This window comes from Rana temporaria, chromosome 5, assembly GCF_905171775.1.
Source record: "Rana temporaria chromosome 5, aRanTem1.1, whole genome shotgun sequence".
NCBI classification, from domain to species: Eukaryota; Metazoa; Chordata; class Amphibia; order Anura; family Ranidae; genus Rana; species Rana temporaria.
Window position 1 is genome coordinate 243,542,823 of NC_053493.1, and position 144,179 is coordinate 243,687,001.

At 46.7% G+C, this 144,179-nt stretch overlaps 1 protein-coding gene across 1 annotated transcript; it reads right to left on the minus strand.

Annotated features, from left to right (window-relative positions):
- Positions 1 to 58,179: 58,179 nt before the first annotated feature.
- Positions 58,180 to 104,698, minus strand: LOC120940680 (mas-related G-protein coupled receptor member D-like). The gene is made up of 2 exons (XM_040353662.1): positions 104,518 to 104,698; positions 58,180 to 59,432 (listed from the first exon to the last, which is right to left on the minus strand). The coding sequence occupies exon 2, from the start codon at positions 59,367 to 59,369 to the stop codon at positions 58,398 to 58,400; it is 972 nt and encodes a 323-aa protein (XP_040209596.1). The 5' UTR covers positions 59,370 to 59,432; positions 104,518 to 104,698; the 3' UTR covers positions 58,180 to 58,397.
- Positions 104,699 to 144,179: the final 39,481 nt, after the last annotated feature.

Genomic DNA, 144,179 nt, shown 5'->3' on the forward strand with positions numbered 1-144,179 from the left:
CCAAAAATCCACAAAAATGCAGTGATTCCCCCAGCAAGGCCAATCGTTAACGGTATCGAATCCGTTACCTCTCGAGTAGGACAATATTTAGACCATTTCCTACAGACCAGTGTACAGAACACCCAAGCCTACTTAAAAGACACCACCAGTTTCATACGGAAATTGGGAGAAGTCAATATATCTAAGAATACAGACATCTTTTTAGTAACGGCTGACGTTTCAGCGTTATACACAAATATTCAACATGATGACGCATTACTGGCACTCAATTGGGCTCTATGCCAACGAGAGGAGGTACCATATATTCAAAAGAAATTTTTGAAAATGATACTGGAATTTTGCTTATCAAAAAATTACTTCTGGTATGGAGGAGAATTTTACAGCCAAAAAACTGGTGTCGCAATGGGAGCTAAGTTCGCTCCCAGCCTAGCGAACCTCTTTATGAGCGAATGGGAGGATAAATGGATATATAAAAATAGACGCAAGGAGCTAATTTTCTATACGAGATATATAGACGATTTATTCATGGTGTGGCAGGGGCCTGAAGAATCTTTAAAAGAATTTGCAATGTGGCTTAATACCAATACTAACAATATCAAATTAGAATTTAATTGGGATACAGAACAAATACACTATCTGGATGTAACGGTAATGAAGGAGGAGGAAAAATTAACCACCAAAGCTTTCTTTAAAAGCACAGATAGGAATAGTTATATACCTGTGCAAAGTGGACACCATCCTCATTGGCTGAAGAACATTTCAAAAGGCCAATTTTTACGTATACGCCGTAACTGCACACATGAACAAGATTATGAGATACAATCGTCCATTTTAGCCAAGCGTTTTATTGAGAAGGGTTATAACCATGACTCATTAGAACATATTAGAAAGGACGTAGGGAAAAATTCTCAAGAAACGTTATTACTACCAAAAGAAAAAAACCCCAATCAGAAGCATGAGTGGGGCTTTATTTCCCAATACCATGAACAGTATAAGGAAGTAGAAAACATCTTCCGGAAACACTGGAACATTCTAACCATGGACAAGATACTCAAACTAACATTACCAGAAACACCTACCTTCATTTATAGGAAGACTCCCTCTTTTGGAGATCAGGTGGTGAAGAAGGTACTTGACCAACCAAAACCACTACAGATGTTCTGGGACCAGAAGGGTTTCCATGCATGCCGCCGATGCAAAGCATGTCAACAGGTGTCTACCCACTTACGAGGTCTAACGAGTTTTACATCAACAGCTAATGGAAGACAGTTCCAGATTAATGAATGTATAACTTGTGCATCCACGCATGTCGTTTATGCTTTGGAGTGCCCATGTGGCCTCATGTACATAGGACGCACTAAACGCACCTTAGGAAAAAGGGTATCGGAACATATCTACAACATTAAGATCGGTTACGAGGATCACAGTGTGTCGTTACATTTTCTCAAAAAACATGATCAGGACCCCATAGGTTTAAAATTCTGGGGAGTGGAGAAAATTCAGCGTAAGTGGAGAGGGGCCAACATGGTGCGGGAAATTTCCAAGTCTGAAACGAAGTGGATATTTCTTACTGACACTTTGAGCCCAAAGGGGTTAAATATAGAACTAGACCTCAACTGCTTTATAAGTAATCATTAAGCACTAAGCAGAAATAGAGCTCTAGCATCTAGGCATTTATTATGGATAATAGCTTAAATTGTTTTTTTTTAAAAATATTTATCTTATTATGCTTTTTACTATATATCATTTTAAGACGCAGGCTATAATCCCCCATAACCTCAGCAAGAGAACTAACATGATAAAGGTAGATTAACAGCTAATACCAATCAGTATAGTAGCCCATAAAGAGATAAATATAAATAATGGGCTAGTACTGATAGTATTGCCACATCTAGCTACTAACATTATAAGTCCTTCTTTTATAGCAGTATTAGGATTTTATAGCTTTATAGGATGCATTTTAACTATTTTTAAATATTTATTTTGGATTGCTATTAGAATGTATTCATACAGATATAGTTATATTTATTTATATGCATGCATGCTCTTTATGTTATAAGGATGTATTTTATTTTGCATAAGTAGTGGCGCAATAGCATATATTGCAGTTTCTTTTATTTATTACATATGAAAAAAGTCAGATAACCTAGGTGTCAGGATTCCTATCGGAAAAAGCATTGCTTTAGAGTACATTGACGGGCCATACAAGGTACCTAATAACATTAGCCTGCTGAGATCATACTCGTATTGGTAGTAGCAATGCACATCTGATGAGGAGTCAGACACCAACATTATGTTATGTGACCATAGGGGGCGCAGGGAGTCCATTGCAGTTAGATAATGGATGACCGTGCAGCGTGACCAAACAGCTGTGGACAGTTTATTTACTATGTCCTATCAGCTGTTGCAGCTGACACATGGAGCCCCCTTTCGATACATCGAGAGTATAGCTGACGTCATGCGGAGGGCGGACGAAGCGAAATACTCAGCGCTATAAATATAGTCGACTCACGATACGTGGCCACGCCCTCTGAAGACGTGACATCCAATCACGAAACGCGTCAGGGCGTGGCCACGTGATACGACTGTCCAATCAGGCGAGCGGTTTTCCCGGGACTCACGGCGTCAGGAGGAGGAATCCCCAGGCAGCATCAGAGAGTGAGAGCCAGCAAGCATTTAGATTGTGACACAAGCGCCATATTTGAAAGTTTTAAATGTAAGCACAACATTGAAGAGTTCTTCACCTTTTGGTAATAAACAGTTATACACTATGTGGAGTCTCTTTATGTCATTTCATGATTGCATCCATCTGAGCACTACCTGAACCCACCAGACGGCAGCAGAAGGAAGGGGAGAGATCCAGCTGAACCATCATACACTCCAGTCATAGAGCCAGCATTCCATGCCTGTTTTGACATCCATCTGGTGAGTGAGGTTTTAAGGGGGATCCCTACGTGTCAATGCATGCAACAGCACAGCCATAACAGCATTATCTTTGAAAGATTTAGCCTGGTTTTTGGATTTAGGACTGTCAAGAGTTGCTGCAAGTTCTAGAGCTGCAGAGTGAAATTAACTAACATGTTTTAAAGGACTATAGACGCAATTCTATTCTATTTTAATTCATCTTGCATCTTGTTTTTGTTACGATTAATTTAATTTTAATAAGGACTATTGAGAGGGTTTTAACCCTTAGAGGTTTTGATTTTATTTTTGAAGTGCATTGTAGTGGTGGTTCATACAAGTGTCACTCCAATAGAAACCAATATTGAGCAGGATGTGGTAACACATTTATATTCTAGCACGTTTAGCTTGAATCAAGCACTGTTAATGTTTATACTTTTAATGTAATAGATCATTGAAAACATAGGCATATTTTAATAATTCTATTTTTACTTTACTAGATTTAAACTGACTTGTTGTGGAACATGTATTTAGAGGCCAAGAAATGTCCAACCACTTCTATTGTGAACACAAAATAGGTACCGTATATACTCGAGTATAAGCCGAGTTTTTCAGCACACTTTTCTGTGCTGAAAATGCCCCCCTCAGCTTATACTTTAGTCACTTTTTTTGCTTGATCTCCTGGAATTTGGGGACCCGTTACCAGCCGGCCGTAGGTCCCTGGACCCCAAAATTGTCACACATGTAGCCCCACTCTTCCTCTACAAGTGTGCAAAGTTTTTTGTCCAAACGACCTACAGCTGGGGAGCACCAATTTCCCCTAATCGTCTTTCAGGACAGCCACCTTTGAGACCTTGGCTCCTCCCCTCTGTAGGAAACACAGCGCCAGCCAATCCTCCCCTGCTGGCTCCTCAGTTATTTGTGTTTCCTCCAGAGGGGAGACACCACAGGAATCATGCTAGGAGAGCCAGGGAGGCTCAGGCAGACAGTCCAGAAAGGGAGCAGAGGCATCCTAGGACAGGCCAGGTTACTAACCTGACGAAAAAACTTGCCACCCTCACATCCCTGAGTGCAGAAGTGGGTCGGGGGGGGCTCCGATTTCAGCACCGAGTGTGGTGGGGAGAGGTGCACAGCCAGCCGTCCCATACCGCATCAGCATGTGGGGCAGCACAGGAAGGAAATTCCAGAGAGGCAGCCACGCCGGGTATCGGGACCGCACGGAGCTGACGGCGAGTGACGTCATATCCGGCAAATGGGGGCGTGCACTTCCGGGTTTGCGGCTCCGGTTCCGGCAGTGAATTATGAAACAGAGCCAGGCAGAGGCTGGAGGGAGCTGGAGATAGCACCACTGGTGACACAGAAATGTCGGAGGCAGAAAGAAGAGAGACTGCTCCAGCAAAGACCAGCTCCAGCCATTCCAAGGTAAGGGGAACCTAGGGTGGATCTCCCCTAGCCTAAACCCACCACCCCTCCCCCGCCCCGTACGTTTCGTTGTTAACGTCTTCAGGGCGACGTATGTTGGCGGCGGTACCTGGTCACGTGTTTGTCCGACGCTAGTTCCGGTAATCTGGTTTCTGTTGCCGCTGGGTGGAAGGCACGCCACCACGGAGGTGGAAGTGGAGCAGTACACAGACGAGATTTTAGCCCCGGTGCCAGGATAGGCACATTTTAATGTAAGAGGCCAATTGGCTGTTTTATACTATTTAAAATTTTTAAATAAACAGTATTATGCGATGGATCTTCCTATTCTTTTTTACATATTTTGTCTGTAACTCCGAGGAAGAGGTATTCACATTTTTCCTGTCTGATTGGTGTGCATGCAGGCACTATCCTGCAAATGCTCTATCTGACTCTCTTTTTCATTAACGAAGTCAGGTGCATCTGGTAAGCGCATTTATCATCTGTGCACTTTGGGTGATGGCAGAGATTTATGTATGGTGAAGGATTATCTCACTTTAAGCAACAATATCATTACAGTTATCAAGATTTTGTTCACTGGACTGATTTGGAATCTACACTGGGCGGCAGCGACGACAATACATGAATCTATGTATTGTTTTTAGTGGAGGTGCAGGAGCAAGAGGGAGCGGCGCTCCTGCGCCCTCTATGGACGCACCGCCACTGCTGCCTTCAGGATTTCTAAGGGCGTACATTTTTTATTTCACTCCTCACTACCTATCACAGTTTCGAAGGCCATAAAATGCCAAGATAGCACAAAACCCCCCCAAATGACCCCATTTTGAAAAGTAGACACCCCAAGCTATTTGCTGAGAGGCATGTTGAGTCCATGGAACAAACTTTTTCTTAAGCAAGAAGGTGGAGTATGGCTTCACTTAGGGAACAAAGAAAAATATATAAAAACGTACCATCATCCAAATGACTACAGCAAGATAAGGGAGGGTGGGGAGGACGGGGTAGTGGCTGTAACTACACCCAAATCATCCCCACTCAAAGGGATTTCCTGGACTATGTCGGTACTAGTAAAGATGCAATGTAATGCATATAAAAACGATTTATTGAAGAAATCAAATATACACTTGACACAATTAAAATTGAACAAACAATAAACAAATGCTCAGGTAACCCCCCATGGACATCTGTAATTGTCAGTTGCTGGATTGGTCGAATTCTCGACTAGTTTCGTGGTTGCCCACTTCCTCAGGACTTCCTCGGCCGGCCAACTTTTTCTTAACTTTTTTTTTTCACAGTTGTCAATTAATGATATATTGCTCAAACATGCCATCGGCATATGTGAAATTAAACCCAAAAATACATTCTGCTGCTCCTCCTGAGTATGGGGATAGTGTGAGACTTTTTGGGAGCCTAGCCGTGTACAGGCTTTCTAAGGGCGTAAAATGGTGATTTTACTCCTCACTACCTATCACAATTATGGAATGAAATGTCCAGATAGTAGACACCCCAAGGTATTTGATGAGAGGCATGATGAGTATTTTGCAGCTCTCATTTGTTTTTGAAAATGAAGAAAGAAAAGAAAAACATGTTTTTTTCCTTTTTTCAATTTTCAAAACTTTGACACAAAAAGTGAGAGCTGCAAAATACTTAACATGCCTCTCAGCAAATAGCTTGGGGTTTCTACTTTCCAAAAAGGGGTCATTTGGGGGGGAGGGTTGTGCTATCTGTGCATTCCATGGCCTCCGAAACTGTGATAGGCAGTGAGGAGTGAAATAAAAAATGTACACCCTGATGCCGCGTACACACAATCCTTTTTTTGGGTTCTAAAAAATTACGTTTTTAAGGGTCTAGAAAAAACAAAGTATTTTTCAACCCGATCGTTAAAACGGCCTTGCCTACACACGATCGTGAAAAAAAATGCTCTAGCAAAGCGTGGTGACGTACAACCCGTACGACGGCACTATAAAGGGGAAGTTCCATGCGGATGGTGCCACCCTTTGGGCTGCTTTAGCTGATTTTGTGTTAGTAAGACGATTCGCGCTTTTCAGTCTGATGAATGTGCTTACTCCATTACGAACGCTAGTTTTACCAGCGCTCCCGTCTCATAACTTGCTTCTGAGCATGCGCATTTTTTCACGTCGTTAAAGCCCACACACGACCATTTTTTACAACCTTAAAAACTACGACGTTAAAAATGTTGTTAAAAAATAGAGCATGTTCGAAATTTTTTAGATCGTGAAAAATGCTCTGGAGCCCACACACGATCGTTTTTAATGACATAAAAAAAAACGTCATGCCTGAGGCAGTGCTTGGTTTTCGGGGTCCCGTACACGGCTAGGTTTCCAAAAAGTCCCACACATGTGATATCCCCGTACTCAGGAGAAGCAGCAGAATGTATATTGAGGTATAATTTCACATATGCCCATGGTATGTTTGAGCAATATATCATTAAGTGACAACTTTGTGCAAAAAAAAATAAAAAATTTCCAGAAACTTGTGGCAAAATATAAAATATTCCATGGACTCAACATGCCTCTCAGCAGATAGCTTGGGTGTCTACTTTCCAAAATGGGGTCATTTGGGGGGGTTTTGTGCTATTTTGACATTTCATGGCCTCCATAACTGTGATAGGGAGTGAGGAAGTAAAATCACCATTTTACACCCTTAGAAAGCCTGAAGGTGGTGATTGGTTTTTGGGGTCCTGTACACGGCTAGGCTCACACATGTGGTATCCCCGTACTCCAGAGAAGCAGCTGAATATATTTTGTGGTGTAATTCCACATATGCCCATAGCATGTTTGAGCAATATATCATTTAGTGACAACTTTGTGCAAAAAAAATGGGCTCAACATGCCTCTCAGAAAATAGCTTGGGGTGTCTACTTTCCAAAATGGGGTCATTTGGGGGGTTTTGAACTGTTCTGGCATTTTATGTATGACATTTAGAAGCTTACTGTATGTCACACATCACCCACTCTTCTAACCACGTGAAGACAAAGCCCTTTCAGACACTTTTTGTTTACATGAAACACTATGTTGATGATCTTAGGCCAAGTACATGGATACCAAACACGACATGCTTTAAAATTGCGCACAAATGTGCATCGGCAACAAACTCCATACATTTTTTTAAAAGCCTTTACAGGTTACCACTTTAGATTTTGTATTTTTTTTTCATGCAGCCTATGGGCTGCATGAAAAAAAAGAGATTAATTGCTGGGTATGCCTACCACTAGAATACCGCCCTTCATCCACCCACTTCTAATGATGGGCATACATGCACCATTCTGTTTTTAACTGTGGTGGTGAAATCACCTCCTACAGCGCTGAAGTCACTGATTTACGCATCGAGGGAGCAAACGCTGTTGCTGTCAAGATAAATAAATTGGTGCTGCAGCTGAATGGTGTACCTGCCAAGCAAATGATGGTTAACAATAAAACAAAGTAACATTACAGTATAACAGTAAGACATACCATACCTGCAAAGCAAATACAAAAAACTGTAAAAAAACATATTTTTTAATGCAATCTGTGCCTAAAATATATATATGCCAAAGCATGGGGACAATCCACCCCTAATGTTAGGAGCAAATTGGTACCCCACCCCTGCCCCCATGCTTCGGCATATATGCTCTTTTTTTAAACTGTGGTGGTGAAATCACCTCCTACAGCGCTGGAGTCACGGCTTTATGTATCGTGGGAGCAAACACTGTTGCTGTCAAGATAAATAAATCCACGCTGCAGCTGAATGGCGTACCTAAAAACAAAAAAATGGTTAACAAAAAAACACAGTAAAGTATAAGATAATTACATACCTGAAAAGCAAACATGATAAAACATAATAACAATAAAACATTGCAGTTAAGCATAGAATACAGTAGAGCAGAACAATAGAGAGAGAATAGAGAGAGAAAGAACAATAAAACAGCAACTGTTTTTTTTCACACTTTTATTTGTAACTGTAATGGTTTGGGTCTCTCAAAATGCAATGGGAGACCCTGTGAAAGCGTGTCCTAGTCTGTGCAGTGCTGTACCCTACGCTAATACTCCACTAGTGTATGGTAGCATTCAAAACATTCACCAATGCAAAGACCAGGATTGTCAGGACAGGAGGGACAATAATAGCGGGTGTCATGCCTATATCCGACATCTTCTTTGGGGGGCTTGTTGGGTAGGGGTACCAGGGAGGACATACAGAAAATGCCTCTCATGCAGCCGCTTACTGCATTTGCGCTGGGACGATGGGGTGCAGCACCGTCTGGAAACAGAAGGGCTGTGACAATCTCTTTCTGGAATTTAACGAAGGATCCAGTCCCTCCTGAAGCTCTGTATAGCACATGAGCGTTCAGCAAAGCCAAAATGACAAATGATACAGTAAGTATACAGACACTTTTTTGTACCAGTGTCTGGCCTTATGGGCAACTAGGTACGGCGCCAACAACTGGTAGTTAAGGTCCACCCCTCCCATATTAAGGTTATGTAGCGCTACCCCTGAAGGAGCCGCTGGTTAGATTTTGAGACCTACTCGCAGCAACCGATTCACCCCTTTTAACTTGCTCGAACCCTCCCTTGGCACACCAGATAAATACAAAAGTATTGTGACCCCTGCTTGGTTGAGGCCACAATAGCATACATAAAACATGCAAAGAGACTGCAATGATGTTATTACCTTCTCTTGTAGGCGATTCCCAGGAGTAAACACACGTTACACAATTATTATATTCAAACCAAAGGATAACTTTACTGAGCATGAGATAAAGCAAATAAAGAAAGGTTTGAATATCATATCAATCATACACAGATATTAACACACAATGACTCTGCAAGGGCCCTTGCAAGAGTCAGTAAGTAAATAAAAGGGGTCTGATTCTAAAAGGGTAATGTTATTTGGTTTATGATGTGTTAGGCAATCTAAGCTCACGAGCTCCCCCTAGTGGGTAGTTCTGCAGAACAGTTAATATAAAGAACCTTTAGACAGGCCTGTCTCTAACAGTTCTCGCACGTCTTCTGAGAACAAAGTTTATGTTGCAGCCGTTGGTGCACTTTAAAACTGTAATCCAAAAGGGTAAAGGAAGAACAAATTCAGTCAAACAAGGTGTAACAAACTCCCATGCTGATGGACTGATCGCTCGTCAGCGTCAGTCAGTTCTGCGGGGGTAACTCCCAACTTGATAGGCCTCTATGATATAACCAAAGATCAAACACCTCCCTGTCCTTAAGTAACCTCCCCCATAAGTCTGTGCGGAGGTGTTACATGCTCCAATATGACAGGGCATTGTAGGAAGTGTAGTCTGTTCCTACTAAGTGTCAATGGAGTCCATATCTCCCGGTACTTCTGGTCCCACAATGCACAACTTTTAAAGGCATCTTATCATATATGCAGGTGTGTCTCAACTCCGGTGGGGATGCAGACCTATCAATAGTCTCTGATAGGATGACCCCCGCTACACACTCCCCCCACTCAAAGTCTTTGGTCCCCAAAGAGGACAACGGTATGTATCCTGATACATGCTTTTCAGAATACAAGCGGAGAAAGGTTTTGTTAGGTTATGCAAAGCAAAAAACACTGTGCATTATTCCTGACATTATGCAAGGCCAAACAGCTCATCTTCTGACATGAGTGGACAGGGGATCCTCCCACCAATTTTGGGTATGGGCAGGCTGCTCTGTCCACTACTTACTAACACTGAGGTGTTTTGCTCAGATGTGCCAGGGGGTGAGCTGGGGCTGTCCTGCAGTGGGAGGACTGAGTAAAGTAATGGACCGTTTAGAGGTGAGGACAGCTGTCTCAGAGCACTCCCCCAATTGGTCATAGGTTAGTCTCTTTGAGGGGTGACTGATCCTTCTTTCCCTCTGTTCTTTGGGCATTATAGGTTCAGGAAGAACAGGGTTAGCTTCACTTTCCTTAGGATCAGCGTTGTCCTCTGTATCTGATACAATAGATTCCACATCCTCTGAGTCATTTAAGTCTCTATCAGGCAGGCTTGAGGCCTCTATGAAACCTTCTGCGGAATATAAATCAGCATCTTCCTCTAACTCTTCAACAAGCACATTTTTAGGTACAAATTCTAGAGCCTCTGGCCGAAGTGTTCCACTGTTAGTCACTTCAGATGAGGGCAGGAACGAAGTACTAGGCTCTGGTTGTTGAGAGGACCATAACCACTCTTTAAGTCCATTACACTGAACCATTTAGCTCCTGTCAGACTCTGTAGTGCATCCTCAATCCGAGGTGTAGTGTATTGATCAGGTATGGTCCATTTGTTCAGGGTTCTGTAGTCAATGCATAACCTCAAGGAGCCATTTTTCTTTCTCACCACTACTATAGGGGAAGCATAAGGACTCCTGGATTCTCGGATAGTCCCGGTCCGCTTCAATCTGCGAGTTGCTCCCTGAGATCTTCCAAATCCGTCAGAGGGACTTTTCGGACCCGCTCCCTGAAAGGCTTGTCCTCCTTTAATTGAATCCTGTGGTCCATCCATTCTTCAAAACCGTCTTCCGAGGATGGCACTGGGTGTCTTCCGGAGAAGGTCCTAAGCTTCCTATATCCTGTCATCGGGTAATCCTGGGAGTCCTTAATGCACTGGGCCACCATTTCTCCCAGGACAGCACATAACTCTGGGCTGATGTCCTTTAGAGGTAGGGTGTCAGACCCCTTCTTTTGCTCTGTAGCCCCTTTGGGTGCTAGTGTACTAGAAGAAGTAGGACTGTCTTGCTCTCCTGTAGGGTGTATCAGAATAAGTTCTACGCTATCTGTGGTCTTCACACTGGGGTTTTTAAAGCAATCTGGAAGTTCATTTCTCCATTCACATAGGGCATATGTGTTTGGGTCGGTGGATAAAGTTTTCAGGACTTGGAATAGTTTCTCTTCGGTCCAAGCTTCTCCCTTGACTTCTATCACTAGGCCAGTCTCCAAGGGAACATTCTCGTCTTCGCACCACTTGGATGTCGCAGCTGCATCCATGGCTGATCTTAGCAAGGGTGAGGTTCAGTATAAGGGGAAACTTTTATTTTTGAGAAGTAGGATCCCGGACGAGCTCCCACATGTAGCGCTACCCCTGAAGGAGCCGCTGGTTAGATTTTGGGACCTACTCGCAGCAACTGATTCACCCCTTTTAACTTGCTCAAACCCTCCCTTGGCACACCAGATAAATACAAAAGTATTGTGACCCCTGATTGGTTGAGGCCACAATAGCATACATGAAACATGCAAAGAGACTGCAATGATAAACAACGTTTATGTTGCAGCCGTTGGTGCACTTTAAAACTGTAATCCAAAAGGGTAAAGGAAGAACAAATTCAGTCAAACAAGGTGTAACAAACTCCCATGCCGATGGACTGATCGCTCGTTAGCGAGTTCTGCGGGGGTAACTCCCAACTTGATAGGCCTCTATGATATAACCAAAGATCAAACACGTGGCTCCGGGTTATTGGATGACACTAGACTATCAGTCAAATTGGGGGTTGAAAGTTAGGCATGTGCCCGCTCACCAGAACAGGCCCGATATGCCTGAGTCCTTCACAAAGGCACACCGGTAAGTACTGCTTCGTAACACACGGCCTCCGGTGTCTGGCTCTCCGCTGCTCTTTTAGTCTGCAGTTGGCGAACTTCTCCGGTCTCCTGGAACACAGGCTGGACACCCTTGGTCTTGCTTCCCTCCGGGTGGTTGGTCCTCCGGTGGATTCAGGCCCAGGCTTCAGGCCTAACAGCTTGACTGTGGAGCTCACACAGATCCGCAGAGGGGAAGATGCAGGTCCCGAGCGCCCGAAATCAACGCCTCCCTGTCCTGAAGTAACCTCCCCCATAAGTCTGTGCGGAGGTGTCACATGTTCCAATATGGCAGGGCATTGTAGGAAGTGTAGTCTGTTCCTACTAAGTGTCAATGGAGTCCATATCTCCCAGTACTTCTGGTCCCACAATGCACAACTTTTAAAGGCATCTTAACATATATACAGGTGTGTCTCAACTCCGGTGGGGATGCAGACCTATCAATAGTCTCTGATAGGATGACCCCCGTTACAGTTATATTCATGGACACAGAGGAGTTTCTCCACAACACCAGTCGCCGTAGGAATTTGGACCGTTGTCTGCATGAAGGGAGGACAGAACGAAAACATTCTCATTATCCCTCCACTTCACAACAAGCAAATTATTACACCTTGAGCAAGCTCTCTCCCCCAGCCTAAGACAGCAATCTGGCACATTTTGGAGGTCAAGCTCTTTTCCTCAGAGAATGACAGAACACCAACTTAAGTCATTCATGCATTTGTGAATAAGTATATTACGACTTAGCACCCAAGAGAATGACTAAGTCAATTTCCTACATCCACTGTGACCAGCTTCAGAGTTTCAGAGTCCATTGGGTGCTGCTGGCACTTCCACTCCCCCTGCTGGTGGGATTCTGTAGCGCATTGAAGTTCAGTTTGTTTGTTTGCTCCCAGTGCACAGGTAATAATGTCACAGTTTAGTCCTTGCAGCATAGCACTTTTTTTTAGCTTTTTTGTCTTTATATTCACCAGGTGATCCTGCCATTTTCTGCTTATAGTGGAACAGTTTTATCAACCCAAAACAATAATGCAGAACACCTCCCTCTCTACTCTATACCTTATAGGGGAGGTGGTTTGTAGTCCACAGAGAGTGTTTGGAACAATGATAACTGAGCTCAGCACAGGCAAAGAACACAGAAGTCATGGGCTCACAGGATTTGTGGCAGGATCAACAGGTATCTTTTTGCACTTATTGAAATGGTATATTCAACTGCTTCAATACAGGGCACTTTTACCCCCAATCCTGCAGCCCAGGCCAATTTTCAGTTTTCAGCGCTGTCACACTTTGAATGACAATTGCGCGGTCATGCAATGCTGTACCCAAATTCAATTTTCATAATTTTTTTCACAAAAATAGAGCTTTCTTTTGGTGGTATTTAATCACTGCTGGGTTGTTTTCATTTTGTTTAAAAAAATAAAAAAATACTGTAAATTTTTAAAGAAAAATAGTATTTACCGCCATCTAGTGGGTAAAAAATAAATGAAAAAATTGAGAAAAAATATATGAAAAAATCTAAAAATGTCAACCTGTTAATATATATGTAAATGGTTTAAATATACTGAGATAACATTACGGGTGTTATAATCACACCCATCACAATAGCTACTGGTACACAAATCTGGGCTCATCACTAGGCTCCTATCCCTTAAAGAAGTCATGCGACAGGTGACGCAACACATTGGGTGAAGCCGGTGATGTAATTTCTGGTGTTTGGTTCACTTGGAATTAGCGGTGAGGAGGCGAGGAGCTCTTATTGTGGATTTCTATTTGCAATTTAACAAGATGTGGAAAATGTGAGTGAGCATTTCTTATATGTTTAATAAAACAGAAACATTTTAAACAATGTTGTGCAATAAAAATCTCATATATATTAAAGTAATCATCAAGGAACAATTCCTATTTTGCCTAACAGGGACTGTGGGCATTCTAGACTACATCAGGGGTTTGTCCATTGATATTTGATTATCTCTTTATATATATGTAGCACTACCCCCGAAGGAGCTGCTGGTTTGTTTTGGGTGGCATGTTACCTCATGGCTCTTCCGCCGGCCTAGGGGTGTTTGGTGCATATAGCAGTAATGGAATGTCCACGACCAGTGTCTTTTGCTGTGCTCTTTATTACCCAGCCAGGTAAAAACATTAAAACAGTTGTGATGAAGAGTAGAGGTATAGTAGAAGAAGAAATAGCAGACTCAGGCAAAACAATAGGGAAACAGTCCTGCTTCCAACAATACATTGGGGCTGATTTACCAAGCCTTTACTCCATGACTCATGGAGTAAAAGCAGGAGTAGCAGCCGTTTTGACATTTACTAAAGAAATACGCTGCTAGTGCAGTGTATTTCCCTAGTTACTAATGTGCTCCGTGCGCCCAGGAGAGGGTGCATTGTGCTCCACTATAACCTGGCGCACGGCACATTGAAATGTAAATATCGGGGGTTTGGGCGGGAGTTTATTAGGGGGGGAGGTGGGGGGATGCAGGGGAAGTGAAGTGACATGTGTTTGAATGTGTTTGGCGGGCCGAATTGAAAGGGAAAGTGTTTTTTGAAAACAGATCCCCGTACGCTTGCACAGTGCGCCTGAACCTCGGGAGGTTCATTTGCATACTGGGCATGCGCAGAGAGAAATTTTGGCGCTTCCCGTGCGCCTTGTCAGTACGCCGTGAAAATCTTGGTAAATACCAAGCGGCTTACCCGTGAATGAATCTCCGAGCTGTTTTCAGCCCTGAAGGGGAACTCCGCGCCAAATTTCAAACTTGAAATCGGCGCGGGTCCCCCTCCAGGGCTACATTAGGCTCTTAGGCTTGGTCCGGAACATGAGGGGTTAAACCCGCGCCGATTCGGCGCGGGGGTCCCCCCCAGATCCAAACCAAGCCCTCATCCCAAGCACGCAGTCTGGCCCAGACAGGAATGGGGGTGGGGACGAGCGAGCGCCCCCCCCCTCCTGAGCCGTACCAGACCGCATGCCCTCAACATGGGGGAGTGTGTGCTGTGGGGGAGGGGGGCACTGCCCCCCCACCCCACAGCACTCTTGTCCCCATGTCGATAGGGACAAGAGCCTCTACCCGACAACCCTTGCCATTGGTTGTCGGGGTATGCGGGCGGGGCTAATCGGAATCTGCGAGCTCCCTTTAATAAGGGGGCCCCCAGATGCCGGCCCCCACCCTATGTGAATGAGTATGGGGTACATCGTACCCCTACCCATTCACCTGGGGGAAAGTGTAAAGTAAAATAAAACACCACCCTTTCTTCTTTAGCTCTCTTACAAGGGGGGGTTTCTTCTCTCCCGATCTTCCGCCGGGACCCTGGGCTTCGGTGATTTCTGCCGGGGGAGGGCGCCATCCCTCGGTCCTCTCCCGCCCCCACCCCATTTAAGCTCTTTTACATTAGGGGGGGCATCCGGACTTCGGGGTCTTCTGCCGGGGGATGGCGCCTATCCCCCGGTCTTTCCGGTGCCTTCCGCCAGGGTTCCGGTCTTCCTGGTCTTCTGCCGGGGGTGCGCCAACTCCCAGGTCTTTTCTCTTCTGTCTTCTCTGCTCCCTCTTCTGCCTGGCTCCCCCGCGGAGCCAGGGCTTTCTTCCGTCTTCTTTCTTCTCTCTTCCTTCTTCTGCCTGTCTCCTCCGGGAGCACAGGGCTTGTCTGCACTGTCCTCTCCCTTCTCTTCCATTGGATGTTGACACGACGAGGTTCCGCGCTGACATGCCGTGTCAGCGGTGGGCATGGACTTATATAGGGTAATGCCACCATGTGACCTCAACCCATGTGACATCACATTCCCTGGGCATGATGGGAATGTGATGTCACATGGGTTGAGGTCACATGGTGGCATTGCCCTATATAAGTCCATGCCCGCTGCTCAGACGGCATTCCAGCGCCGGACCTCGTCGTGTCAACATCGAATGGAAGAGAAGGGAGAAGACAGCGGAGACAAGCCCTGTGCTCCGCGGAGGAGACAGGCAGAAGCGGAAGGCATCGCAGAAGCCCGCGGGTGTCGCCCCCCGGCGGAAGACACCGTACAAGCCCGGTGAATTACGTCGCTGAAGACGGGGGTGGGGTGCCAGTGCCCCCCCCCCCCCCCGCAGAAACCGTCGAAGCCCAGGACCCTCCCCCAAAGGCAGGAGCCTCACTGGTGAAGGGGGTCCCGGTGAATTACGGCGCTGAAGACGGGGGTGGGGTGCACCCCCCCCCCCCGCAGAAACCGTCGAAGCCCGGGACCCTCCCCCAAAGGCAGGAGCCTCACTGGTGAAGGGGGTCCCGGTAAAAGACGGCGAAGCCCGGGACCTAATGGGGTGGTGGTGGGGGGCCCCGGCAGAAGACCCCCGGCAGACTAATAAATGAATTTATTCATGTGTGGTGTTTTATTTCTTTACATTTTTTTCCCCAGGTGAATGGGTAGGGGTACGATGTACCCCCATACTCCTTCACATAGGGTGGGGGGCCGGAATCTGGGGGCCACCTTATTAAAGGGGCCTCTCAGATTCTGATAAGCCCCCCGCCCGCATACCCCGACAACCAACGGCCAGGGTTGTCGGGAAGAGGCTCTTGTCCCTATCGACATGGGGACAAGAGTGCTTTGGGGTGGGGGGGCAGTGCCCCCCTCCCCCACAGCACACACTCCCCCATGTTGAGGGCATGCGGTCCGGTACTGCTCAGGAGGGGGGGGGCGCTCGCTCGTCCCCGCCCCCATTCCTGTCCGGCCAGACTGCGTGCCTGGGATGAGGGCTTGGTTTGGATCTTGGGGGGAACCCCACGCTGGTTTTCGGCGCGGATTTAACCCCTTATGTTCCAGACCAAGCCTAAGAGCCTGGTATGCACCTGAAGGGGAACCCACATTTTTTTTTTTTTTGGTCTGGAGTTCCCCTTCATGAACAGCGATCTGTCATTTACCCATGTCAGTCCCCCCCCCTTCAGTTAGAACACACCCAGGGAACATATTTAACCCCTCCCTCGCACCTAGTGTTAACCCCTTCCCTGCCAGTGGCATTTTTAGAGTAAGCAATGCATTTTTACAGCACTGATCGCTAGAAAAATGCCAATGGTTCCAAAAAAGTGTCCGATGTGTCCGCCATAATGTCGCAGTACCGATAAAAATCGCTGATCGCCGCAATAACTTGTTAAATAAAAAATACAACAAAAATGCCATATTTTGGAGACTTTTGCCAAAACCAATCAATAAACGCTAATTGCGAGTTTTTGGGAACCAAAAAGATGTAGAATATGTATCGGCCTAAACTGAGGGATTTATTTATTTTTTTGAATATATATTTTAGGGGATCTTTATTATAGCAAAAAGTCAAAATTACTCTTTTTGGTTTTTTAAATTGTCGCTCTATTTTTGGTTATAGCTTGAAAAATTCACAAAACACTAAAGTTAGCCCAATTTTTGGTGATAATGTGAAAGATGATGTTACACCGAGTAAATAGATACCTTACATGTCACGCTTTACTATTGAAAACACGCCTGGAATGGGGCCAAAATTCATTACTTAAAAAAATCCCCATAGGCGACCTTTTTTTTTTTTTTTTCTCAGGTTACCAGTTTATAGCTACAGAGAAAGTCTAGTGCTAAAAGTATTACTCTCGCTCTAACGCACACGTCACTACCTCACATGTGTGGTTTGAACCGTGTTTACATATGTGGGCGGGACTTACGCAAGTCCCGCCCACATATATAAACATCGTTCAAACCACACATGTGAGGTATTGATGCGTGCGTTAGAGCGAGAGCAAGACTTTTAGCACTAGACCTTCTTTGTAACTATAAACTGGTAACCTGAAAAAAAAAAAGGTCGCCTATGGGGAATTTCAAGTACTGAATTTTGGCCCCATTCCAGGCGTGTTTGCAATAGTAAAGCGTGACATGTAAGGTATCTATTTACTCGGTGTAACATCATCTTTCACATTATCAACAAAAATTGGGCTAACTTTAGTGTTTTGTGAATTTGTAACCACTTGAGCCCGGACCATATTTCTGGTCAATGACCGGGCCAGTTTTTGTGATTTGGCACGGCGTCGCTTTAACTGACAATTGCGCAGTCGTGCGACGTGGCTCCCAAACAAAATTGGCAACCTTTTTTTTCCCACAAATAGATTATTAAATGTGCGTGTTTACTTCTGTCTTTAACACCTCCCCTTCAGGCTGGAAAGCATCAGATCAGGGGAAAAAAAAAAAAAAAAAAGCTCTCATTCCATTGCAGCTTGGTTCCTACATGTGTGATGAACTGAGCATACTCAAACACTTAGAAAAAAATTATCCTTTCTTTTTAAAAGGTGAAAAACACTTGGATGCTCATAGAGCGTGGTTTGGGTTAATTGCAGGTGTGCCCAATTACAAGCTCACCCAAACTAGAGACTGCAATTTGTTCATGTGATTTCAATTGCTTCATTACTAGCACTGTTATAAAAAGCAGGGATCGATCAGTCCTCAGCTGCCCTCAGAAGGGGCAGGCTGGCAGAAATGCTGTTGCTAAACACAAATGTGGTTTGTTGCATGGGTTTTGTTTTGCCAATGGTTTTGGTTTATTTTTAAATGATGTTCACTTTGATGTATTTGTCTATGTGGCCTTATTTTATGAAAAATGTGTGAAGATGTTAAAGCTATGGTTATTTAGAATTTTGAAATGTATTTTTGTTTGTGTTTGTTTGTCTTTTTTTGCTTTCCTTGTTTTGTTGACCAATTACTTTAAAATTTTTAAGTTTGTCTTTTGTTACTTTTTCATGCTACATATGTTGACAGCTGCAGCTGAAATCGGTTTGGGCCTAACAAATTATGTGTGATTTTTGTCTAAGCTTCTTTCCTGGCGTGTAATCATGAAATGTTTGCCATGTTTATTCTCCATGACTTTAAAGACAAAACTGGTAAGTATTTTCTTTTTTCTGCAGTGGTCCTCAGCCCTCAAGTACCCCCGACAGGACATGTTTTGTGGATTTCTCTTATCAAGAATTGCTGTCCAGACTGTCTTTTAAAGCACATGTGCAAGATGAAGGAAAACCTGCAAACATGGCCTGTGTGGGGGGGGGGGGTTTGCTATTGGTGGACAGGCTTGACGTGCTGATTTACAGCACTGTGCTTAAATCTAGCGCAAGGCAATCCTATTCAAATTGTGGGTGTTTGAAGGAAGCCAAGTGAGTGTTAGAACCCCTGCTTTGTGTTTTTTTATTTTTGGGTTGAGCTTTGTGTCCCTTTTCTTAAAATTGGCTTCACTTCCTGTCACACAGCTGAACAGGAAGTGAGGTTAAAACCCTACCAGTGTCATTTCTTGGGCACACAGGTCAATCTAACTAGTGTCCCCATTAAGCAAATTGCACTCCAGCACTGCTGTGTACACCCCAAATCATGGGTCTTCAAACTACGGCCCTCCAGTTGTTCAGGAACTACAATTCCCATCATGCCTTGTCATGTCTGTGAATGTCAGTGCATTACAAGGCCTCATGGGATGTGTAGTTCTACAACAGCTGGAGGGCCGTAGTTTGAGGATCCCTGCCCCAAATGATTAATTAGTTTGGGGTTTAGTAAAGGCAAAGCCACTCTGCAGTACAAGCATAGTTGCTGAAAATCAGAGAGGAAGCACTGATGGTTTTAACATCCAATCCTGTAGAAGCAAAGTTGTTTTGTTTTCTTCCTTGCTTTGCACTTGTAGTGCAAAGTGGATTTGCCTTTAGTAAATGGACCCCAAAGTCCAAGATCCCTAATAATTTGGGGTGTACACAGCAAAATGCTAGAGTGCAATTTACATAATGGGAAACTATTTAGATTGATCTCTGTGTCCCCAAGAAAAGATATTAGTAAGGTTTTACCCTCACTTCCTGTTTGGCTATGTGACAGGAAGTGAATGAATTAGAAAGGGTGAAGACACCTCACAAATGTTGTCACTATCAGGGGTGCAGACATCCCCAAAAAATGAGCAGATAATACTTATTTGCAAATTAATAATTTTTTAGTTAACATTGGGTGGGGTGCTCTAACACACACATTCCTACATATTAGCAACGCTGTATCCTGGCCTATTGGCATGGTTATATTTTCTTAGGGCTCTCAATAAAACTCTATGAAATTTGTGCTTAAGCTAGAACCAGGGGCGGACTGACAACTCATGGGGCCCCCGGGCAATAGAAGATTATGGGGCCCCTCTGGCTTACAGATGGCCACCACGCCAGGAGGTAGTGCAGAGGCGGGCAGCTAAAATCTTGGGATATTCACATTAAAAGCATGTCATTTTCGGACATATCAGGGACAGATCTAAAAAAAACACAGATTTTTACATACTGTCCCTGGTTTTACTGAGCCTGGCAACCCGGATGGGGCCCCCTAGTGGCATGGGGCCCTCGGGCAGTGCCCGAGTGACTCAATGGTCAGTCCGCCCCTGACTAGAACTATAATCAACAAGTTTTATTTTCTTTAATTTTGGATAGAGTGAGGGAGGGTTATAGGCAGTGGCGTCTCCAGCTTTCATATTTAGGGGGGGCACATGGGGGGACAGGGACAAAAGTAGGGGGGCCAACTATAAAATGCAATTATATATATATATATATATATATATATATATATCCTGGGACCCTTTACTACGATCCCACTATGGGCCCTTTCATATGTTCTGCAGTGAGCTCCCTTCCTACTATACTGGGGCCCCCCAGGGTGGCAGAAAACAAGAGATATGTCACCAGCACACCAAGAAAATGTAAGGGTCCAAAGCAGTGGGAGAACTATCATTGTTGCAAAGGTTGTCTTGCCACCGGGCCCTGGGGTTCTGCCACAGTGGGGATCCCCAGCTGTCCTGTCGCTGCTATTTACAGCGCTGGTCTGGCATCTGTCTCCTTGGCAGCGGCGGCAGTCTATTAGGACCTAGTGCTGGTGACATTATGGGTGCATGCAGGGGAAGGCTGGCACTATTGGTTATAGAGAGCTGAGCCCCCAGCTGGTCACCTAGCAGCAGTAATGCTGTATAACCTTCTCTGTTGACATGCTGATCGGCATGTGATCCAGGTGATGCTCCCAGTCAGATCTAATAAACACAGTATTTATTAGCATCAAGAGTACAACCACATGAATATAATCAACCGTATGATCAGCAGCCATGTGGGCTCTATGCCTGTAAAGTGTGGGCTTTGATCAATAAAATCTTTGATATTTATGACTAGGATTTGACTAAGAGCATCACCTGGATTGCATCCCGATCAGCATGTCAGAGAAGGGTCCACTGCTGCTAAGCAACCTGCAGGGAGCTCAACTGTCTACAACCAATAGAGATGGGCTCCACAGTGCTAATCAATGTATGGGCTGCCTAAGAGCTAAGACCAGCCATAGACAGTTTAAATCTCAGCTGGTTCAGCAGAAACTGGCTGAGATTTGAACCATTAATTAGCAGATTCTCTTATAATTATCACTAGTGGTTTCTGTATAGCCACTGGTGATAATCACTGTTTGTCGGGAGAATATAATTGCTGGGCAGGAGGGATATTCCCCTGTCACCTCTGTTAATGGGGGAATCATGCAAGTTTCTTTCATGCAATCTGCCTAACTGAAAGTGAAAGTAAATTGTGAATGTTTTGAAAGAACAGGAGAGGGGGAGGGAGACAGACGGGGGAGAGAGAAGGGATGGAGATAATGTAGTTCAGTGATTACAGTGTACTGCAGTCTGCAGTGCACACACTTAAACACGGTCCAGGCTAGAATATCTGGTTGTGTGAGCGCTCGCATTATGCAGTGATGGCGAGCAGAGGGAGGGGGAGGAATCCCCTGCAGAGCTGACTGGGGACGCTCTCCCTCTCGGGGAGCAAAATACAAAAATTTTTTTTTTTTTGGGGGGGCACATGGTGGGGCACAGCATGATGTTGGGGGGGTCAGGGCCCCCTCTGGCCCCCCCTAGGGACGCCCCTGGTTATAGGCCCTGTCAGTTTATTTTGTATTATCTGTGTCCAATTGGGGAGATTTGCCTTCACTTCCTGCCCCATAGCCAAACAGGAAGTGAGAGAAAAACTATGCAAATTAACCACTTCCCACCCAGCCTATGGCCGATTTACGTCCGGGAAGTGGTTACACAATCCTGACAGGACGTCCTGCAGGATTTCATGCCGCGCGCGCCTGTGGGGGCACGCAGCGCGGCGATCGGTGATGCGGGGTGTCAGTCTGACACCCTGCATCTCCGATCTCGGTAAAGAGTCTCTCACGGAGACGGAGACTCTTTACCACGTGATCAGCCGTGTCCAATCACGGCTGATCACGATGTAAACAGGAAGAGCCATCGATGGCTCTTCCTCACTCGCGTCTGACAGACGTGAGTATAGGAGAGCCGATCGGCGGCTCTCCTGACAGGGGGCGTTTGCGCTGATTGTTTATCAGCGCAGCCCCCCCTCGGATCACCACACTGGACCACCAGGGTGGGCAAAAAAAAAAATATGGAAAAAAAAACAAAAAGCATTAAAAAAAAGAAAAAAGAAAAAAGATGCCAATCAGTGCCCACAAATGGGCACTGACTGGCAACCTGGGAAAATCAGTGCCACCCCACAGTGTCCATCAGTGCCACCTCACAGTGTCCATCAGTGCCACCCCACAGTGCCCATCCATGCACAGTGCCCACCTATCAGTGCCCACCTGTGCCACCCATAAGTATCCATCAGTGCCACCCATAAGTGCCGCCCATGAGTGCCCATCTGTGCCGCCCATGAGTGCCCATCAGTGCCGCCTATGAGTGCCCATCAGTGCCGCATACCAGCGCCGCCAATCAATGCCACCTCATCTGTGCCCGTCAGTACTACCTCATCGATGTCCATCAGTGCCATCTCATCGGTGCCCATCAGTGCCGCCATATCAGTGCCCGTAATTGAAAGAGAAAAAATTAACCTAAAAAAATAATAACGTTTTTTTTTTTTAAATTTGCAGTCTTTTTTTAGTTGTTGTGCACCAAAAAAAATCGCAGAGGTGATCAAATAACAACAAAAGAAAGCTCTATTTGTGGGGGGAAAAGGACGCCAATTTTGTTTGGGTACAGTGTTGTATGACCGCGCAATTGCCATTCAAAGTGCGACAGTGTTGAAAGCTGAAAATTGGCTTGGGCGGGAAGGTGCGTAAGTGCCTGGTATGGAAGTGGTTAAGGGAATCCAGTGCCCCCCTCCCCCCCAGAACTAGTGTGTGGGTCCCCTGAAAATTCCTGGGCGGGTCATACAAAAACAGGGTGTGACCTTGACAGGAAGGGGTGGGTCATTTTTCTATTAGGAGGTGCAGAAATGTAGTCAGGCCTAGGGCAGCACAAAACCTAAATATACTACTGCATATTAGGGCTTATTTAGACCGGATCCGATTTACAGCGTGTTTTTATATTGTGGGAGGAAACCCACGCAGGCACAGGGAGAACATGCAAACTCCATGCAGATGCTGTCACGGGCGGGATTCGAACCAGCGACCCTTTTGCTGCTAGGTCAAAGTGCTATACACTACACCACTGTGCTGAACGAACATTATTGCAGCTGAAAGCATGAGATCTTTTTTTTTCTCCAATACCATGCTTTCCAGCCTTATTGACCCCGCCTCTCTCCATAAAGAGGACCTGTAACACACTAGTCCTATTACAAGGGATGTTTACATTCCTTGTAATAGGAAGAAAAGTGATCCAAAATCAAAAAAAGTGTCAAAAAAGTGCAAGAATAAAAATATGAGGTAAAAAAATAAATAAAAAAATAACGCCCCTGTCCCTAGAAGCTCGCACTCAGAAGCAAATATGCATGTAAGTCCCGCCCACATATGTAAACACCATTCAAACCACACATGTGAGGTATTGACGCGTGCGTTAGAGCGAGAGCAATAATTCTAGCCCTAGACCTCCTCTGTAACTCTGAACTGGTCACCTGTAAAAAAAAAACAAGCATCGCCTATGGATATTTTTATGTCCCGAAGTTTGGCGCCATTCCATGAGTGTGTACAATATTAAAGCGTGACAAGTTAGGTATCTATTTACTCGGTGTAACATCATCGTTAACATTATCCATAAAAATTGGGCTAACTTTACTGTTTTTTTTTTTTTAAATTCATGAACCGTGTTTTTTTTTGGGGCCAAAAAAAAGGCGTTAGAAAAATTATTGCGCAAATACCGTTGGAAATCAAATAAAAAATGACTGCTAACTTTATTCCCTAGGGTGTCTGCTAAAAAATTATATATAATGTTTGGGGGTCCTGATTCATTTCCCAGGAACAAAATATAATTTTTACATCAAGGAGAGAAGTGCCAGAATAGGCGCGGTATGGAAGTGGTTAAAGTGAAATAATAAAAGTGAAATATTCCTTTAAATTTCATACAGGGGGGAGGGGGTACACGCATGTTTCCCGTGCTTAGAACTGTCCCTGTACAAGATGTCTTTTCTGAAGTGAAACAAAAAAAAGGAAGTTTAAAGTACTCATGGCTATAAAGAATACAGTCATTGCTCATTAAAAATAATAAAAAAAAAAAAAAAAAAATGGGGGTCCCTCCAAATTAAATTACCAGGCCCTTCAGGTCTGGAATGGATATTAAGGGGAACCCTGCCGTAAAAACCCCCCAAAAAAATGGCGTAGGGTCCCCCCAAATATCCATACCAGACCCTTCAGGTCTGTTGTAGATTTTAAGGGGAACTCCACCCCAAATTGAAAAAAAATGGCGTGGAGTCCCCCTAAAAATCCACACCAGACCCTTATCTGAGCACGTTGACCTGGCCGGCCGCAGAAAAGAGGGGGGGACAGAGTGCGCCCCCCCCTCTCCTGAACCGCACCAGGCCACATGCCCTCAACATGGGGAGGATGTCCCCATGTTGATGGGGACAAGGGCCTCATCCCCACAACCCTTGCCCGGTGGTTGTGGGGGTCTGCGGGCGGGGGGCTTATCAGAATCTGGAAGACCCCTTTAACAAAGGGGACCCCCAGATCCTGGCCCCCCCCTATGTGAAATGGTAATGGGGTACATTGTACCTCTACCATTTCACCCCCAAAAAAATGTCAAAAGTGTTAAAAATGACAGTAGCCGGTTTTTGACAAATCTTTTTAATAAAATCTTCTTTTCTTCTTTCCTTCGGGTTTCTTCCGCTGCTTCTTTCTTGGGTCTTCTCGTCCACATCTTGCCCGACGTCTTCTTCTATCTTCTCTGTCCGTCCTTCAGCCTTCTGGTCCCGCATCTTGCCCGTTGTCTTCTCCGGTCTTCTTCTCCGTCCGTCCGTCCGCCAGCCTTCTCGTCCACATCTTTTTCTTCCCCGGACGCCGCGATTGAATTTGTTTTGGCCGCCGTGTTCCCGCTCCTGGGACCCGCCCCCCTCTGACGCCACAAGTAAACTCATATGAAAGTCCGCGTGTGGCATATGTGTGTCAGAGGGGGCGGGGTCACATGAGTGTGACACAGCGGGAACTTCTTCTCCGGGCGGCGCGCTTGAAATTGAATTCCCCCGCTGTGTGACGCTCTGTGACCCCGCCCCCCTCTGACGCACATGACCTTCGAAGGAGTTTACTTGTGGCGTCAGAGGGGGGCGGGTCCCAGGAGCGCAACACGGCGGCCAAATCAAATTCAAACGCTGGGTCCGGGGAAGAAAAAGATGTGGACGAGAAGGCTGGCGGACCGAGAAGACCGGAGAAGACACAAGATGCGGACGAGGAGGCTGGCGGACGGACGGAGAAGAAGACAGGAGAAGACAACGGGCAAGATGCGGGACCAGAAGGCTGAAGGACGGACGGAGAAGATAGAAGAAGACGTCGGGCAAGATGTGGACGAGAAGACCCAAGATAGAAGCAGCGGAAGAAACCCGAAGGAAAGAAGAAAAGAAGATTTTATTAAAAGATTTGTCAAAAACCGGCTACTGTCATTTTTAACACTTTGACATTTTTTTTGGGGTGAAATGGTAGAGGTACAATGTACCCCATTACCATTTCACATAGGGGGGGGGCCAGGATCTGGGGGTCCCCTTTGTTAAAGGGGTCTTCCAGATTCTGATAAGCCCCCCGCCCGCAGACCCCCACAACCACCGGGCAAGGGTTGTGGGGATGAGGCCCTTGTCCCCATCAACATGGGGACATCCTCCCCATGTTGAGGGCATGTGGCCTGGTGCGGTTCAGGGGAGGGGGGGCCGCACTCTGTCCCCCCCTCTTTTCTGCGGCTGGCCAGGTCAACGTGCTCGGATAAGGGTCTGGTGTGGATTTTTAGGGGGACTCCACGCCATTTTTTTTCAATTTGGGGTGGAGTTCCCCTTAAAATCCACACCAGACCTGAAGGGCCTGGAATGGATATTTGCCGGGAACCGCACGTCTTTTTTTTTTTGTTTTTATGGCGGGGTTCCCCTTAATATCCATTCCAGACCTGAAGGGCCTGGTAATTTAATTTGGGGGAACCCCTACACATTTTTTTGTTTGTTTTATGAATGAATCCCTTTAGAATTGTCAGAGCCAACAATTCATTATAGCCGCGTGTGAATTTTTAAATGACTTTTTTCCTTCTGAATGTCATTTTGTGCAGGGGCAGTTCTAAGTGCGGGAAAAATGCGCTATTTCATATGCTGACATTACATATGCTAGGTACGAAATTTAAAGGAATATTTCACTTTTATTGTTTCACTTTAAGAATTATTAATTTCACTGCTCCCGAAAAAACGGCCGTTTTAAAAAATAAAAAAAACATTGATACATGTTCCCTGGGGCAGGACTGAGGTCCCCAAACACTTTTTAGGACAAAACTAGCAGATTAGCCTTTAAAATGAACACTTTTGATTTCTCCCATAGACTTCTATAGGGAGTTCGGCGCGGCTTTACATATTACTTTCAATGTGCCGGCTGCTACGCTGGTTCATGCGCCTAATTAAGCCTCCACCCGGCGCACTATTTAAGGCATGAACCAGCGCAGCGCACAGAGCATAGTAAATCAGGCCCTTTGTATTCTTCACAACTCCAGCCAGAGTGGGTATAGCCTACCTATGCAGTTAAGCGTAAATATGCAGTTAAGATACGACGGCGTAAGAGACTTACACTGGTCATATCTTAGTGAAATTTTGGCGTATCTGACTCTTTGAATCAGGCGCCATGATACGACGGCTCAGACTCAGAGATACGATGGTGTATCTGGAGATACGACCTTGTATCTCCTTTGAGAACCTGGGTCTATATGTACAAGTTAGTCTCTGCAGTGGTAGAAGTTGCAGAACACTGCCCCTAGTGGTCAGTGCGCTAGTACTACCATCATAAGGCAGTCCATGCTCAAATTAGAGCCATCAGGAGAAAGAAAAAAACTTTTCTCTTCTTTCTTTCTTTTCTTGAAGTGATGAAGTCGGCAAGACCCTATTCTTACTAACTTATCAAAATATCCCCTTCCCGGAAGTTCTTCACATTACAGCCCAAAATGTGGATCTGGAGAAAAAAAAAAAGATGAAAACAAAACCGAAAAGGGGCGATCACTGTCGTCCATGACTTCTTTCAGAAAGCAGCGAACAAAGTGACACTATAGGCATTGGGCCTACTTGTAGAACCTTGGATCCGGCAAAGAAATCACATAACCCCTGGCATTTCTTGTGGTGATTGAATAAACTTGATCCACTTTTCCAGGACTTTTAAGAACCACTCGATCACTGTAGATGTACAGACCAGGGCTCCATTCTTTTAAGCAATCCTCAAACCGATGGCCTAGATTGACAAAAGTATAGCACGTGTCACGAGCAGCACCTGGGACATTCAAATATTCCCAGATTGCATCCTTGCACCATTCCTCTCTCAATTCCTCAATTTGTGCCATGCACAGCGAGGCTCAACCCTCCTGATTGGCCGCTGGGGAAGAGCACCCAAACCTTGAATACACTGCTGTTACCCACTGTCCTGGGGTAGGAACTACACCCCAGTAACAATAGACAGCCCACAGCACAGCCAAGCTGAGACAAAGACCTAGTTTTAGAACATAATAATTGGATCAGAGTCAGTTAACACTCTGATCCTCCTCTAATTTTGACTAGCATCGGTACCTTTTAACCACTTCCCGCCCAAGGACGTCATATGACGTCCTGGACTTTCAGTGGGGATATCTGAATGATGCCTGCAGCTACAGGCATCATTCAGATATCCATCTCTTCAGCCGGCGAATCCCTGCACCATAAAAATAATCATAGAGGCGGTTCCGCCGCTTGATCGTTCTTATAGGCGGCGGAAGGGAAAGCCCCCCCTCCCGCCGCCATCCGGTGCTTCTCCGGGCTCTCCTTTGCCATCGGAGACCCGGAGGAACGATCCGCCGGCTTCCGATGGAAACCATAGAGTAGACTGGTGACCAGATGGTCACCAGTCATCTCTATGATCGTCGGAGGCCCGGGCGCAATTTTATGACTTCACGCCCGGGTCCTGGAATGTAAACACAGCCGCAATCGCGGCTGAAAGCATTAGATCGGTGAATTTTTTTTCACGATCTAATGCTTTCCAGCCTGGAGGAGAGATGTGGGGTCTTATTGACCCTGCATCTCTCCATAAAGAGTACCTGTCACAAACATTCCTATTACAAGGGATGTTTACATTCCTTAAAATAGAAAGAAAAATGACAAAAAAAGTGTGAAAATAAAAGAAATCGAGTAAAATCAAAAATAAAATAATCCCCGGTAGCTCGCGTTTAGAAGCGAACACACATGTAAGTCCCGCCCACATATGTAAACGCCGTTCAAACCACACATGTGAGGTATCACCGCGTGCGTTAGAGCGCCAGCAACAATTCTAGCACTAGACCTACTCTGTAACTCTAAATTTGTTACTTGTAAAAAAAAAAAGTGACGCCTATGGATATTTTTAAGTACTGACGTTTGGCGCCATTTCATGAGTGTGCGCAATTTTAAAGCGTGACATGTTAGGTATCTATTTACTCGGCGTAACTTCGTATTTCACATTATACAAAAAAAATGGGCTAACTTTACTGTTTTGTTATTTTTGAATTCACAAAACTGTTTTTTTCCCCAAAAAAAGGTGTTTAAAAAATTATTGCGCAAATACTGTGCGAGATAAAAAGTTGCAATGGCCGGCATTTTATTCCCTATGGTGTCTGCTAAAAAAACATATATAGTGTTTGGGGGTTCTGAGTAATTTTCTAACAAAAAATTATGATTTATGCATGTAGGAGAGAAGTGCCAAAATAGGCCCGGTATGGAAGTGGTTAAGTAACCAGGCGCTACATATACAAGGTGTGATTAGACCCATAAGGTGTCAGGACCTGGGCTTGAACCTGGGGACCTCTTCTGTGTCTGGCACTGACTCTTCCCACTGAGCTATCTGGAATGCTGGACAGCTCCCTGCCTGATCTGCTGGACAAAACTATCTGATCCGTTGGACAACCCTGCCTTGTGTCTTGATTGCTGTTGAACCTTGATCCCCTTGCTCCTCCCATGAACTTCCTATAAAAGCCTGGTATCCGCACTTCCTCTTTGCCAGGTTATTGTGCTTCTCAGCCAGTGCTGTGCTTTTTGGCGTCCTGCTGCCATCTGTATTTGCTACCACTTGTGATTGACCCTTGGCTTGTTCCTTCACTACTCTACTGCCTGATCCCAACCTGCAACTACTCTTTACCGACCTTTTTGGCTTGCTTACTGACCATGCTGCTGTTTAACTTTTATTTGCTTATCCGCTACTGAACCCCCGCTTGCTCACACCCTGGTGGGGCAAACCTGAGGACCGCGACCTGGTACTAGCTAGCAGCTAAATCCATCTCCACCATCAGGAGCTCTGGTAAACACCAGCTAGTACTTTGCTAGTATCTGCCAGAAGTGACTGCCTGTATACCTGTCCTGCAACTGCTATAGCTACTGGTCTTCAAGCCCGACTCCTGATCATGACATAAGGTGAGTAGAGATCTACAGATCTGTTCGTCAGCGAATAGTTCGCAGCGATTTTCGCTTGTTCGCCGCCGCGGGCGAACATATGCGATGTTCGATCCGCCTCCTATTAATTAACATTGAGCATACATTGACCCTCTACCTCACAGTCAGCAGACACATTCCAGCCAATCAGCAGCATACCCTCCCTCCCTGACCCTCCCACCTCTCGGGCAGCATCCATTTTAAATTCATTCTGAACTTGCATTCTTAGTGAGAGGGACAGAGTTGCTTCTGCTGATTTTATAGCCACTTCCAGACCGCCGCATGTAGATAGATATACGTCGGCAGAATGGCACGGACAGGCACATCAACGTACCTGTACGTGCTCTGCTTGACGTGGGTCGGGGGTCCGATCGGGACCCCCCCGGTACTTGCGGCGGTCCGGTTGGCTTCAGGAGCGATCCGGGATGAGGGGGCGGTGGTTCATTTTTGTCCGCCCCCTCCGGATCGCTATCAGCCAATGCGCGTCCTCCCCCCGCCCTCCTCCGCCTGCATTGTAAACACAGGCAGAGGAGGAAGTGATGTCACCGCTCCTCCCGCCGGTATATTCGTCCGGTGGAGGAGCGGAGACATCACACAGTGAGTACACAATCACTACACTGACACCTGTACACATAGGCACACAAACCCCCCCCCCCCCCCCCGGTCACCCCCCGATCATCCCCCCCCCAGCCCCCCCCCTGTCACACTGTCACTAAATAGCAGTGTTTATTTACTGATCACTGCATTTAGTGTCAGTGTGACAGGCAGTTAGTGTCAGGCAGTTAGTGTTAGGTCCAGGGTAGCCCCCTACCCCCCCCAATAAAGGTTTTAACCCCTTGATCACCCCCTAGTTAACCCTTTCACCCCCCTTTTGCCAGCGTCACTAAGCGATCGTTTTTCTGATCGCTGTATTAGTGTCGCTAGTGCCGCTAGGTAGCTAGTTATTTTTTGAGGTTCGCCCACCAGGTTTTTATAGCGTTAGGTAACCCCATACATTTTCTAATAAAGGTTTTAACCCTGATTGCCCCTAGAGTTAACCCTTTTACCCCCTATTACCAGCTTCACTAAGCGATCGTTTTTCTGATCGCTGTATTAGTGCCGCTAGGTAGCTAGTTATTTTTTGAGGTTCGCCCGCTAGGTTTTTATAGCGCTAGGTACCCCTATACATTTTCTAATAAAGGTTTTAACCCCTGATTGCCCCTAGAGTTAACCCTTTCACCCCCCTATTGCCAGCGTCACTAAGCGATCATTTATCTGATCACTGTATTAGTGTCGCTGGTGCCGCTAGGTAGCTAGTTAGTGCCAGTAACGCTTACACCCACGCGCAAAGCATACTCCCCCCCCCCATATGTGGAATTACACCCCAAAATACATTCTGCTGCTTCTCCTGAGTATGGGGATACCACATGTGTGAGACTTTTTGGGAGCCTAGCCGCGTACGGGACCCCAAAAACCAATCACCGCCTTTAGGCTTTCTAAGGGTGTACATTTTTTATTTCACTCCTCACTACCTATCACAGTTTCGAAGGCCATAAAATGCCAAAATAGCACAAAAAAAACCCAAATGACCCCATTTTGGAAAGTAGACACCCCAAGCTATTTTCTGAGAGGGATGTCGAGTCCATGGAATATTTTATATTTTGACACAAGTTGCGAGAATATGATAAACTGATTTTTTTTTGCACAAAGTTGTCACTAAATGATATATTGCTCACACATGCCATGGTTATATGTGGAATTGCACCCCAAAATACATTCTGCTGCTTCTCCTGAGTACGGAGATACCACATGTGTGGGACTTTTTGGGAGCCTAGCCGCGTACGGGACCCCAAAAACCAATCACCGCCTTCAAGATTTGTGTGAGTGAAATCAAAAATTTATGTCCTTAGAAATCTTGAAGGTGGTGATTGGTTTTCGGGGTCCCGTACGTGGCTAAGCTCCCAAAAAGTCCCACACATGTGGTATCCCCGTACTCGGGAGAAGCAGCAGAATGTATTTTGGGGTGCAATTCCACATATAACCATGGCATGTGTGAGAAATATATAATTTAGTGACAACGTTTTGTCATTTATTTTTTATTTTAAATTTTTAAATTTTTTTGGTCAATATTCAATCACTTAGGGCAAAAAAATGTAATATTCCATGGACTCCACATGCCTCTCAGCAAATAACTTGGGGTGTATTCTTTCCAAAATGGGGTCATTTGGGGGGGGGGGTTGTGTGCCATCTTGGCATTTTATGGCCTTCGAAACTGTGATAGGTAGTGAGTAGTGAAATCAAAAATTTGCACCCTTAGAAATGCTGAAGACGGTGCATGATTTTCGGGGTCCCGTACGTGGCTAGGCTCCCAAAAAAGTCCCAAACATGTGGTATCTCCGTACTCAGAAGAAGCAGCAGAATGTATTTTGGGGTGCAATTCCACATATAACCATGGCATGTGTGAGCAATATATCATTTAGTGACAACTTTTTGTAATTTTTTTTTTTTTGTCATTATTCAATCACTTGGGAAAAACAAATAAAAATATATTCAATGGACTCAACATGCCTCTCAGCAGTTTCCTTGGGGTGTCTACTTTTCAAATGGGGTCATTTGGGGGGGTTTTGTACTGCCCTGCCATTTTAGCACCTCAAGAAATGAGATAGGCAGTCATAAAATAAAAGCTGTGTAAATTCCCGAAAATGTACCCTAGTTTGTAGACACTATAATTTTTGCGAAAACCAATAAATATACGCTTATTGCGATTTTTTTTTTTTTTACTAAAGACATGTGGCTGAATACATTTTGGCCTAAATGTTTGACTAAAATTTAGTTTATTCGATATTTTTTACTTTTTGTTATAAGAAAAATCTTTTTTTTTTCAAAATTTTCGGTCTGTTTCCGTTTATATCACAAAAAATAAAAATCGCAGAGGCAATCAAATACCATCAAAAGAAAGCTCTATTTGTGGGAAGAAAAGGACGCAAATTTCGTTTCGGTACAACATTGCATGACCGCGCAATTATCAGTTAAAACAGCGCAGTGCCAAATTGTAAAAACAGTCTTTAGGCAGCATATTGGTCCGGTCCTTAAGTGGATAGGGAAAGCTCTAGCTTAGGCCAGTGTACTCCAGTCCTGAAAGACTCATCTGATCTCTGCTGTTAGAACAGCACCCCAAACAGCCCTTGTTAGGGCTAATCAATCAGTCTGCTTTTTTTTCTCTGTAATCTGTACTGCGTGGTTTACAGAGAGAGACAGACAGAGAGAGAGTGTAATTTTTTGAAGTTAGTTAGAGCAGGCAGGCTAGTCAGTTAATGTTAGTGTGTAGAGGATATATATACATCACCAGGAGTTGTACATGTATTTATACACTGTATAGTTTAGTTAGATTAGAGGTGCAGGGTGCTGTGTAATATAAAGGGGTGCAGTGCTGTGTAATGTAAATGGGTCCAGTGGTGCAGTGCTGTGTAATGTAAAGGGGTCCAGTGGTGCAGTGCTGTGTAATGTAAAGGGGTCCAGTGGTGCTGTGTAATGTAAAGGGGTCCAGTGGTGCAGTGCTGTGTAATGTAAAGGGGTCCAGAGGTGCTGTGTAATGTAAAGGGGTCCAGTGGTGCAGGGCTGTGTAATGTAAAGGGGTCCAGAGGTGCAGTGCTGTGTAATGTAAAGGGGTCCAGAGGTGCAGTGCTGTGTAATGTATAGGGTTCCAGTGGTGCAGTGCTGTGTAATGTAAAGGGTTCCAGTGGTGCAGTGCTGTATAATGTAAAGGGGTCCACTGGTGCAGTGCTGTGTAATGTAAACGGGTCCACTGGTGCAGTGCTGTGTAATGTAAAGGGGTCCAGAGGTGCAGGGTACTATTCAATGTAAAGGGGTCCAGAGGTGCAAGGGGCTGTGTAATGTAAGGGGCCCAGTGGTGCAGGGGGCTGTGTAATGTAAAGGGGTCCAGAGGTGCAGGGTGCTGTGTAATGTAAAGGGGTGCAGGGTGCTGTGTAATATAAAGGGGTCCAGTGGTGCAGGGTGCTGTGTAATGTAAGGGGCCCAGTGGTGCAAGCTGCTGTGTAATATAAAGGGGTCCAGTGGTGCAGGGTGCTATGTAAAGGGGTCCAGAGCTGTGGGGTGCTGTGTAATGTAAGGGGCCCATGCTTACAGCGTAAACTGTGCCCACCTGTCCAGTGCCACATCTCATCTATATTGTGTTGGCACAGTTGATAAGATATAAAAACAAAATTCACTGCAATACATAATAGTAGTCATTTGTCTGCCAGGGTGTCTTTGCCTCACAGGGTAAACTGTGCCCACCTGTCCAGTGCCACATCTCATATCTGGTGGCACAGTAGCTTGCACGCATAGTACAACGAAACTAATCTAAAAAAAATGACAGGCAGAGGCAGGCCACCCCGCAGGGGCCGTCGTGGTCATGGTGCTGTGATTCCCTTTGGCCCTAGAAAAATGCCCAGTGTTCAGAGGCCACGTACCCTGAACTCGAAAAGTTCTGAGGACATAGTCAGAGTTTGGTCTTTCACTGTGAACCCCAACCCTATTACAGACAGGGTTAGGGTTACAGATAGGGTTAGGGTTACAGATAGGGTTAGGGTTACAGATAGGGTTAGGGTTACAGACAGGGTTAGGGTTACAGACAGGGTTAGGGTTACAGATAGGGTTAGGGTTACAGACAGGGTTAGGGTTAGTGTTACAGACTGTAACCCTAACCCTATCTGTTACCCTAACCCTAACCCTGTCTGTAACCCTAACCCTTACACTACCTGATCGATACAACATCATACCTGATGTTTTAAAGCACATTATTCCAAGCAATTTATGAATCTTAGGTGATTTATGCCCTTTATGGATTAAAAACATACTCTGCGACAACTACGTAATTTTCCATGGGAGTTTTGCCATGGATTCCCCTCCAGGATGCCACAGGTCAGGTGTTAGTCCCCTTGAAACAACTTTTCCATCACTATTGTGGCCAGAAAGAGCCCCTGTGGGTTTTAAAATTTGCCTGCCCATTGAAGTCTATGGCGGTTCGCCCGGTTCGCTAACTTTTGCGGAAGTTCGCGTTCGCCGTTCGAACCGAAAATTTTAGGTTCGCGACATCACTAAAGGTGAGCAGCCAATTCACTCAGAGGTGGTTGGTGGAACATATTTAACCACTATTCAACACTATTTCTGCACATATTGGAGCAGGTCTACTGTTTTAAAGAGATTTCCTGCTCAGATCTCAAGGTTTTTAACATGTATATTATCATTTAGACTTTAAGATATTGTATTTATATTTAATTTTTATGCGTGTGGTTACACATTGTTTGATATTATATTCATAAGTATTATAATGAAGATTTGATTAATTTTAGATAAGTGGATATGCAAGGTACTTTGGGGGTATTTTTTTATTTTATTTTTGGTACATCACTGTTGGTGGTTAAATGACTGATTACACTTGCTGAATAAGCGCACCATTATTTATTTAGTGTGTGTATTTGATAATCTCTTAATTGCAAAAACACAATCTACAGAACCAATAGAAATAACATCTTATAAAACCAATGACACAATGTGAAAAATTTATGAAAAAATTATTAGAAAGTTGTATAAAACACAATACATGGAGAAGAGTATTTATTTATATTTATTCATTTTATCCAACAGGGATATTGTGTGGATAGGATGCCCAAAATCGGCTCTTACCATTGCCGCCAGATGGTTTCCTGTTAAGCTTGGAGGTTACCCTGCAATCCTCACCCACCACAGTGACATCCAGAAAGGAAACAAACCTATGGTCCATATGGCCCATACATTTTAAATGTAATCCAATGTCAATAATTAAGCAAATTCTCCAAACTGTCTCTCTCGAACTGGAAGTAAAAAGGTCATCAATAAAATCGGAAATAAAATTGAATAAATGGTTGACGGGTCCAGCCAGCCCCAAAGATGCAGGACCTCTTCCACAAGCCCATAAAAAGATTGGCCTGGAAAAGGGAGAACTAAGTTCCCATAGAGGCCCCGCACCTCTGGAGGTAGCAGTCCCCAACATAAAAAATTATGTGTTAGCAGATATTCCAAACTCTGCACGATAAACTCCTGATGCACCAAAGAATAGTTGCCGGATTGCTTCAGAAAATAAGAGACGGCCTATAAACCCAACACCTGGGAAATCAAAGAATATAAACTAGTCCACATAACAGAGGGTGGGGGGGGTGATAAATTCAGACCGCTATATAAAAACAAGTATTCTGGATCTTCACTTTGGGTTCTAGGAAGCAAATGGGACTCACTCATGAATGGGATGTTTCATACGATTATGAATAATGTGTTGGTCTACATTTGATAATATCTCATTAAAAGTACATTGATTGGTCTTCCTACTTTTGTTTGCTGACACCCATTTAAGAATACTACTAATATTTACATTCATACCCCTTGAAATGTTCCACATTTTGTCTGTTACAGCCAAAAACGTAAATGTATTTTATTGGGTTTTTATGTGCTAGACCAACACAAAGTGAAACATAATTGTGAAGTGGAAGGAAAGTGATACATGGTTTTCAATTATTATTTTTTTACAAATAAATATCTGAAGTGCAGTGTGCATTTGTATTCAATGCCCTTTACTCTGATACCCCTAACTAATGTCTAGTAGAACCTTCAGAAGTCACCTAATTGGTAAATAGAGTGCACCTGTGTGTAATTTAATCTCAGTATAAATACAGATGTTCTGTGAAACCTTCAGAGGTTTATTAGAGAACCTTAGTGAACCTACAGCATTGTGAAGGCCAAGGAACCCACCCACCATCATGTTGTGGGGATGCTTTTCTTCAGCATGGACAGAGAAGCTGGTCAGAGTTGATGGGAAGATAAATGGAGCCAAATGCAGGGCAATCTTAGAAGAAAACCTGAGTCTGCAAAAGACTTGAGACTGGGGTGGAGGTTCACATTCAAGCAGGACAACGACCATAAACATACAGCCAGAGCTACAATGGAATAACAAAAGCAATTTGTGGGACACAGATCCTCAAAACCAGACACCACATCCCATTATTGAAATTTTAGAAAAGAATAAGGACTTGGGTAAACTAAACCCTGGGACTTTAACCACTTAAGGACCGCCTCCTGCACATATACGTCAACAGAATGGCACGGCTGGGCACATGCATGTACAGGTACGTGCTGTGCTATTGTCCAGCCATGGGTCACGGGCGCGTGCCCGAGACCCGGTCCAAAGCTCCGTGACCGGGACCCGCAGACCCGATCACCGCTGGAGTCCCGCAATCGGTCCCCGGAGCTGAAGAATAGGGACAGCTGTGTGTAAACACAGCTTCCCCGTTCTTCACTGGGGCTCCGTCATCGATCGTGTGATCCCTTTTATAGGGGGATACAATCAATGATGTCACACCTACAGCCACACACCCCTACAGTTGTAAACACACTTCAGGTCACACATAACCCCTACAGCGCCCCCTGTGGTTAACTCCCAAACTGCAATTGTCATTTTCACAATAAACAATGCATTTTAAATGCATTTTTTTTGCTGTGAAAATGACAATGGTCCCAAAAATGTGTCAAAATTGTCCGAAGTGTCCGCCATAATGTCGCAGTCACGAAAAAAATCGTTGTTCGCCGCCATTAGTAGTAAAAAAAATGTTTTTTATAAAAATGCAATAAAACTACCCCCTATTTTGTAAACGCTATACATTTTGTGCAAACCAACCGATAAACTCTTATTGCGATTTATTTATTTATTTTTTTTCAAAAACAGGTAGAAGAATACGTATCGGCCTAAACTGAGGAAATTTTTTTTTTTATATATTTTTTTGGGGGATATTTATTATAGCAAAAAGTAAAAAATATTGCATTTTTTTCAAAATTGGCTCTATTTTTGTTTATAGCGCAAAAAATAAAAACGGCAGAGGTGATCAAATACCACCAAAAGAAAGCTCTATTTGTGGGGAAAAAAGGACGCCAATTTTGTTTGGCAGCCACATCGCACGACTGCGCAATTGTCAGTTAAAGCGACGCAGTGCCGAATCGCAAAAAGGGGCAAGGTCCTTTAGCTGCATTTTGGTCCGGGTCTTAAGTGGTTAAATGGTGTCAATACATAGTTTAGGTCAAAGCATATTTATGTGTTAGAATGGCCCAGTCAAAGTCCAGACCTAAATCCAATTGAGAATCTGTGGCAAGACTTGAAAATTTCTGTTCACAGACGCTCTCCATCCAATCTGACAGAGCTTGATCTAATTTGCAAAGAAGAATGGGCAAAAATTTCACTCTCTAGATGTACAAAGCTGGTAGACATACGAAAATAAACTTGCAGCTGGATTTGCAGTAAAAGGTGGTTCTACAAAGTATTGACTCAGGGGGGCTGAATACAAATACATGCCACACTTTTCACATATTTATTTGTAAAAAAAATTGAAAACCATTTATCATTTTCCTTCCACTTCACAATTATGTGCCACTTTGTGTTGACCTATCACATAAAATCCCAAAAAAATACATTTAAGTTTTTTTAGGTTGTAACATGACAGAATTTTGAAAAATTCAAGCCGTATGAGTACTTTTTCAAGGCACTGTATATGAATAAATAAAGATAATGATTTCTGATAAATAATTATATTTTTTTTTTTTATGCAAGGAATTTGTTTTTTTTTCATGTATTGTGTTCATGCAAAATTTCCATATAATATTTTTTTCATGAACTTTTCACACTGTGTCATTCGTTTTATAAAATGTTGGGCCAAATTCTCAAAACCATGTGTAAATTTAGGATTATCTAACTTATGTCATTTAAGTTACGGCGCCCTAAGTTGGTGTCGTAACTACCGTATTCTCAGTGCATTTGCGCACAAAACTGCGCCATCCTTAACTTAAGTTTCAATGCCTAAGGCGTGGTTATGGCAAGTGGGAATGAAGTGGGCGTGCTTCATTGTAATGAGCCGTGACCCCATGCAAATGAAGTGCCGGCCGTACTGCGCATGCGCGCACGAATCTGGACCTCAATGCGCATGTGCAGAACTTTGGTCAGCGCAATCAGTGAGATAGGTAAAAGGCCAAGCGTACTTAGTTTGAAGATCGCCCTGTGTCTAAATAGCCCCAGTCAAACACACTTCAATTGCAAAAGTATTTCCCTGTGTTCCCTTCCTAAAGCAAGTTGCTTCTGCTTTGAACGTTTGTCAGTGTTTGTTGGTAAGATTGTTTAGTGAGAAAAGTGTTTGTGAAGTTGGAGGGTATAGTTGGTGTTTGTTTTTGCTAATTTGTTTTTGGTTTTGATTGTTTGCCTGTTTGTTTTTCCTAATATTTTTTTTTGGGTTTTGTTTATATTTTTTGTTTTCCTTTTTTGCCTGTTTGTTTTCGAATTAATAGTAGCTGTCTGTCTATTTTTTATTTTGGCTTGTTTGTATTTTCTTTGGTGTGTGTGTGTATTGTTGTTTGTTTGTTGGCTGAGTTCCCTGTTGCTGGGTGTTGTCTGTCATGGCTCCCAAGCGCAGGAAGCTAAATTTTTCTCCGGCAGAGAAGCATATACTTGCTCAGGGCGTCATTAAATTTGGGTGATTTCTCCATGGCCCTGAGAGCCACACCACCACCCCGGCCAGGAGGAAGGAGATCCTTCAAAAGATCACCGATCGGATCAATGCGGCGGGGGGGGGAGATCAGGACCATCGCTGGAGTTCAAAAAAAAATAAATGACTTGAGGAGCGTGTCCCGGAACAAGCTGGCAACGCTGCATGCCCATACCAGGGGCACTGGAGGAGGGGGACCCTGCCCAGTCAGGATGAGTGAGGAGGAATGGGCAGTGGCCCAGTGTTTCCACCCACAGCAGGTGGTGGGCCTGCCTGGCTTTGACAATGATCCTCTTATGAGGACAGGTAATTTTTAGGAATTTCTATCTGGTGATTAGCATGTGTGGGTGGGGGAAGGGAAGATGTGCCAAGTGTATGGATCCAACAACCTGTGATTGTTTTGTGTCCTCCCCAGATGGCCAGGAGGTGGCAGCCCCATCAGCCCAGGAGGTGGCAGCCCCATCAGCCCAGGAGGTGGCAGCCCCATCAGCCCAGGAGGTGGCAGCCCCATCAGCCCAGGAGGTGGCAGCCCCATCAGGTCACGAGGTTGCTGGCCCATCAGGTCAGGAGGTTGCAGGCCCATCAGGGCAGGCTGCTGCACCACCCCCAAGACAGGCTCATGCAGAGTCCCAAGAAGGGCAGGATTCGCCATGGGAGGGGAGTGCCCACAACTCCCCTAATTTGGATGTTGAGTGGGAGGAGGATGAGGGGGAGGAAGATGACAATATTCTGATTGGGCAGGAAATAATGATGGGCCAAGATATGACCTTTGAATCATCCCCTGAGGGAACCCCACAGGCGCCCAGAAGTCAGGCCACCATCATGGGTCGCCCCTTCCAACCCTCCTCCAACATGCAGCAGCACCCATGGCTCACTCCAACTCCTCCTCCAAGGCCACAAGCCTCAGGGGCAAGTAGGATGCCGACCCCTGAAAACAGGGGGGGGTTGGTGCGTCTGCCGGTCAGTCTGTTGAGGGACAATGTCCGGCAGACCCGCAGTCTGTCTGCAATACAAAAAACTATGAGCAAGGTGGAGCCAGCCTGGGTGCAATGAGGGAGTCACTGGGTGACGTGGCCACCAACTCCGTGGGGGTCATCACCTGTTTGTGGGACCTGAGGAACGCCACAACAGGTGTGGCCCAGGAGGTGACTGCCCTCACCCAGGCTGTGCAGGCCAATACCCGGGCTGTGCAGGCCAATACGGCTGACATAACTTCCTGTCTGACAAGGATAGCCGTTGCCTTGGAGGGAAGGCCAGCAGGAGGACAGACACCAGGGGAGGCTGCTTCCTCCCCTGTACAGTCCCCCCGCCCTGAAAATACTCCCTCCCCTGCACAGTCCCCCCCCTGAAAATACTCCCTCCCCTGCACAGTCCCCCCCCCCTGAAAATACTCCCTCCCCTGCACAGACCCCCCCCCGTGAAGATCCCCCAGTTGGCCATGGCCGTCCCCGTGGCCGTCCCCGTGCCCGTCCCCGTGACCGTGCCCGTGGGCAGCCCAGAAGGAGCACTCGGCAACATCCCTAATTTGCAGGGGTACTTTTTTTTTTTTTTTTTACACTGTACTTATGATTTGGTATATGTGTGTGAATGATGTGTGAATGTGGGGGGATGGCATTCCTGAAAACATAAGGGTGTCACCCTCAGTTTTGGTGGAGTAGGGATCCCCAGGACCAGGGAGAAGTCATCCTAGGTTCCTGAATGGTGTATGAATGCACAGTGACATAATTGGAGCCGTGGCGGGGCGTTACTGCTCCCAAGTACCAAAGGGGGGGGTACTTGGATCTAATCCAATTCGATGTGCATGTGATGTGTCTGTGCTAGGGACCACAGTGACGTGCATTCATGCATTCTCATTGTGAGATAATTAATGTGCGTTTTGTAAATAAAAATAAACATTCTCTTTGGCATATAAGTAATGTGCATTTATTTACCAAAATAAAGATTTAAAGGTCACATAATCTCTGTGATTTGGTCTTGGCAAATCAAAAACAAAAATAGTATTAGGATGCATTTACTGGGCAAAGATGCCTTCAGACAGTTGTCTCCTGATTGCCTGGCCCTCAGCAGACTGGGTAGAGGGGTTTGGGGGGGGGGTTGCCTGGGTGGGGGGTTAGGTCAGGAGATATCTCCACATGCATGCCCCTTCTTAATGCAAAATTGTGCAGTATGCAACATGCACCAATAATTTTGCATACAAAGTCTGGGGAATACAATAGTGTACCCCCAGTCTTGTCCAGGCATCTGAATCGTGACTTTAGCATGCCAAAAGTCCGCTCTACTATAGCCCGGGTCTGGCTGTGCACCTCATTGTATTTTCGTTCTCCGGGTGTTTGGGGGTTCCTAAAGGGGGTCATCAGGTGGGGTCCCAATGCATATCCTGAGTCACCTGTAAGGGAAAAGACAGGAGGATATTAGTCATGCATGTGCCCCTTGTGATGTCTCCATCATGGGGGGGCATACCTGACACCAATGTCACTCACCAATCAGCCAGCTGTCTCCATACACGTTCATCTCAAAGTCTCTGTAGATCTTGGTCTGCCTTAGTATGAAACTATCATGGCACGAGCCGGGAAACTTGGCACAAACGTGCCAGATGAGGCCATGTGCATCTACGATCATCTGGACATTGATTGAATGCCAGCCTTTCCTGTTTCTGAACAGGTGTTCAGTATCATGGGGGGGCTGGAGTGCCACATGGGTGCAGTCAATCGCCCCGATGATCTTAGGAAAGCCAGCAATATTGTAAAAGTCTGTCATTGCTTGCACACGCTGGTCCTCCTGGGTGGGCATGACAAACTGGTGGCTCATGCGCCGCAGTATGGCAGGGACCACCTGATGTAGGCATTTACTCATGGTTGACTGCACCATCCCAGCCACACCTCCAGATGCTCGCTGGAATGAGCCACTCGATAGAAAATGGAGGGTTGCCATAACTTTTTCAAGAGGTGTCAGGGCATGGGAACGTAGGGTTGGGGCGATTAGATCCTCATGAAGGAGTTGGGTGATCTCCAGGATGGCCTCCCTATCAAATCGGTAGTTGCCAATGACCTCATAAACTGGCATTTGCCAAATATCACGGCGTGGCCGATAAACACGCGCCTGTGCCCTCATCCTCCTCCTCTGTGCCCTCCTCCTCCTTTGTGCCTGTAAGGCAGCAAGTGCCGTCAAAATCATTGCTGGTCCTGGCATTTTTCAACAACAACCTTCACAACTAGAGCTGTAACCTCTAGTCACTTCCTTCTGCAAACCCTTCCACAGCATGTGTAAAATTAGGGCTGGTTTTATAATGTGGAAATTTAGTCAGAAAAACTAACAGGTGCGCACAGGGCGGAAAATACGGCACACACACTTAATTCTGAGAATCGCCCTAACTCCCTCATTTGCATCTTTGCCTATCAAAAACAGCGGCGAGCCTAGCGTAATTTGCGCCCGGGAATGCGCAGGTGTAACTAATTTAAGTACGGCTGAAAATACGGAAATCTTTGCTTAAGTCGTTTTGACGATCGCGCGCAAATATACGCGCCGTGTAAAATTAGAAAAATGGAGTTAAGTCTGCGTATCTCTTTTGAGAATTTGGCCCGTTATTTCTATTGGTTCTGTAGATTGTGAGACATAGCAATTTACCGATAATTGTCGGCAGCTGCTCAGAAGGTTTTTGCAATTAAGAGATTATCAAGTAAATCTGTGAATGTATACACAGTATCTGACAAATGTGAGTACACCCCTCCACATTTCTGTAAAAATGTTATATCTTTTAATGTGACAACACTTAAAGCAGGGGTTCACCCTATAAAAAAAAAAAAAAAATGTTTTTCTTCTAGCATAAAATTCGGCATAGTAGCGCGAGCTACAGTATGCCTGTCTTAATTTTTTTCTCCCCGTACTCACTGTTATATCGTACATAGAAGATTCCGACTGCCCACGGGGAATGGGCGTTCAAATCCAGACGGAAGGTGATTGCTGGCCGGCTCTGGCGCGTCACGCTTCTCCGGAAATAGCCAAAATAGGCTTGGCTCTTCACGGCGCCTGCGCATAGTCTGTGCGCAGGCGCCGTGAAGAGCCGAGACCTACTCCGGCTGTCTTCGGGGAGCGTGACGTGCCAGAGCCGGCCGTCAATCACCCTCCCTCTTGAAAGGAACGCCCATTCCCCGCGGGCAGTCGGAATCTTCTATGTACGATATAACAGTGAGTACGGGGATAAAAAAATTAAGACAGGCATACTGTAGCTCGCGCTACTATGCCGAATTTTATGCTAAAAAGTTGTTCTGCAGGGTGAAACACCGCTTTAAGAAATGACATGTTACAACGTAAAGTAGTGAGTGTACAGCTTGTATAACAGTGTCAATTTGCTGTCTAAATAAAGGTGATTTTTATCGGATGTGTGGCTCACCAGACTCTTTGGGCCAAATTCACAGATGAAATATGCCGGCGTATCTACTGATACTCCGGCGTATTTTCAAATTTGCCGCGTCGTATCTTAAGTTTGAATCCTCAACCCAAGATACGACGGCTTCTGGCTTCGATCCGACAGGCGTACGGCTTCGTACGCCTTCGGATTGTAGGTGTAATACTTCGGCACCCGCTGGGTAGAGTTTGTGTCGTTTTCCGCGTCGGGTATGCTAATTAGCTGTTTACGGCGATCCATGAAGGTACGCGCGTTCGCCGCATTCTCTTACGTCGTCGCTAGTCGGCTTTTCCCGGCGTATAGTTACGGCTGCTATTTCTTGGCTTATATTTAGACTTGCCATGTTAAAGTATGGCCCTCAATCCCGCGTCGAATTTAAAAAAATTTTTTTTTTGCGTAAGTCGTCCGTGAATAGGAAAGGACGTAACGCACGTCGCCGTTCAAAAAATTACGTCGGTGCAACGTCATTTCGCGCAAAGCACGGTGGGAAATTTCAAAACGGAGCATGCGCAGTACGTTCGGCGCAGGAACGTGCCTAATTTAAATGATACACGCCCCATTTGAATTAATGCGGCGGTGTAACGTAAATGCAATACGTTACGCCGCCGGAATTCTATGTGAACCTGGCCCTTTTCTCTATTATCAAACCCACTCTACCACTTAGAAAAGGTTCTGGTGCTTTTATTTACCTACAGGTTTTGCACAATAACCTGTTTTGGGGAGGGCTGTTTCTCATAACCTCCCCCCCTCTCCTAAAAAATGGCTACATGTTGCCAACCTTTGTAAATCAAAAATACTCCCTGTTGGGAGTGAGTGCACCAACCAAAAAACACGCCCCCAAGGCCAGTTACAGGGTTCAGTATCCACTGGCCCCAAAGCCAGCTAATTGTGTTCAGAATCCACTGGCCAGTGGTTTAGAGATGGGCTTCTTCAAATGAGTTAAGCATTTCAGCAGTGCAAACGCTCTTAACAGTTGGGCTCATTTACAGTACAGTTGATTCTCTAAGCTGTGTCCATCACATTTCTGTTTTTTAATAACATTGTAAACCTGTTGCAGTGTATTACTGCCTGCCTATTCTAAACCATTTCAGGGCATCTTACACCAATAAAATCATTAGGTAGGTTTGTGAGTTTAGGTGCTGTCTGTGTAAGTGATTACCTCTGGAAGCAGAAGGAGACAATTAACCAGCAGCTACCACAGGGGTAGTGCTACATCGGTGTAGGGTGATTTACTTGCTGGACATTGCTTTACTGTTCTATATTGCCCTAAATTACTGTGGACTGCACTCAGGGCCGCCATCGGGGGTGTACAGACATTACACCTGTAAGGGGCCCGAATGTTCCCAGGGGCCCGCCGCCCCCCTTCTGAGCTTGCGGCTGAGAGGAGAAAACTTTAATTTCAGCAGTCCCCCCCTCCCCCTCATGTCGCGACTGGACTGGAGAGAGGAGAAAAAAACACTTTCACTTCAATTTGTGTCAGGAGGAAGAGGTGAGTGAGGTGACACTGTCATTGAGATGACAAATAGCAGCAGCACAATTCTCCCCCCCCCCCGGTTCTAAATTCATGGCAGCCCCTGCCCCCCACCAAGTTTTCAATTCGCAGCATCAACCACCCGGTTTTCATTACGCGGCATCAACCCCCCCCCCCCCAGTTCTCAATTCTTGCCATGCAACCGCCCCCCGGTTCTCAATTCACGGCAGCAACCCCCGGATTCTCACTTTGAGGCAGCCCCTCATTCTCAATTTGCACACGGCAGCACCCCTCCAGTTCTCAATTCGCGGCAGTCCCCCTGGCTCGCAATTCGTGGCAGCAACCCCCCCCCCCCTCCCCCAGGTTCTCTGCTCCAGGGGGCCCATGCCTGAAGCTGTGTGAGGGACCCCAACATTTTGGATGGCTGCAGTGTGGAGAATTACATATTCTTGAATTGCCCCTGCCCCATGTTTACAGTTTAGAAACCTGTTTTTTATAGGACTACCTTTTTTGTGTGTCAGCAAAAACTGTATTTGCTGTTTAGTCAAAGCTGCCCTTTGATTACAGCATGCTATCGCACGCTTGTGCATTAAAGGAGTGTGCACCAAATCACAACATATTTATTCCAACTATTGCCATAGCTGACATTAAATTTAGTTAATCCCCATTGTATGTCAGGCAGACCTAAAGTGAAAGGCAGAAGACAGCGGGGCGTGTGGGTAGGGGCGTGACCGCCGCAGAGTGTATTCCTGGAAGTGGGTGCAAATGCCTGTCTTAGAAGGTATCTGCAACCCCCCCCCCTTGAAAAATGTGACACCGGAGGGGGGAAGGTTCCGAAAAGCAGAAGTTCCATTTTTGGGTGGAACTCCGCTTTAAGCCCATAAGTGCTTTTTTACCACTACTATTCCTTTTATTTTGGCTTTTGGAATTTAAAAATGCAGAAATTTGATGAAAGGTTTAGCATTGGGAAACATTTTTTTTCATGGATTAACAGTGCATTATATATACAGGAAAGAGTGACAGAGGGACTTTGTTCCAAATCAGGTACAGTCAGCTCTCAATCAAGGACAGTTGGGAGATATGCTCGTCCTCCATGACAGCCCTGTCTATATCCCTAGCTCCACAATTCTGCTGTGCTCTGTGTGCCTTCCCCCCCACTCAGCCTCACTCTTGTATCTGCCATCTTCTAGGAAACTTTTGATGCTGTGCAATAGTTGGAACCTCACTCCTACTTTGAAGTCACAGCCCTGTGCGGGGAGAGTTTGAGGCTTAGTGGGGCAAAACAACAGTTAGCACAAGGAATGCAGCTGCATCATGTTAGCATAACTATAGAATAGACTAGCCTAGACAAGGAGTGCTGAATTTTCATTTTATGTTTAATATTTATTTTATTTGGCAGCTGGATGAAGTATTGGATGCTATGATGCTGGCTTCATGGCAATCAGGGAGCCTGCCCCTACTCAGAGTACTGGCATAACCTCTGTACACAATATCAGAGGAAGGAAGAAAGGAAAGATCCCTGGTACCACACATCCACAGAGTCCTATGGTGGTATGAGAGAGACAACCTCAACCTGGGCTCCCATCAGGCCATGCCCCCAATGTGTTTCACTCCGCCCCTCGAGGGACTATGTGAACCACTTTGGGGGTGTGGCCTGATGGGAGCCCAGGCAGGAGGTTGTCTCTCTCATACCACCATAGGACTCTGTGGATGTGTGGTACCAGGGATCTTTCCTCTCTTCCTTTCAGTGACTACAGGAGCTGGGACAAACTCCATCCCTTGCTGGCACTCCTGCAGTGGTTGCAGCATTACCCACACTACTCCCCATGAGTGATCGAGCCTGAGCCGCACACTATACAAACCGTGTACACAATATGAGAGTTCGTCTTAATTGCTGCTAGTTTGCTAATCTGGCAGTAATTCTTTAAATTACCTATTGCAGACATAATGACAGGTTTTTAAAGTGCCGCTAAGAAGAACTGCATGTGTTGTGCTACACAGTGAAATATTACAGCTTAAGTGTGGTGGGGTGCCATTTACAATGAATGGCACTGCAGTCAGGGGCGTCGTTAGGGCGGGGCTTGGTGGGCTGGAGCCCCGAATGGTACCCCGAAAACTAGGGTTGTCCAGATACCGATACTAGTATCGGTATCGGGACCGATACCGAGTATTTGCGGGAGTACTCGTACTCGCGCAAATGCTCCTGATACCTAAATAGAATACTTTTTTTGTATTTATCAACATGTTCTATGAAAATTCTTTGAGTTTTTTACTACTGCGTGACAAGCAAATAAAACATTTTTATTCATTTTTACTCATTTTTATTCTTTTATAATGTCTTGAGTTAGAGTTCTTCATAATTCTAAAGAAAATATCCTTAGTCTGGATTGTGGTTTGAAAACTGTCACATGACATTTAAAAAAGTATCGGTATTCGGTATCGGCGACTACATGAAAAAAAGTATCGGTACTTGTACTCGGTCCTAAAAAAGTGGTATCGGGACAACCCTACCGAAAACCCCCGAGTCTTGGCCGTTTAATTTAACATTATTAGCCCCGAATCCCCTGAAAAAAATGTGTGAGCGCGGTGCTGTGTCATGTCAGTGTCTGAGTCTGTGCCGTGCGAGCGTCCATCCAACGACATCACAGACACGGCCCCGCCCGCGATCCCAGGATTGGCCAGTGAGATGTCCATCATAGGCGCGCTGTGCTGTTATGATGGACATCACAGTGGACCAATCCTATGGCGATTCACGGCCAAAAGGGGTGAGAAAGCGCGCAACGCTTGACTTCACGTCAGGCGCAGCAAACAGACTGGAGTCTGTGTGAGGAGGCGGCAGACCGTGGCACCAGCGTGGAGGACGGCTGGAGACGGCTGGAGGACGGCTGGAGACGGCTGGAGGACGACTAGAGCAGACAGCCAGTGTGAGTGACAACAGGGGGGGGGAGCCGGGAGGACACCTGGACAGTGAAAATTAAATATACAATATAAATTACAGTGTATTACAGTTATACTGCATACACAGAACTGGGTGATAATAAACTATTATGACCAACGGATGTTTAAATGGTGTCCATGTGTAAAATATATACCATACAATGTGAGTGACAAATAAATTATTAACAGGTGTTAATACACAATCTGGTGACTGGAATAATCCATGTGCAAATGGATGCAAGTGATACAGTCCCAAAACAAATTGGAGATAATCAAAGTGCAGAGTGCTCTTGTGTCTTCCAAATATGATATGCCAGAAAAAAGTGGTTCACCAAAGTACACCAAGTATAAAGATAGATGCCTTCTTACCAAACGTTGTTGACCAAATTAATTAAAATATGGTCAATGCTAGCTTGTGGTTAAATATGGGTCAGCAAAATCTCATACAGGTTCCGATGTCAGCAGCAGACCAGATCCCAAAAAAAGAGAGGAAATGCCTCCATAGTGTAAAACGTTTATTAAATCATTAAAATTATAAGCACAGTGGCTGCTTACTATTGCTGGTGCCCGTGTCCCGGCACTGAGGCTGTATGCTTGTGAGGGATAAGGAAGTGTGGAGAGAGATGCAGTCGTATCCTGGAAATCCAGTGTGCGTTCCACCGCCAGCCGCTCGTTTCTCAGTAAGACCGGTCTTACTGAGAAACGAGCGGCTGGCGGTTCTCTCCACACTCTACACTGGATTGACTTTGCAATTATGCGGTTTATCTTTTGAATAAGAGCGTTACCACTATCACTGGAATTGATGGACTGATCTATTGATTAACCTTTACAGTGATCTCTGTGCTCTCATTCTGCTTGGTGCTATATTGGCCCATTGGAACATTGTTTGCAGGTTATTTATACTCCCTAGTGGAAGCATTTAATACATGGCCCCAGTATAAGATCTGCATTTCCAGTGCTCACCCTCAGGGTCATTGTCATTACTGTTACTTTTGATGTTATATGTCCAGATATCTAGGGGTTAATAATTATACTTTGGTCAAGTGGGATTTCATCATACCCCCACTTTTAGAATACAACGTTGTAATTTTTTACAGTGTATTTATTATGTGGTGGTCAGGTCAGTGTATGCAGTTTAGGTCATTGTAGTCAGGACAGGTGAGTGTATGCAGGTGAGTGTATGCAGGTGAGTGTTAGTGTATGCAGGTTATGTCAGTGTGTGTGTGTGTGTGTGTGTGTGTGTGTGTGTGTGTGTGTCTCTGTACTAACACACACAATCACGTAGGTCCTAGAAAGAACAACACCAGAGCAGATATAAGTTATACTCAGTTTTATTACAAACAATTACATTTGAACTCAATGCGAGCTGCAAATATTTATACACAATTACACTTCAGATTTTGCTTTAATATGAGGAAAGACAAGATGGACAGCTGCACTCCATGACTGCACCATGACTAAGCACTAATTGGAGTGTGAAACGCGTAGGCTGTTTTCCCTGAGTTCTGCTTGTTTTGTAGTGCATTTTTATCCTTTATTACAATAAAGACAACCTTATGGTTTTTCTGGAGTGCGGCTGTCCATCCCGTCTTTCCTCATATTAATTGCTTCGTGCATTGCCAGCACCCTTGATTTCCTGAGCTGTTTCTCATCTTCTCAACACACCCACCTGGAGCGGTTACTCCCTTTCCTTCAGATTTTGCTTTAGGGCCCTTTCACACGTGCGGACTGTATGTCCGCATTTTCATCCGTCCGTTGCGGATAAAAACGGGACATACATTGGTCCCTATGTGATTACGGGTGTCAGCGGATGAAAGGGCCCTTACTTATCACAGATTTTGTGGAACAGGAGCCAATATATTTGAGAATACACATATCACAAAGTCAGCAGATACCCAGAGCTCATCTTCATTAAAAGTTTTTAATACATAACTGTACAACTGCTTTTTTTATTTAAATAAAAAAAATGGTAAGAAGGCATGTGATGGAACCTGATAGCCATGTGTAAATTAAATTAAGTATGAAAGTACATTTAAAGCACCTCAAACAACCTTATATATTTATAGCAGCCATGTGCAAATGAAGGACAGGTTTAGGTAATAAAAATGAGCTTGGTTTAAAGTGGTTCTGAAGCCTTCAGGCTTTTTAGCTTAATGCACTCTCTGAATTAAGGTAAAAAACCTTCAGTATTGTGGTGGAAATTTGAAGATGTATTTAATATGTATTGTCATAATGGCACCCAGTCTTAGTACTTCTGCAGCCCGCTCTAAATAGAACTGACTGGGGCAGTCTGAGGCTGGTTTGAATCTCGTCTGGTAGTAGAAAATGTCTTGAGGTTGGAATGTGATGTTTGCGGCGTGGGCATATGTCCGCCCCCACAAGGGGCCCTCTGTGCATTTAGCACAGACGATCGTTGGGGAGGGGATGCACTCACTTCGCAAGCACACTAGTGGTTATGGACAGATGTGCGCTCTTATCTGGGTCTTGTCTGATCAGCAGGGCTTGCGATTCGTGGCGTACGCCTGTAGATAGCTTCCTTTCCACCTTAATAAGGGTATAATCTGGATATGCATTATTCTATGGAATGGCGCAGATTAGGATTCTATCAGGCGATTAATATTAAGAGCTTATGATCGGTTAGAGGCAGGGGGGGCACTCCCTGCCACGCCCATAAGCCTTTAGCAGCATTGTATGTATTTCTATGCGTTGTATTGTATCCATTGTATTATATTCTATTCATGTATTCTATGGGACTTCCTGTTAGAAGGAACATCCTTATATGGTGTTAGCTGTGTCAGTGGAACATCATGTGTTAACCACTCCCATGAGGGAGGGGTTTAATGGGTGCAGTGAGCACTTCCTGTTTTGGGTAAATAAAGGGAGCTTGGCTGAGCCAGGAATGGCCGTCATGCTGGCAGAATGATATGAGAACAGGCTGGTGATGGTGTCTCTTTGTATGAATGGCAGAGAATGATGGTGAGTGAATCTATTTAGTTTAAATAAGCATTATTTCATTAAGATGGATTCTGTGCTTTATAGCACAGGGCAAAATGGCGGTGTGCTCTGCATACAGCCCAGCTTTTTGCCACGACAGTTAATTGGCGGGCCAAGGTAGGAGCAGACTGGGCCCCTTTGGGTATCGGTTATGTTCCGATGCGTGGGGGGACTCTGCTCTGCGAAAAGATCAAATTTCTTGTCTTTTTGAAATAATGCTTGTGCGAATTGGACGTGTGTATGTGTGCGATTGGACGTGTGTATGTGTGCGATTGGACGTGTGTATGTGTGCGATTGGACGTGTGTATGTGTGCGATTGGACGTGTGTATGTGTGCGATTGGATGTGTGTGTGTGCGAGCGATTGGACACGTGTGTGTGTGTGTGTGCGAGCGATTGGACACGTGTGTGTGTGTGCGAGCGATTGGACACGTGTGTGTGTGTGCGAGCGATTGGACACGTGTATGATGGCTTGCGTTATGATTGCTTGCGTTTGTGAAATAGAGTGGATTTGATCGTATGATTTTGTCATGGACTGGAATGTTTATGTGTGAATGTCTGAATGTTTGTGTGGCTGAACAGTTTGTAAGTAAGTAATTGATTGTTTGACCAGATTAAAACTGCTTGGAAAAATTACCTTTTGTGTACGGTTTGTTTAGCCAGGCATGGCTTCTCTGACCATGTGGTGGACCATGCGGCTTGGGGGAGGGATGGACAGTGTTCTGATTCTGAAACTTCTGAAAGTTAGATATAACATTTTTATGATGCATATGGAACCTGTATATTGTGGATGATTTGTCTGTATAGAGGTGGGATTATTCAGCCTGCGATGTGTGCAGGGAGACATTTTGTATTTTCTGAATGTAATGTCCGCATAAGTGTGGCTGAACTGTGATTGAATTGTTTGGCTGATGAAGGAAACATGTGCTTTAGTGGGGGAGGGGTGATTTGTTTGGTGTGCCATGAGGCTTGGGGGGGATGGGCAACCAGCATGGCTGTCCCATCACTGAGTCAAAGTTGGTAACCCTCTGTATGGCTTGTTACATGAGCATGAAAAGTTTTTTTTTAAGGTTTTAAATGTGACCTCACTGTGAATTTCTTAAATGGCTTGTTATGAAAGGTGATGCCGCAGTTTGTACATGAGCTTTGAGAAAAGTGTTTTTGTTTTAATGTTGCGCATGTATCTGAAATTTTTTGAATGTGCTGTGTTGGCAAAAGGTCCGATTTGAAGGAGCCTAAAATGTGTGCCTTGTTGGTTGGTTGTTTTTAGAAAATGTTTTTAATGTTCATATTTGATGTTCCATGTGTTGTCTTTGTGGAGAGATTCTAGGCAGGTTTTTGAAAACTGCATCTGGCAGCCATTTTGTTTGCTGCGATGGTTGTTTGGCGGCCATTTTGTGAGGTGAAGTCTGTTTGGTCTTTGGGCCGTCCTATAGGAGAAGGTGCAGCCACCTTTCTTTGGGGTGTGATACCATGTGACTGAGCAGTGGAATTTTTGCAGCCTTTGGGGCAGATTTTGATGTTTAGGGTGATTTCGAGGCGCAGTTAAATTGTTTTTTGCAAGCGTAAATGGCGCCATTGTTTGCTTGGTTTGTCGCCATTTTGAGATGCAGTTTAAAGCGCTATCTTTTGAATAGTGCTTGCGTGCTAGGGCTAATTTATATAAAAGATCTGACTAACCTACCGGCTGACTTTGCAGTATAAGAGTGGAGGCTTTTGTGTAAGAATTTCGTTTTTTGGTGAAAAGACTGCTTTGCATGCACTGAATTTTGTTGGTGTTTGAATATTGAATATTTGGGGTCCTTGGCAATTCATTTGTATTTGAAGATCGTAGGGTCAGGGGGGAGATCAACTCCTATTCTGCAGATGGGAGGAGATTGTTTTACCTTTCCTGAACCAGCATACAACAGGAAGTCCTTTTTCGGCATTTATATATAAGCAGGAAGTCAGTGGGAGGAGTTTTTGAAGTCTTCCGAAAGATTAACAATGAGACTTGTGTCCTGAAAGGACAACGGAAAATATTTTGGCGTTTAAAAGAGTGTTTTAAAGTTTAATTTCAGTCGTTTTTGTGAAGTGTTATACTGTAAATACAGTTTTGGGTATTTTGGAGCAAACAGGAGGGCTTCACCATTACTGTTGTAATCTCTAGATGCAGACAGAAGCCACATTATTCTGCAGGTGGTAACTGGGCGTAAGTGTTCCGTGTGGTTTAGTCTGGCGACGCAGTGTATGGGATGCATACACTGTGAGGGGTAGAGGCCTAATTTGGGGGTTGATCTGTGGTTGTTGACGAATCATTTGGCATAGTTACTCTGTAGTTCTGTGCCAGGAGGGTTGGGACAACAAGCCATAGAGATGATGCCTCGGTTAGGGTTTTCTAGTTGAGGGACTGGACCAGATAGTGGTTGTAGTCCGTCAATCCACCGTAGAAGAAGGCACCGGGCGGTGGTCCCTGAAATGGGTGCAACGGTTTCTCTCGGACGCGGGAGGTAAGACGATAAGTCGATTTGAATCGCGTGGGAAGGAAGGCTTCCCACAGTCAGACGGTTACACGGTGCACAAAGCCTAGTTTTGGGGGCAAAGGCCTTTAGACCCCTTTAAAAGATTGCCAAGGATACTATTTGGGTATCCCTCTGGACTGGATGTGGTTTCGCTGCGGTTTCAGAAATCTGTAATGATGAGTGTGGATGGAGGTGTGGTACACGCTTTGGTGACCCTCAAAGGAGAACGTTGTATAGCTGTCTATGCAAGGCTCTCACGCTGTTCTCATATTTTCCCATTGTATTTTCGTCTATTGCTGAAAGTGAAGGCAGATTTCCGGCTGGTTTTTGTTTTTTTTTCATTTTTGTTTTGGATACTATGAATATCTCCCCCACATTTGTATATGAATGTTTGTGTGTAGTAACGTGAATATGTTCGAATTTACCGCGGCGATCCTCTGATGCGTCGCGGCTGTAGTATTTTTGTAGAAACGGGGAAAGTAAGGGTTATAGAGGGTTTTGTTTGAATCGGTTTTGAAAGAATGTCATTGAAAATTTACAGGAATGTCATTTTTGTTTGCCATTCTCTGCAGGATAAATATAAGGGATGAAGTAATGATTTCTGTTTAAGTATTTTTCAGGTCCAAGAAGCTTCTGGAAGTTTCTGTACATAGAGAGCAGGTGTATGTAGACAGCTGTACACATGGATAAATACGAGTCTAAGAAGGTTTAAAGTATCATAGGCTATTTCATTGTTTCTTCTTCCTCCAGTCTGTAATGAGGAAGAAGGGGGGATAAATAAATGTAAAAGTGACAGTTTTTCGAACTAATAACACTAATCTTTCTAATTCTAAATCAAGTTTGTGCCAAGACTGTCTTCCTTTGATAGAGTTTGAATCAGCAAGCAGCAGTCTGGTGAAGTAGGTTCTCATCTTAGATGCTAAGAACCTCCCAATGGTTCCAGGTATTACAGGAGATGGTAAGCGATTTATAGGCGACGGGGAGACATGCACAGATTGCGCAGTGAACACAGTGCCGAGGTCGGGGTTATTGTCATAAGGTTTGTTTGGAGGTCAACCGAAACCAGGGTCGTACCCACCTCACCAGCTGTCACGTCTTTTCTCAGGTGATGGGGTGAGTGCGATCACTGTAACATGAACTTCAAAAGGGTTCAGGAGAGTCTCTCCTGGACCCCGACACGGTAATTGGTTTTCATTTTTTTCCCAACCAGGTGACTGGGTCGTTTGTAAAGAAACTTGATGGATGAGACCACGCCAGCCACTGCAAGAAGCGGCTCAACTACATCAAAGAAATTAGTAGTATCTTCGTTTATTTTGTATTTGTTTGTTTAGTAAATTTTAGCAGAGGTAACGATGAAATACATCCCAAGTTATTATTTAAAGTCTATTCTATGACTAATTAAGAAATTGAACGGGATGGATTGCGGGGTCTGTTCTGAGTCTCCACCGAGCTTTAGTGCCCAGCGATGACAGCGGTACATGCTATTTATGACGTTATGAGGATTATTGACAAACTAGTGAAGACTCCGGACAGACACTTGGCAATAGAATTTAATGAGATGTCTTTAGAGGGTAGAATTTTTATTTGTTTTTATGGCTCTGCCTCTTGTCGGTTGGGTATCTATAGCTTATAAGGTAATTCAAGAGGTTCATGTGTGGTGGTGAAGCTGTCCCAGCATCCTATATCGCGGCCGATCGCAAGGATCTGATGGCACAAGAGAAAGTAGGAATGTCAGGGACAGCAAGACGGGAATTGTTCACCAACCCGGACCAGGTATGGGCATGGTTTCCTGCATGTACAAGGTGGGGGGCTTGAGCTTATGATACGATTGAACAATTCACACCTATTGAGGATGGAATGTTTCATGTGACTGTTGAAGCTACAAGGAAGTTCTCACGGTCCAAGGGCGATTTCTGGGAATTTACAAGTAAAGATTGTTATACCTGGATCGGGGATACTGGGAATTGGAGTTCAGGCCCATATGGATAATGTTTGGGTCCCTGCAAGGCAGAGCCAGAGCTGTAGCTAAGTGAAGGTTGGGAATCTTTGGGGATTAATTTTTATTTTACAGCGGATCGTGGTTGATGGAAATGGGAATATATATATACTCATGTCGTTTATTTCTATTCTTTCTATGTCGTGATGAGGCGCTCCTGTTGCCTGATTGGACGCGTGACCAGAGCCGGAGCAGATGACCACATCTTCCTTGATGAGACGCCCCGAAGCCGGACCCACGTACAAGACAAAGAGGACCCCAGACCGATCTGCGATTACTACAGCTCACCAAGTTGTGCCCTCCTTATAAGTCATGTCTCCTGAAGAACGGAGTCTACATGTCAAGCCGTGTTTTCCTTTTTATGGACTGTAAAGACTGATTTAGTTTCTAGGTGTAAGACGACTATCAAGATTGGAAGGACAAGTGGGAGCAATATGACAAAAAGGGAGGACTGTGGTGGAAATTTGAAGATGTATTTAATATGTATTGTCATAATGGCACCCAGTCTTAGTACTTCTGCAGCCCGCTCTAAATAGAACTGACTGGGGCAGTCTGAGGCTGGTTGAATCTCGTCTGGTAGTAGAAAATGTCTTGAGGTTGGAATGTGATGTTTGCGGCGTGGGCATATGTCCGCCCCCACAAGGGGCCCTCTGTGCATTTAGCACAGACGATCGTTGGGGAGGGGATGCACTCACTTCGCAAGCACACTAGTGGTTATGGACAGATGTGCGCTCTTATCTGGGTCTTGTCTGATCAGCAGGGCTTGCGATTCGTGGCGTACGCCTGTAGATAGCTTCCTTTCCACCTTAATAAGGGTATAATCTGGATATGCATTATTCTATGGAATGGCGCAGATTAGGATTCTATCAGGCGATTAATATTAAGAGCTTATGATCGGTTAGAGGCAGGGGGGGAACTCCCTGCCACGCCCATAAGCCTTTAGCAGCATTGTATGTATTTCTATGCGTTGTATTGTATCCATTGTATTATATTCTATTCATGTATTCTATGGGACTTCCTGTTAGAAGGAACATCCTTATATGGTGTTAGCTGTGTCAGTGGAACATCATGTGTTAACCACTCCCATGAGGGAGGTGTTTAATGGGTGCAGTGAGCACTTCCTGTTTTGGGTAAATAAAGGGAGCTTGGCTGAGCCAGGAATGGCAGTCATGCTGGCAGAATGATATGAGAACAGGCTGGTGATGGTGTCTCTTTGTATGAATGGCAGAGAATGATGGTGAGTGAATCTATTTAGTTTAAATAAGCATTATTTCATTAAGATGGATTCTGTGCTTTATAGCACAGGGCAAAATGGCGGTGTGCTCTGCATACAGCCCAGCTTTTTGCCACGACAGTATATAGCTCCCACACAGCCTCCACATATACTAAGCCTGGTCTTAATCCAGCACTGTCTCCCTCCTTATGGGCCCCCACTGCTGGCAATCACAGCCAGTGAGGAGGGAGCAACAGCTGGGGCCAAGCTGCACTATGTGTGTCTTAGACACATCAAATGGGGCTCAGGAGCAAGCAAATTTGAGTGCCCTAATAACAAGCAGCTTGCCATGGGGTCACTTGGTAGGGGAGAGGAGCCAGGAGTGCTGTTGGGGGACACCAAAAGAGGGGAATCAGGGCTGCTCTGTGCAAAACTGTTGCACAGAGCAGGTAAGTATAACATGTTTGTTATTTTTATTTATTTTTATGTTTACAAACACTTTAAGCAATACTTTCTTCAGCTACAGCCAGTTGGAGGTATATTAAATAAAAAACAATGTCCATTAGCATTTCCAGTCTTTGCCCTTCACAGAAGAAGTTTCACTTCCACTTGATAAAGATCCTACTTTAAGATTCATGCTCTGAAATTCCTGAGTGGATCATATTTCCTTGTTAAACTAGATAATTGTTGGTGTGCTTTGCTTTTTAACCACTTAAGCCCCGGACCATTATGCAGCTAAAGGACCAGTCCCCTTTTTGCGATTCGGCACTGCGTTGCTTTAACTGACAACGTGCAACGTGGTTTCCAAACAAAATTTACGTCCTTTTTTTTCCCACAAATAGAGCTTTCTTTTGGTGGTATTTGATCATCTCTGTGGTTTTTATTTTTTTGCGCTATAAACAAAAAAAAAAAAAAAAACACAATATTTTTTACTTTTTGCTATAATAAATATCCCCCAAAAATATATAAAAACTTGTTTTCCTAAGTTTAGGCCGATATGCATTCTTTTACATATTTTTGGTAAAAATAATGTAAAATCGCAATAAGCGTTTATTGATTGGTTTGCGCAAAAATTATAGCGTCTACAAAATAGGGGATAGTTTTATGGCTTTTTTATTAATTTATTTTTTACTAGTAATGGCGGTGATCAGCGATTGTTATCGTGACTGCGACATTATGGTGGACACATCGGACACTTTTGACACTATTTTGGGACCATTGTCATTTTTACAGCAAACAGTGCTATAAAAATGCACTGATTACTGTGAAAATTACACTGGCAGTGAAGGGGTTAACCTGTAGGGGGAACTAAAGAGGTTAAGTGTTTTACCTAATGTGTGTTTCTTATGTAGGAGGGTGTGTGACGTCAATAACAGGGAACAGACGATCAGTGACAGGCTCACTAGGAAGCATGGGGAGAGGTTTGTTTACACTTACCTCTCCCCGTTCTTCAGCTCTGTGACCCGATCATGGGACACCGGCGGCAATCGGGTCCACAGGTCCCGCAGTCACGGAGCACAGGACAGGGTCACGAGTGAGCCGCCGGCTGGGCTTCTTAAAGGAGACGTACCTGTACATCCATATGCCCAGCCGTGCCATTCTCCCGACGTATTTAGTCGTGTGGCGGTCCTTAACTGGTTAAAGAAAATCTAGAAGGCAACTGTAAGGTTAGTTTAGCTTGATGTGTTAATTGTTTTGTTGCTGTTTGAGTCATCATTCTCATCATCTTCCTCCCTAAAGGCTCTTTGGAGGGCTTCCTGGATCGAGTGAGGGGTCTTTTGTTTCCATTTCCTTCCAACAATAAAGTAAATGTAGGGATTGGCGGTGCAGTTAAGCACTGTGCAGTAAGTTGTTACAAAGAAAATAATAACAGTTGACAAATCTGTTGGTGTTAATTTGAAGTATAATAAAATTGACAAAAACGTAAATGGAAGAACTGATAGGATGAATACAAGAACTGCAATAAGGATGATGATGTACAGTTTAGGTGTGTATCGCTGCTTTATTGACCTCTTTACTTTGATGAGCAAGGTGAAGCTGGAAATTACCATAATTGGTAGGCAGATGCCAATGGCTAAAATAAAAACTATGATTTGAACTGCTAAACATTGTGAGGTTTGTTCCAAGAAAGCATCTTCTGTACACGCAAGGTTCTTAAGCAGACTTTCCAAAGAGCCAAGGATCCAAAGAGCAATGCACATAATGGTGGACAAGTTCCTGGGGCGATGGCTTCGGTACCAAAAGGGGAACAGAACAGAGCTACATCGTTCCATGCTGACAGCTGTAAGGATATACATTCCGGAATACTGCATAGTATAATAAAATATTTCTATGAATAAATATAAACTCTCCTTCCCTGAAAAATCAGGATCTGTCCCAATGATTGTATTTATCTGGATCATCAAAAGCAAGGTAGTAAATACAATAAACAGGGCGTCAGCTACCGACAGATTCATAATATAAACTTCGTATTTGTTTCTCTGGATCTTGAAGCACAGGTACCAAAACACAATAACATTTCCAACTAGGCCAACGATACAAAGACATAGTGCTACAACAGCCACTATGGTGAAATGTATGTACGAATATTCCGAATAGCTACTAGAGGGTTCATCCTGGGTGTCATTCATGCTGGTTACATTCATGTTTTCTTTAGTATTGGTAGAAATATTCCAACTGTGTTATTAGAACGTATCTTCTTTTTCCATCTGTGTTAAATACATTACCACAAATGATTATTAGTAAATCAGAAGTCAGTACCTGAGGATAGATAGCTATTATAAAAAAAAAATAGTACAAAGATAGGGATTTTAATTTTTCAATTAATTTAGAAATGTATATCTTACCAAATAATGCAGCAGCATTAAAGTAAAATAATTTTAGGACAGGAACAACTATAATTGCAATTTGCTGTCCATTACCACCAGATTTATATTTTCATCTTTACAGAGCAGATTTCAAAATAAGAAAAACATAACATGCTGGTTGACAACAAGTGAGAAAAAATATTTCCAAAGGGGAAACATGAAAAAAAATTGTCCAAATTAGGAGAACTCACCTCTACTCCTGTTCCAGTGACCACTGTAAAGACTGGAAGATTTTGAAGTCTTCTTTATATAATACCTTTCTATCTTTGACAATTGTCACCAGCAAAGAAAGTGAAAGTGAATCTCCCACCTGGGAACACAGACAGCAAAAAAAAAAAACGGCAAAGGTTCCAACCCTTCTCCACTATGCCCACAACTAAAGATGTCAGGGCTGGAGTTTCACATTACCAATATATTCTTTATGACTGACCAAAAATATTGTTTGTGTATATATAATATATTTATTTATGTAAATTCACCATGTTGTATGAAACTACCACCAATAGTGTAATTTTTTTTTTTTTTTTTGCGCAACACTGTGAATTTGTATTTTTGGTATTTTAAGATAATATCCCCTATTATGTTTGTGTAGCACACCCCAAAGGAGCTGCTGGTTTAGATTTGGGTCTGCTGTTACCTTACTGTTCCGTGCGCTCGACTCAGGGGTTATCCTTGAAGAAGTGATTAAAGGAAGAAATGTCTGCACCATACACCAAGTCTTTTTTTTCTCCCCCTGCAGAGAGGGTTTTTATTAAAGACAACTTCAGAAATGATGGATGGAGGTTTAGGGGAGATCCAGGCATCCGACTTGCAAACCACAGATATTCTTTTAAGTCCAGAGGAACAGTCGTTTCCACGCGGGACTCAGCGACCACCGGATAGGCCCACTCTCACTGGTCTAGCAGCCGGTGTGAAGCTCGATCAAAGGATAGTCTCTGCCACAGACTAGGTGAATTGTAGAACTTGTTCGATAGTCCCTGCCACAGACTAGGTGAAGGTAGAACTCAGCTCTCAGTGCCAGGATCTTTCAGCCATTCCGGCAGCACTGTGAGGTAACTTCGATCTGGATACATCCTCCAATTGAGTCCTTAATTACTCGGTCCCTTCCATCAGGCAGGGCAATGCAGGATTATCCCTGGATCAGTAGGCCCCAGTAGCTCTTGGGCCTATATCTCAGTTGCAAGGCCTCAGGCCAACGTGGCCCAGAGGCAGTAACTGCCAACACATCCCTGAGTCCAGGAGGGCCCTCAGGGTGGGATCGGAAGATGAACCCCTCAAAATGGGGTCTGCCACTTAAGTACCTTCTCCCAGAATGCACAGCGGGTTGACCACACCCTTATATTTGCCTGTTTTTTCTTTATATATTGTTATTAAGTGTGTGGGCTACATTTTTTATATCTCAGAGGTGCAGTTCATACAGGCTATGTACAGCTCAAAGGAACTTACTGCTTTCTAGCAATTGCTTACCCCTTGTAATATTTGGGCAGATGAGTGCATACAAGATAAATGGCAGTGGTGTTCACAATCAATTGATAAGTATGTATGTTACTACAGGGCTCAAAATTTCAAGTCCTGAGTTACTAGCCAGACCTTAAGAGTTACTCGCCACCAGTTACCCCACCCTTCCCCGTCCCACCCCTAATTCTGCACCTAAACCTCTAAATTACAGCGCAATTATAACCCCCAGCATTGGTGTCAGTGGACGCTATAAAACCTCCCAGCATTGGTGCCAGTAATAATAACCTCAAAAACGGGTATCAGAGGCTGCGGTAATTACCCCCAGCATTGATGTCAGTGGACATCATAATAACCCCAACACTGGCATCAGAGGACGCATTAGTAACTCTCAGCATTGAAGTCAGTGGACACATTAATAACTGCTAGCACAGGTGTCAGTATTAAAGCGGAGTTCCACTCAAAAGTGGAACTTCCACTCATCTGATTCCTCCCCCATCCGGTGCCACAATTGGTACCTTTCGGGGGGAGGGGGGACAGGATCCTGTTTTAGAAATATATTTTCCTACTTTTGGGAGCCTACACTGCTGGGTTCCCTTACCCGCAATGGCGTCAGCAGCACCTGACAGCTGATGGAAACATCAGCTGTGGTGCCGACATCACTGGACTTCAGGACAGGTAAGTGTCCTATTAAAAGCCAGCAGCTGCAGTATGTGTCGCTGCTGGTTTTATTTTTATTTTTTGGGCAGAACACCACTTTAACCACTTCCATACCGGGCCTATTTTGGCACTTGTCTCCTACATGCATAAATCATAATTTTTTTGTTAGAAAATTACTCAAAACCCCCAAACACTATATATGTTTTTTTAGCAGACACCCTAGGGAATAAAATGCCGGCCATTGCAACTTTTTATCTCGCACAGTATTTGCGCAATCATTTTTTGGGAAAAAAACTGTTTTGTGAATTAAAAAATAACAAAACAGTAAAGTTAGCCCAATTTTTTTGTATAATGTGAAAGATGAAGTTACGCCGAGTAAATAGATACCTAACATGTCGCGCTTTAAAATTGCGCACACTCATGGAATGGCGCCAAACGTCAGTACTTAAAAATCTCCATAGGCGTCGCTTATTTTTTTTTACAAGCTACAAATTTAGAGTTACAGAGTAGGTCTAGTGCTAAAATCGTTGCTGGCACTCTAACGCACGTGGCGATACCTCACATGTGTGGTTTGAACGGCGTTTACATATGTGGGCGGGAATTACGTGTGTGTTCGCTTCTAAACGCGAGCTACCGGGGATAGGGGCGTTTAAAAAAAAATGTATTATTTTATTTTTTATTTTACTCGATTTCTTTTATTTTCACACTTTTTTTTGTCTTTTTTTTTTGATCACTTTTATTCCTATTACAAGGAATGCAAACATCCCTTGTAATAGGAATGTTTGTGACAGGTACTCTTTATGGAGAGATGCAGGGTCAGTAAGACCCCACATTTCTCCTCCACGCTGGAAAGCATTAGATCGTGAAAGAAATTCACCGATCTAATGCTTTCAGCTGCGATTGCGGCTGTGTTTGCATTCCAGGACCTGGCGTGACATCATAACATCGCGCCCGGGCCTCCGACAATCATAGAGATGACTGGTGACTGTCTGGTCACCAGTCTACTCTATGGTTTCCATCGGACGCCGGCGGATCGTTTCTCCGGGTCTCCGATGACAAAGGAGAGCCCGGAGAAGCACCGGATGGCGGCGGGAGGGGGGGCGTCCCCTCCCGCCGCCCATAAGAACGATCAAGCGGCGGAACTGCCGCTATGATCATTCTTATGGTGCAGGGATTCGCCGGCTGAAGAGATGGATATCTGAATGATGCCTGTAGCTGCAGGCATCATTCAGATATCCCCACTGAAAGTCCAGGACGTCATATGACGTCCTTGGGCGGGAAGTGGTTTTTAATGTCCCCCTCTCCTTCTACGTTGGTGGCATTGAAATGTAACCCCTCCCATGACCCCCAATGTGGGGGGAGGGGGTTAACATTCACTGACATTACCACAAATGCAGAAGAAGGTGGTGGGTTAAAATGTCACTGCCATAGAGACCAATGCAAGGTGGGGGGGTTAACTTTCACTACCACTGACCTCCCTCCCACATCCCCCACCTGCATTGGTAATGCTAACCCCTTCCTCAATTTCAGCCTGTTCAAGTGACATTGCCCTAACGCTATAGTGCTGGACAGGGAGAAGGAGCAATCAAACAAGCAGTTAGCTCAGCTGAGCTTACCTCAGCACACACTCGTTCCTGATAAGTTCACATCTGTTTCAGGAGTGCAGGGAGATGGATGGGTGGGCAGTTCAGGCAGATGGGCGGGCGAGTGGGCGATCTCAGAAGATTGCTGCATCCCCATCCCACCCACACAACAAGCAGCCAGAGCCTGAAACTGCCAATCACAAAGCTGGAGGGAGGTGGAGCAAAATCCTCCCTCCAACAGCCAATAGGAGCCTACACTGTGTGATAGGAGTGACGGTAGCGTCACTCCTATCATTCAGGCAGCTGGAGAGCACAGTGTCACTCATCTGCTCTCAGCGCCCCCTCTCCACTCGCCCCCACCAAATTTTAACTCGCTAAATGCGACCAGGCAAGTGAAAATTTTGAGGGCTGTGTTACTACATTAACTAAAATGTAAACTTTTAAACACCAGCTAATGTTTTGAGTGAAGGGAGCTTAGAAGAAGCTAAAGCTTGACTAATATGTCCCCTTTTTTAATTTAATCCACCAATCTTTTGCAGATTCTCGCAAGGGAATTGTAGAGACAGGGCATTGGCCTCGGTGTTCTTGGTGGCAGGAATGTACATCACTACAAAGTTGAACCGGGTGAAGAATAATGCCTAGCGGGCTTGTCTGCGATTCAGTCTTTGGGCCTTCTCCAAGTAGATTAGGTTCTTATGGTCAATTTGAACCACAACAGGAAGTTCCGTACCTTCTAAAAGATGTCTCCATTCAGAAAATGCAAATTTTATAGCTAAAAGTTCTCTATTCCCTATGTCATATTTTTATTCTGCAGCAGAGAACTTCTTAGAGAAAAAGGCGACCGGATGCAACTTGTTAGAAGTGGGTTCTCTTTGGGATAATACTGCTCCGGCCCCTACTTCGGAGGCATCAACTTCCAAGAAATATTGAGCCGAAGGCTTAGGATGGCGATGAACAGGAGCAGAGTAGAAAGCAGATTTTAAAAGGGCGAAAGCCTCCAGAGCTTCAGGAGGCCACTGAAAGCATTTGGTCCTTGAGGACCAGTCAATAGAAGGGATATGTTTACATAACCAAGGGAACCCAAGGATTACAGGATACTTAGGAGACGGAGTGACATCAAAAGATAACTCTTCAAAATGCAGAGCCCCCACTAGAAAGAAAAGGGGCTTGGTCTTGAGAGTGATAAGTCCATCACGAGAGGTTTTCTGCCCAGAGTAGTAACGCACAGTGAAGGGACTTTCAGAGCAGTGGGAATATGCAGACTCTTTTAACCAGTGCTGCATCGAGAAATACCCCACCAGCACTGGAATCAATAAAGGCAACTGTTGGACAGCACTTATCGTTCGAAGACAAGGATATGGGCACTATTACTCACTCTAGAGTAGGGATGAGCTTCGTGTTCGAGTCGAACCCATGTTCGACTCGAACATCGTATGTTCGATCGTTCGTCGAAATACGAACGTTACGGGCTGTTCGCGCCAAATTCGAGTGGCGCGTCACGGCCCATAATTCACTGCGGCATTGCTGGCCAATCACAGCACGCAAAAAAACAGGGTGGCTTTGGCCAATTATGGCTCAGTGCTTTAGTACACGCCCCACACTATAAAAGGCCGCCCGCAGGGCGGCCTTATGTAGTGTGTTGCGGCGGTGGTAAGAGATGAGAGAGAGAGAGTTTTTTTTTCTAGAGATCTGTGTGAGAGAGAGAGAGAGAGAGAGAGAGAGAGAGAGAGAGAGAGAGAGAGAGAGAGAGAGAGTTTTTTTCTAGGTAGATAGAGCAGGCAGGCTAGTCAGTTAAAGTTACAGTGTGTAGAGGATATAAATACATCACAGGTGTTGTACATATATTTATACACTGTATAGTTTAGCTAGATCAGTTCTTCCTAATTTACTGTTAGGCAGTTGATTGTGCTAGCTGCAGTATTCTCACGTGGTGTATTGCCCGTGTGCTCTGTAGTTTGCACCTAAAGCTACTTGGTGTGTACCAGTACTGCACGTGTTCTCTGTAGTTTGCACCTAAAGCTACTTGGTGTGTACTGCCCGTGTGCTCTGTAGTTTGCACATAAAGCTACTTGGTGTGTACTGCACGTGTGCTCTGTAGTTTGCACATAAAGCTACTTGGTGTGTACTGCACGTGTGCTCTATAGTTTGCACCAAAAGCTACTTGGTGTGTACTGCCCGTGTGCTCTGTAGTTTGCACATAAAGCTACTTGGTGTGTACTGCACGTGTGCTCTGTAGTTTGCACATAAAGCTACTTGGTGTGTACTGCACGTGTGCTCTATAGTTTGCACCTAAAGCTACTTGGTGTGTACTGCACGTGTGCTCTGTAGTTTGCACCTAAAGCTACTTGGTGTGCACTGCACGTGTGCTCTGTAGTTTGCACATAAAGCTACTTTGTGTGTACTGCGCGTGTGCTCTGTAGTTTGCACATAAAGCTACTTGGTGTGTACTGCACGTGTGCTCTGTAGGCCATTAGTATGTCTGGAAGGACAACAAGAAGAGGCAGAGAGTCACAAGGGCAAGCAGGCTCTGCGTCTAGAGGCAACAGTGCTGGTCGTGGACACGGTGCATTCTCATCAGCACGTGGCCATTGGACACGTTCGTCCTTGTTTTCGGCAGCTGGCCGTGTTGAGCCGCAACATGCCGAAGACTTGGTAGAGTGGATGACCAAGCAGTCCTCATCCTCCTCATCCTCTCTCACCCAGGCTTAGGGTACTTTGTCTGGCAAAGTAGCTGCCAAGGCGTCCTCTTCCCTCTGCTCAATGGCATCACTCACTCCTTTCCTAGCCCCACCATGTCCTCCTGAGGAGTCCCCTGAACTGTTTGACCACAGTGTTGGGTACATGCTGCATGAGGATGCGCAGCGTTTTGAAGGCTCCGATGATGGTGCACAGATAGAGGAAGGCATTAACATGAGCCCTGAGAGAGGGGGGGTGCCCAAGAAGGACAGCAATCTGGCAGTCATGTTCCCCCAGCTGCAGCATACTGCCAGGTTTTCGACAGTGATAAGGAGGGAGGGGATGATGAGGTCACTGACTCTACGTGGGTGCCTGATAGGAGAGAGGAGGAGGAGGAGGCACAGGCACATCTCCAACAAGGCAGGAAGCCCTCCAGGGGCCAGCTTAAGGCAGCACACCGACTGCATCACAACGCAGAGCTACGCATGTGCAGGGCGCTGCTGTGTCTCAGCGTTATTCCAAAAGTTCTTTGGTGTGGGCTTTTTTGAGACGAGTGCATCAGATCGCACCACTGCTATTTGCAACATATGTCTCAAGCGTATCTCGCGTGGCCAAAACATCACCCGCTTGGGCACCACATGCTTGACCAGACATATGTCGACCTGCCATGCAGTTCGTTGGCAAGCGTACCTCAAAGACCCAAACCAAAGAACAAAGCAGACCTCCCCTTGCCCCTCATCAGCTGGGATCTCCAACCCCACTATACCCTCAGTCCTCTCTGAAGCCTGCACTGATAGGACTGAAGGTGTAGAATTAGGTGTGTCACAGCCTAGTACATGCGGGCAATCTACTATCGGTACACCGATGGCAGATTGTACCAGGCAAATTTCCCTGCCCCAGCTGCTGCAGCGCCGAAAGAAGTACTCTCCCAGCCATCCACATGCACAGCGGTTGAATGCTAGCTTAGCTAAATTGCTAGCACTTCAACTGCTGCCATTTCAGTTGGTAGATTCTGCCCCCTTCCGTGAGTTTGTGGAATGTGCGGTACCTCAGTGGCAAGTTCCCAAACACCACTTTTTCTCACGGAAGGCGATTCCGGCTATCTACCGGCATGTGGAAGGCAATGTCCATGCCTCGCTGGACAGGGCGTTCAATGGTAAGGTGCATATTACCGCTGACTCATGGTCCAGCAGGCATGGACAGGGACGTTACATATCTTTCACGGCGCATTGGGTGACTCTGCTGGCAGCTGGGAAGGAAGCAGGACAAGGTACAGTAGTGTTGGAGGTTGTCCTGCCACCACGCCTCCAAAATGCTACTACTGGTTGTGACACACCTCTCTCCTCCACCCCCTCCTCTTGTTCCTCTGTGGCCTCTTCCTGTACTGATGGGTCCTCGGAACCAGCGGTGCTCCGTAGGCGTTCAAGGGGCTACACAGGTACGCAGGCAAAAAGATGTCATGCAGTGCTTGAGCTGATATGCTTGGGAGACAGGAGCCACACTGGGCAAGAGGTTCTGTCAGCTCTGCAGGGGCAGGCTCAGAGGTGGTTGACGCCACACCAGCTTAAGCCAGGAATGGTGGTTTGTGACAATGGCACCAACCTCCTCTCCGCCCTGCGACAGGGACAACTGACCCATGTGCCCTGTTTTGCTCAAGTCCTTAATTTGGTGGTGCAGCGGTTCTTGTGCAGGTACCCGGGCTTACAGGATGTCCTGAAGCAGGCCAGGAAAGCCTGTGTGCATTTCCGACGGTCATATAATGCCAGTGCTCAGCTGGCAGACCTCCAAAGGGAATACAACCTTCCCAAGAACTGCCTAATCTGTGACATGCCCACCAGGTGGAACTCTACATTGGCCATGCTGCAGCGGCTGCACACGCAGCAGAGGGCCATCAATGAGTATCTGTGCCAATATGGCAGCAGAACTGGGTCAGGGGAGCTTGATTTTTTCCCCCCACGCCAGTGGGCCTTGATCATGGATGCATGCACTGTCCTGTCACCATTTGAGGAGGCCACAAGGATAGTGAGCGACAGTGCATGCATCGGTGAGACTGTCCCTCTTATTCACATTTTGGAGCACACGCTGCGTGGAATAATGGACAGGGCCCTTGAGGCAGAACAGAGGGACTTAGTTACCTCTCAAGGCCCCCTTTATCCAGACAGTGTTCCTGCTTGCCCGCCTATCACACAGGAGGAGGAGGAGGAGGAAGAGGAGGATTGTGTCAGCATGGAGGTGGAGCCTAGCACTCAGCATCAGCAGTCTTCAAGGGATCAATTACAGTCCCAAGGACCCATGGAATTGTACGTGGCTGGGATGAGATGGCTGCGCATCATGTCGTCCTCAGTGACCCAGAGGACTCCACACCGAATGCCTCAGCAAACCTACGCTGCATGGCCTCCCTGATCCTGCAAAGCCTGCGGAAGGATCCTCATATTCGTGGTATCAAGGAGAGGGATCATTACTGACTGGCAACTCTCCTTGATCCACGTTACAAGAATAAGGTTGCGGACCTTATCTTGCCGGCGCAGAGGGAGCAGAAGATGAAACATCTTCGGGAGGCCTTGCAGAAAGGTCTGTGCAACGCGTTCCCAGAGACTGGGGGGTTACAAAATCCAGGTCCTGGACAACGTGTTGCTGAGGCTTCGGTCAGTCACAGAAGGAGCGGTGGAGAAGGTGGCCATCTGACCGATGCGTTCAGACTATTTTTTAGTCCGCAGCCCCAAGGTATGAACGGTTCCAGCAACCATCGCCAGCTTCTGTTTTACATGGTTCGGGAATACCTAGGGGCAAGATCAGACTTGGACACCTTTCCCACCGAAAATCCTCTGGCTTACTGGGTGTTGAGGATGGATCACTGGCCAGAGCTTGCACAGTACGCAATTGAGCTACTGGCTTGTCCTGCATCCAGCGTTTTTTCAGAATGCACATTCAGTGCTGCTGAAGGCTTTGTAACCGATCACAGGGTGCGCCTCTCCACCGACTTGGTCGATCGACTGACCTTCATAAAAATTAACCAGGCTTGGATCATCACCAGCTACCAAGCACCTGATGCAACTGAGTAAATTTTTTCGAAATGTCAGATCCCTTCAAGACTGCCTATGCTGATGCTGAGTGACTATCCTGTTATGCTGATTGAATATCCTTTTCCTCCTCAATGATCTTGCTGATAGCTTGTAAGAACATTTGTTGGTCTGGGCACCGCTACCAGTGTCTAAGGCCCAATTTTTCTGCCCCTGTTTTACAGGGGTGTGTAATTACAATTTTTGATGCAATGCTTTGCAGCGGGCTCATTGCTGTGCTCCAACTAGAGTATCTGTGAGGGGTTGCAGTGTTGTGGCACCAGCACCAGTGCCTAAGGTCCAATTTTTCTGCCCCTGTTCAACTCTCTAAAGTGCTTGTGTTTGTGCAATAAGTTCTAAGAAAGAAAAAAGAGAAAAAAAAGGGGGTGGGGAGGGGAATACCATATTCCCTCCCCACCCCTACCCCCCTGTAAAGGCTTACCTTGAGTGGAGTCCATTTTGCAGGTTTGTATGCTCATATGTAACGCTCCTGCGTATGAGTTTAGTTATGATTTAATTGGATCTCAGCTGCGGAGGTTTCTCAGGGTTAAACCACTACTTCACTCTCTTGTATGGTCAAAGAGTTTAGGGTTTAGTTCATCACAACCTCTTTTTAGAGAATCAACTTAATCATGAATGCTTATTAATTCATAAGCTATGTATAAGCAGATGTAAATACTTAGGAATAAAGTTCTTAAATGGCTGTTTAGGTAATTAGCTAGGCTGTGACTTGTAAGCAGGCCGGATTAATGCATGAGTCTATGGCAATGATATAAGTAATGAAAAACCGATAGCAATAACTTGCAGTACTCAGATAAGTAACCAGGAAAGTTCTGACAAGCAATGTAATGTTCAGCAAGCCAAGTCTTATAGGTAAGCAAAAACAGACGGATCACAGTATGACTGTATATGGTATTATGTGTAAGATACTTGCGGTTCTGAAGACCATTCCAGGTGACGGCAGGAGTACAGCAAATCCAGGGTACGTAAGCCAAGGGGTCAGTCTTGTAGATGAAGTCAATCACAGGAACCGTTGGCACAGACAGGACAAGCAGAGTACAATGAACTGACACCTGCCTCATAGTGAGGCAGGGCTTTATACCCTGGTTGATTAGGAAACCTGCCTCAGCTGGACCAGGATAAACAGGTGCAGATTGCAGGGAGATTCAAAGACAGGCAATCAGCACATAGTTCAGAACCAGGCTTTGATGGACAGCAAGCAGAATATGAACTTGAGAAGTGGCTCAAAAGGCAAAGATCTGGAGCAGTGAAGGAGAAGTCCTGGGTTCAATCCCACCCAGAGCCACTTGGGGCGTGACCACGCCTTGCTGTCTGTTTGGCACGATAGCGATCGTGACACCCCCCAATGACCTAAGGTATTAATAAAGGTTTCTGTTTTCCTAAACTCTCTCCAACCTCTCCAGATCTCTTCATATCTTGCCCTACATTCATTTTGGATTGACAGTAGTTCCTCCATATCTCCCATCTTACCCACCTCCCTGATCCATTCCCCCACCAATGGGGCCTTTTCTTCCTTCCAGTTCTTTGGTATAACTGCCTTTGCTCCATTCAGTAAGTAAGGGACCAGGGACATTCTATATTTTTTCCTTGGGGTCATCGTACAGTGGAACAGACAGGCCCAAGGATCGCTTTTCACCTCTATCCCACTGATCTTTTTTATCAAACCTAAGACCTCTTTCCAGAATATCTGTATCCGAGGACACTCCCACCAGATGTGGGCGTGAGTTCCCTCCTGCCCACATCCTCGCCAGCATAGGAGTGACATCTCTCTGTCCATTCTGTGAAGTCTCGGTGGGACAAAATACCATCTAGTCAAAAGCTTGTAGTTCATCTCTTGTTTTAGTATCTATAGAAGAAGAGTGAACGTAGTCCAGAACATGTCTCTTCTTGTCCTCCGGTAGGTTTTGTTTTAGTTCTACTTCCCAAGCCTTTACAGATTTCGGCATTTCTGATCCTTTCACCGGAAGCAGTATGCTATATATGTTTGATATCCCTTGTCTACCCAAGCCCCTCTGTTCTATGAGCTTCTCCCATGGGTTTGGCTCATCCGATGTCCTTAGGGGCTTTGGTAGAGATTGAACAAAATGCTGGACTTGTCTGTACCTCCCTTCATCACCTTCCATGGCTCCAAACCTTTCTTGTAACTCTATCAGGGGGCTCAGAGTATCTCCTTTCATTACATCCTTTAATTTCAATGTGTCCCTCATTGCCCATCTCAGGAACCGGCCACCCTCTCTCCCAGGGGGAAAGTAGTCCGTTCCCGTGAGGGGCCCGTGAGGGCTATTGTAGGGCAATCTTTTAATTTGACATATTCTGTCCCATATCCTAAAGGTTTCTTTAGTTATTAATAGAGTTTCCCCTGAAAGACATCTGTATTGTTTTGGTATCCATGTTCTTATTCCTAGATCTTTACCGCTCAGATTCTCCTCTATACCAACCCATTTTTTCCTTTGTCCCTCCTCCTGGAACCAATCGTTTATCCTTTTCAATACCGCAGCCTCATAATTGGGTAGATTCACATACAATTGCCTAAAATTTAGGCTACACCGCCGTAAATTATTTAGGCTATTAGTGATTCAAAAACCACTTACCTTCAAATTTTCGGCGGCGTAGCCTAAAACGAGCGGGCGTAAGCGCGCCTAATTCAAATGACTGGGAGGGGGGCGTGTAGTATGGAAATGAGGCTTGACCTCACGTTTTTTGATGTTTTTTACACTGCGCATGCGCCGGGCGACTACATTTCCCAGTGCGCATTGCGGCTAAGTAGGCCGTACGGGCCTATTAATTTCGACACGTACGTAAATGACGTAAATCCCGATTCGCGGACGACTTGCGCAAACGACGTAAAAAATTCAAACCTTGCGGCGGGAACGGCGGCCATACTTAACATTGTTATTCCACCTCATAGGTGGAATAACTTTAGGCGGCCTATCGCGTACGGAAACGACATAACTCGATGGTGTAGGCCCGGCGTACGCTCGTAAATCGTCGGGAATCGGCGTATCCCCTCATTTACATAATCTACGCCGGCCGCAATGGGAGCGCCATCTAGCGGCCACCAGAAACATTGCAAGCTAAGATAGAACGGCGCAAGCCGGCTTATCTTAGCTTTGTTTAAGTGTATCTCTGTTTGAGAATACACTTAAACAAATGCCGGCGTAGATTCAGAGTTAGGTCGGCTTATCTGCAGATAAGCCGGCCTAACTCTTTGTGAATCTACCTAAGTATCTTTTAAAGTCTGGTAGTTGTATTCCGCCCTCGCTTTTGGGTCTAGACAAAATCTCTGCAGAAATATGGGATTTCTTATTTTTCCATATGTATCCCCTTATTATTTTCCCCAATGTTTTAAAATACACTTCTGGGATTTAATTGGGAGTACTTGGGATATGTACACATATCATCATTTTGATGATATTTATTCTCCCGAACCAGGATATTATATCTGTCCGATAGCTTTTGAGTTCGCCTTTGATTTTATCTAATAATTAGATATAGTTGTCAACATATAGATCCCTTTCTCTTTTTTCTTATAGTAATCTCAATTTGTGCAGGGACAGTTCTAAACATGTGCCACTACTATAGACACCCAGCAGGTACGATATTTAAAGGAATTTTTCATATTTGTTTTTTCACTTTAAGCATCATTTAAAAATCGCTGTTCCAGAAAAAACAACCGTTTTTAAAACTTTTTTTTCCATTGATACATGTTCCCTGGGGCAAGACCCGGGTCCCCAAACCTGTTTTCCGACAATAACTTGCATATTGGGCTTTAAAATGAGCACCTTTTAATTTGCATGTTCGAATCCCATTGCCGTCAATGGGGTTCTAAATGTTCACGCGAACGTTCAGTCCGTTCGAAGGTTCTGGTGCGAACCGAATGGGGGGGGGTGTTCGGCTCATCCCTACTCTAGAGGAGTTTTCAAAACAACGTGGCATAAATGGGGCTCCTCGATCTCCCATTAAGCCTTAGAGTTTTCCGGCCGCACTGGACAGGAACGCAGGAAGTGACCCGGCTTTCCACAATATAAACAGAGGCCCTGCGTTTGGTACGTTCATCGTCAGACAAACATCCATGGGTTCTTCCCCAAACTCACCAGTAAGAGGAATAGAAGAGACTAGTGATAGTCGCGGGGGAGATTTAGCATTCCATTTGTGAGGAAGAAATTGTCTCTGGCGCCCCCTCTCAGACCGACGTTCAGAGAAGCGAGTGTCCATTAAGATACACAAATTGATGAAATCTTCCAGGGCCACAGGGATCTCACGGTAGGTTAACTCGTCCTTAGTGCGTTCCGCCAAACCTCTGTGGAAGGCGGCCTTAAGGACGCAATTATCCCAGATAGTCTCTGCCGTGTGGAATATTCTATGACATAAGATGCTACTGTGCGTTTACCCTGGTGTAAGTCAAGCATACTGACCTCAGCTGCCCTTACTCTACCAGGAACGTCAAATATTCTCTCAAAGGTTTGCACAAACATGGGGTAATCAGTAAGTACAGGAGAATCTTTCTCAAGAAGAGGTGACACCCAGGACAGAGCTCTGCCCTTAAGCAAGGAGATAATAAATGTCACCTTGGCTTGGGTAGAGGCAAACACAGTTGATTTCTAAAATGCAACCGGCAATGGTTGAGAAATCCCCTGCAATCCAAGGGGTTCCCATCATACTTATCGGGGAGAGGTATCATTTGAGCGGGAGAACCCTCAGGTTTAGACACAACTACAGGTACCCCAACCCCAGACTCATGGGTTTTTGGTGTAGCAGGACTAGTACCATGGGCAGTGGCCAAAGATGATAACAGAAGTGATAGCATCCAATTTCTTCTCCAAAGATTTTACACGATTGGCCTGCTCACCCAACATCTGACCCTGTAGAGAGACTGCCTGCACCAGCTCGCTGAGGTCCATCTGGCCTTAGTATAATGTCAGGTCTGCCAGGAGATTACAACTGTCCCTCCGCTTTCCTGACCGGTAGTCTTGTTATCCCGGTATCAGGTGGAGGGATGGCTGAGATGCTGCAGCCAAGAAAATAAGGAACCGCAAAGGAAGGTGCAGATAGCCTAACCACAATCCCCAGCAACAACTCACGGTTAGTAGGCTGAAGACAGGAACCCAGGAGAGAAAAGGACAATCCAAGTAACGCAGTCAGAACAAGCCAGGTAGGGTCGGCAGCAAGGTAAACCAAGTCCAAGGGATAATCCAGGAATCGTAGTCAAGAATGAGCCAGGCGGGGTGGGCAACAAGACAAGCAAAAGTCCAAGGGATAATCTGAGTCAAGAACGAGCCAAGTCAGTAACCAAAACTAAGAGCATTCATAAACAGGAACCTATACTAAGGCACGGACAGGAAGGGGAAGTGGGAATATATAGGGACACTAATGAGAAGACTGCTGACAGCCGGTCCCAGGATGGAGCAAACATCCCCACTAGTGAAAAAGAATGCTAGGATGCTAACATGAGCAAAGGAAAAAAAAACGCTCAGGTGTGGAAATCTTCAAGGTGATTACTTCTCCCAGAACCACGGGTGCAGGCAATGCATGTGAGATTGCAAAACAAAAGAACAGATTCTTCTGGAAAGCTGCACACCAAATTAAATTGCCTTTATTGTAAAAACCCAAAAAATCCAAAAACAGCACACCAGTAAACTGACACGTTTCACACTATATTAGTGTTAAGTCATAGCTATTGAACACACAAAACATTTCTATTATATAACACTCATGATAGATCAAGTTTTGATCTATCATGAGTGGTATGTAATAAAAATGTTTTGTGTGTTCAATAGCTATGACTAAACACTAATATAGTGTGAAACGTGTCAGCTTTACTGGTGTGCTGTGACTTGTAGTGTTGTTTTTGGATTTTTTTGTTTTTACAATAAAGGCAATTTTTATTCGGTGTGCGGCTGTCCAGAAGAATCTGATCTTTTGTTTTGCAATCTAGGATGCCAACAGAAAACCTGTTCACTGGTGGTTCAGGACATAGGAAAACAGTCTATGAACACCAGGCCCCAGGATCAAATCCCGGACACGGTGTGACAATAAAATTCAGTGTCTGTCACCACTGTGCCATCAAACGCAGCCACTGTGCCATTAAAGGGTCACTAAAGAAAAAAAAAATTTTACCTAAAATTAATGTCTGCAAGGTAGACAGACAAAATAGTGTAATGATTCTGTTAAAAAACGAGTAAATACCTATTAAATTCCTTCATCTATATCACCTCTGGCATTCTAGTTTCTGTTCTCGCATTCACTTCCTGGTTTGCATCGCTCGTTCATGTAAGAACTACATTTTCCAGTATGAATTGCGGCACTCCCAGTAATTCACACCTCCTTGAAGTCTCTAACATGTAGAGAGCGTCCTGCCACACAGATGTAGTTCCCAGGAGGGGGTGAGCACGTTACTGACCACCGCAGTAAAGCCTCCCATCATGATGGTCAGTAAAATCAGACAAGCAGGAAGTGAACGGAACAGAGAAGAAATAGAGCAACTTCTGAGCAAAAACGAACAATGAGGAAGTGAAAAGAGGAATGTCTGCAGGTAAAGGATGCTTATTATGAAAAAAAAAATTTCCTTTACAACCCCTTCAATTGTCGCCACTGTGCCATCAATTGTCGCCACTGTGCCCATGAATTGCCGCCACTGTGCCCATGAATTGCCGCCACTGTGCCCATCAATTGCCGCCACTGTGCCCATCAATTGCCGCCACTGTGCCCATGAATTGCCGCCACTGTGCCCATCAATTGCCGCCACTGTGCTCATCAATTGCCGCCAATGTGCCCATCAATTGCTGCCAGTTTGCCCCCTGTAAAATGCCACCAGTTTGCCCCCCCTGCCCGGCACTTGCCTTTCTCGGGTCAGCCATCCTCCTTCATGATCCCTTGGTGTCTTCTCCCGCCTTCGATGTCGTTTCAGCCAATCAGGGGACCAGTAACCAGACCCAGTGAACCTGATTGGCTGAAACGCGTGTCAGTGTTAACCAGGGAACGCACACCCTGTGCACCCTCTGGTTAACCATTTTTAAGCTGATTAGAGCCCACAGGCCTCTGCCTCTGATAGACACTTCCAAAACACACCCACCGCTGTTATTCAGATGGCCGGCGCTCAACAGGGGCCCGGGCACCTGAATAGTGGGCTACAGCAGCGACAATACATAGATTCATGCAATCTATGTATTGTTGAGTGAGTGGGTGCAGGAGAGAGGGGGCGGCGCTCCTGCGCCCACTATGGACGCACCACCACTGATGTGATTATGTTTTAATGCCTACAGGCCCTGCTCATAATCAAGGAGGCAGATGTGAACGTGGATATAGAAATCTTGCTGCTGAAGCATCACAAAGATAGAGGTGAGTCAATCAGAGGGCATCTACCCAAAACTGAAATATGAGTGGTAAAGCATTGTTAAAAAAAAAAAAGGAAAAAAAAAGGATGTAGCATTTACTTTATATTTGCTACAAAATCGTTGTTTTTTTTTGTTAAATATAATTTAGTGTTGAAAAAAATACTATTTCAAATTCTATTTCAGTCTGCAACCTTCTATGGTTTTCTAAAATTGGAAAAAAAACTTCAAGCATGTCTTATTTGTATAGGGATGTTGTGTACACTGTTGGTATAAAGTCGGCCATACACTAGTGGAGTTTAGTTTGAACTTTTTTTGTCTCAAGAACATTTGTTTAAATTTCTAATCATTAGGTGGGTCAAATTGATATCCATTTTCAGTGATGAGAAAATTCAAAGGAGACGGATGTAAAAATTTTCTCGAACAAACAAATTTCTAGCAGTGTATGTGGTTTTCATTTGGCAAAGTCCATTTGTTTCAAAAACAAATTGTTAAAAGCAAACAGAATTTTGAATTGCTTTCAAATGACATTGGTAAAGTAATTGAATGGACAAAGAATGTATGAAAATAATTGTAAAATATGATTAGCTTAGGTTGATGCTATTTTGTATAATGACTGCATAGAGTGTTTTTTTTTTTCAATAGGTAAACTAATAGCCAGATTCAGGTAGTGTTACGCCGGCGTATCAGTAGATACGCCGTCGTAACTCTGAATCTGCGCCGTCGTATATTTAAGTGTATTCTCAAATTGAAATACACTTAAATCTAGCTAAGATACGACCGCCGGCGCCGTTGTATCTTAGCTGTCTATTTACGCCGGCCGCTAGGGGCGTGTATGCTGATTTACGCCGGCCGCTAGGGGCGTGTATGCTGATTTACGCCTAGAATGCGTAAATCAGCAAGATACGCCTATTCACGAACGAACGCTTGCCCGTCGCAGTAAAGATATGCCGTTTACGTAAGGCGTTTTCAGGCCTAAAGATATTCCACCAAAAAGATGGCGCAGCCAATGTTAAGTATGGACGTCGGAACCACGTTGAATTTTTGAATTTTTACGTTGTTTGCGTAAGTCGTACGTGAATGGGGCTAGTCGTAATTTACGTTCACGTCTAAACCAATCAGTCTTTGCGGCGTAATTTGGAGCATGCGCACTGGGATACGTCCACGGACCGCGCATGCGCCGTTCGTTCAAAACGTCATTTACGTGGGGTCATGCTTTATTTACATAAAACACGCCCACCTCTTTTGACAATTTGAATTAGGCGCGCTTACGCCGGCACATTTACGCTACGCCGCCGTAATTTTGGACGCAAGTGCTTTGTGAATACAGCACTTGCCTCTCTAACTTACGGCGGCGTATATGAGATACGCTACGCCTGCCTAACGTTAGGCACTTCTTCCTGAATCCAGCTATAACACTTTAATTTAAAGTGATTGTAAAGTCTTGTTTCTTTTTCTATCAAAATAACAAACATTACTGCATGTAGCGCTTTATGTTATGATGGAGTTCGGTATCACTTAGTATAAATTGTGAGTTCCATCTGTGAAGGGTTGATTATATGGACCATGCTGGTCACTTGTGCTGCTGTACGACTCATTTATGTTTGTATAAATGTGTCTTGATCGGTGGACCACAATACAGGCTGCTTGAGGCCCGACTGATAGACCATAGATCGAGATAGAAAGAAAAGGGGGGATTTTTTGGGACTTTTAAAGGCACTGGTATACAACAATATAAAATATATATGTAAAAATTTATTTAATAATTATAATAGTAATGCACAATGTACAAAACAGCAAAACAATTGGGACAAACCCCACATATCAGATTTGATCACAAGACCGTTATTTTCTAATACAGTGGAGTCGTGGTCTCGACCGGTTTCGCAGTATAAAACTGCTTCTTCAGGAGAGATGTCTATAGGGTACATATGAAAAATATAAGTAACATAATAATAATAGTAACAAGCAATTGTATACAGTGATTTAATGGAAAGAATACATAGATTTCAGTGTTGCGTCTTATAGGAGAGTCAAAGACTACTCACCTTGATTGGCCAAGGTGATCGTGGATTGGCTTATCATTTTCCCTTTCTTTTCCTTATTTCCATCCCCTGCCTTCCCCTTTTCTCTGCACAACCATCCTCCACTACTCCCATTATCAGCAATAACCTATACACCTTCTCCATCAGAGCCCGCTCCTATTATCCCCCACGTGCGCCCTAGGGGGCCATTGCCTAAGCCAATCCACGATCACCTTGGCCAATCAAGGTGAGTAGTCTTTGACTCTCCTATAAGACGCAACACTGAAATCTATGTATTCTTTCCATTAAATCACTGTATACAATTGCTTGTTACTATTATTATTATGTTACTTATATTTTTCATATGTACCCTATAGACATCTCTCCTGAAGAAGCAGTTTTATACTGCGAAACCGGTCGAGACCACGACTCCACTGTATTAGAAAATAACGGTCTTGTGATCAAATCTGATATGTGGGGTTTGTCCCAATTGTTTTGCTGTTTTGTACATTGTGCATTACTATTATAATTATTAAATAAATTTTTACATATATATTTTATATTGTTGTATACCAGCGCCTTTAAAAGTCCCAAAAAATCCCCCCTTTTCTTTCTATCTCGATCTATGGTCTATCAGTCGGGCCTCAAGCAGCCTGTATTGTGGTCCACCGATCAAGACACATTTATACAAATAACAGGGATGTTGGCACAGTTTATATACCTTGCCATTTATTTCTAACGAGGCTATACTCGCATTTTCTATCATTTATGTTTGTGTTTTTTTTTCTTGTGTTGTTACTATGCTTATACTATGTTGAACATTTAAATGAAAAAAGTAAAAAATTAATAACAAACATGTTATACTTACCTGCTCTGTGCAGGGTTTTTGCACAGAGTAGCCCAGATCCTCCGCTTCTCGGATCCCTGGCTGGGGCTCCTGGCCCCTTCCTCCTGTCGAGTGCCCCCACAGCAAGCAGCTTGCTATGAGGGGACCCAAGCCGAGCTGCAGCTCCATCTATCCATTCAGACACAGAGCTGCAGTTCAACCCTGCCCCCTCTCTCCTGATTGGCCAACTGAGTTTGATTGACAGCAGTGGAAGCAAATGGCGCCGCTGCTGTGTCTCAGCCAATCAAGAGGGAGATTCCCAGAGGGCCAATTCACTTGTGGACATCGCTGGATAGAGATGGGGCTCAGGTAAGTATTGGGGGGCTGCTGCACACAGAAGGCTTCTTATCTTAATGCATTGAATGCAAAAACCTTTCCGACTTTACAATCACTTTAAGTGCCGGTTCACACTAATGCGGAGCGAATCTGATGCAAATTCACAGTGCAGTTTCTGTTGTGATAGGTGTAAAATGAATGTGATTTCTGAGGGGACTGGGCATAGCTGGAGATTGAATTTACACCAGACCCGTACTAAACTGGACCCTTTTTTTAACCGGTTCAAAATCACACCGCGTGGATGTGAATGGCCTTCATTGGAAATAATGCTTTTTAGATGACATACAAATCTATGCTTTTCGGATTGCATTTAATCCACACAGAATTGTGCTATGTCCTGCTTGTGTGAGTCGCTTGGGCCCCTTTCACATTGCATCGGGATCCGCGGTGGCGGTATAGCGCCGCTAAAAATAGCGGTGCTATACCGCTGGGATTGCCGCGGGAATCGGCCGCTAGCGGTGCTGTATTAACCCCCGCTAGCGGCCGATAAAGGGTTAATACCGCCTGCGGGCGGTATTGCTGTGGTTTCCCATTGTTTTAAATGGGAAGGAGCGGTATACATGCCGCTCCTCTCACCGCTCCAAAGATGCTGCTGACAGCATTTTTTTTTCTCTCCCACCAGCGCATCGCATCGCCTCAGTGTGAAAGCCCTCGGGCTTTCACATTGAGTAGGTAGTGAAGGAGTTTTTCAGGCGGTATAGCAGCTCTATTTTTAGCGCTGTACCGCCTGAAAAACTCCTCCGTGTGAAAGGGGTCTAACTGATGCTCCCAGTGGGTTTGATTTACTAAAACTGGTGCAGCTGTACATGAAAATCAGCTTCCAGTTTTTTTGTCAAAGCTTAATTGAACAAGCTGAAGTTAGAAGCTGATACCATGCACAGCTACTCCAGATTCTGCACTCTCCAGTTTTAGTAAATCAACCCCAATGTTTGTTTCCCTTTTATAACATTGGTACTGATCATGCAAGTGGTTGTGGAAAGTAAGAACTGAGTAAGGCCCCTTTCCTGACGCCAGACATGGCAGCAAACATATGATATAGCTCCGCCCCTATATCCACCCACAGGACTCGTTTAACTGTATAACAGTCTGACTGAGAGCTACCTCCCCCATTCTCCTTTTTGTCCTCAAAAGATCAACACCTACACTCAGGATAAGCTCTTACCTGCTGACTATGTCGAAGTTCCGTCTGGGTTCAGCCTCTCACAGTGCAAAGTCCCACATCTTAGGCACGCTAAATGCACCAACAAGGTGGGGAACTCCTTCTGGTTGTCTTTTGGGGTCGAGGCAGGGCCGGCCCAAGACATTGTGCTGCCTGGGACCAGGAATGAAGTGCTCCCCCCCTCTAAAAAAAAAAAAAAATCTTACCGACCAAAAGGCCCCCACAATTATTTTATATCAGTAGGTCAGATTTACATGCAACAGTGATGGTGGGGTTCAGACAGAGGCAGTGGTGGTGATGAGGGGGGGGGGTTAGACACAGGCAGGAGTGGTAGGGAGGGGGTAAGAGACATGAAGAGGTGGTAGGGGTGTTAGACAGAGGCAGGTGTGCTAGGGGGGTTAGACAGAGGCAGGGGTCGTATGGGGGTTAGACACAGGCAGGGGTGGTAGGGGGTTATACAGAGGCAGGGGTGGTGGGGGGTTTAGACTCAGGCAGGGGTGGTATGGGGGTTAGACACAGGCAGGGGCGGTAGGGAGGGGGTAAGACACAGGCCGCAGGGGTGGTGGGGGGTTTAGACTCGGGAAGGGATGGTATGGGAGTTTAGACACAGGCAGTGGTGGTAGGGAGGGGGTTGGACACAGGCAAGGGTGGTAGGGGTGTTAGACAGAGGCAGGTGTGCTAGGGGGGTTAGACAGAGGCAGGGGTGGCAAGGAGGGGGTTAGACACAGGCAGGGGTGGTAGGGAGGGGTGTTAGACACATGCAGGGGTGGTAGGGAGGGGGTTAGACCCAGCCAGGGGTGGTAGGGAGGGGGTTAGACACAGCCAGGGGTGGTAGGTAGGTTTAGACACAGGCAGGGGTGGTAGGGAGGGGGTATGGGAGTTAGACACAGGCAGGGGTGGTAGGGAGGGGGGTTAGACACAGGCAGGGGTGGTAGTTAGGTTTAGACACAGGCAGGGGTGGTAGGGAGGGGTATGGGAGTTAGACACAGGCAGGGATGGTATGGGAGTTAGACAGAGGCAGGTGGAGATGGGATTAGTGGCGCTGGCACTTACTTTCTCTCAGTGTCAGCAGTGATCCCTCTTTCATCATGGGGTCTCCACTCAGCAGAAAGCTCCTCCCCCTTCACGCTGTTGGCCGTCAGCCTCATAACTGACTTTGTCTTGTTAGCAGCAAAGGGGGGAGCCACGGAGTGGATGGGAGGGGGCGGCCAGCTGTGATCTGATATTACATGTAATAGCAGCGGCGCCAGGGCATCCACACAGTGAAATGAGGGGAGGAGAGGGGGGCGGAGCGGGGCGGGCGTGTGGAGCGGAGCGATCATGCGGGACCAGTGTTTTCCTAGGCATCAATGTGCCGCCCCTCAGAACCTGCCGCCTGGGACCAATGGTCCCATTGGGTCCCATGGTAGGGCCGGCTCTGGGTCGAGGTGTTCTCTAATCAGAAACGACAATCCTCTCGTGGCAGGCCTGCTTTGGAGTCCGGATCCAGCAGCTGGGACTGCATGTTGTCTTCTCTCCTATGGAACTCTTTCCAGGTCTGTCAATTTCTATAAAACATTTTTCCTTTTTTTTTGCTCTCATGTATCTAAAGACCCCATACACACTGTGCAACTTTGTTGTCTGTTTTCCTTTTGGATTTGCCGGTGTCCTGCCGAAAATGTTCCCCCGGCGGATTAGGACCCCCTGTACTGCGCAGGCGCGGCCAGGGCCGGACTGGGAATGAAAACCAGCCCTGGAAATAATTTCATACCAGCCCCACAGCATTAATATACCAGCCCAAAAAAAAGAGAGAAATCCATGAGAGAGCCAGAGAGGGGACGGGCTGCAATGGTGAGAGAGAGGGGTGCAACGATGAGAGAGGGTGCAACGGCGAGAGTGAGAAAGGGTGCGACGGCGAGAGAGAGGCGTTTCTACTGAAACTGCGCCCCTGTGAAAACATTTGAAACCCATCTTTCAGATAACCATAACAAAAAAAAAACACCCAAGATTGCAGTAATATAAGCACCCATAATTGCGGCCTTATCACCCATAAATATGGCCTTACCAGCACCCATAAATGCGGCAATATCAGCACCCATAAATGAGGCAATATCAGCACCCATAAATGCGGCAATATCAGCACCCATAAATGCGGCAATACCAGCACCGATAAATGCGGCAATATCAGCACCCATAAATGTGGCAATACCAGCACCCATAAATGCAGTAATATCAGCACCCATAAATGCAGTAATATCAGCACCCATAAATGTGGAAATATCAGCACCCATAAATGCGGCAATATCAGCACCCATAAATTCAGCAATATCAGCACCCATAAATGCAGAGGAATCGTGCGGTGTATCATGGGCACAGCACTGGGCAGAAAGGCAGAGTGGAATGGAACATCAGACAGTGGTACACATACAGGTCACACTCACTGGCAGTGGCACTGTGATGATCAGGGACACGCAGCAGTGCAGGGGGTGTTTCCTTGTAATAGATACAGTCCTCTGCCAATGCTGCGCCAGTGCCTCTGACACTGTACAGGGGGAGAGAGGGAGTAGGATCACCAGCGGCCCTGTCTGCTTAGCACACACGCACAATCACACATGATGTGGAGGTTCCCCTAAAAATAAACTTTTAACATTGCATTTATGAGATTAATGACAATTAGAATCGGCTGTTTTTTAAAAAAAAATATGTGCCGAAAGAAGCCGAACGTCGGTGCGCAGGCGCCGTATAGAGCCGCACTGACGTTCGGCTTCTTTCGGCATCTCTTGACGCGATGTATGCGTCGGTCGGATGCCTGTCAGTCAATTAGGAACGCCCAGCCCCGACCATCGTACCCGGAAGCGGCGGTGAGAACACATATAGGAAACGGTATGTACGGACGTATTTTCTTTAAAAAAACAGCCGATTCTAATTGTCATTAATCTCATAAATGCAATGTTAAAAGTTTATTTTTAGGGGAACCTCCACTTTAAGGCCTCTTTCACACTGGGGCGGTGGGGACATCGGCAGTAAGGCGCCGCTATTTTTAGCGGCACTATTCAGCCGCTAGCATGGGCAGGGGTGCTTTAGGAGCCGCTCCTACTGCGCCTCAAAGATGCTGCTTGCAGGAATTTTCTATGTCCTATCAGCGCACCACTCCAGTGTGAAAGCTTTCGCATTGGAGTGAGAAAATAGGCTCTTTCAGGGCGCGCTGCTATTTTTTGCGTTATAGTGCCTGCAAAGCGCCTCAGTGTGAAAGGGGTCTTAGACTACTTTCACACTAAGGTACTTCGTAGGCGCTACAAAATAGCGCCTGCAAAATGCCCTAAAAGAGCCTATTTTCTCACTCCAATGCGAAAGCTTTCACACTGGAGTGGTGCGCTGGCAGGATGCGCAAAAAAGTCCAGCTAGCCGCATCTTTGAGGCCCTGTAGGAACGGTGTATACACTGCTTTTAAAGCGCCCCTGCCCATTGAAATGGGCAGCGGCGCTGAACCGCCAGCAAAGCGCGGCTGCAGCTGCGCTTTGCGGACTTTTTTTTACCCTTTTGGGCCGCTAGCATTGTGCTGGCAGGACACTCAAAAAAGTCTTTGAGGCACCCTGCTAGCGGCCGAATAGCGCTGCAAAAACGACAGTAAAGCGCTGCTAAAATAGCGACACTTTACTGCCGACGGCGCAATGCCCCAGTGTGAAAGTAGCCTAAGTCACATGCCCCTCCCCATCCTCTCTGAGATTATTATACAGATTTCAATTTTATTGCAAGGGCAGCAAAGGTAGGTGACAGAGAGAGAAGGGGGGGGGTGCACATATGGGACACTGGGATGGGAGCACAGGGGGACACTGGGATGGGAGCACAGGGGGACACTGGGATGGGAGCACAGGGGGACACTGGGATGGGGGAGGGGAGTACGGGGGGGACACTGGGATGAGGGAGGGGAGTACGGGGGGGACACTGGGATAGGGGAGGGGAGTATGGGGGGAACACTGGGATGGGAGCATAGGGGGGACACTGGGATGAGGGAGGGGAGTATGGGGGGGCACTGGGATGAGGGAGGGGAGTACGGGGGGCACTGGGATGAGGGAGGGGAGTATGGGGGGGACGGACACTGGGATGAGGGAGGGGGGACACTGGAATGGGGGAGGGGAGCACACTGGGATGGGGGAGGAGATCACAGGGGGGACACTAGGATGGGGGAGGAGATCACAGGGGGGACACTGGGATGGGGGAGGAGATCACAAAGGGGGCACTGGGATGAGGGAGGGGAGTACGGGGGGCACTGGGATGAGGGAGGGGAGTATGGGGGGGGACACTGGGATGAGGGAGGGGAGTATGGGGGGGACGGACACTGGGATGAGGGAGGGGGGACACTGGAATGGGGGAGGGGAGCACACTGGGATGGGGGAGGAGATCACAGGGGGGACACTAGGATGGGGGAGGAGATCACAGGGGGGACACTGGGATGGGGGAGGAGATCACAAAGGGGACACTGGGATGGGGGAGGGGAGCACGGGGGGAAACTGGGATGGGGGAGGAGATCACAGGGGGGACACTGGGATGAGGGAGGAGATCACAGGAGGGACACTGGGATGAGGGAGGGGAGCACAGGGGGGACACTGGGATGGGGGAGGAGATTACAGGGGGGACACTGGGATGGGGGAGGAGATTACAGGGGGGACACTGGGATGGGGGAGGAGATTACAGGGGGGACACTGGGATTGGGGAGGGGAGTAAGGGGGACACAGGGATGGGGGAGGGGAGTACAGGGTGGGGGGACACTGGGATGGGGGAGGGGAGTACAGGGTGGGGGGACACTGGGATGGGAGCACAGCGGGGACACTGGGATGAGGGAGGAGATCACAGGGGGGACACTGGGATGAGGGAGGAGATCACAGGGGGGACACTGGGATGAGGGAGGAGATCACAGGGGGGACACTGGGATGGGGGAGGGGAGTACAGGGGGACACTGGGATGGGGGAGGGGAGTACAGAAGGACACTGGGATGGGGGAGGGAGTACAGGGGGACACTGGGATGGGGGAGGAGAGTACGGGGGGGGGGGACACTGGGATGGGGGACACTGGAATGGGGGAGGGGAGCATGGGGGGGACACTGGGATGAGGGAGGGGAGTACAGGGGGCGACACTGGGATGAGGGAGGAGATCACAAAGGGGACACTGGGATGAGGGAGGAGATCACAGGGGGGACACTGGGATGAGGGAGGAGAGTACAGGGGGGGCACTGGGATGAGGGAGGGGGGACACTGGAATGGGGGAGGGGAGCACGGGGGGGGCACTGGGATGGGGGAGGGGATCACAGGGGGGACACTGGGATGAGGGAGGAGATCACAGGGGGGACACTGCGATGAGGGAGGGGAGCACAGGGGGGACACTGGGATGGGGGAGGAGATCACAGGGGGGACACAGGGATGGGGGAGGGGAGTACGGGGGGGACACAGGGATGGGGGAGGGGAGTACAGGGGGAGACACAGGGATGGTGGAGGGGAGTACAGGGTGGGGGGACACTGGGTTGGGAGCACAGCGGGCACACTGGGTTGAGGGAGGAGATCACAGGGGGGACACTGGGATGGGGGGGAGGGGAGTACAGGGGGGACACTGGGATGGGGGGAGGGAAGTACAGGGGGACACTGGGATGGGGGAGGAGATCACAGGGGGGACACTGGGATGAGGGAGGAGATCACAGGGGGGGGAAACTGGGGAGGGGAGTACGGGGGGGACACTGGGATGGGGGAGGAGATCACAGGGGGGACACTGGGATAGGGCAGAGGAGTACGGGGAGGACACTGGGATGAGGGAGGGGAGTACAGGGGGGACACTGGGATGGGGGAGGGAAATACAGGGGGGACACTGGGATGAGGGAGGGAAATACAGGGGGGACACTGGGATGAGATAGGGGAGTACAGGGGGGATACTGGGATGAGGGAGGGAAATACAGGGGGGACACTGGGATGGGGGAGGGAAATACAGGGGGGACACTGGGATAGGGCAGAGAAGTACGGGGAGGACACTGGGATGGGAGCACAGCGGAGACACTGGGATGAGGGAGGAGATCACGGGGGGGACACTGGGATGGGGGAGGGGAGTAAGGGGAGGACACTGGGATGGGAGCACAGCGGAGACACTGGGATGAGGGAGGAGATCACAGGGGGGACACTGGGATGAGGGAGGAGATCACGGGGGGGGGGACACTGGGATGGGGGAGGGGAGTACGGGGGGGACACTGGGATGGGGGAGGAGATCACAGGGGGGACACTGGGATAGGGCAGAGGAGTACACTGGGATGAGGGAGGGGAGTACAGGGGGGGACACTGGGATGGGGGAGGGAAATACAGGGGGGACACTGGGATGAGGGAGGGAAATACAGGGGGGACACTGGGATGAGGCAGGGAAATACAGGGGGGACACTGGGATGAGGGAGGGAAATACAGGGGGGACACTGGGATGAGGGAGGGAAATACAGGGGGGACACTGGGATGGGGGAGGGAAATACAGGGGGGACACTGGGATGGGGGAGGGGAGTACAGGGGGGACACTGGGATGGGGAGGGAAATACAGGGGGGACACTGGGATGGGGGAGGGGAGTACAGGGGGGACACTGGGATGGGGGAGGGGAGTACAGGGGGGACACTGGGATGGGGGAGGGGAGTACAGGGGGGACACTGGGATGAGGGAGGAGAGTACAGGGGGGGCACTGGGATACAGAAACATTACTCCCCTTCCCCATCCGATCACCCCTCCCTCCTGTACATTGTATTACACCCCCCCCCCTCCTTCACCTTGTGCTCCAGGGTGGCGACGCTGTTCACTTCTCCTCTGCCCTGCGGCTCTCCCCTCACTCGTGACCCTGCCTGAAGAGACATTGTGGGCGGTGCTGGCGCCGCACGGGACGATGGAACTAGTCCCGATGTTTCTTCTGCTCGGCTCCTCCCTCCTCACATGATCAGTGATGCTGCTCAGTGCTCACTGATTAGCTAGGTAAGAAGCTAGGGAAGTGCGACGGCGAGCATGGCGGCTGCAACACGCCGGCCCGCGCGGCTGCTTTTAACTACCGGCGCAGTGACAGTCTGATGGAAAAGCAGCCCAGGGTCAGGGAACTCAGTGCAGCCGTCACCCCTGCGAATTGATAAGAGCGGCGGCCGCAGCAGCGGCTATGGCGGCCGCGGCTACGGCCCGCCGCTGATTGCATTTGATTGAAAGGCAGTACAGCAGGCAAAAGCAAGCGGCCTACCGGGAATTTTCCCGGTATCCCGGTAGGCCAGTCCGGCCCTGGGCGCGGCGCTTGTGCAGTACGAACCTCAACCGAGCCTCCGAAAATGGCTGAACATGTAGAGCTGAGAGTCAGCTCTACACGGCGCATAAGCAATGACTATCACATATGCTGCACGCTCCCGATGCTAGTGCTACTCTACTTTGCAGCAACTGCTTCAGGCAGCTTGCCAGAGACCAGGAGTATGAGAGTCAGCAGGTGTCAACCTTGCTCAAGAAAGTAGTCCATGACTCCCTGGCAGAATTTTCTGGTCCTCTCTGGCAACCAGGGACAGAAGTGGACGAACAGTGTGGGCCCTGTACCAGGTCTAAACCAAGCCATTCAACCCTATCTAATTAGTAGGGATGAGCTTCGAGGCAAACAATTTGGGGTGTTCGTTGCAAATTCGAAAAGCCGCAGAACACTCTGTAAAAGTCTATGGGAGAAATCTAAAGTGCTAATTTTAAAGGCTAATATGCAAGTTATTGTCATAAAAAGTGTTTGGGGACCTGGGTCCTGCCCCAGGGGACATGTATCAATGAAAAAAACAGTTTTAAAAACTGCAATTTTAATAATGCGAGCAGTCAATGCGAGCAATCAATGAAAAAAACAGTTTTAAAAACTGCGATTTTAATAATGCTTAAAGTGATACAATAAAAGTGAAATATTCCTTTAAATTTCGTACCTAGGGGGGTGTATAGTATGTCTGTAAAGAACTGTCCCTGCACAAAGTGTCATTTCTGAAGGGAAAAAAAGTCTTTTAACCACTTCCCGCCCGGCCCATTGTAAAATGACGTCCACAAAGGACCTCTAACGATCCGGGTGGACGTCATATGACGTCCTGGGCTTTGCGGGGGGAAATCTGAATGATGCCTGCAGCTAGAGTCATCATTCAGATATCCTTCTCTTGTGCCGGTGATTCTGCACAACGTAAGAATGATCATAGCGGCGGTTCTGCCACTAGATCGTTCTTACAGGCGACGGGAGGGGACATCCCCCCCTCCCGCCGCCATCCAGTGCTTCTCCGGGCTCTCCCGTGCCATCGGGGGCCCGGAGAACGAATCGTCCGACGTTGGCAGGAAGCATAGAGATGACTGGTGACCAGATGGTGATTCTGCATGTGGCCTGGTACGGTTCTGAAGGGGGGGCGCTCTCTCGTCCCCCCTCTTTTCCTATGGCTTGCCAGGTTGCGTGCTTGAATAAAGGGTCTGGTGTGGATTTTTGGGGTGGAGTTCCCCTTAATATCCATACCAGACCTAAAAGGGCCTGGTAATTGAATTTGGTGGGACCCCGTAAGTAAACAAAGTTTACTTACGGGGTCCCCGTAAGTAAACAAAGCCGCAATTGCGGCTGCTAAGCAACAGTAAGCATGAGATCGGTGAATTTTTTTTCACCGATTTCATGCTTTCCAGCCTGGAGGAGAGATGTGGGGTCTTATTGACCCCGCATCTCTCCATAAAGAGTACCTGTCAGACACATTCCTATTACAAGGGATGTTTACATTCCTTGTAATAGGAATAAAAGTGATAATAAAAAAAAAAAAAAAAGTGTAAAAAAAAGAAATAAATATGTAAAAAAAAAAAAAAAAAAAATTTTTAACGCCCCTGTCCCCAGTAGCTCGCGCGCAGAAGCGAACGCACACGCAAGTCCCGCCAACATATGTAAACGCTGTTTAAACCACATATGTGAGGTATCGCCGCGTGCGTTAGAGTGCCAGCAACAATTCTAGCTCCTCTGTAAATCTAAACTGGTAACCTGTAAAAAATTTCAAAGCGTTGCCTATGGAGATTTTTAAGTACCGAAGTTTGGCGCCATTCCATGAGTGTGCGCAATTTTAAAGCGTGACATGTTAGGTATCTATTTACTCAGTGTAACATCATCTTTCATATTTTACAAAAAAATTGGGCTAACTTTACTGTTTTGTTATTTTTTTAATTCATGAAACAATTTTTTTCCCAAAAAAAGGCGTTTGAAAAATTATTGCGTAAATACAGTGCAAGATAAAACGTTTCAATGACCGTCGTTTTATTCCCTAGGGTGTCTGCTAAAAAAACATATATAATGTTTGGGGGTTCTGCGTAATTTTCTAGCAGAAAAATTATGATTTGTACATGTAGGAGAGAAGTGCCAGAATAGGCCCGGTATGGATGTGTGTATAACAGCCCTGTATGGAAGCGGTTAAAATCACTTGTCGGCTCCCGGCAATACAGAGAAAAGTCATTCATAAAAAAATAAAAAATATATAAATAAATGCGTGGAGGTCCCACCAAATTCAATTACCAGGCCCTTTTAGGTCTGGTATGGATATTAAGGGGAACTCCACCCCAAAAATCCACACCAGACCCTTTATTCAAGCACGCAACCTGGCAGGCCATAGGAAAAGAGGGGGGATGAGAGAGCGCCCCCCCTTCAGAACCGTACCAGGCCACATGCCCTCAACATTGGGAGGATGCTTTGGGGGTCTGTGACCCCTCAAAGCACCATGTCCCCATATTGACAGGGACCAGGACCTCATCCCCACAACCCTTGCCCGGTGGTTGTGGGGGTCTGCTGGCATGGGGGGCTTATCGGAATCTGAAAGACCCCTTTAACAAAGGGGACCCCCAGATCCCGGCCCCCCCTATGTGAATTGGTAATGGGGTACATTGTACCCCCACCATTTCACAAAGAAAGTGTAACAATTGTAAAAAAAAAAACAGACACCGTTGGGAAAGTCCTTTATTTAAAAAAAAAAAATTCAGCAGTGGTAATCCACTCTCTGTCTCCGCTCCAACACTGTCGGTATCCTGCGACAGGTGATCTCGTCTCCACCGGGGGCCAGTGATGAGAAGATCTCCTCTTCATCCAGGTCCAGGATCCAGCGATGAGATGTCCATCCAGTGCAGCGCATCACCTGTCTCCACCGGAGACAGCCCGGGAATGACGCAGCTCCAGCCAGTGACATCTCTTATGTAGGTGAGGGCGGTGCCACCCGTCACGTGACCCTGTCCCCCTCTGACGCAAGGGAAAACCCAGGCTTTCCCAGTGACATCAGAGGGGGCGGGGTCAACCGCACGTCCAGCGAGTGGTTTTAAATTACTTTTTTTCCTTCAGAAATTACATTTTGTGCAGGGACAGTTCTATGCACTGGAAACCAGCGCTACTTCACAGACATACTATACACCCCCCCCCCAGGTAAGAAATTTAAAGGAATATTTCACTGTTATTGTTTCACTTTAAGCATTATTAAAATCACTGCTCACGAAAACACAGCCGTTTTTAAAACTTTTTTTTGCATTGATACATGTCCCCTGGGGCAGGACCCAGGTCCCCAAACACTTTGTATGACAATAACTTGCATATTAGCCTTTAAAATGAGCACTTTAGATTTCAAACGTTCGAGTCCCATAGACTTTAACAGGGTTCTAAGTTCACACAAACTTTTGGTCTGTTCGCAGGTTCTGGTGCGAACCGAACGGGGGGGTGTTCGGCTCATCCCTACTAATTAGAGGGGTACCTGGCACCTCAGCGGTGACTCCAGCCCAGCAGATTATGCAGGCTGATTCCACAGACTCAATTTTTCAGCCAACCTTTCAGGAAGAGGGAGAACATGGTCTTCATATGGACTTTTATTTACACTTGATAATTTTGAACATTAAGTCAGTTTTCATTGAACTTATGTCACTATAAGTATTGTGCACAACGTATTTTAGCGCCACACTATTGTTCTTTATTCCTTATTTATTTTGTTTGAGTGCTGGCTGCTCTTGTATACACTCTTTTGGTTTAGCGCAGTTTTTTCCCCCTTTTTCTAGAGGGAGAAGATATCACCTCCTCCTCGGCGAAGGATCCTGAAGGTTTAGGCTTTGATTTTGCGCTAATACCACCATTCATTATGGCAGTAAAAGCTGCACTGGAATGGAAGGATCCGGAACCTCCTCCAAAGAAGGATAAAACCTATTATCACACACCATACAATCCGATTTTAAATTGTGTGGCAATCACGCATTAGATGCCTTTATGCTTTCAGGGCACCCCAAATGCAATGCAATTTTGCTGTGATAGTCACGTGGGAAAACACGCCTTTAAAAACATTGTACGAAGCTGGTCACCCCTAAAGAGGAGCAGGGGCTTCTTTTTTCACACGTAGGGAAGCCAAGTGAATCGGCCGACCCCATGCGAGTTGCACCATTGTGTACAAATCACTCTTTGAAAATCACATAGCAGGAACACTTGTCCCCTCTACGTGATAATATCAAATACCTCTGAAAAGTGACCTAAGCACATATTGCTTTTCAGTGCAATAGCAGATCCTGCTGCAAATGTGAACAAGCCCTTTGGTTACATAGGAGGAACCTGAAGAAGCAGGTAAGCTACCTTTCCTCTTATGACAGAAATAAGAGGCCTGTTTCAGGAGGAACGGGGAAGGGGGAGAGAAAATCCTCCTCAACCAATAGGTTGCAGAAGGTTGTATCCACTAACGGAGACAGATGTGACTCCTTTATCTAACCATGGTCATCCAGAGCCATGCTCAGCTCAGTCACAGCCAAAAGAGCACTGTGGCTAAAACCCTGGGCGGCTGACCCATTCTCAAAGCAGAATTGCTGTAAACTGCCTTTTGATGGGAAGGCGCTGTTTGGCCAAAAAAACTGGAGACTACCATCTCCAGGGTTACAGGAGGAAAATCAGGTCTTCTGCCCCAAGATCGAAGGTCCAGATGCCAGAGGGGGCAACCATCCAGCGGAGCGCTAAACAGGTACTGGGATTTTGGAGGCTTTCGCTCATCCAAGAACTTCAGAAGGCATTGGAGGGGTACGCAGACAACTTTCATAAGATTGCAGAGAGCTTAGACCCCCGTGGCTCCCCAAGATACCCAGAAGCCCTTTTAACGTCAGGCCTGCCCAGGCCTGCCCAGGAGGCAGTTGGAGTCAGGTGGCTCAAAGTGACCCAGTTCCGGCAAGACCACTGGCATATTCAGTCAACAGCGGCGCAAGGCCATTATTGGCTGTTCAAACGGCAGCCTCCAGAACTAGCTCAAGAGGCTAAATCAATTTATCCGGATAAACTCAAAATGGAGGTCATAATCCAGGTCATTCAACCAGGAGACTGGGAGATTTCAGTGGACTTGCAATATGCCGTTTTAGCATGTCCCGATCCTTCAGTCATACCAGCAGTTCCTCAGTTTTGCCTTGAGGGACAGGCATTACCAAAGCTAGCTGGAACCTACACAGAATATGGTCTAATTAGGGGCCCAATTCAATACTCAGACGGCCTCAGTTTCTTTGCCACCTTAAACTCCCCAAAATCAGGGAGACGTTCCAACAGGCATTGGCTGCACCAGTGATGTCAGCATCCCAGTGCATGAGTCCTCTCGGGACAATGGCTTCAGGTAGTCAGATGATCTCCTGGGCTCACTGGAAACTCAATTTTCCAACAAGGCTTCCTGATGCAGTGGAAGAGTTTTTCTAGCCCAGCTAATCATGGTCCCCAACTGGAGGCACCAGAGTCTCTGGCGGTAGACCAAAAAAAGAAAAAAAAACACTAAATGGCTTGGTACATTAGGGCCGCAGCCATGGATCATTGTTACCACAGATGCCAACACAGCAGGGTGGGGTGCCACCTGCGAGCAACTCAAGATCCAGAGCAGATGGGAATTTCCCACTCAGGGCCTAGTTTCTAATATTCAGGAACTCCTACCAGCATTCATGACATTGAACACTTTACTGCCACACATACAGGGTCTTCCAGTCTTACTCTGTCTGGACAACACGTCGGACGTGTCCTATATACAGCGACGAGGTGGCACACACAGCCAATCCCTCGAGAGAGGTGGAACCAATCATGACTTTGGTCCAGCAATATCTCCCAGATTTGAGGCCCATATATCTTCCAGGCTATCAGAATTTGGAAGCGGATGGTCTATCCAGACAATTCAAGGATCACAATGAATGGTCCCTTCACCACGAAGTGTTCCAGCGGATCATCCACGAGTGGGGTTGCCCGCAACTGGATCTGTTTGCCTCATCAGCCAACTACAAGGTGAACCGGATTGTCAGGTCACCTGTGGCCAGACAATGGAACACAGAGTGGATATGGAAAGCTGGTCCACTGGAGCACAAACAGGGATCCCACAGGAAGATTGAGCCCAAGATTCCCCAGGGTGCGGAGTCTAAGATTCAGCAGGTATTCACCAGAGCCTCTAGTGGTGAGGATGGCCTTAGCTGCAACTGAATCCACTTTGCGGCCCCCAGAGTCCCCCAGCTCACGCTCTGTAGGGCATAGAGAAGAGAGGGGAAGCAGCCACACAGGATACAAGAGTGAGGGGTAAGCCAAGGTCAGGGCGACAAGCGGACAAGGCTAAATGAAAGACAGGCTAAAGGTCAGGGTCACAAGCAAACAGGAATAGTAGGGGACAAGCCAAGATCGGTACACAGAGATAACGTAGCACACGGCAAGCAGGAACACAATGCTTAACAAACAACATTGATTAGCACGGCTGGCTTGCAGTGCACAGGTTAATATAGTGTTCCCTGATAGGGCCTGGGGTGGCGCCTTGCTAGAGGAGAGATTTAAGCAGCCAGGTGAGAGTGACTGGCCTCTAAGGTGAACACATGACAGACAAACATTACTGCATATCCATGATACAGTTCCTCTCACGCTACCCTCATCCATTAGTGGAGGGGACAGATGCTTTTACCCATCCTTGGGTTGGGCAACTGGCCTATATCTTCCCTCCAATTTCTTTAATCCTAAAATTCCTGAGGAGATTTTTTTGACAGTCATCTTTTTTTTTCCTTACTAGCCTCAGCCCATGGGTCTCTCTAGCAATGGATTTCAGCGTGTGCACACCGCTCACTCTGCTGGTGACTCCTCATCTTCTTTTGTCTGAAGGAGATACCCTACATCTGCATCCATCACGACTAACCTTAGCGACCTGGAAATTGTAAGGCAGAGGTTACAAGAGATTGGAAAACATCCTGAGGGTTTTAGAACTTTACAGAGTTACATAAAAGGGTCAACCAATGCCATCTACTCCAGAATATGAAATGGGTTCACAAGCTTTGCAGCTGGGCGTCAGTTTGGCCCTAGTGACCCAAATGTATCTCAAATCCTGTCTTTCCTGCAATCCGGATTGGATTTGGGGTTCAGTTCGCTTTAGGTGCAAATATTGCATCTTGGATCTTACCCAAAGGAAATGGGCAGCAAACCTGCTGGTGGAGCACTTCATGAGAGTGGTTCTTGGACTAAGCACTCCCAAGAGAAATAGGTCCCCTCAATGGGACCTGGCAGTAGTCTTCAATTTTATATCAAACCCTTATCATACTCTGAAAGAAGATGGTTCTTTGTGGGATATCTCCTTAAAATCGGCTTTCCTATTAGCCATAATTTCAGGGGGAAGGGTGTCGACTCCATGAATTGGGGGCGGCAGAACCTTATTCCATGTTCTTCCCAGACAGGGTTGTGCTGAGACCTTTGGATCATTTTGTCCCAAAAGTGGCATCGACATTTCATTTTTCCAGTGAATGGGTGCTTCCAGCCTTCCCAGCGGAATCAGATACTGATCTGCACGAATTGGGCATTCCAAAAGTCCTCAAAGCCTATCTGCAAGCTACTTCTACATTCAGATGTTCTGACAGACTTTTTCATCATGAAAATTTTAAAGGGAAAGAGGCCTCGGCCAGAACCATCTAGGCCTGGATGGTAAAAAATATTCACCGGGCATATAGAGCCGGGAAGGATCTTCCAGAGGTGGTTAGAGCTCACTCAACCAGGGCAATGTCATCTTCTTGGGCGGCACAGGCAGGATTGTCTCTGGACAGTCTGCAAAGAGGCTAGCTGGTCATCACATCATATATTTTTTAAATACAGGGTGTATCAATCAGTTCTTACTACAGTAGAGTTTGGGAGGAAGACTATACAAGCTTCTATGTCTATTGTCAAAATAAAGACTAAGGCCCGGATTCACAAAGCACTTGCGCCGACGTATCTCGAGATACGCTGCGTAAGTGCAAATATGCTCCATCGTATCTATGCGCCGGACTCAGAAACTAAGATACGCCTGAAAATAGGCTTCATCCGACCGACGTAACTTGCCTACGCCGGCGTAGAGTGGGCGCATATTTACGCTGGACTTGGAGATGCGCCGATTCACGAACGAACGTACGTCCGTCCGACACAGTGCACGTAAAGTCATACGTCCGGCGTAAAGTTATGCCCCATAAAGGAGGTGTAACTCAGCAGCATCCATGCAAAGGGCTGCACCAGGGAACACAAGCCAACGTATTTTACGTAGGACGTGAATTTGACTAGGCGTAGGTTACGTTCATGCTGTAGGCAGTGATCCGACGTATCTTAGGCAGTTGTTCCGATGTGATTGTGAGCATGCGCACTGAGATGCGCCCACGGGACGGCGCATGCGCAGTTGGCAATACGTATCTGTCTGGTGCTCGGCCCATCATTTGCATGGGGTCACGCCTCATTAGCATGGCTCACGCCCACTTCCACTTACGCCGACTTCCGCCTGAGAAACCCAGCGCAGATTTGTGAGGAAGTGCTTTGTGAATTCAGTGCTTGCCTCTCTGCGCTGCGTCAGCGTAGCGTAAAGGAGATACGCTACGGCGGCATAAATATGCGCCAGTGTCTGTGAATCCGGGCCAACGTTTGTAGCATTACACCCTCCCTCTTAAAAGCTCATTATGTATCATATGTATGCTGCCATGTCTGGCGTCAGGAAAATGGAAAATTGTATCAAATACTTACCGTAATTTTCCTTTCCTGATATCAAGGCATGGCAGCATACAAACCCTCCCTCTGATCTTTTTGCTTTATACAGAGAATGGGGGAGGTAGCTCTCAGTCAGACTTTTATAGAGTTAAACGAGTCCTGTGGGTGGATATAGGGGCAGAGCTATATCATATGTATGCTGCCATGTCTGGCGTCAGGAAAGGAAAATTACAGTACTGTAAGTATTTGATACAATTTTCCATTTTCACACCAGCGGACCGACCAGGTACACATGTCAGTTGTTCAGGCAGACCCGATCAGACCACCTATTGTTCTTTATGGAGCGGCGAATGTCAGCGGACATGTGTCTGCTGACACCCGCCTGTGTCCGATCCGGTCTGCTAAAAACAGACGGATAAGAATACGTTCGCCATACCTCCATGGGATTGGATTTCAGTTAGCGGTAAATGGAAAGGCAGTCTGTTTCCATCTGAGCTCCCCATAGAAAACATCAGGCATTGTCTGTCTGTTCTGCATAGTGGAGTGGACATGGACCTCTCATCCACCTGCTCAGCGGGGATTTGCAGAGAGATTCCCCACTGAGCAGGTGGATCCACTTGACAGATTTCGCTCTGTCTGAAAGGGGCCTTAAAGTTTTATGTGATTTCCAATACAAACATAAATATGTGCAAAATTGTAAAGAAGTTTGCTAAAATCCTTTAAATGTATGTATGTATGTTTCCAGGGGAGTTTTTCAGCAAAAGTGAAGTTATACTATTGGCAGGTTTACTGTAGACGTTATACAGTGGAACCTTGGATTATGGGCATAATCTGTTCCAGGAGAATGCTCGTAATCCAAAGTACTCGCATATCAAAGCCAGTTTCCCCATTGAAGTCAATCGAAAAAGAAAAAAAAATTGTTCTGCATTGACTTTAATGGCATGGAAAGGCTCATGCCGCGTACACACGATCATTTTTCGGCATTAAAAAAAACGACGTTTTTAAAAACGCCATTTAAAATGATCGTGTGTGGGCTTCACATAGTTTTTCGGCTTCTGAAAAAAAATCGTTTTTCGGGTTGTAAAAAAATGATCGTGTGTGGGCTAAAACTAAGTTTTAAACCCGCGCATGCTCAGAAGCAAGTTATGAGACGGGAGCGCTCGTTCAGGTAAAACTACCGTTCATAATGGAGTAAGCACATTCATCACGCTGTAACAGACAGAAAAGCGTGAATCGTGAATTTTACTAATACAGAATCAGCTAAAGCAGCCCAAAGGCGAATAGAACTTCCCCTTTAGAGTGCCGTCGTACGTGTTGTACGTCACCACGCTTTTTTCATAATTTTTTAAAAACGATGGTGTGTGGGCATCGTCGTTTTTAATGATGAAGTTGGAAAAACATAGTTTTTTGGACATGCTGAAAAAATAGGATTTTTTGTACTCACCGTAAAATCCTTTTCTCTGAGTCCATGGACGGACACAGCTCCTTAAATCTTGACAAGTGGGTTATGTTCCCTGTTTACAGGAGAGGACTAGGCAGAAACATGTTAAAGCGGTTGTAAACCCTCCTATCTTTTTCAGCCAAGGAAGCTGCCATCTTGGCCTTTGTTCAATCTTCAACTGCCATGAAGCTGCACATGTGATCAGTTATGACACCAGCCATTGGATGGTTTGACAGTTTGGTTGAGAGCACAACCAATGTGCAGTTAGCATTCCCGGCATGCCGGGAATGTTTACAGTTTTTTTAAGTGTTACATCGATGGGTTTACTTCCGCTTTAAATAGTTAAATACATGTTACATTAACAGAGTTGAACAGCCCCGCCCAGGGGGCGGTCCCTCCAGACATAACCCTCCTCACTGCAGCTTGCAGCCTCAGTTCGTAACAAGCAGTACAAACCTAAAAAGGAGGGGTGGGAGCTGTGTCCGTCCATGGACTCAGAGAAAAGGATTTTACGGTGAGTACAAAAAATCCTATTTTCTCTTATCGTCCATGGACGGACACAGCTCCTTAAATCTTGACAAGTGGGACGTCCCCAAGCAGTGTCAAAAAACGAGGGGTGGGAAATATATCAGTAAAAACAATTTTAACTTCACCCCAAAACAAGCAGAGCTCCTCAACGGAGGAGGTACAACTTTAAACAGCCGCCGGCAAAAACTAGCGGCTGAAAAAAACATCATAAGATGCACTCACAGCAACCATGTAAATTCTGGAAAAAGCGTGAACGGACGAGCAAATCGCCGCCTCGCACACCTTTGAGACCGACGCATGATGTCGGAAAAAAAAAAAAAACCCAGGAAGCACCAATTGCCCTGGTCGAAAGTGCCGTGACCGGAAAGGGGGGCCCGCCCCTTAGGAGCATAGACCTGTATGACGGCCTGCCTGATCCACCGAGAAATGGTGGTCGACGAGACCGCCAGGCCCTTTTGTGAACCAGACACCGACACAAAAGAGAGTCAGAAGCTCCGAAATGGAGCCGTAGTAGGCTGGTATACCCGCAAAGCGCGTACCACGCCTAAAGTATGAAAGGCCGAAACCTCCTTCGGAAGAAGGGAAGGTCGCGGGCGCACCATCACCTAATCCTTATGGGGGATCAAGCATGGCGGCTTGCAAGACAAGACCGCCAACTCAGAAACCCCTCTAACAGAGGTAAAGGCCACTAAAGGGGCCACCTTCTGAGATAGTGTCAAGAGAAAATCTCTCTGATGTTTCCAAAAGGAAGGTTCCTGAAGAACCGAGAGCACCAGAGTCAAAACTCATGGGGGAAGAGATGGGCCAAGAGGGGAAAGTATATGACAAACCCCTTGCACACAAAAAAAGGGGACCCACCAGGGAACGGGCCGCAAAAAGGCCACAACCAAGGCTGAAATCTGCCCCCAAACGGTGCTTTAAGCAATTTTTAGATCCAATCCAAGCTTTAAAAACAGCAGGACCCTGGACACCGAGAGTACGCCCGTGGACGTCACTCCATCCCTTCGCACCAAGAGAGGTGCGACGGTAGATCCTCCGGAAGAAGACTACGGTGCCCTGTTGAGATGACCGAGTCAGACAGACCCTGGTCACCTAAAGTCTGGCTTCCAATAACCATGTTGAGCAAGTCAGTGACTGTACAACAGGAGGAAGTATGGGACCTTGAGACAGGAACCTCCTGCCCTGGCAACCGCCAGGGTGCCTCCGCTACCAGGCGCCCGATATCAGCGTACCAAGGACGCCGAGGTCAATCTGGAGCGATTAGAATCATCGGGATCTCCTCAGCATCCACTCTGTGGAGCGGCCGAGGAAGCAACTACCATGGAGGAATGGCAAAAAATCACCGATACAGACAACACAGGGCCACCAGTGCGACTGACGCGTCTGTACAAGATCACTAGACCTGGCCACTAACTTTGACACCCTTGCGGCGGAGACAAGCTGCCAGGAGATCCATGCCATGTGAGGCTCACCTCCTGCAAGGGAGCCGAAACACCCCAAGCACAAAGACCAGTCGCCCTGGTCCAGCATCTGGCAACTCCAGTAGTCCGCCTGCCGGCATACCTGATGGTAGACTGAAGCCACGGCCGTGGCGTTGTCCGGCTGAAACCAGATTGGTCGACCACAAGGAGAAGCATAGCCTGATTGCCTAAAATAGTAGGACAATGAACAGTAGACAGCACCTGGTATTCCCAGGCGGTCTCCCACCAGGCACTAGCCAGGCCCGACCCTGGGTAGCTACCGAGACCAGACACATTCAAGGAGGTGTGGTCATAGGTCCACGCAAGTCCAGCGACTCAGGGCCGACTGGACCCCCCAGTTTTGTGAACCTCCAGGTTCACAACCCGTGAACTGGCATCCGTCGTAAACACCGACCACTGGAAGGAAGAAACAACTTCCCGGACCGAAGAGTCGGGAATCTCTGTCACCAACTCAGAGAGACTCTGACTAGGTTGCGCACAGGAATCTAATGATTTCAGAGACAAGAGATTTTTACCACCTGGACAGTAGTTCCCCTGGAAAACCAGGGTGTGGAACTGGGCATACAGTACCGCCTTGAAGGAGGCTACCCACAGACCCCGAACCAGCAGGCGCCCGGAGAGAAGACGATTGCGTGATGCCAATACCTTCACCGCAGACTGAAGAGTCTGCAATTTCTCCAGGGGAAGAAGGACCTTTGCCACTGAGGAGTCTTGATCAACACTAGATACTCCAACGCTGAGTCGGAACCTAGCATGCCCATGATTTGAACCCTGGGTCGCACACATGGAGGGCAGGCTTGCTGCCACTGAGCTACACTTTCTGGCCTAAACGTTTAACATCCACCCGAATCTTTGGAGGGTCTGAATGGGAATAACCCATTCACTAGGTCGGAGACAGAAGCTGCTCTCAGAAGAAAGTCGTCCAAGTAGCCAATGAGGCAAAGCCTCGCTGTCCCAACAAAATTCAAATAAGTGCGAGCTCCTAGCTGAAAACCCATGGTGCTGACGCCAGATCAAAAGGGAGGGCCACAGGCTGACAGAGACCCTTCTCTCATCACGAAGCACAGAAAAAAACACTGACATGTGCAAAACGGGACATGCATGTATGCGTCCCTGATGTCCGAGGACGACAGGACATCCCCCGGATGAAGCGCAGCTACCACCGAACAAATGGATTCCATGCGGAACTACCCGACGTTCACAAAGGTATTTAGGGCCTGAGGCCCATAGAAAACCCCAAAACTCTCGTCCTGCAGCAAAGGTAAAATTACCTCGCAGCTTAGCAAATCCCACACTGCCCAAGGCAGACCGACGGGCCGGGAGAGGAAGACACAAGGACAGAACTTTGATCTGTGGATAGGAGGAAACCCTATCTAGTACTCCGAAGAGACCACCTCGCAGACCCACTAGTCGGAGAGCAGGGAGGTTTCACTGAATTGTGAACCTGCAAGCCGCCCCTCCTACCTAGAGACAGGGAGAGAAGGCTATATACATTGGCAGGATTTGGGTGCCGGCATGATCGGCTTATGAACCCAGGGACAGATTAGTCCCCCAGCTGGGCCTTTGACGGCCTGGGAGGGTTGCCCCTAAATAATACACACACATAGTGTGTATGTATATTATGTAGGTGTATGCACACATGTCTTTGGAGGAAACCGGAGTACCCGGAGGAAACCCACGCAGACACAGGGAGCGACAATGCAAGCTCCAGGCAGATTGGCGTCAGTGTGCGGATTCGAACCAATGACTTTTTTGCTGCCAAATAATGGAGTTAAGCACTACACCACCGTGTGCATAAAACCATTCTGAAACAGATGCCCTGGATAACAAGGGCGCAGCATTCAATGAAGCATCACAGACCTATATGAGGCCCTGGACCAGCTGGTCCGCTAGGCTAATAACCTCAGGAGAGTCGGTGCTCCTCCACTGTCTGGTGCAAAATGCTCACTCTGTGAGTTGTATACAGCACTAGGGGTCAGGACTACTCCAGGATGGCCGTCGAGCGTTCAGAACGCGGCCACAGGAAAATGGCCGGCACAATGTAAGCTGCGCCATAGCGCGGCTACGACAAAATGGGCGCCAATGGGAGTTTTCAATGTAATTGAAAAACCTCCCAAAAAATGGCGCCAGCGTCGACTGAGTCCCCAGTGTAGTGGCCACAATAGGCCCGCAAGCCAGACCCCAGCATGGTAAACATGGAACGAGTCAGTACTTCGGATCTTCTATCAGTCAGATCCATACAAGCGGGGGTTCCCGCCCGGCGGTGAGGGACTACAAAAGCCCTCAGCGGCTTTTCTCATTCCGCATCTCAGAAATTATTAAAGAAGGGCACAGAAGGAAAAAACCTACACAGCGGTCTGATTTGTGTGATCCAAAAAAGACCGAGCCCTCGGCGGAAACCCAGCTGCACTATGCAGCTTAGGAGAGTCCCTTGCAGCAGTAAAAAGCGCACCCATAAATGCCTTATTCTGCCTTTTTTTTTTTTTTTTAACTAGGTACCTGGTCCATGGCTCCATAACAGAGCATTCCCCAGGGGATAACGGGGGAAGGGGGCACTCTTTTACCGCCCGCCCGCAGTCCACCCCCACCCTGGCACAAACTGTGTCCAGGACTAACAATAAAAACTCTGTGGGAATCCCAGGTGCTAACACCTGCTGCCACCACCAGCATGTGGGGAAGGACCCAGATACTGACTCCAATATTTACATAGTGTGTATTATAATATGCACACCTGTCCATACAAATAGACAAAAGCTCCTAGAGCCCTATTCAGGGCCTCTCACCCACTTGCTGCGCTGACCAGGGGTAACCAGGGGACTCCCTCAGGAGGAGACTGCCCAGCGCTGCCTGTGAGGAAAAGAACCGTGAGGTAACTTCTGCAGGGACCTGTGTTTAAACAGGAAAAGCCTCCTAGGGCTGTTTTATTTAAGGATAAGACACAGATACAGTATAAAAAGCAAAACCGTTACAGGTGTCACCAATCAGTCAGCGTCTGCTGAAGTATAATCATAAACATCTGTGCTCATCACAGGGCTTTTTACCTCACAGGAAAGCCCAATACAAAAAAGAAAAAACACAGGCCAGATAACACAGTCCCCTCAGGAAGGCCCCCTCCTCCCTGACAGCGGCAATGTTAGAAATGCAGCAAGGGAAAGGAGCAGGGAAGTAAGGGGAAGGGACCCCCGAACCCCAGGAATGCCCAGCCGTACCAACCCACCGAAGCAGGAGGGACTGTACTTACCCATCCAAGCGAGGACTCGCTGACGCATTCCTGACAGAACTACAACCGAAATGGAGGTAGCTGTCGGCCCGGTCCACTGTGAGTGAGACAACACCACAGCCCAGTCATATGTGGACCTCGGAGCAAAGCTCACCGGCCACCCCAGGAGTCATGGGGTATGGCGTGGCAGACCAAGCCTCTTTGCAAAGGTGTGCCCACGCTTGCTGGTCGGACTGAGTAGACTACAAGGATCTATATTATCCAGCCTGTCTCTCAGCCGACAGTTGAAAGAAGATTCTTCAAGAAAAAGTAAAATAAAATAAAATTTCTCCTCAGGGCGCTGGGCCCAAAGGGAGCCATACGTCCTTCTCCTTTGCTAGGCAGAACGAAACTGAGGCTGCAAGCTGCAGTGAGGAGGGTTATGTCTGGAGAGACCGCCCCCTGGGCGGGGCTGTTCAACTCTGTTAATGTAACATGTATTTAACTATTTAACATGTTTCTGCCTAGTCCTCTCCTGTAAACAGGGAACATAACCCACTTGTCAAGATTTAAGGAGCTGTGTCCATCCATGGACGATAAGAGAAACAACGTTTTTTTTCATGCCGAAAAATGATCGTGTGTAGGCGGCATCGGCCTCGGAATGGCTCGGGAACTGATTATTTCTGAAATTTTCAGAGCATTTCGGAACGCTCCAAACGGCGCTGATCAGCTCCGATCAGCACTGTTTGGCTCTGCTTGGCTCCAGCACCCCCCCCCCACCTCAGGCCAAATCCTGCTTCTTTTGCAAGACAACACTCGCAAACCGAGTCAGGATTTTTTTAAATACAGTGCTCGTATTGTAAAATGCATGGTAACCGCGTTACTCGCAATCCTAGGTTCCACTGTAATGTGCTACTGAAGCTTCAGTATATCTTCTGCGCTGGGGTCTTAATCACTACTATAAATACAAAACAGACAAAATGCATCTATTTTCTAAAGTTGCCATTCTTATCCAATAAAAGCCTTAGAGAACTCACAAATAGTTCATATTCTGTACATCTTATACAGTTCTGATTATTTTGTTTAGAAATCTAAGCGAACAGCAAAAAATAAAAAACATTTATAAATGATACAAAATACTAGATCTCACCTGTAATATGTTGTTTTTATGTGTCCAGGTAACTACAAATACTGAATATATTTACACCATTCCAGGACACTCAGCCATAAACTGCTGTCTTTCTATTAGATGCATCGATATGAGAAATATAACTTAAATAGGTAGCTGAGTCTGAGAGATGGAGTCATAAAAAGTACAGAGGTGGAACTACAGCTGATCATAATTAAGCACCAAATGTAAAAATTGAGGTATGTCAGTTTCTCTATAGTACCTTAGCCTGTAATTATTGGGAAATACAAGGAAGTAATATGTAAGATTTACATACCAGTGATATGTACGCAAAATTTCCTGGCACACCAAAGTTTTTACTGGCATTTTCAATAGTTACAAAATTTTAAGTGCATTTTATTGTATATAGGCTACAGATAAGTACAATATACAATTAGCAATGTGAGTAAGGTAGATATTAAGGCAGAAAAACATATTTCTTCTTTTATTTTTGATATAGTAAGTAAGTAGCTCAGAAACAGGACTCAGGAGGGCAAAAAATTGGAATGGGCGACACACATCAATGAAATTGACTCTCGCAGTGACACTGACAGCAGTGTGCAGCAGCACAGATAATGATGACACCTCACCGACACAACACATCCCCCTCCTGGGTCACAGTGACAGTCTCTCTCCAAGCCAGGTGGTCTCTTCAGTCCACTCCAGTCCAAACAGCACTGATAGTCCTGTTCCTAGTTTCTGTTCCTAGTTTGCCTTGCTCCCATCCCACACGAGGCTCCAGGCGCTTGCACCATGACTTGCACCATGACATCACACAACATGCTCAGGCACCTAATCCAGCAGGTTTAGCACACAATTGTCTTGCTGCCCTCTCAGGACTGTGAGTGTCCTTAGGCAAACTAGAAAAAAATAGAGAGGGCGCACTGACCTAGTGCATTACCATAATTACATTTTATTAGAAAGATAAGTGACAAGTGAATACTCACGAACGCATGTCATGCACAAGCTAGTCTAGATAAAATGATAACGTCTCAAAATCTATCACACTCAACTGATGGCATGAGAAGACCTCATAGCGTCCAGGAACGGCTGGCGCGTTTTGAGAGTCAAGCCCTTTCCTCAGAAAATAACAGAACACCAACTTAAGTCATTCATGCGTTTTGTGAATAAGGATATTGCAACAACTTAGCACCCAAAATAATAACTAAGTTAATTTCCAACATCCACTGAGGAAGGCCCGGAATGGACAGACCCAAAAGAAAAAGTAATGCAGGGCCGGCATGACAAGGGGGAGAGGAATGGCAAGGCAGGAGTTAATCTTTGGAGTGAGGGAGCGTAATGGAGGAGGAGGAAGGATTGGGTTTGCCGGGGGCGGAGCAATATAAATGTAATAGGCGAGAAAGGAGGAGGCATTTGGGGAAGTTTTAGCTAAGAGAGAGGAAGCTTTTTGTCGCTTCTCTCTGTATATCATGGCCCACGTGGACAAGCTCCTGGCACGGCTGCGGGCCACGGCGGTGACGAAGGGACCCGACTGGGTAGAGAACCAGGTGGGTGCCCTTCTTTGGGAGCTGGAGGGGGGCCGTGGAGGGCGGAGAGCGGGAACAGCGCGCTCGGTGGACTAGGCCGCCGGAGCGGTATTCACCGGGCCCCTCCAAGCGGGTACAGCGCGGGACTAGGAGCCCTGATAAGGACTCATGGTCACCCCCGGCCAAGCGCACACCCGCTGCTGCCGACCGAGATGCCGGGCGGAATCCCCGCCAACGGCGGCGCTCGGGGGGGTGGGGCTTCGGGCAGCGATGGCGCCCGTTCCTCCCCCTGCAACTTGGGACCAGAGAGGCCATAATCACGATCGGTGATGACGGCAGCCTCATGGTGCGACACAGCAAGGGCCCCTCCAGAAACAGTGGTCGCGGCGGAGAGGCGGTCGGGGGGGCATCGGGTTGCCAGATGACCATGCAGATGGGGCTTTCCGCCTCTGGGCAAGTCGTGCCTGGGGGGCTTCCTTCGCCTGTGCTGCCTCACCCGGAGCGGATGTCGAACGGTGAGCTGTCGGGATCGGAGGACGACGTTTGCGGGGAGTCGGTGTCGCCCGGGATCGGAAGAGCAGCGGCTGTGGGGAACATGCCCAGTCAGCCCGTTAAGTCTACTTCATTTTCTAATGCCGATTTATCTAAAGTATTATGTAGGTTGTTGGGGTCTGGGGCTGGGGTGGCGGCTAAGAGGGTGGGCTATCCCGGTGGGGTTTCTAAGGCTACTGCTCCTGTACCTGTGGGGGCGGGCAGTTTGCCTGCCCCCCGGGGCCAGGGGCGTTCTGGCGGACCTCCTGGGAGGGTTGTGTGATTTTCTGCAGTGCTTTGAGGTTCCAAGGCAGGGGCCGGTTCAGGTGGCTCCGTGGGTAGGGGGACAAGCGGGAGGGACTAGTTCCTCGGGGCCCTCTGTGGATTCGGGGGCTGTGGTTCCTCTGGCTATGGTGGAGGTAAGTAAGGACGCGGCGGAGAAAGCGGGGGGGGGTCAGGCACGGCGGTCAGGTCAGACATAGTTCGCATAGCGGACGCAGCAAAATGTGAGGTTTATGTGTGCTTTGAGGGGCCGTTAGGTGCGCATCTAAAGCAAGAAGTGAGGGACAAAATCGGAAAGGGTGAGTATGTTGAAATTTTTTCCCTATTGCCGTTGGAGAAGTTTAATCTGGATAGGGTTAAACCGGACGATTCTAAAAAAGATGAGGAGAAGCGACGGTACCGTTTGATACCCAGGACTTTTACGAATTGGCTGCAGGCATTTGCTATTTTGGCCAGTGTGATAGGGAAAAAAATGCCAGAACATTGCTCAGCATTGTTTTGTTACTTGGATGCGATTGGGGAGGCGCATAGAGTGTACTGGGGGAGTGCGTGGCTTAGGTACAACAAGCAATTCCATCAGCGGAGGGCTGTGCGTCCGTCTCTTAGATGGGATCACAAGGACATCAGCCTTTGGATGCGGCTTATGTCTTTCGACCAATGCCTCTGGACCGCCGACCGGAAAAAAAATGGGGGGTGTGCTGGCAATTTAATGAGGGGTCTTGCAAGTTCAGAGGGACTTGCCGTTTCAAGCACAAGTGTTCTGGATGCGGGGGGGGGGAATCACCCCATGTCCCGATGCTTCAAAAAAGGGAAGCGCGGCGGGGATATTGCTAACAAGAGGGTCGACGCCGGTGAGGGAGGAAAGGAATGCATTTTTTCTAAATAGGTATCCTGACAGAGAGGCAGCTGCCCTGTTGGCGGCTGGGTTCTCTGAGGGTTTTAGGATACCATGCTCACGGGAAGTCATGCCGCCGGTGGCGCGCAACTTGTGGTCGGCACTGGGGAATCCGGGGGTGGTTTCGGAAAAATTAGCGAAGGAGGTGGCGTTGGGCCGCATGGGAGGGCCATTCCACAAGAAGCCGTTGCGGGAGTTGGTTGTGTCGCCGCTAGGGGTGGTGCCTAAGAAAGAACCGAACAAGTTTCGACTTATCCACCACCTCTCGTTCCCAAAGGGCGGGTCAGTTAACGATGCTATTGACCCGGAGGCGTGCACGGTGTCGTATACTTCGTTCGATGCGGCGGTGCAGTGGGTGCGGCGTTACGGTCGGGGCACGCTCATGGCCAAGTCGGACATTGAGTCAGCCTTCCGTTTACTCCCCGTTTACTCCCGGTGCACCCAGGCAGTTTTTGGTTGTTGGGGTGATCCTGGGAAGGGGCGTTCTACGTGGATCGGTGTTTGCCCATGGGTTGCTCCATTTCTTGCGCCATGTTTGAAAAATTCAGCTCGTTCCTGGAATTGGTCGTTCGAGACTTGTCAGGTGTGGATTCTGTGATCCATTACCTCGACGATTTTTTGTTTGTTGGGCCTCCAGCCTCCAATGTGTTTGCGATTCTTTTGGCTACGTTGCCGTACATTGCGGGCAGGTTTGGTGTTCTGCTGGCCGGAGACAAAATGGAGGGCCCGACGACGGAGCTGAGTTTTTTGGGCATTGTGATCGATTCCGAGGTCATGGAGTGCAGACTTCCGGTAGACAAGGTTGAGGCGTTGCGGAGTGAGATTAGGGAGCTAATGGGACTCCGGAAGGTGCAGCTGTGGGGTCTCCAATCCCTTTTGGGTAAGCTTAACTTTGCGTGTCGGATCATTCCGATGGGCAGGGGCTTCTGCCGACGTCTGTCGGCTGCTACCGCAGGAGTGCGGGTTCCTACCCACTTCATTAGGCTCACCAGGGAACATAGGGAGGACCTGCGGGTCTGGCATACGTTCCTGGAGAGTTATAATGGGAAGTCAGTTTGGATGGGGGGTCCGGTGAGCAATTTTGATTTGGAGCTGGTGACGTATGCGGCTGGGTCGACGGGATATGGGGCCTTCTTTCAGGGACAATGGAGTGCGGAGGCCTGGCCAGATTCTTGGGGGGAGGCGGGGTTGCTCGGCAACCTGCTCTTGTTGGAGCTGTTCCCAGTTGTCCTGGCAATGGAGCTGTGGGGGTCGGAGTGTAAGAACTTAAAGATCAGGTTGAATTGTGACAATATGGGGGTGGTAAAAGTCATTAATCGGGTCACCGAGTCGTCGCAGCCGGTGATTCGTTTACTGCGCCACCTCGTTTTGCGTTGCCTACAGTTGAATGTTTTCCTGTATGCAGTGCATATCCCAGGTGTTGATAACACTTTGGCTGATTCCCTGTCTCGGTTTCAGTGGGACAGATTCAGGGAACTGGCTTTGGCGGCGGAGAAGGTGGGGCTTCCCTGCCCGGGCTGGCTTTGGGAGGTTGCCTTGGAGCCACGGCAGGCTGGATCAGGGAATCGGTAAGTGGGCAAACGTGGGCGGCCTATACACGGATCAGAAGGGTAAAGGGGTGGAAATTCAGTTGTTCGCCCTACCGGGGGTGGCAGTTTGCCTGGTTAGGGTGACCAAGGAGTTTTTGGAAGTACGACCGATTGGGGGGGGGGGCTTTCTTGAAGCATAAAGAGGGGGCTTTTCTATCCAGGTTTAAATTCGTGGCGATTTTCGCAAGTGCCTGGGGTCGGCCGGACTCGAAGGTGCGCAGTTCGCTTCACACTCCTTCTGCATTGGGGCGGCTACAGAAGCTGCCAGATGTGGGTTGGATGAAGCGGCAATTAAACGGATTGGGAGATGGGAATCAAGGAGGTTCCGTTCTTATGTGTGCCCCCAGTTGGTGACGGAGGTAGTTTGAGGTGGGGGCTCGGACGATACCCTTTCGGTATGGGGATGTGGCTGTTTGTTCTACTTGGTTTCTGTGTTTTTGTTTCAGATGGAGGTCAAACGCGCCTCGTCTGGATTCTTGGGCATTCGTATGTGTTCTGGGGGGCCAAAAGAGCAGACGCTAGGTTGGACGGTAGGCAACTGGGGATTCCGAGAGGGGAGGCAAGCATTAGGTGGTTGGGATTGCCGGGGATGGTTTGGAGCAAGGTGGTACCTGAGGTCTATCGGTACGTGCGGTTGGACAGAACGCCCGACGTGCTGGTATTGCATGTGGGAGGGAATGACTTGGGGGTCAGGTCCATTGGATACCTGATCGTGTCTGTAAAGTCGGATTTTTTGACTTTACAGAAAGCTTTCCCGGGGAAATTGATAGTATGGTCCGATATTGTTGCGTGGACCAGCTGGCGTATGACGAGGTCGGTAGAGAAGATCAACAAGGCCAGGGTTCGGCTGAACAAAGTGATTGGCCGGTTCGTGGCTAGTAAAGGGGGTTTGGTTATACGTCACCAGGAGTTGGAGGTCAATGTTGGGATGTACCTGTGGGAGTATGGAGTGCATGTATCGCCTGTGGAAATTGATTTGTGGACGCTGGGTCTGCAGGATGGGATCCAGCGCACCCTGCGGGTGTGGATCCCACAGGGCACTTTGATCCTCATCCTGCCCAGGCCGATTTTCAGCTTTTAGCGCTGTCACACTTTGAATGACAATTGCGCAGTCATGTAATGCTGTACCCAAAAATAAAGCTTATTTTTGGTGGTATTTAATCACCGCTGGGTTGTTTTCGCTATATGTGGGTTGTTGTTTGTATTTCATGAAACGTAATAAAAAGTAATTTAGAATAAACAAATCAATACCGATGTGCGCTGATGAGGCTGCACTGATGGGCACTGATGAGGAGGCACTAATATGCAGCACTGATGAGGTGGCACTGATGGGAGGCACTGATAGGCAGCACTGATGGACACTTAAAGGTGGCACTGATGAGCAGATACCGATGGGTACTGAAAGGCAGCACTAAATTGCATCACTGATGGGCACAACTGATAATCAGGTCACTGATTGTGCCCTGATTACCTGTACAGGTCTCCCCTGTGAGGAGATGCCGCTGATCAGCTCTCCTCTCCTCACACTCTGTCAGTGTGAAGCGAGGAGAGCCGTTAACCGGCATTTCCTTGTTTACATGTGGTTAGCTGTGATTGGACACAGCTGATCACATGAGTAAAGAGCCACGTCATCGGCTCTTTCCCGTGTCCTAGTAACATAGTGCGCCCGCAAACTCCACGCTGAGCGTCCCTGCTACTGAGGCGATGTCATATAACATCATCCCAGAACAACAGAGCATCCCGCCTGTAAAAGTGTCTCTCACACCATCACTCTATCACTGGAGCATCCTGCCGGCTGTTATTTGTCTATAAGGTGGGCGGGAGGTAGTTAAGGGACCAAAAAGAAACAATTATGCCATGTACACACCATCACTTTATGTGATGAAAAAAAACAAAATTTTTTGTGAAGTAAAAAACAACGTTTTTGAAACTTCAATTTTCCAAAACGACGTTGCCTACACACCATCGTTTTTTCACAATGCTCTAGCAAAGCGAGGTTACGTCCACCACTCTTTTCCATTGAAGCTCGCTTCATAACTAGCTTCTGGGCATGCACGGGTTTAAAAACGTTGTTTTAAACGTCGTTTTTTGCTACACACGGTGATTTTTTGTGAAACAAAAAACAACGTTTTGAAAAACGACACAAAAAATGTAAGCATGCTTCAATTATTTTTTGTCGTTTTTCACAAGACATAAAACAACGTTTTCCCCCACACACGGTCATTTAAATTGACGTTTTTAAAAACGTCGTTTTTTTTCATCACATAAAGTGATGGTGTGTACGCGGCATTAGGGGAATAAGATAAGTTCATTGTTAGGGTTTACTTACACTTTATCCACTTCCATATCAGGCACTTACGCACCTTCCTGCCCAAGCCAATTTTCAGCTTTCAGCACTGTTGCAATTTGAATGACAATTGCGCAGTCATGCTACACTGTACCCAAATAAATTTTTTATCATTTTGTTCCCACAAATAGAGCTTTCTTTTGGTTTTATTTGATCACCTCTGCGATTTTTATTTTTTGCGCAACAACTAAAAAAAGACCAACATTTTTGAAAAAAATTAAGTTTATTTTTTTCTGTTAATTTTTTTGTAAATAAGTATGTTTTCTTCTTTAATTATGGGCACTGATATGGCGGCACTGATGGGCACCGATAGGTGGCACTGATGGGCACGGATTGACGGCACTGATGGGCACCGATAGGCGGCTCTGATGGGTGGCACTGATGGGTACTTATGGATGGGCACTGATAGGTGGGCACTGGGCATAGATGAGCACTAAGAGGTGGCACTGATGGACACTGAGGGGTGGCACTGATGGCATTGCTGGGCATCATTTGAGCCAGTGCCCATGTTGCCAGTCAGTGCCCATTTGTGGGCACTGATTGGCATTGATTGTGTTATTTATTTAATTGGTGTTTTTTTTTTCTCTATTGAGCACCGGGGGGCACTCCCTGGTGGTCCAATGTTGGCATCCGAGGGAGGGCTGCACTGATAAACAATCAGCGCGAACCCCCCGTCAGGAGAGCCGCCGATCGTCTCTCCTCTACTCGCGTCTGTCAGATGCGAGTGAGGAAGAGCCGATCAACGGCTCTTCCTGTTTACATCGTGATCAGCCGTGGTTGGACACAGCTGATTACGCGGTAAAGAGCCTCCGCCGGAGGCTCTTTGCCGAGATCCGAGATGCAGGGTGTCAGACTGACACCCCACATCACCGATCGCCGCGCTGCGCGCCCCCATGAAATCCTGCAGGACGTCAATAGACGTACAGTCAGGATTTTACAACCATTTCCCCGGACGTCAATTGTATATTGACCGGGCGGGAAGTGGTTATTGATTGACAGAGAAATAAGCAAAGCACTAAGTATGATAAGTGTTGCTAGGTAGCACTTGTTATATGCTGGTAAAATAGAAAGGCACCTTCCAATGGGTTACCAGACATTCTACTGTACACTCCTGTTTAAAATTATTAGGTTTGATTCCTAAAGCACTTCAACAAATTCAGATGAGGTAACTACACATCCGTCATCCCCACCCTTTTGCTGGTTTTCCCCGTGGTTTTTTTTGGATGGCAAAATCGTATTAAGCCTGATATGAATTATTCTATACAAAAGCAATACAAGTTATACCTGTTTGTCCAGGTAATCTTCCATTTCAGATATGCATTCCAGCTTTAATTATAGTTACTGGCAATGTTTGCACTTTAATTTGGTCTTTTAAATTAGACCTTGTAAAAAAAAAAAAAAACACAAATTCTCCTGAGTATCTAAAGAAATAAACACATCTATAAAAAGTCCATAGAATAAGAAGCGCAGGATATCTTAAAGTGTCAGAAAGATATATACACATATATAGCCAGATTCAGGTAGATAGGCGCATCTTTGCGCCGGCGTAGCGCAGCTCATATGCGCTATGCTGACGTAACCTAGAGAGGCAAGTACAGTATTCACAAAGCACTTGCTCCCAACGTTGCGCCGGCGTAACATAAATTTGAAGGCGTAAGCCGTCGTAAGTGGGTGTGACCTTATGCTAATGATGGCCTGAGCGTGGAGCAGTGGCTTACGCCTGGCGTATCATCAACGGACCATGCGCAGTGACGTGGACGTATGATCGCTTCCCTGTGCGCATGCTCACAACTACGCCGGCGCAACTTCCTGGAATACGCCGGCCCACCGGCTTACGCCGAGCGCATGAATACGCCCAGACATGCGCCCGTCAGACGCAAAAGTACATCCTGCTCCCCCCCCGAGCAAGGTACTTTTGCTGTGCGATGGCTGCTGCAGATTCAGAGAAGGACAGGAGGAAGAAGAATTTCTCGCCAGAGGAGAAGACAGTCCTCATCTCTGCCATAGAGAGGTTTGACGTCTTCCTCCATGGTGCCCAGAGTCGCGAGACCAGCCGGGCCAGGAAACAGGTCATCCTGGAGACCATCGCCAGTGATGTCAGTGCCCTTGGAAATGAGTCCCGGACCGCCAAGGACATTTCTAAAAAAATTAATGACCTAAGGCGCCATGTTCGGGATAAGGTGGCCGCCATCAGGAAGCACCAGAGGGGCACGGGGGGTGGACCAACATGTCATGTCAGCTTGACCCCGGAAGAGGAGGTGATTGCCCGGTGTCTGGAGAGGGAGCAGTTGGAGGGCCTGGAGGGCTTTGATTCCCTTGATCAGGCCTCGAGGACAGGTAAGTGCTTTTTATCCCCCATTCGGTGTGTAGCATGTGAGGGGGTGGAAGGGAACATGTGACAAGTGTGTGGGTCCACCAACATGTGAATGCTTTGTGTCATCCACAGATGTGCAGGAGGAAGCGGGGCCATCTGCTGCCGGTGTCCATCCCATGCCATCATCCCCGGAACATCCTCAGCCTGACCCCCTGGGAAGCCAAGATCCAGCGGTGGAGGGGAGTGGCCACACCTCTCCTCTCGAGGTGGTTGAGGAGGAGACGGTGACCCTTGGTCAGTGTTGCCTCTATTTAGACGAGTCCTCTGTTTTGCCTGGGCCCTCTCAGACCTCCCCCCCATCAGGGGAAGCCCCTCCGGCTCAGCCCCCAGCAGGGGAAGCCCCTCAAGGGCCTCCCCATACAGCCGGTCCCAATACTCTTCTGCCCCCAGGAAGGCGACACGGAAGACCAGGGGTGTTCCGGATTCAATGCAGGACCAAATTGCAGGGGACCAGGCCCGGCAGACCCGCCATATGGGGGAAATAGCCGGGGACCTGCACCGGGTGGCTGACAGCCTGGCCTCCTCGGCACAGATTACAGATGGCCTGCAGGATGTCAGTGGCAATTGCACTGCAGTGGTCACCTGCCTTGGGGAGCTGCAGGCCACCACAGCAAACCTTGTGTCAGAGGTTAAGACCCTGACTGTGGCGGTCCAGGCCAACACGGCTGCCTTCCAGGAGGAGGGGAGGCAGCGCAACCAGCGGCACAACATCACCCGCCAGCTGAGGATGCAGGCACAGACCAATCTGTTCCTCAGCCGCATTGCCGTGGCCTTGGAGGGCAGGCAGCCATCACCTGCCAGGAGTGGCAGACCTGGGGATGAGCCACCTCCAGATGCCCCAACCCCCCACCTGAGGCTCCCCCCAGGCAGCTGAGGAGTCAGAGCCGTGGCACCAGGCGCAGCCCACGTCAGGGCAAATTAGTGCCTTTTTTCTTTTTTTTGTGCTCACAGTATCACTCTATCACTCTCCGCCCCTGTACTCTCCACTCCCCACTGCATTTTGCCCCCACCCATGTGCTCTCCAACCCCGCCAGTGCTCTCCGTCCCCATAGTGCACCCAAGCCCCCCGTACTTTCCACCCCTGTTTTTTCTGGCCCCCACTGGTGCTCTCAAGCTCCCCCCATTGCTATCCACTCCCCAGTGCTCGCCACTCCCCCCTGCTCTTTGTACCCCCCAGTGCTCTCCAGCGCCCGTGCGCTCCACCCCTGTTCTTTCTGCCCCCCCAGTGCTCTCAAGATCCCCCCTTAGTGCTCTCCAGCCCCCCCCCCCTCTCAGCCTCCCGTGCTCTCCACCCCTGTTCTTTTTGGCTCCCCCCAAAGCTCTTAAGCCCCCCAGCGCTCTCCACTCCCCACCCCTGTGATCTCCACTCCCCCCTGCTCTTTGCCCCCACCCATGTGCTCTCCAACCCCGCCAGTGCTCTCCGCTCTCCCTTCTCTCCAGCTCCCACCCAGTGCTCTCACTTCCCCAGGATCAGAGGGCAAGCTGACTGGGGGCAGGAAATGAGGACGGCTGAAGGTGCAGGTGGTCAGGGACCACTCCATCTCACAACAAACAGATCCTCTAGAAGGAACACTGTCCCCATCCAAGACGAGAACAGACCCTGCATGCTGATGGCGATCATGGATATCCGGCTGCCATGGAAGGTACCGTACCGAGCATCAACAACACACCTTCCCACAGACAGGGACTGCAGACTGGGACATGGGCCACAGGAGGGGCTGCAATAATGGGGACAGTGAGACTGCATTTGATGGGCACAGTGAAGCTGCAATGATGGGCACAGTGAGGCTGCAATGATGGGCACAGTGAGGCTGCATTTGATGGGTACAGTGAGGCTGCATTTAATGGGCACTGATGAGGCTGCATTGAGCTCTTGTATCATGTCTGCAGCCTCTGACCATCTCCTGTATCATGTCTGCAGTCTCTGAGGGAGTCTGGAGAGAAGTCAAGAGTGGGAGCACCGCTGGGATGGGGGTCATGGGAGAAGTCAGATGTCTGTGGACTGTGGAGAGGAGACTATATAGGATAAAACTAGAGCCTCCAAGCTGGAGCCGACTGACTGAGCCCTGCATGGTGCACCTTAGAGGAGGTCAGTGACAGCACCGCTAGGCCTGTCTGAGGGGGGGTCACTGATGTAAAGGGGAAGTGAATACGATAATGTAAGGGGGCACTGATATAAAGGTTTCCCACTTATATCAGTAACCTACTACCCTTACCCTATTCTTTCTGCGGAAGGTGAACCCCCCTCCCCACATTCTGAGTTCCTGGGGTCCCCCATGATGATTGACCACTTTTACCTGGAATTTGCGTTTATAGATATAAAGCCCTCTATGCTTTCATATCTGTCTTATCTATATATAATACACTCTTCAAATGTGCTTTAAAATGTATGGTTTTCCCTTTCATGAACAAGAAAATAATGACGCTGTGCTGTTACGCTGGTATAAAAATGCTGTGGGGCTGGTATGAAATTTTTTTCAGGGTTGGGTTTTTATTCCCAGTCCGGCCCTGGTCTCCAGCTTTACTGTGTCTCCAACTTTGTGGTGTCTCGTAGCAGTGACACCTATACCGAAATCAGGAGAAAGGGTCTCCTTCAGCCCCTCCCACTTCATATTCCTCACCAGTCAGCTGACCTATAGTCTCTGCCCCCCAGCCATGCCGTGAACTGAATGGGCGGCTGCGAAGAGGCTAAGTGGGCGCCGTGGGCTCCAGGAACAGCCCTGCTGGGTGGCCGCAAAAAGGCTGGGAGAGCAATGAGGGCTTCAGGAACAGCCCAGGATTCAGTGACCCCTGGCAAATCATCATTTGACCCAGAGGGGGTCCCGACCCCCAGGTTGAGAACCACTGTTCTAGAGCTTTGCTTTCACTTAGCAGAGGGGAATGACAGAGGAGTTTATCTCCATGAAAGGGATGTGTAGCTGATAAAAGTCATGTGATCTCTTTAACCTTTTCGTCAGATTGCTAATACCAGCAGTGGTGTAGATTCATGGTGGAAACCAATACGTCGCCGGAGGCGCGCGCGCAAGCCCCCCACTCGCTCCTGACTCCCGCGGCCGGCGGTCGCAATCACCGCCGGGCACCCGCGGTCGCTCGTTACAGAGCGAGAACCAGGGGCTGTGTGTGTAAACACACAGCTCTCGGTCCTGTCAGGGGAGAAATGCCTGACCGTCTGTTCATACAATGTATGAACAGCGATCAGTCATTTCCCCTAGTGAGTCCACCCCCCCTACAGTTAGAACACCCAGGGAACATACTTAACCCCTTCCCCGCCCCCTAGTGTTAACCCCTTTCCTGCCAGTGGCATTTTTATAGTAATCAATGCATTTTTTTTAGCACTGATCGCTATAAAAATGCAAATGGTCCCAAAAATGTGTCAAAAGTGTCCGAAGTGTCCGCCATAATGTCGCAGTATCGGAAAAAAAACGCTGATCGCTGCCATTACTAGTAAAAAAAAATATTAATAAAAATGCCATAAAACTACCCCCTCTTTTGTAAATGCTATAACTTTTGCGCAAACCAATCAATAAACGCTTATTGTGATTTTTTTTTTTTTACGAAAAATATGTAGAAGAATACGTATCAGCCTAAACTGAGGACAAAAATAGTTTTTTTAAATATTTATGAAGGATATTTATTATGTAAAAAATTATATTTTTTTTCAAAATTGTCACTCTATTTTTGTTTATAGCGCAAAAACTAAAAACCGCAGAGGTGATCAAATACCACCAAAATAAAGCTCTATTTGTGAGAAAAAAAAGAAGGCCAATTTTGTTTGGGAGCCATGACGTCAGAGCGCGAGCGATGACGTCAGAGCGCGGTCGCCGTATGCGTTCCAGCATGGAACGCAGTACGGCGACAAAGACGTTGTTTACAGAACCCTCCTCCTAAGGGATACCCTCCTGGGGATCCCAATAGGTGAAGGCTTATCAGGGTACCTAGAATGGAATTGATTGCATAAAGTGGGTGCATTTACTTCAGCTGTATCTTCCCAGTTATCTTGAAGCTGAGTGCAGTAACATCTGAGATATTGTTAGAGACATTGGTTTACACGTTCTATTTGTCCATCTGTTTGTGGATGATATGCACTGGAGTATCTATGATCTATTTGAAGGATGTGGCAAAGAGCGTTCCAAAATTTTGAAACAAATTGGGAACCTCTATCAGAAACCAGACGTGAAGGAACACCATGTAATTTAATAACATGGTCAAGTAAAGTTTGCGCTGTTTCTTTAGAAGAAGGTAATTTTTTAAGCCGTACAAAATGAGCCATTTTTGTAAGCATATCAACTGTTACCATGATGGTAATATAACCGTTGGAAGGGGGGTAGATCAACGATAAAATCTAGAAATAATGCTTCCCAAGGTTTATTAGGAGCAGGTAAACACTAGAGTTGAGCGGACACCTGGATGTTCAGGTTCAATAGGTTCAGCCGAACTTCGAAAAAAAGTCTGGGTTCGGGACCCGAACTTGACCCGAATTTGACCCCAAACCCCATTGAAGTCAATGGGGACCAGAACTTTTGAGTACTAAAATGTCTTTAAAAAGGTAATAGAAAGGGCTAGAGGGCTGCAAATGGCAGCAAAATGTTGGTACGAGCATGGCAAGTACTCTGCAAACAAATGTGGATAGGGAAATAACTTAAAATAACATAAAATACAAAAAAATAATAATCTTGACCTAGGAGGACGAGGTCCATATGGAGTAGGAGGTTGAGGTGGCGATGGATGTGGCGGTGTAGGTGAAAGCGGCGGTGGAGGAGGACGAGGTAGCCAACACAGGTTTTTGTTTTTAATTTATTTATTTTTTAAATTAGGGTACACCCCAAAAGAGTGAGAAAGATCAAAAATACAAGAATGGCTGGGTAAGGCCGGTATACGTGTCTATTCTGCACAAGTTACGGACAAGTCCTGTGGGATCCATGCCTGGTTCATTTTAATGAACGTGAGCTTGTCCACATTGGCTCTAGACAGGCGGCTGCGCTTGTCTGTGATAACACCCCCTGCCGTGCTAAATACACGTTCAGATAATACACTGGCTGCAGGGTAAGCCAGCACCTCCAAGGAGTAAAGGGCAAGCTCAGGCCATGTGCCCAATTTGGAGACCCAGAAGTTTAAGGGGGCAGACCCGTCATTCAGTACGTGTAGGCGTGTGCACACATACTGCTCCACCATGTTGGTGAAATGCTGCCTCCTGCTAAGACGTTCCATATCAGCTTGTGGTGCTGGTTGTTGTGGCGTGCTGACAAAGCTTTTCCACATTTCGGCCATGCTAACCCTGCCTTCTGAGGTGCTGGCGGTGCCCCGGCTGCGTTGGCGACCTCTTCCTCCTCCTCTGCCTTCGCCTTGTGCTTCCACTGTGCCCCCGCTGTCAGGTGGGAATTTCACCAGCAGCGCGTCTACCAGCGTGCGCTTGTACTTGCGCATCTTACGATCATGCTCCAGTGAGGGAATTAAGGACTATACATTGTCCTTGTAACGGGTATCCAGCAGCGTGGCCACCCAGTAATCAGCACCTGTTAAAATGTGGGCAACTCGGCTGTCGTTGCGGAGACACTGCAGCATGTAATCGCTCATGTGTGCCAGGCTGCCCAGAGGCAACGAAAAGCTTACCTCTGTGGGAGGTGTATCGTCTGTGTCCTCTGTATCCCCCCAGCCACGCACCAGTGATGGCCATGAGCTGGTCTGGGTGCCACCCTGCTGTGAACATGGTTCCTCCATCTCCTCCCCCTCATCCTCCACCTCGTCATCCTCCAGAACTGTGCCCTTGCTGGACAATTGTGTACCTGGCGTTTGTTGGTGCAGGAACCCACCCTCGGAGCCACTTGTGAATGACTGCCCTGAAAGCCTTGGAAATGATCCCGATTCCTCCTCCTCCTCCTCCACATCCTCTTCCATCATCGCCCGAAGCGTTTTTTCAAGGAGGCATAGAACTGGGATAGTAACGCTGAGAACGGCGTCATCGGCACTGGCCATGTTGGTGGAGTACTCGAACCAGCGCAATAAGGCACACAGGTCTCGCATGGAGGCCCAGTTGTTGGTGGTAAAGTGGTTCTGTTCCGCAGAGCGACTCACACGTGCGTGCTGCAGCTGAAACTCCACTATCGCCTGCTACTGCTCGTACAGTCTGGCCAGCATGTGCAAGGTGGAGTTCCACCTTGTGGGCACGTCACATATGAGGCGGTGAGCGGGAAGGCCGAAGTTACGCTGCAGCGCTGACAAGCGAGCAGCAGCAGGGTGAGAACGCCGAAAGTGCGCACAGACGGCCCGCACTTTCTGCAGCAGCTGTGGCATATCGGGGTAATTTTTAAAGAACCTCTGCACCACCAAATTCAGCACATGCGCCAGGCAAGGCATGTGCGTCAAACTTGCTAGGCCCAGAGCTGCTACGAGATTTCGCCCATTATCGCACGCCACCAGGCCTGGCTTGAGGCTCACTGCCGTCAACCACTCATTGGTCTGTTGTTCCATGTCCCTCCACAACTCCTGCGCGGTGTGGTTTTTTTTCCCCAAACAAGAAAGTTTTTAAACTGCCTGCTGTCGTTTACCCATGGCTGTGCTGAAGTTGGTGGTGAATGTGTTACGCTGACCGGATGAGGAGGCGGTAGAGGATGAGGAATCGGAGTAGGAGGAGTTAGCAACAGGAGGCAAACTGAAGTGCCCTGCAATCCTCGGTGGTGGAAGGACATGCGCCAAACTGCTATCCTCCTCAGGCCCAGCCGCCACTGCATTTACCCAGTGTGCTGTTAGGGAGATATAACGTCCCTGACCGTGCTTACTGGTCCACGTATCCGTAGTTAGGTGGACCTTGCCACAGATGGCGTTGCGCATTTTGTCCCCCACTTAGTTGTGCAGGGAAGGGATGGCTCACCTGGAAAAGTAGTGGCGGCTGGGCACGAACTACTGTGGACCAGCCAATGCCATCAGGATTTTAAAACTCTGCGTCTTCACCAGACGGAAAGACAGCATTTCAAAGGCCAGGAATTTTGAAATGCTGGCATTCAGGGCCAGGGATCGCGGGTGGGTAGGGGGGTACTTCCTCTTCCGCTTCAGTGTTTGGGAGATAGAGAGCTGAACGCTTCCATGGGACATTGTGGAGATGGTTGGTGACCCAGGTGGTAGTGTTGCTGGCAGATCCTCTGTTTGCAGGGTGGCAGGTGCCACTGTCACTACAGAGGTGGATGAAGAGGCCGAGACTGAAGCAGAAGAGGAAGCAGGAGGAGCCAGAGACCTTTCTTGGTTTTTGAGGTGTCTACTCCACTGCAGCTCTTGCTTTGCACTTAGATGCCTGGTCATGCAGGTTGTGCTCAGGTTGAGAACGTTTATGCCTCGCTTCAGGCTCTGATTGCACAGCGTTCAAACCACTCGTGTCTTGTCATCAGCACATTGTGTGAAGAACTGCCACGCTAGGGAACTCCTTGGACCTGGCTTTGGTGTGCTTGGTCCCTTGCTGCGTTGGGCAGTAGCAGGCGTACTGTCTAGGGGACGGACGCTCCGCTTTTGCACCCTGCTCCCTCTTCTGCTGTGCTGGTGGCTCTGTGTGACCACCGCCTCTTCCTTCGAACTACACAGGTCACCTGCATGATGTTGATTCCATGTGGGGTCAAGGACCTCATCATCCTCCACATCATCTTCCACCCAGTCTTCACCCCTGCACTCCTTGTCGGTCTGCACAATTGCGAAAGCAGCAGCAGTTGGCAACTGTGTTTCTTCATCATCCGAGACGTGCTGCGATGGTCCTCCCATGTACTCATCTTGAAACATAAGTGGTTGGGCATCGGTGCACGCAATCTCTTTAACTTCTGAGGCAGGGCTAGGTGGATGGCCCTGGGAAACCCTGGGGTAGATTCAGTCAGATTTGCCCATTTTTTACACATGCGCAGCGCAGCTCAATTGCTCTGCGCCGGCGCAATTGGGCGAGATTGCCACCTGATTCAGGATGCCCTTTGTGTGTAAATTTGCGCCTGTGTAAGCTAAAATTGAGGGCGCAAGTGAAAGTGGGTGTGCCCCTATGCAAATTATGGTCTGTCCGCTCAGCAGTGGCTTGCGCCCGGCGCATCCTCGACGGCGCATGCGCAGATCGAACGCTCCCGTGTGCGCATGCGTGCAACTGCGCCTGTCCTACTTCCTGGGCTACGCCGGCCCACCTGCTTGCACTGAGCAAATAAATAGGGGCAGACCTTCGCATGTCCTGTGCAAAATTACATCCTGCTTTTTCCACCCCCCCGAGCAAGGTAATTTTGCCCTTTATTTGCGATGGCACCTCCTCGGAGGGAAAAAAAGAGAAAAAATAATTTCAATCTCTCTGAGATGGAGATTATGCTGGCGGCACTCACTCGCCATACTGCTGTCCTGTATGGTGCCCAGCGGAAGAACACCACCACAGCCCAAAGGAGGGCAATCTTTGATGCCATCACTTTGGACGTGAATGCGCTGGGCAATGAGGAGAGGACCTGGGACGAGATCCAGAAAAAATTAAATGATATGCGGCGTCGGGTCCGGGACAAACTGGTGATAATCCGGAAACATACCAGGGGCACGGGAGGAGGACCAGCCTGCCCTTTACATTTGAATGCGGAGGAGGAGGTGATTGCCCAAAGTTTCGCGCTGGAGTAGGTGGAGGGAGTCCCAGGATATGATTCCACTGTTGGGGACTTGGGGACAGGTAAGTGTGTTTTATCTCATATTTGCTGTGTATCATGGGAGGGGGTAGAAGGGAACATGTGAGGGGGTAGAAGGGAACATGTAACAAGTGTATTTTATCTCACATTTGCTGTGTATCATGGGAGGGGGTAGAAGGGAACATGTGAGGGGGTAGAAGGGAACATGTAACAAGTGTGTTTTATCTCATATTTGCTGTGTATCATGGGAGGGGGTAGAAGGGAACATGTGAGGGGGTAGAAGGGAACATGTGACAAGTGTGTGGCTCCACCAACATGTATTTTTTTGTGTCATCCACAGGTGTTGAGGATGAAGCTGGGCCGTCCAGCCTCCGAGAAGGGCTGCAGGAGGAACAGGCCCGGCAGACCCGCCATATAGGGGCCATGGTGGGTGATCTGAGGCGGGTGGCGGACAGCCTGGCATCCTCCTCAGTGCAGCAGGCCCTCACCCTGCATGCTGACCTGGGGAAAAGAGACACAGAGAGCCTGGAGGAAGTCAGCGCGAACTGTCTAGCCATGGCCACCTGTATGGTAGAGCAGCAGGACGCCACCGCTTTGCTCACAGCGGAGGTGAGCAGGTTGGCAGGGGTGGTGGAGGCCAACACTGATGCTGTGCGGGAGGAGGGGAGACGAAACCGGTGGCAACAGAGGAACACTACCACCCGACAGCTGCGGATGTTGGCACAAACCAACAATGTGCTCACCTGCCTGGCCAACGCCATGGAGGGCAGGCAGGCACCACCTGCCAAGAGTGAGGAAGTAGGGGATGATGCTCCTCCCCCCTCCATCCCCACCCCATGCTCCATCCCCACCCCAGGCTCCATCCTCAGCCCAGGCTCCACCACGCCGACTGAGGAGCCAGAGCCGGGCACCCTTGGCACCAGGATGTCGAAAAGAAAAAAATAATAATTTTCCTGTGCCTTTTTTTTTAACATATCCCTTGGTGCTCAGATAAGGAGCTTTTTCTATTTAGTTGGATTATGCTCATATGATGTTTTTTTTTTATATATATTTTTTTTGCTCAGATTATGACCTTTTCTATATTTATTTAATGCTCAGATGATGAGCTTTTATATTTTTATTTTATGCTCAAAGTTTGAGTTTTTATTTTATTTTGTAGTCCCTACACACGGTGAGGAGTGTATACTACAGTGTGACTGGTGTGTGAATAGGGGGGGGTCACTCCTGCTGGAAAAGGGGTGTCACCCTCTGCCATGTGAAAGGTGTATGAATGGACAGCAACATAATTGGAGCCTTGACGCGGCGTTGCTGCTCCCTAATACCATTGGGTATCCTTGGGTCTAATCCAATTTTGGGTGCATGTGGGGTGTGTGTGCTAGGGACCACAGTGGTGTGCACGCGTGCATTCTACTTGTGACATGATTAATGTGTGTTTAACGTGTAAAGATACGTTCCACAAGACCACTCCTGATTGCTCTTCCCTCAGTAGACTGGGTAGAGTTTCTTGGGGGGGGGATTGTGTGGTTGGGGGGTCAGGTCATCACGTATGTCAATCTCCAGGCCCTTTCTCATGGTGAAGTTGTGCAGAATGCAACATGCCCCGATGATCTGGCACACAAAGTTTGGGGAATACAACAGGGTACCCCCAGACTTATCCAGGCATCGGAAACGGGACTTCATGAGGCCAAATGTGCGTTCCACCACTGCACGGGTACGTGCGTGAGCTTCATTATATCTTTCCTCTCCTGGGGTTTGGGGGTTCTGGAATGGGGTCCCAGTGCATATGCCGCATCACCTGGAAGGGAAAAAACAGGAGAATGTTAGTCATGCATGTGCCCCTCGTGATGTCTGCATCATGGGGGGGGACAGTCATACCTGACACCCATGTCACTCACCAACCAGCCAGCTGTCCCCGTACATGTTCTGGTCAAATTCTGTTGGGATGCTGCTCTAACAGAATATGAAGCTGTCATAACAGGACCCTGGGTGTTTGGCACGGACGTGCCATATGAGGCCATGGGCATCCACTATCACCTGGACATTGATGGAATGCCAATGCTTCCGATTACAGTATATGTGCTCGGTCTCACGGGGGGGCTGTAGTTCCACATGGGTGCAATCAATGGCGCCGATGGTGCGTGGGAATCTGGCAATTTGATAGAAATCTGCCCTCTGCCGCTGGACCTCCTGGGTGGGTTTGATGAAGTGGTGGGACATGCGTCTCAGGATTGCAGGAATAACCTGGTGCACACATCTGCTCATGGAGGATTGTGACATCCCAGCTACAATTCCACCTGTGCGTTGAAAAGATCCACTTGCCAGGAAATGCAGGGTTGCCATTACCTTGACCAGTGGCTCCACTGCATGTCCACGATGTGTCTGGCTGGTGATGTCATCATGCAGGATTGTGGCTAATTCCAGGATGACTTCAGGGCTGAATCTCAACATGCGATACACCTCCGATTCCCCCATGTCAAAGATGTTCCTGCGCACTCGGTATATCCTCTCCCGTGCCCTCCTACGAGTCGGTTCACTCAGTAGTATTGCTAGAACCATAGCTGCCCCTGGCATGTTGGCACACAGATGTGAGCTCCAGAAAGTGTGGGTGCTCTGCTTGCTCAGCTCTTCCGTAACGGTGCTGCTGTAGTTGCTCTCCAGCTGACCTGTGGACGTCTGTTGCCAAGTTGCCCCTGCTTTTATGAGGAGCAATTTTGCCCTGGCCAAACAGCTTGCGCGCTTGGTGTGCAAACTGCGAGAGCGCAAGTTGCACCCTGCTCAAAAATGCTCATTACATGCGCCGGGGCAGAGAAACTGCATCCGTTGAAAAAAGCCTAATTTCAGGCTTAGCTTGTTTTCTGGGTCATCCGCATATTTGCCTGGGCGCAAATCCGTACTTGCGCGGCGCATATCGCGATTGCGCACGCGCAAGTCGTACCTGAATCCGGGCCCCTGCTAACAGAGTCATCAAAAAGCAGAAGAGACTGCTGCATGATTTGGGGCTCAGACTGCTTGGCTGATTTGCAAGGGGGTGAGGTGAAAGACTGATGGACATCGGCTGCAGGTGCCAACTCTGATCTTTCAGCACAAGACTGGTTGGGAGTAGTGTTGCTCACGAATATTCGTATTGCGAATATTCGGCTCGAATATGGCATATTCGAGTATTCGCAATATATTTCGAATTTCGCGGTGAATATTCGCTATTCCGAATATTCTCATTTTTTCAACTTTATTTTTAAAACAGATCACATCCTATCGACGTCTAAAAGCATTGCTGGTATGATTAGAGACCCTGGGCCGAGTAGCTAAGCTGAGGCGATCATTTTATGTTGCCGAATTAAAAAAAAAAAATTGCGAATTTTCGCTAATGCGAATGCGAAAATGATTGCGAATTTTCGATAACTGTGGTAGGAGAACTCCGATTGTCTCTGATGCAAAAGGGGGGGCTTTGTGTATGTTTCTGTTATGAATATTTGTATGTTTGATATTATTTTTTTTTGTAAGAAGGAAAAAATTGTGCATACCTTAAAAAAAGGGGAGAATACAGCAGCAACTCAAAAATGTTATACAACATAAATTAATACAAGACAGAAAATGGAGTCGCTCTACAAGAATAAAAAATATGTCTAGTGACAAGACATGTGGGCAAATTATAAAATAAGCAAGCGCAAATAACTTGTGAAACAAATATATAAAGAAATATAGTCCCAATAATAGAAAAATAATCTTTCATAAAAATGTCTTTGATATGTGAAGTGAAAAAAAGTCCAAAGCATGCAGCATGAACGTGTTCAATCTTCAAGGTGTTTGATTGACAAACGGCTGTGACAGATGGATAGAGTAAAGAATCACCACCAATGCAAAACACTTTTTATTTTCTATTGTAAAATATCAAGAATATTCTGAGCCAATCAGAGTGCTCCTTCCGCATTTGCCGAATATTCGCAATTATTTTGTATTGTAAAATATCAAGAATATTCTGAGCCAATCAGAGTGCTCCTTCCGCATTTGCCGAATATTCGCAATTATTTTGTATTGTAAAATATCAAGAATATTCTGAGCCAATCAGAGTGCTCCTTCCGCATTTGCCGAATATTCGCAATTATTTTGTATTGTAAAATATCACAAATATTCTGAGCCAATCAGAGTGCTCCTACAGCATTTGTCGAAATTGCGCAGTAAATATCGCATTCGCATTTTGCGAAATTTCAAAAAAATATCAAGAATATTCTGAGCCAATCAGAGTGCTCCTACCACAGTTATCGAAATTTTGCAATTATTTTCGCATTCGCAATAGCGAAAATTCGCAATCATTTCATTTCGATAAAATATCACGAATATTCGAATTTAGCGAATATATCTCGAATATTCGACTATATATTCGAGATATATCGCGAAATCGAATATGGCGTATTCTGCTCAACACTAGTTGGGAGACAATGTGAAGGAACTGGAGGCACTGTCAGCAACCCAATCTACTATCGCCAGTACTGCTCCTGGCCTCAACATTCGTAGAGCCGGATTAGGCCCGACCAAATACCGCTACAGGCTCTGTCGCCTACTCGCACCTGAGGAAGGTGTTTCACTTGTGTGTGTAGCTGGCACAGATCGACCACGTCCTCTCCCTGCAACAGGAGCTCCACCAGCAGCACCACGACCGGGGCCACGTCCCTTATTTGACGTTCTCCTCATATTTCTCAAATGTAGGATCTTGCCCTAAATGGGTGTTTTTTGAATAGCACAATAGAAGAAAAGTTTCTAAAGTGTGTATCTCACACGTACAGATATGGAGCAAACACTGCAAAATATATTTTTTGCCCTAAATGGATGTTTTTGAATAGCACAATAGAAGAAAAGTATCTAAAGGGTGTATCTCACAGTAACATATGCAGTGCTGGTGTAATTTGATTTCTGAAGCAGGACTGACTCCTATCTATTTCTTTCCCTAAAACCAACACCAGGAACCTTTCCCTAAAGTATCTAAAGCAGAGTGACTTGCTGTGCTATGTAGATCGCTGAGTAATTTGATTTCTGAAGCAGGACTGACTGACTCCTATCTAATTCTCTCCCTAAAAACAACAGCAGCAACCTTTCCCTAAAGTATCTAAAGCAGAGTGACTTGCTGTGCTATGTAGATTGCTGAGTAATTTGATTTCTGAAGCAGGACTGACTGACTCATATCTAATTCTCTCCCTAAAAACAACAACAGCAACCTTTCCCTAAAGTATCTAAAGCAGAGTGACTTGCTGTGCTATGTAGATCGCTGAGTAATTTGATTTCTGAAGCAGGACTGAGTCTGACTCCTATCTAATTCTCTCCCTCAGAGCAGCAGCAGCGCCAGCCTTTCCCTACCCTATCTAAAGCAGAGTGACTTGCTGTGCTATGTGCCTCTAGCTTATATAGAGGCTGGGTCACATGCTGCACTGGCCAATCACAGCCATGCCATTAGTAGGCATGGCTGTGATGGCTTCTAGGTCACACGAGTTAAACGAATGTTGATTGGCTGCCTTGCAGCGCGCCATTACATTGCCGAACACCGAACTCGAACCCAAACTTCAGTAAATTGTTCGGGTCCGGGTACTAAAAATCCAAAAGTCCGGTACGAACCCAAACTTTACAGTTCGGGTTCGCTCAACCCTAGTATACTATACAGGCCTCACAGGTAGATACGTATTCTTTTATGGTAGTTGTCATATTAGGCAATCAGAAGTAACGTTGGATAAGATCAGTGGTCTTTTCTATTCCAGGATGACCGGCCAAGGGAGCATCATGTAGAACTTTTAGTATGTGGATAATCATAGAAGGAGGAATATAAAGTTGAGTATGCTTGTAAAAAAAACCTTCTTCATCTTGTGTCAGCCCCTGAGGAATGGTAGTATTTTGTGTATTCAAACTTTATTTAAGTAACTGTTTTAGATTGAGGTTAGCAAGCATGAACTTATGAGAAGGAATGAGAGGAGATGGAGAAAGAGGTTCTTCAATAGGTTCTGAAAGTCTCGAAAGAGAGTCCCTTTTGCCATTTTTTGCACCTGGCCTATAGGTGATCATAAAATCGAATCTATCGTAAAAAAAAGACTCCAGCGTACTTGTCTTGAAGAAAGGGTTTTGTTAGATTCGAGATAATGCAAATTGCGATGATCAGTATGAATCTTTAAAGGATTTATTGAACCTTCTAATAAGTGGCGCCAGTTTTCTAAGGCGCATTTAATTGCAAGTAGTTATTTTTCACCAATAGGATAGTTACATTGCGCTTGATTTAAGGTCTTCGAAAAAAATGCAACCGGATAAAGTGGTGAATCAGAAGCAGGGCGTTGAGAGAGTATTGCGCCCAGGGCAGTTTGTGAAGCATCAAGTTCCAATACGAAATAATTGGGATTAGGAAGCTGAAGAATAGGAGCAGTAGTAAAACAATGTTTTAATTGTTCAAAAGCCATCTGGGCAGCATTTGACCAGGTAAAGTTTACAGAGGAACTGGTAAGTTGAGTAAGGGGTTTCACTATTAGGCTCCATTCACATCTATGCGACAACGGCGTACGGCGTACGCGGCGTATTTTGCCACGAGTGTGAAACTTTTTTTTTTTTTTGACAAAGCATTCCCATTGCTGTCAATGGGCGAACGCCAATGTCGCCTGAAAAAAAGGGTCCGGGACTTTTTTTCAGGCGACAGGCATTCGGCGTCTATGAGATGTGAACCATCTCCATAGACAGCAATGGGAATTCTCCCCTCTAGCGGCAGAAGCGTCCGGCGTCGGGCGTTTTGTCGCATAGATGTGAATGGAGCCGTAAGGAGACATTTTTTATAAACTTTCTGTAGAAGTTAGAAAACCCCAAGAAACTTTGTATCGCCTTTCTGCAAGTAGGTGAAGGCCAATTCAAAATACAAGCTACCTTGGATTGATCCATATGTATGCCTTTTGGAGAGATAATAAAGCCAAGGAAGGAGATGATAGTTTGTTCAAAGACACATTTTTCAAGTTTGGCATAAAGGGAATGAGCTCTGAGTCTTGCAAGCACCCATCTGACATGTCTTTGATGTTGCGTTAAGTCGTCAGAGTAAATAAGTATGTCATCTAGATACACAACTACGCATATGTCCAGAAGGTCTCTGAAGATATCATTCACAAAGCTTTGAAAAGTTGCTGGAGCATTGCACAAGCCGAAAGGCATGACAGTATATTCGAAAAGTCTGTATTGTGTGCGGAAGGCGGTTGTTACGTACCTGGTTACCAGAGTCTGATGCAGGGTAGCCCCTCTTACGGCTCTGGTTCGCGAGCCACTGAATATGAGAACAGCGGACTCGGAGCACAGAGGGGTAGGAGTGCCGAGGTGGTGAAGAGAAGTCGCAGACGGACGGAACCCTCTTGATAGACGATGCTGAACGCAGGAGCGGAGAATGGGTCAGCGACCCGCACGGAAGCTGCGACTACAGCGACACAACAGGAGACAGTTCAGATATATTGGTTAGCAGGAACAGACAAGCCGGGTCACAATGGTTAGGCAGGAAGGAGATGGCAGAAGGGTAGTCGGTAATACAAGCAGGTGGATCTGGCAAAGGAGAGGTCCAGCAGGCGGATGGTCAGACGGAGCCGGGTCGGGATTGGAGAGGTAGAGTAGTCAGACAAGCCGGGTTCGGAGATCAATCAGGATTTCAGGCAGGTAGGAGAACAACAGGTCTCAGGTAGGGATCCAAAGTCAGAACTGCAGATCAGGCAGCGAAGACACAATTCGCTGCTGAGGTGTTTAAATAGGGCAGCCTGCTGTTAATCACTGAAATCAGTCTGCACCATTAACCCTTAAGTGGCAGATCCATGACATTGTGCTGCTGAGGTGTTTAAATAGGGCAGCCTGCTGTCAATCACTGAAATCAGTCTGCACCATTAACCCTTAAGTGGCAGATCCATGACATTGCCCCCCCCCCTCCGGATGCCCAGTCGGGCTTCTTTGTCAGGATGAGCAAGGAAAAAAGCACGTAACAACCTCTTGGCATGTATATTACCTTCTGGCTCCCAAGAATTATCCTCTGGGCCGTACCCCTTCCATTTGACTAGGAATTGATTCTGACCTTGTCGCTTCCTACAGTCCAAGATAGCTTCCACCACGTATTCTTCCCAACCGTCAACCTGGATGGGTTCGGGAGGTCTGGATCCTCTGTTGGGAAAAGGATCGGCCACTGCAGGCTTGAGTAGAGAAACGTGGAACACAGGGTGAATTTTCAATGAGTCAGGCAAAATCAGTTCGTAAGAAGCTAAGTTGATTTTTCTTTTAACTGAAAATGGACCCAAAAACCTAGGTGCCAACTTTTTGGATGGGCAAGGTAATTTGAGATTACTTGTAGACAGCCATACCTGATCGTCTGGTTTCAGGTCCAAGTCACCCCTTCTTTTCTTGTCAAAAAATCTCTTGCTATCGGCCTGGGCTTTAGTTACTGCGTCGTGCAATAACTGATTGTTGCGTTGGAGAAAGTCCATAGTACTCTGCACAGCTGGAACTGCTGACTCTGAAAAGAAATCTGGTAAAAATGTTAAATTAAAGCCATAATTAGAGAAAAAAGGGGATTGCCCAGTAGCTGAGTGATTGGTGTTATTATATGCAAATTCTGCCAAAGGCAGCAGAGAGACCCAGTCGTCTTGAGAGAAGGCTGTGAAACACCTAATATATTGTTCCAGGGTTTGATTCGTCCTCTCTGTTTGCCCATTAGACTGGGGGTGGTAGGCTGAGGACAAGGAAAGTTGAATCTGTAGTGTTTCACAGAGGGCTCTCCAGAAACGAGAAGTAAATTGGACTCCCCTGTCCGAAACGATGTTGGAAGGTACCCCATGTAGTCTAATGATTTCCTTGATAAACACGCGGGCCGTTTCTGCAGCAGAAGGTGTGTTTTTTAAAGACAGGAAATGAGCCATTTTAGTAAAACGGTCCACGACAACAAAAATTGCGGTACATTCCTCGGAACGAGGAAGTTCAACAATAAAATCCATTGCGATCATCTCCCATGGTCGGTTAGGTACTGGTAAGGGGTTTAGTAAACCCCAGGCTAGTTTTCGGGGTGTTTTATTTCGGTTGCATATCAGACAAGAACTGATGTAAGACTTGCAAAATTCCTCCAAATTGGGCCACCAGAAGGTGCGTCGTACCAATTCAAGAGTCTTATTAACTCCAAAGTGACCTGCAAGTGGGTGATCATGAAGAAGTTTCAAGACTTCCACTCTAATGTTTTCTGGGACAAAAACCTGACTTCCTCTCCAAAACAGCCCGTTTCTGGAAGTTAGTGAGACATTAGAGGGTTTGGACGAATCGGAAGATGCTCCTCGGATCATGGAGATTAGGTTTAATGTTTTTGGATTCTGGTCGGAAGGTAATATGGAAACAAAAACGAGAAAAGAAAAGAGCCCAACGGGCTTGTCGAGGTTTAAGACGTCTGGCAGATTTCAAATACTCCAAATTCTTATGATCTGTGTAGATCAGTACAGGATGAATGGCGCCCTCCAATAGATATCTCCATTCCTCTAGAGCTGTCTTAATGGCCAGTAGTTCTCGATCTCCTACATCATAGTTCTTTTCTGTGGGGGAAAGCTTTCGAGAGAAGAATCCCACTGGGTGTATTAAATCTTTGTCCCCCAAGCGCTGAGAGAGAACGGCTCCTACCGCAACTTCGGAGGCATCGACCTCAAGAAGGAAAGGTAACGTTGGATTGGGATGTCTAAGGATCGGAGCTGAAGTAAAGAGTCTTTTTAAAATGTCAAAGGCCTTCTGCGCTTCAGGGTTCCAACAGAAACGAAGATTTTGTTTCGTGAGTTGTGTGATAGGGGCCACAATAGCCGAAAACCCTCTAATAAATTTTCTATAGAAGTTTGCGAATCCAATGAAACGCTGCACCCCTTTTTTATCCAAGGGTGTTGGCCAGTCTAAGATTGCAGATACCTTCTTTTGATCCATCTCAATTCATGTAGGGGAAATTACCAGGCCTAAGAATTGGATGGTCTGCTGTTCAAACTCGCATTTTTCAGCTTTCGCATATAAACTGTGCTGACGGAGGCGATCCAGAACCTTACAGACATGTCCTAGGTGCTCCTCCAAGGAACGGGAGAAAATCAGTATGTCATCTAGATACACGATTACAAAAATGTCTAAAAAATCTCGGAATACATCGTTGACGAAGTGCTGAAAAGTAGCGGGCGCGTTACATAGCCCGAAGGGCATGACCAAATATTCGTAATGGCCATAGCGGGTACGGAATGCTGTTTTCCACTCATGTCCATCCTTGATACGTATTAAATTATACGCTCCCCTTAGGTCTAATTTTGTAAAGATAACGGCAAATCTTAATTTTTGGAAAAGTTCAGGTATTAAAGGTAGAGGGTAACGATTTTTCACGGTGACTTTGTTAAGTTCCCGGTAGTCAATACAGGGACAGAGAGTTTGGTCCTTCTTTGTGACGAAAAATATTCCGGCACCTGCTGGTGAAGTGGACGGGCGGATAAATCCCTTTTCCAAATTCTCGTCAAGGTAGATTTTTAACGCGTCTTGTTCTTTTTCAGAAAGTGGGAAAATTCGTCCGAAAGGGATCTCTGCCCCTGGAAGAAGATCATTCGGACAATCGTATGGCCGATGAGGTGGAAGGGAATCTGCCCCTTTCTTACTGAAGACATCCAGAAATCCATGGTAGGGTTTGGGGATGGATTGAATCAAACTTGGGTCAGTGTTTAAGCACAGCAGGGCAGAAGATGGTTTAGGACGTTCGATAAAACAGTGTTCCTGACAGTAATGAGATGGGAACGAAAGATTTTTAGATGTCCAGTCAATTTGAGGATTGTGTACCTGAAGCCAGGGTATACCCAGGATTACTGGAAACAAAGGAGATGAAATGACGTCCAAAATTAAAAGTTCCTTATGATTGGATGAAGTAATAGCAGGTAAAGGAAGAGTCTCATGGGTCACTTGCCCAGACTTGATGTGTGAGCCATCAGCCAAAAAAACGGAAAGTCTAAAGTCCTTTGTGCGGACGGGAATGTTATGCAGATCGGCAAATGAGGAATCGATGAAACAACTACATGCCCCTGAATCAACGATAGCGTTGACCGACACCGTCTTTCCCGGAAGCTGTGAGGAAAGGAAGAGAGCAAGATGGTTGGGGTTGGTAGTAATAGCAGAAATGTTACCAGGAACTGAAGAACGGAACTTACGTATTTTGACGGGACAATTGTGTACGTAGTGACCGGCCTCACCGCAATATAGACACAGGTTTAGCTGACGGCGGCGTGTGCGTTCTTCAGGTGGCAAGGTGGGTCGCATCACGCCTATTTGCATGGGTTCTGAAGTATCCATGGGTGGACCAGCAGAATTGGAAGAAACAGGTGGTGGAAAACGAGAAGGAGGCAAGGGAGCCCGGGTGGTGACCCAGACTGGGCGACTCTGTTGAGCGGATCGTTCCGCTCGGCGTTCCCTTAGTCGTCGGTCGATCTGAACGGCTTTGTCAATCAGATCATCCAGGGTGTCAGGTACCCCAATGCGGGCCAATTCATCCTTTAAGGCTTCAGACAGACCTAAGCGAAATTGGTGGCGCAAGGCTGCGCTATTCCACTGGGTGTCCGCACTCCAGCGGCGGAAATCAGTAACATAGTCCTCCACTGCTCTACGCCCCTGTTGGAGAGCAAGTAAAGCAGCTTCAGCGGTAGCAGTCCTTTGCAGGTCGTCGTAGAGCTGTGCCATAGTCTGGAAGAAGTTTAGCAAAGTCTCTGTCTGGACACCGTTCTCCTCTAACAAGCGATGTGCCCAATTTTGGGGTTCCCCTTGGAGTAGGGAAACGACAAATCCCACTTTAGTGGCTTCCAAAGAAAAGGTTCGGGGTTGCAAAGCAAAGTATAACTGACATGCGTTTCGGAAGTCCCGGAACTTGGTTCGATCCCCGGAGAATCGTTCGGGCATGGGAACCCTGGGTTCAGGTGGCAACATCACAACTGACGGACCCGCAGATGACGATGATCTAGCGGTGGATGCTGAAGTTGCGTCCCCAGAAGCTGATAAGTTCTGAACCTGCCCCTCCAATCTCAGGTAGCCATCTTGTAGGTTTTTAACGGCCTGGGTAAGTGATGCTAAGTGTTTACACACCTCTTCCATAGCCGGAACTACGCCTGCAGACTCTGTCATGGCTGCCTGATACTATTACGTACCTGGTTACCAGAGTCTGATGCAGGGTAGCCCCTCTTACGGCTCTGGTTCGCGAGCCACTGAATATGAGAACAGCGGACTCGGAGCACAGAGGGGTAGGAGTGCCGAGGTGGTGAAGAGAAGTCGCAGACGGACGGAACCCTCTTGATAGACGATGCTGAACGCAGGAGCGGAGAATGGGTCAGCGACCCGCACGGAAGCTGCGACTACATCGGCACAACAGGAGACAGTTCAGATATATTGGTTAGCAGGAACAGACAAGCCGGGTCACAATGGTTAGGCAGGAAGGAGATGGCAGAAGGGTAGTCAGTAATACAAGCAGGTGGATCTGGCAACGGAGAGGTCCAGCAGGCGGATGGTCGGACGGAGCCGGGTCGGGATTGGAGAGGTAGAGTAGTCAGACAAGCCGGGTTCGGAGATCAATCAGGATTTCAGGCAGGTAGGAGAACAACAGGTCTCAGGTAGGGATCCAAAGTCAGAACTGCAGATCAGGCAGCGAAGACACTGTGCTGCTGAGGTGTTTAAATAGGGCAGCCTGCTGTTAATCACTGAAATCAGTCTGCACCATTAAGCCTTAAGTGGCAGATCCATGACATTGTGCTGCTGAGGTGTTTAAATAGGGCAGCCTGCTGTCAATCACTGAAATCAGTCTGCACCATTAACCCTTAAGTGGCAGATCAATGACAGCGGTCTTCCATTCATCGCCGGACTTAATACGAATCAAATTGTAAGCGCCTCTGAGGTCGAGCTTAGTGAATACTAGGGATGAGCCGAACACCCCCCCGTTCGGTTCGCACCAGAACCTTCGAACGGACCGAACGTTCGCGCGAATATTTAGAACCCCATTGACGTCAATGGGACTCGAACGTTCGAATTCAAAAGTGCTCATTTTAAAGCCTAATATGCAAGTTATTGTTGTAAAACGTCTTTGAGAACCCGGGTCTTGCCCCAGGGAACATGTATCAATGGAAAAAAAGTTTTAAAAACGGTCGTTTTTTCAGGAGCAGTGATTTTAATGATGCTTAAATAAAAAAAAAATGAAAAATTCCTTTAAATATTGTACCTGCTTGGTGTCTATAGTATGCCTGTGAAAACTTATTTGAGAACCCGGGTCTTGCCCCAGAGAACATGTATCAATGGAAAAAATGTTTTAAAAACGGTAGTTTTTTTCAGGACTCCTGAAAAAACAACCGTTTTTAAACCTTTTTTTCCATTGATACATGTTCCCTCGAGCAAAACCCGGGTTCTCAAAGACATTTTCACAGGCATACTATAGACACCCAGCAGGTACAATATTTAAAGGAATTTTTCATTTATTTTTTTAATTTAAGCATCATTAAAATCACTGCTCCTGAATCTTTAGGTGCAAACTACAGAGCACACGGCCAGTACACACCAAGTAGCTTTAGGTGCAAACTACAGAGCATACGGCCTGTACACACCAAGTAGCTTTAGGTGCAAACTACAGAGGACACAGACAATAAACCACGTAAGAATACTGCAGCTAGCACAATCACCTGCCTGCCAGTAAATTAGGAAGAACTGATCTAGCTAAACTATACAGTGTATAAATATATGTACAACACCTGGGATGTATATATATCCTCTACACACTGTAACATTAACTGACTAGCCTGCCTGCCTGCCTGCTCTATCTACCTGCAAAAAATTACACTCTCTCTGTCCTCTCTTAACCACCGCAACACACTACACAAGGCCGACCTGCAGGCAGCCTTTTATAGTGTGGGGCGTGTACTAAACCCCCTGAGCCATAATTGGCCAAAGCCACCCTGGCGTTGGCCAATTATGGCTCTCCGTTTTTTGCAAGCTGTGATTGTCCAAGTATGCAGGTCATAGTGCATGCTTGGCCAATCATCAGCCAGTCATGCTGCAGTGAATTATGGTCTGTGAAACGTAACACGAATTTGGCGCGAACGACCCATTTTGTTCGTATTTCGACGAACGATCGAACATACGATGTTCGAGTCGAACATGAGTTCGACTCGAATACGAAGCTCATCCCTAGTGAATACGGTAGAAGCCTGCAATCTTTCAATCAACTCGGGAATGAGTGGAAGAGGGTACCGATTCTTCACTGTGACTTTATTCAAGGCGCGGTAATCTATTATTGGTCTCAAACTAGCATCCTTATTCCTGACAAAAAAACATTCCAGCACTGGCAGGGGAAGTGGAGGGTTTAATAAAACCCATTTTCAGGTTGTCCTGTAAATATTTCTTTAAATGTTGGAGTTCAGGTTGGGTAAGTGGGTAGATCCTGCCCGTAGGTATAGGGCTAACTGGCAATAATTCAATAGGACAGTCATATATCCTATGGGGAGGCAATGTCTCTGCATTCTTCTCACTGAACACATCAATAAATTTGTGATACTGAGATGGTATCTCCTGTGGAGCAAGATGGAGCAGAGGTGCAACTTGGTAACAAGTCTGTTTGCAGTAAGGAGAATGCAGAACTACAGTTTCTTGGTCCCAAAGAACAGTAGGCATATGTAGCTTAAGCCATGGTAGACCCAATACAACAGGGAAAAGAGGAGATGGAATAATGTTGAAAGACAAAAATTCACTGTGGTTTTCTCCACAAGACATCAATAGAGGTTGATTTTGGTGTAAGATAGGCCCTGAAGCAGAAGTTGTTCCATCGATGAAACTTGCAGATTGAGGAGATGATTTCTTCATGTGTGGAATTTTTTCTGGGGAGACAAGGCCTGAATCAATAAAGTTACCACAAGCGCTGTATCCAACATAGCTTTACCAGGAATTCCCAGTCCTAGTTCCTTTTTATCTTTTACAAGAGGACAAGAAGAGGCTGTATGGTCCAGTGAGGCACAGTAAAGGAAAAGATTCAATGAGCGTTAACGAGCCCTCTCCGATGAGGTAAGTGGACCACGCACAGACCCGATCTCCATTTTTTCATCAAGAGAAGGGAGACTCAATTTTTGAGATGTAGGGACAGGTGCTACGGAACCTGATTGACGTTCAGCTCGTCTCTCTCTTAACCTACGATCTATAGTGATAGAACGTTGTATGATGTCATTAAGAGATTGGGGAGATCTGCTCTAGCCAAAATCTGGTTACGGAGACTAACATCATTCCACTCAGTCTCGCAAGCCCACTTTTGAAATTCCGCTATGAAGTCCTCAACTGGTCGTCTACCTTGTTTGAGATTCCTGATAGCATTTTCATCCGTCAATTGCTTACTGAAATCATCATAGAGCAAAGATATAGTTGTCAAAAATTGTGGACAAGAATTTAGGATTGGATCCTCTCTTTCTAGATAGGTATTTGCCCAAGCACGTGGTTCTCCACTTAAATAGGATATAAGCGGGGGTCAAATCCTGGGGAAAAAAGTGTGGGAACTCCCACCCAAGACCCACTCCCCCCACCAAAAAAAAATGATACGCTGATATGCATAATTACTAAACCGCATGTTTTTTTTTTTCGATCCACTGTACCTTAGTAATCCTTTATGTTACTGGCCACTTCCTGCATATGGATTCATCGGGTAGTGTGTGGGTATTCCGTCACTTCCTCGATGCCGCAATGTCTCCTGGGAGCTTTTGTCATTGTTCCCAGGAAACATTGCGGAGGTCTGCCACGAGTTATCGCGGGATTTAGAAAGAACAAGTTCTGCCCCTGACAGTGACTCGAGCTGGGCATCGCCGTTTAGTGAAGGATTGGCTCGGGCGGCTCGGCTGCTCTAGTACTGCAAAGGGAACTGAGTTCCTGCTGTGAAAAAAGTGCAGGAACTCCGTTCCCACGCGTTCCCGCAGGACTTGAGCCCTGGATATAAGGGTAAGCACCTTAACCCTGTCATTGGGGAAGGTGCAAGGGCGTAATTAAAACATTAATTTACATGCATTAATGAATTCTCTGTAGGTCTTTCGATCACCAGTGAGGGGTACAGGTGGATTGACCATAGGTTCAGGAGCAACACGAAGCACATTTGGATTCTGAGCAACTAAGTATTGCAGGGTTTGGTTCTCCAATTGAAGAGTTTGTACAGTATGAGCAAGATCGTCTACCTTTTGAGTAAGGGCGACAACATGGTTAGCAAGTTCCGCTGGGTTCATGATAAGGTTCTATTATTCTGTCACAAACTACGGTGAACAAGAGTGAACCACAACTGCGGTTAGGGAAAGGTTTCAATGCACTTCTCTATGTAATGTGATTTTCAGTACTGGACCCCAGACGTCACTCTAATCAGAGAAAAAGAGTTTGGGGGTTCACTACATCATTTCCCATACATAAAGGAATGCATTGAGCTACTAAGGGAGGAGGTATTACTACATACCTACAACCTCTAGCTTTAAAAGGTATAAGCGAACATGTTCCGTTTTCAGGCTAGAAGCACGTATAATATAATTAACAAGTGTCAAGCACATAGCATAAGAAAATACTGTATCCGAATAGCATATGCTTGAGAGAGGCAGCTGTTGATTAAATTGGTTTAAGGAAGTATGTCCCTTTAATATATGCCACAACAGTAATATGAATCCACATTAGCTAATCCCAAACACAGTGGTAGTTTAAACTTGAGCCAGGTTCAAATACAATACTTAGTAATGCAATATGAGAACAGGGTAATTCTAGAGCAATAAATGTAACGTAGTAAGGGTACTTATCATTTGCAGAGCATGAGGCTTCTCAGTAATAGCAGAGTATTGTTAGCAGCAATGGAATTAGGGTCTCCTAGTGGTGGATATCTTTGGGTGTCCCCACAGCAACTGAAGTGACAATGGCAGCTTGGATCCAGGTAAATAATACTTAGCAGCAGTGAGAAGCAGCTTGATGGTAGCGTGGATCCAGGCTGCAGTAGTTTACTGCACAGGTGATAGTATAGCCAGTAGTTTGATGGTAGCGTGGACCAGCTACGGCCGACAATAATAGAACGGCGTGTAATGACAGCGCCGTCTGTTTATAGCAGCAAGGCATGTGTTCTTGATAGAGCGTTGATTACGCTCGGCACTTCCGTGTTCCACGCTGGAACGCACGCGGTGCCGAGCGATGACGTCAGAGCATTGTCGCCGTATGCGTTCCAGCGTGAAACGCAGTGCGGCGACGAAGACGTTGTTTACAGAGAGAGAGTGCAATTTTATTTGAGTTAGATAGAGAAGGCAGGCTAGTCAGTCAGGCCGCGTACACACAGTCGGACAAAACCGATGTTTCATCGGTCCAAACCGACCGTGTGTATAGCCCATCGGTCTGTTGTCCTTCTGTCCAAAATTTTAAAACATGCTTTAAAATCGAACCGATGGCCCGCTGCCCGATCGGTCCAAACCGATGGTTAGTACAGAAAGCATCAGTTCAAAACCCACGCATGCTCAGAATCAAGTCGACGCATGCTTGAAAGCATTGAACTTCGTTTTATTCCGCACGTTGTGTGTTTGACGTCACCGCGTTCTGACGCAATCGGTTTTTTAAAAAATGGTGTGTACGCACATCAGACCATCAGGCCACTTCAGCAGTGAACCGATGGAAATGGCCCGTCGGACCATTCTCATCGGTTTGGAACGACCGTGTGTACGCGGCCTTAGAGTTACAGTGAGTAGAGGATATATATGCATCCCAGGTGTTGTATATATATTTATACACTGTATTGAGTTTAGCTAGATCTGCTCTTCCTAATGTACTGACAGGCAGGCAGGTTATTGTGCTAGCTGCAGTATTTTCACTTGGTGTACTGTCTGTGTCCTCTAGACATGTGCATTTCGTTTCGTTACGAATTCGAATTCAGACGAATTTTTTATTATTCGGAAATTCGTATGCATCCGAATTTCCAAATTACGAATCGAATCGAATTCGAAAAACAAATTCGAATCGAATTTGAAAAAATAGAAATCGATTTTCTAAAAACTACAATAATATAGAATATAAAACAATAAAGCAATAGAATCAAAAAGAATAGAAGTTAATAGAATGTAATAAAATAGAACATGACAGTTTTCCCGAAATTCGAATAGTATAAATTTGAATTCTAGAATAGATTGGAAAATAATTAAAATTTATGGAAACTAAAATATAAAAGAATAGAAAAACAATAGAACAGAATATAATCAATTATAATATATATTATATTTTATTCTATTCTCTTGTTTTTCTTTTCTATTCCATTATAATCTTTTCTATTCGAATTTGAATTCATTTTATACGAAATTTGAATTTCTTATTGAATGAAATCGAATTTGAATAGAAAAGATTATAAAAGATTCGTTTCATATTAGAATTTGAAAATCTTTTGACCGAATTCCTAAAAAGTCGATCAAATTTGAAAAATGTAATTAGATTAGAAAAAATCTACTGCATTCGAAAAAATTCGAACGCATTTGAAAAAAATCTACTAAATTAGAAAAACTACCACATTTGAAAAAAATCTACTAAATTAGAAAAAACTACCGCATTCGATTTTTTTTTTTACATATGACCATTTTCCAAAATTCGAATTTCATATAGAATGAGATCGAATTGGAATAGAAAAGATTAGAATAGAATAGAAAATAATAGAAAAGTTAATAAACTAGAAAAACAATAGAACAGAATAGAATAAAATATAATATTTTATTCGCTTTTGTTCTATTGTTTTTCTAGCCTGTTCTTTTATATTATTTTCTATTCTATTCTAATCTTTTCTATTGGAATTCGATTTCATTCTATACGAAAGTCGAATTTCAAAAGATGTTATATATAAATATATATATATATATATATCTATATATTTTTTTTTCTGTTCTGTGCTATTGTTTTTCTATACTATTCTTTTCTAGTATTTTCGATTCTATTTTAATCTTTTCTATTCAAATTTGATTTAATTCTATACGAATTTCGAATTTCAGGAAATGGTTATATATAGTTTTGTTTAAATGTGGTAGCATTATTTCGAATTTGATCATTTTTTTCGAATTCGGTAGATTTATTTTCGAATGCGTTACAATTATTTCGAATGCGGTAGAGTTTTTTCGAATGCAGTAGAATTTTTTTCGAATTACGAAATGAATCCCGAAAACGAATGTAATGAATGCAACGAACTTAACTAAACAAATTTAATTAAATAACGAATCGAAACGAAACAAAACACATTTTTTCATCCTGCACATGTCTAGTGTCCTCTGCACAGTGTGCACCTAAAGCTACGTGAATACAATTGCTGTTGTTCTCATATTAATACCACAGGCAGTGGCTGATCAGCAAGTATTCTCACTTGGTGTACTGTGTCCTCTGCACAGTGTGCACGTAAAGCTATGTAAATACATTTGCTGGTGTTCTCATATTAATACCACAGGCAGGGGATCTGCAAGTATTTTCACGTGGTGTACTGTGTCCTCTGCACAGTGTGCACCTAAAGCTATGTCAATAGATTTGCTGGTGTTCTCATATTAATACCTTAGGCAGGGATCTGCTCATATTAATACCACAGGCAGGGGATCTGCAAGTATTTTCACGTGGTGTACTGTGTCCTCTGCACAGTGTGCACCTAAAGCTAGATCAATAGCTTGGCACCAACCTGAGGAGTCCCCCAAACTGTTTGACCACAGTGTTGGGTACATGCTGCATGAGGATGCGTAGCGTTTTGAAGGCTCCGATGATGGTACACAGCTAGAGGAAGGCAGTAACGTGAGCCCAGATAGAGGGGGTGCCCAAGAAGGACAGCAATCTGGCAGTCATGTTCCCCCAGCTGCAGCATACTGCCAGGTTTTCTACAGTGATGAGGTCACTGACTCCACATGGGCGCCTGATAGGAGAGAGGAGGAGGAGGCACATCTCCAACGAGGCAGGATGCCCTCAAGGGGCCAGCTTAAAGGCAGCACACCGACTGCATCACAACGCAGAGCTCCGCATGTGCAGGGCGCTGCTGTCTCTCCGCATTATTCCAAAAGTTCTTTGGAGTGGGCCTTTTTTGAGACAAGTGCATCAAATCACACCGCTGCTATTTGCAACATATGTCGCAAGCGTATCTTGCGTGGCCAAAACATCACCCATGCTTGACCAGACATATGTCGATCTGCCATTCAGTTTGTTGGCAAGCGTACCTCAAAGACCCACACCAAAGAACAATGTGGACCTCTCCTTGCTCCTCATCAGCTGGGATCTCCAACCCCACTATACCCTCAGTCCTCTCTGAAGCCTGCACTGATAGGACTGAAGGTGTAGAATTAGGTGTGTCACAGCCAAGTACTTGCGAGCAATCTACTATCGGTACATCGACGTCAGATTGTACCAGGCAAATTTCCCTGCCCCAGCTGCTGCAGCGCCGAAAGAAGTTCTGTCCCAGCCATCCACATGCCCAGCGGTTGAATTCTAGCTTAGCTAAATTGCTAGCACTTCAACTGCTGCCTTTTCAGTTGGTAGATTCTGCCCCCTTCGTGAGTTTGTGGAATGTGTGGTACCTCAGTGGCAATTTCCCTAACGCCACTTTTTCTCATGGAAGGCGATTTTGGCTCTCTACCGGCATGTGGAAGGCAATGTCCATGCCTCGCTGGACAGGGCGGTCAGTGTTAAGGTGCATATTACCGCTGACTCATGGTCCAGCAGGCCTGGACAGGGACGTTACCTATCTTTCATGGCGCATTGAGTGACTCTACTGGCAGCTGGGAAGGATGCAGGACAAGGTACAGTAGTGTTGGATGTTGTTCCACCACCACGCCTCCAAAATGCTACCGCCCTGCGACAGGGAAAACTGACCCATGTGCCCTGTTTTGCTCATGTCCTTAACTTGGTGGTGCAGCAGTTCTTGGGCAGGTACCCGGGCTTACAGGATGTCCTGAAGCAGGCCAGGAAACGTTGTGTGCATTTCCGACAGTCATATAATGCCAGTGCTCGGTTGGCAGACCACCAAAAGGAATACAGCCTGCCCAAGAACCGCCTAATCTGTGAAATGCCCACCAGATGGAACTCCACGTTGGCCATGCTGCAGCGGCTGAACACGCAACAGAGGGCCATCAATGAGTATCTGTGCCAATATGGCAGCAGGACAGGGTCAGGGGAGCTTGTTTTTTTTCCCCACGCCAGTGGGCCATGATCAGGGATGCATGCTTTGTCCTGTCACCATTTGAGGAGGCCACAAGGATGGTGAGCAGTGACAGTGCATGCATCAGTGACACTGTCCCTCTTATCCACCTGTTTTGTTTGGGAGCCACGTCGCACGACCGCGCAATTGTCTGTTAAAGCAACGCAGTGCCGAATTGTAAAAACCCCTTGGGTCATTTAGCAGCATATTGGTCTGGTCCTTAAGTGGTTAAAATTATTGCTCCTGAAAAAACTTGAGTTTTTAAAACTTTTTTTTGCATTTATACATGTTCCCTGGGGCAAGATCCGGGTCCCCAAACCCATTTTAGGACAATAACTTG

What these genes read in the sequence shown, in the direction of transcription:
- LOC120940680 (XM_040353662.1), bottom strand. Translation starts at nt 59,369, where the DNA reads ATGAATGTAACCAGCATGAATGACACCCAGGATGAACCCTCTAGTAGC.